The 128601-nt window shown below is 40.6% G+C and overlaps 1 protein-coding gene and 1 long non-coding RNA gene across 6 annotated transcripts; one reads left to right on the top strand and one right to left on the bottom strand.

Annotated features, from left to right (window-relative positions):
* Window positions 1–11478: 11478 nt before the first annotated feature.
* Window positions 11479–108900, bottom strand: TNRC6A (trinucleotide repeat containing adaptor 6A). Of its 5 annotated transcripts, none has more exons than XM_055561408.1 (26): window positions 107763–107885; window positions 106957–107004; window positions 104701–104755; window positions 83396–83483; window positions 75515–75536; window positions 56619–57020; window positions 44216–46786; window positions 42830–43006; window positions 41954–42129; window positions 40794–40826; window positions 39194–39274; window positions 38813–38864; window positions 34637–34779; window positions 34096–34242; window positions 33793–33930; window positions 33192–33320; window positions 32657–32734; window positions 32188–32398; window positions 29169–29300; window positions 21171–21329; window positions 20395–20535; window positions 18942–19049; window positions 17606–17827; window positions 15723–15793; window positions 14813–14952; window positions 11479–14306 (listed from the first exon to the last, which is right to left on the bottom strand). In XM_055561408.1, exons 4-26 carry the CDS (start codon window positions 83453–83455, stop codon window positions 13931–13933), a joined length of 5769 nt encoding a protein of 1922 aa, XP_055417383.1. In that variant the 5' UTR covers window positions 83456–83483; window positions 104701–104755; window positions 106957–107004; window positions 107763–107885; the 3' UTR covers window positions 11479–13930. The 5 variants fall into 5 exon arrangements, with proteins under 5 accessions (XP_055417383.1, XP_055417380.1, XP_055417379.1 ...); XM_055561405.1 differs by lacking the exon at window positions 104701–104755 and adding an exon at window positions 97611–97702; XM_055561404.1 differs by lacking the exons at window positions 104701–104755; window positions 107763–107885 and adding an exon at window positions 108484–108900.
* On the top strand, window positions 68705–80332 carry LOC129637335 (uncharacterized). The gene is made up of 4 exons (XR_008707435.1): window positions 68705–69012; window positions 75129–75224; window positions 79702–79827; window positions 80064–80332. It is a non-coding gene; the product is annotated as an uncharacterized LOC129637335 (long non-coding RNA).
* Window positions 108901–128601: the final 19701 nt, after the last annotated feature.

Genomic DNA, 128601 nt, shown 5'->3' with positions numbered 1-128601 from the left:
CAACCAGGGATTGGACCCACACCCCCTTACACTGGAACCACAGAGTCATAACCACTGGACCACCAGGGAAGTCTCAGGATGAGGTGCTTTTTGTTTTGTTTTTTAAATTGAAGTACAATTGATGTACAGTGTTATATAAATTTCAGTTGTACAACATAGTGATTCACAATTTTAAAGGTTACATTTCATTTGTAGTTGGAGAATTTGGCCATGTTTCCTAAGCTGTGTAATACATCCTTGCAGCTTATTTATTTTGCACATCATAGTTTGTATCTCCTAATCCCCTACCCTTGTCTTGCCCCTTCCTTCTCCCCACTGGTAACCACTGGTTTGTCCTCTAGATCTGTGAGTGTGTTTCTTTTTCATTATGTTCACTAGCTTTATTTCTTATATTCCACTCATAAGAGATATCATATAGTATTTGCCTTTCCCTATCTGACTGACTTCACTAAGCACAATAGCCCTCAAGTTCATCCATGTTGTTACAAATGACAACATTCTATTCTTTTTTATGGCTGAGTAGAAGGCAATGGCACCCCACTCCAGTACTCTTGCCTGGAAAATCCCATGGACGGAGGAGGTTGGTACGCTGCAGTCCATGGGGTCCCTAAGAGTCAGACCTGACTGAGCGACTTCACTTTCCCTTTTCACTTTCATGCATTGGAGAAGGAAATGGCAACCCACTCCAGTGTTCTTGCCTGGAGAATCCCAGGGATGGGGGAGCCTGGTGGGCTGCCGTCTATGGGGTCGCACAGAGTCGGACACGACTGAAGCGACTTAGCAGCAGCAGCAGCAGCAGCAGCAGTATTCTACTGCAGGCTTCCCTGGAAACTCAGCTGGTAAAGAAGCCACTGGCAAGTGGGAGACCTGGGTTCGATCCCTGGGTTGGGAAAATCCCCTGGAGGAGGGCATGGCAACCCACTCCAGTTTTCTTGCCTGGAGAATTCCATTGGCAGAGAAGCCTGGTGGGCTACAGTCCATGGGGTCACAAAGAGTCGGACACAGCTGAGAGCCTAAGCACAGCACAGTATACAGTAGTCTATTGCATATACACCACATCTTCTTCATCCATTCCCTCAGTTTTTTGGTGGACACTTAGATTGCTTTCATAGCTTAGCTAGCATAAGGGATGAAATAAAATTTGCATTTTAAGGCAAGACAAGAAAAAATAAACAAATTTTTCTCTCTGTGATTTTGATTATTTGCATTTCTCTCATTACTGGCGACCTTGAGAGCACATCTTTTCATGTGCTTGTTGGCCATCAGCATGTCTTCTTTGCAAAAATGTCTATTCATGTCTTCTGCCCATTTTTGAGATTAGGTTGTTTTCTAGTGTTGAGCGGTATGAGATGTTTATATATTTTGGATGTTAACCCCTTGTCAGTCATATCATTTGCAGATATTTTCTCTCATTTACTAGGTTGTCTTTTCATTTTGTTTATGATTTCTTTCGTTGTGCAAAAGCCAAGTCCCATTTGTTTATTTTTGCTTTTATTTCCTTTGTCTTAGAAGTGACAGATCCAAAAAATATATTGCTATCATTTATGTCAAAGACAGTGGATGAGTTCTGACATATGCGCGTGCACCTATGAAACCAATGACACAGGATAATATCCACCACCCCCACTGGTTCCTGGCACCCACCCCATCTCCAGACAATACTGACATGGTTTTTGTCACTGTTGACTAGTTTACATGTTCTAGAATTTTATATAAACAGAATTAGGTTGCATGCACTCTTTTTTGTCTGGCATTTTTTCACTCAGCATCATATTTTGAGATTCATCCACGTTATTGGATTTATCTATGGTTATGATAGCTTCATTGCTTTGATTTTTTATTTTTTTTATTATTTTTTTGAAATTTAAAAATTTTAAATGGAAGTATAGTTGATTTACAATGTTTTGTTAATTTCTGCTATACATCAAAATGACTCAGTTATACATACATATATATATATACACTCATATTCTTTTCATGATAATTTCATTGTATGGATGTATCACAATTTGTTTATCTGTTCATCTGTTGGTGGATATTTGGCTTATTTCTAGTTTGGGGTAACTGTGAATAAAGTGGTGTGAACAACAGCATACGTCTTTGAATAGATACACTTCTTCCCTTCTCTTGAGTAAACGCTTAGGTGGGAAATGTCTGGGTCACACTGTCAGTATATTATTCCATTTTAAAAAGGAAGGAGGGGATTTCCTAGTGGTCCAGTAGTTAGGACTCTGAGCTTCCTCTGCAGGGGACACAGTTTCAACCCTCCATCAGGGAATCCTGCATGCCATGTAGCATGATTAAATATGAATACATAAATAAATAAAAGGAAGGAAATTTTGACACATGCAACAACATGGATGAATGTTGAAAATATTATGCTAATTGAGATTTACATTAAGCTGGAAACTCCAGTACTTTGGCCACCTCATGCGAAGAGTTGACTCATTGGAGAAGACTCTGATGCTGGGAGGGATTGGGGGCAGGAGGAGAAGGGGATGACAGAGGATGAGATGGCTGGATGGCATCACTGACTCGATGGACGTGAGTCTCAGTGAACTCCGGGAGTTGGTGATGGACAGGGAGGCCTGGCGTGCTGCGATTCATGGGGTCGCAAAGAGTCGGACACGACTGAGCGACTGATCTGATCTGAGACATGGAGGGCCACATATTGGATGATAAAGATCATTTATATGACATGGCCAAAACAGGCAAATTTATAGTGGCAGAAAGGTTAGTGGTTTCCCAGGGCTGGCAGATGGAGAGGAGATGGAGGGCGACTGCTAACGATGAAATGTTCTAAACCTGACCATGGTGATGACTGCACGATCGTGACTGTACTGGAAACATTATATGGCATGTGAGTTATCTCTCAATAAAGTTGTTATAATGAAAAAAAAGCAGCGAATGCTCTTAGAGTGAAAGTAGATCAATTAAGACAAAAATACAACTGATTTTTTCTAGAAGTTGCAACCCACTGGAGGCATACACTTAAACCAGTTCTAGCTTGTCTGGTCACTGCTCCTAACTGTTCTATGTCTAATAGCTCAACTGCTTTCTGTCATGAGAACAGTCTCACTCTGGAATTTAAGATTCTATGTTAGGGGTCTCTAGAAAAACAGAAACAATAGGACATTTAAGCAATTGGCTTATGCAATTATCAGTTCAGTCGCTCAGTTGTGTCCGATTCTTTGCGACCCCATGAATTACAGCACGCCAGGCCTCCCTGTCCATCACCAACTCCCGGAGTTTACTCAGACTCACGTCCATCGAGTCAGTGATGCCATCCAGCCATCTCATCCTCTGTCATCCCCTTCTCCTCCTGCCCCCAATCCCTCCCAGCATCAGAGTCTTTTCCAATGAGTCAACTCTTCACATGACGTGCCCAAAGTACTGGACTTTCAGCTTTAGCATCATTCCTTCCAAAGAAATCCCAGGGCTGATCTCCTTCAGAATGGACTGGTTGGATCTCCTTGCAGTCCAAGGGACGCTCAAGAGTCTTCTCCAACACCACAGTTCAAAAGCATCCATTCTTCGGCGCTCAGCCTTCTTCACAGTCCAACTCTCACATCCATACGTGACCACAGGAAAAACCATAGCCTTGACTAGATGAAACTTTGTTGGCAAAGTAATGTCTCTACTTTTGAATATGCTATCTAGGTTGGTCACAACTTTTCTTCCAAGGAGTAAGCGTCTTTTATGCAATTATAGAGGTCAGCAAATCCAAAAGCTATAGCATAGTCTGGCTGGCCGTACACCCAGGAAGAATCAACGATGAATTTCAAGTGCAAAGGCCTACTGCTGTCAGAATGCATTCTTATCTATTTATTTATTTAATCTTTGGCTGGGCCACAGGGCATGTGGGATCTTAGTTCCCTGATCAGGGATCAAACCTGTGTCTTCTGCAGTGGAATGGCGATCTCTTAACCACTGGACCACCAAGCAAGTCCCTTTAATTTTCTTTCATTTTTTAAAAGTCTATATATTTAAAAATACTCTCACAGAAATATCTGGAATAATATTTGACTGTGGCCCAGTTAAGCTGGCACATAGAATTAACCATCCCAGATTCCGCCCTGTCTAGTTTGAAACTCCAATCTCAACCTGCAGTTGAAAGTTCCTGCTCCCTTCCCTCCCTTCTGATTTTCAGAACCCTGTTCCTTGACTCTTCCAAGAAGGTGCTCTCTCCTCTGTGTACCACTCTGGTCTGGGTGGGTCTTTCCTGGAGCCTGCAGGGCATCTCGTCCTCTGTACAGCCCCCTCAAGCTCTCTCCCCACGGCCAGGCACACCCACAGCCCAGCGAACTGCCCACCTGGGGAAGCTAGGTGGCCCAGCTCCTGTATTTGGACTCCCTCAACCCCTCTGAAATGCCATCCTTTGGAGGTCAGGAGCAGAAGCCCAACTGTCCCTGGCACTGTCTGGCTCAGCCTCCAGTCTCTCAAAATTCTCTTTTCCTGCGTGCTGCAGGGGCAGGGTCAAATGGCTGAGGGCCAGGTCACTGCAGAATGAGTCACCCCTCTTTTCTTTAAAAAGATTAAAAAAATGTGTATTTATTTGGCTGCACCAGGTATCAGTTGCAGCCCATGAGATCTTTAGTTGCAACATGTGAACTCTTGGTTGCGGCTTGCAGGATCTAGTTCCCTGACTGGGGATTAAACCTGGGCCCCTTGCATTGAAAGCTTGGAGTCTTAGGCACTGGACCACCAGGGAAGTTCCCACCACCCCCGTCCCCCTCCTCCCCCATCCCCCACCTTTTTAATGGTCATTCTCACGGAAAGCCTTTTCCTTACCCTGCTCCCTCCCCAACCAGGATGAAGGCCTCCTTCCTTGGCCTGTCTGCCCCAGGGTGGATCTCCCATTGCTTAGCCTGTCCTTCCTCGGCTGGAGCCCCTCTTCCTTAGCCTGTCCCCTCCCCCAGGATGGAGTCCCCCCTTCATTAGCCTGTCCCCCCCCAGGATGGAGTCCCCCCTTCATTAGCCTGTCCCCTCCCCCAGGATGGAGACCCCCTTCCTTAATCTGTCCTCTACCCAAGGATGGAGCCCTCCTTCCTTAGCCTGTCCCCACCCCCAGAATGGAGGCCCCCTTCCTTAGCCTGTCCCCTCCCCCAGGATGGAGCCCTCCTTCCTTAGCCTGTCCCCATCCCCAGGATGGAGCCCCCTTCCTTAGCCTGTCCCCATCCCCAGGATGGAGCCCCCCTTCCTTAGCCTGTCCCCATCCTCAGGATGGAGCCCCCCTTCCTTAGCCTATCCCCATCCCCAGGATGGAGCCTCTCGCTGTCAGGGCTGTGCAAGTGCCCTCAGAAGTGAGTGCCTCCTTCCATCTCACACCCCAGGTACCTTAGTCCCCTCTCCATCACCCTGGTCCTGCCTCTCCAGGGACACTGCATCCCCACCCCCACAAAGGGTACCTCTATCGCCCCATCCCTGAATACGGACTCATTCAGTTTTCTCAGGATGTCTTGCAGGGAAGGGCTGCTCCCCTTGCTGTGACTGAAGGAGAAGGGTGTCCCCAGTCCCATGTGAGGTGCCTGAGGAGCTGGCAGGGCTGGCGGGTGGAGAGCATCCAGCCATCACCCACAGGGACCCAAAGGCTGGCGGGAAGCCAGCGGGTGGACAGTGAGCTGGTGGAGGAGGCAACAGGTGAGGTCAAGGCCAAGAGGTGAGGTCAAGACCAACAGGGCACATCTAGCAGGGCCTCAGTGGCCACAGGAAGGAGCTTGTACTTTTGCCAAGCGCAGCGGGAACCTCGAAGGGTTGGAGGCTGGGGAGTGACTGGATCTGATCTCACTCTGCAACCGGATGGGAGGATGACAATACATGCGTTCTGGAAGGAGGTAACGCACAGGGACTCCTTGGAGATACTGAGAGATGCTCTGAACGGAATAAAACGGCACGTGCTAGACCTGGGCTTCTCATTCTCTGCAGCTGGATAATCCCTTCCTCTGTATGTGTGTGTGTGTGTGGTGGGGGGGGCGTCCTGTACATTTCTAGGACATCGAGCAGCATTCCTGGTCTCTAACTGCTGGATGCCAGGAGCAGGCTCTCCCCCCACCCCCTTATTGTAAGAGCCATAAAGGTCTCCAGACATCCCGATTATCCCCTGGGGCGGGGCCAACATCACCTCCAGTTGAGAATCACTGTTCTGGACAGAAGAACGGCTGAGGGTGGGAGGGGACTATTCGAGAGAAGGTTGGGAAGGGGTTCCGTGCACAGGCTTCTTTGCTTGGAGTGGAATCAGGAGTAGCCAGCTGAACACCTGGGGCAAGACTGATTCAGAGGAAGAGGTGATTCCCTGGGGCGGGAGAGAGCAAGGGAGTCTGGGGAGGGCTGAGGAGAGGAGAGCAGGTGAGGATAGGGGGTAAAGCATGGTAAGGGGTCTGGGTTTTTTCCTAAGTGCTACAGAAAGTCATCAGAGGGTCATAAACATGCTGGTGATGTGATGGAGCTGAAGCCCCAGAGTTTAGGGGCACAAAGGGACTTTCTGGGGTGATCGACACGGCTTCTATCTTGGTGGGATGAGGGATACATGAGTGCATGCACTCATGAACCCACTGAGTGGTACGCTTTAGAACTGGGCTCCTGTATTGTATGAAAATTATGTCAGTTTAAATATATATATATCTATTTGGCTGCACCGGGTCTTACTTGTGGCACTCGGGATCGTCAGTCTTTGTTGCAGCACACACAGTACCTTTTACTTTCGGCATGTGGGGTCTAGTTCCCTGGCCAGGGATCTCGAACTCAGGCCCCCTGCATTGGGAGTGCGGAGTCCTTGCCACTGGCCACCAGGGAAGTCCCCATGGCGGCTTTTAAAAGGACAAAAGGCAAAGCTCACCCTAGCTATTGTGAGGCGGGTGGACAGAGAGGGTGGAAAGCAGGAGATGTCCTGGCTGAGGTCGCGGCGTTGGGGGTGGAGAGATGGTCTGATTAAAGACTTCTTTTCAAGGCCAAGCAGAAGGATTTTGGATGTTGGGGGTCAGGGACTGAGCTAGCAGATGGTCTGATGAGGATTTCAGCCCAGAGTGGTGTCATTTCAAAGGCTGTAGACCAATAAAAGCTTATTTATCTACTCTCTCTCTTTTTTTTGCCACACCTCCAGGCATGTAGGATCTTAGTTTCCCACCAGGGATGGAATCCGTGCCGCCTACAGTGGAGTTCAGAGTATTAACCACTAAACAGCCAAGGAAGTCCAAATTGTTACTCCCAAGGGCACAGGTGTGCCGGTGGGAAGAGCTTTCCCTTGGCCATGTTGCCTCGTCCTTAGGCACTCAGGATGTCCCATTTCTGCCCTTCACCTGAACTGCTATGTATATAACTAAGATTGTCTTTATTTTTTAATAAAGGGAGTGCCATCATATTTCTGGGACTTCCCTGGTGGCTCAAATGGTAAAGAATCTGCCTGCAATGCGAGAGACCTGGGTTTGATCCCTGGGTCAGGAAGATTCCCTGGAGAAGGGACTGGCTACCCACTCCAGTATTCTGGCCTGGAGAATTCTGTAGACAGAGGAGCTACTGTTTGTGGGGTTGCAAAGAGTCAGACACGACTGAGCGACTAACATTTTCACTTTCATCATTTTTAAATTATTAAAATTTTTTTAAAATTTGGCTGCATCGGGTCTTCGCCGTTGCGGAGCACAGGCTCCAGCGCGGGCAGGCTCAGCAGTGGCACCCAGGCTTAGTTGCCCCATGGCATGTGGGATCTTTATTCCCTACTAGGGATTGAATAACTTGTCTCCTGCATTAGAAGGCAGATTCGTAACCACCAGACCACCAGGGAAGTCCCTAAGGTTGTCTTTCAATGTGAGTCATTTAAAAAGTAAATCTTGAGTAAAGCTGAGGGTAAAAAAATAAATAAATAAATAAATAAAAATAAAAAGTAAATCTTGCTTTTCAGGGACTGCGAATCTGGACAGATCCTGGCTGGGAGAAGGACTTGAATCTCATTGTGCTCCCAGCCTTTCGACTCTCCCTGGAAGCCCCTCAGTAAAAATGGCCTGATCCAAAAAAAAAAAAAAAAAAAAAAAGTAAAACCTGAATGAGTGTATTTACAAGGCAACCTTAGCACACCAGGGTTACTTGTTATATCTAGCAGGGGGATGATAATAACTAGCCCAGTAAAACCAGACAACGTTATTGAACGAAAAATTCAAAATAATGAAATACTTGAAAACTAAATTCCTGAAGAATGGGACATTTTTTCTAATTTATTTTTAATTGAAGGATAATTGCTTTACAGTATTGTGTTGGTTTCTACCAAACATCAACATGAATCAGCCATAGGTTTAGCCCTGTCCCCTCCAAGAATGGGACTTCTGATGCTTATGTAATAAGGGCCTATAGTCATTGCTAGGCCTTAACTGTATTCCTTAAAAATCTCTTTGTCATCACTTATCTGTGTTCCTATAGGAAAAATATTAAAACAGAAGCAAAACTAAAATAGTGACTCTAGGAAGTGCAAACAAGGGCTTGAAGTCTCTGGTGCACACTTGAGGGGCTCCTTAGATCCCTTGGAGGAGAGCATGGCAACCCACTCCAGTATTCTTGCCTGGAGAATCCCATGGACAGAGGAGCCTGGCGCGTTATGGTCCATAGGGTCAAAGAGAATCGGACATTACTGAAGTGACTGAGCATGTGGTACGCATCTTAACCCTGGGGGCACCCTGGGCCTTTGCTGAGCGCTGGGACCTGCCTGGGATCCTGACCCAGCACACCCAGCACAGCCAAGAAGTCCCAGGAGGGCCTTAGGATGGCTATAGAGTTAACACTATAATTTTTTTTTAACTTTTTGTTGTCAATTTATTATTTACCCCTTTGCCAAAACCCAACGAGGCAGGCATTCATTTGGGGAGTTCTCTGGAGGCCTAGTGGTTAGGATTCCAGGCTGTCACTACTGTGGCCCAGGTTCAATCCCTGACAGAGATCCTGCAAGCTGCACAGGGAGGCCAGAAAAAAAAAAAAAAAAAAGGAACAGAGTTTTTAAAAAGATCCTCTAAAACAGCCGAAGAATCAGTTTTACCTCTAGTACTTTTCTGAAGGACAGAAATCAGGAACTCTAGGGCATTTGTCCAAAAGCAGTGTTAAAAATATCTGCTCCATCAAGAGAATGATTTGACGATCACTCCTTTAGTAAGACCTTAATTTACATTTCAGATGGAAAGTTTTCTTCGGATAGTTGTAGATTCACATACAGTTATAAAATAAATAACATAGAAGGGAATCCCCTGGTGGTCCAGTGGTTAGGACTCTGCACGTCTACTGCCGAGGGCCAGGGTCCCATCAAGGTTTTAAAACATGTCTGCAGTGGGGCTGGAGCATGGGGACTTCCTTCTAGTTCCCGGGCGATGCTAGCAGGCAGCCACAGTGGAGCAAGCGCTATCCCCACCTTTCTTTCTGCTGGTCTCCTGTGTTGTCCCCCTGGCTCACACTGATGCCCTCCCAGCCTGCAGGACTGATCCTGTCCCACGCCTGGCTGTTGCTTCACCGCCCTTAGGGCTCTCCTCAAATGCCACCTCAAGGGCATGGGTTTTATTCCAGCTGCCTAGGCCGTCAGTGGTCATGGTAGCACTTTTCAGCAGAGAAAGGGAACGCTGAGTCAAAGCCTCAGGGTGGGACCCAGTGGACGAGGCTGGGAGTTATCCTTGACCGCCTGTACACACCGCAGACATCCCCAAGGAGCAATTTCTAAAGTGTGGGTATTCCAAGAAATAAAAAAGCAAAAACATTTTTTAAAAAAGGGACTTCCCTGGCTGTCCAGTGGTTATGAGGCTGCTTCCACTGAAGGGGAGTGTGTGTTCAATTCCGGCTACAAAGATTCTGCCTGCTGTGTGGCACAGCCAAAAAATAAAAAAAAAATAAACAGGACTTTCCCTGGTGGTCCACTGGATAAGAATCCGCCTGCCAGTGCAGGGGGCCTGGGTTAGATCCCTGGTCTGGGAGATTCCACATGCTGTGGGCAACTAAGCCTATGGGTTGACCGCATGCTCTAGAGCCCACAGCCCTAAACAAAAGGTTCCGCAATGATAAGTCCCCTTCAGTGCAGCTAGAGAAAGCCCCTGCGCAGCCACAAAGACCCAGTGCAGTCAAAAATAAATAACATAAAATTTAAAAAGAGAAATAGGGACTTCCCTGGTGGTCAAGTGGCTAATACTCCGAGCTCCCAAAGGAGGGGGCCCCAGTTCAAACCCTGGTTGGAGAACTAGATCCCACATGCCTCAACTTAAAGTTCGTATGTGGCATCTAAAGATCCTGTGAGCTGCAACTAAGACCCAGTGCAGCCAAATAAAAATATAAATAAACATTTATAAAGTGTGGGTCCTCTGTGATGCTGTGCCCTTAACTCCTCTGCAAAGACTTCACATCTCTCCCTGAGCTTTGACAGGTTGTCTCCACCCAGAACTGAATCTATTTTTTGGTTTGTTTTTTGGATAGCTTACTTATGCCAGTAGCACTGATTTTTCAGAGTCATGACATCACCATCTTTTGTCAAAAAACGGACATAAGGAGTTGATTTTTAAAAACTATGAAATCTGAAAATTCAGGTGGTTCCGTGATATGGTGAAACTGAGCAGGAAGACCTAGTGGGGCTCCTGGGCACAAAAGTCTTTCTGTATCTCCTATTTCTTGTTTGCAGGAAATAGGCTTCATTCAGCCTCCACAACCTTCCCTGGGTTCCAAACGGTTGTTAATCGGGGCAGGCGGAGGATGCAGAGATAATGGAGGAGTCGTCAAGAGACAATACTGCAGCCTTAGGGACAGGATCCTGGTTCCCTCTCAAAGGATACACAGGTGACTTTTGAGCTGTTTGGCAGCTCAAGTGGGAAAAGTTAACAGTATGCTGCCCCCAAACAGGTAGACAGACCCCAGACTGGTTGGAATCAGAAAGTTGATGGGGCTGACTCCCAACTGTCTCATTACCAACCTCAGAAGAATATTCATGGGCTGATGACACCCTCTTTGACGCTTCTATAGTAAACTCCTCACTACCCGCTCCGGGTTGGGACACACATTCTTGAGGGTTATCCGCCCTCTGGGTTCCCCTTTGCCTGGCAAAGCAATCAAGTTGTCCTTTTCAATCGCACCCAAAACAGATTCAGTTTGGTACAGGACAGAGTCTGGATTTTGGCCGCCAGTCCAGGCAAGCTGACCCCAGCGGATTACTGTCTTTGAGGAGAAGGCAGTGTTGGGCAGGCCCTCAGGGAGCAGCTCAGGATGTCTAGAGCCCAGGACACGTCCAAGGGAGGAGGAGCTGTGTAGCTCCTGGGAGCTATATTTGGAAACACATGGCTGGATGTGTTAAAAGGTTTAGATCAACTCTAAGAGGCTGTTAGTGACTCAAGGTCACTGAGCCAGGGGAATGTCAAGGTCAGACTAATCAACTAGCCTAAGGCGTGGCCAGCTGAGAGAGATTAAGGAAGGTTGAGGAGGAACACAGTTGTCTAGGGACTAGAACTGTTAAAGACCAGGCAAACACCAAACCACTTCTTAATTTTTTAAATCAAACACTTTATTTCCACATAACAAGCGCAAAAAACTCCCAAACACTTTAACAATACAATTAACGCAGTTATGAAGTCAATTATATACTACTCAAAGCCCCAAAAGGTCAATCAGCTTAACGTTCCAAACATTTCCAGACGTGGTTTTTCAAAGCTACCTTTGGTTTTTGGAAAAACCAGTATGGAAGTCAATATACATTGAATGCATTGAACAACATTTGCTTATATTAAGGTGTCCAACAACATTAGCTTACACCTGGCAAGTTGGAGCATGATCTGAAGTCATACGCTGAAATACATACACAGGTTCTGCCCCCGCAGCTCCTGCGGTGAGGAGCGAGGGCCGTGAAGGGGGAAGAAAAAGGCCAGTCCAGGCTGTGGCATTTCTCATTTTGTAACAGAGGTATGAGAGTTAACACTAAGAACACTGTCAAGTCATTAAGCTTCATGTTCCAAATGGTCTCTTGCTGAGGCTTGAGATGGGCACAAATGGTGGGGAAGATGAAGTCACAGGAGAGTTTTGAGCAACAAGATCCCAAAGATGCTCAGAGAGGGTAGGAAGGAGCAAGCAACAGTTTCCCATTGTTCTCACATTATTTCAGGGTGAAATTGTGAATAAGTTCGGATAAAATGTTCAAATATTTGCTTAGATTTTTTTTACTAGGTTGCTCTATGAGAACCCTCATACATAGCAACTTTGAAACTTTTGTTATAAAAAAGAGCATACAAATAAATTCACAAAAAAGAGACAGTTAATGTTGAGCAGCCAAAAAGTCATGGTTTATTATATCTGAAGAAAGTTCATAATTCAAACACAACCAAACTGTACATTTTACAATCACATTCTATTTGTAAACAGTTAAAAGCCACTGACTTCTTTTGCATCTTAGGACACAAACAGTTAGAATCAAGGCAATGAAATGATGGCAAATTCTGTACTGTTAAAATTTTTACCCTTGTTTAGTCTCTCTTCTTTGACTAAGCAAGCATTATAATACCATTTGTGGGCAAAAAAAGGGGGGGGTGGGGAGAAAGAAATTTTAAAAATGGTGTATAACTCGTTAGTTTGCAACAACATTTAAAATTTTCTTTATACAACGAACAATTCTGTAAGCCCAATATCTTGGTTACAGTATGCATAGTTACTGATTTCGGCTTTAAGGTACAACAGTTAAACATTAACACAGTCACGAGAGAGCGGAAACAGAGAGAGCCACTTGATGGGATTACAAAAAATTATTACCTATTGATTATTAGCAAACCATCATCACTCACTAATAAAAAGATAGCATCTGAAAGCAGAATCTCAAACTCCAGCTTTAAGCATTTTTTTGTTTTTTTTTTCTTTTCTTTTTTTTTTTTGGCAGAGAAAATTCTTAAACAGAGCAATATGTAGTATCAGTGCTAAAAGTTGGGGTTTTTCTCTTTTCCTATAAGAAACTACAAGGAGTTTTTTTTTTGTTTTTTTTTTTGTTTTTTTAAACTGGGGAACTGGTTTTCCTGAGAACCATGCTCTTTGATTTAGGACAGGAATAGAAAAACAAAAGAACATGGCCAAATGCTGCTCCTTTTTCCCAGAGATAGAAAGCATCTTTTAAATCATCCTCCATTTTTTTTTTTTGTCTTTTAATTTTTTTTTAAATGATGGAAGAGTAAACATTTTTTTTTTCTCAAAAAACAAACAAAAAAATCTGTAAACAAGAAGGCTCAACGTGGGAACCTTCAAAACAAAATGGAAAGCCTATTCAAAGTGCAGGGCCCGTCCTGGGTGGCAGGTGGGCTGCAAGTCACAGCTGTGGCCACAGTTTTTCAAACTGCAGAGTGAAATTCTTTAGTTTTATAACATGAAAAAACTGGTGCAATACTTTCATTTATAGTCCTAAGTCAGTATCATAACTTGATCTTTTAAACTCCACGATACCACAACAAGGTAGGCAAACATCAAGGCATAGTAGAGAGCGCACACCTTAAGAACATCCTTGAGTAAACATTTGCACTGGGACAGCTGCCCTCCCCGTGCTGCCGAGTGGACGGGGAGAACACCCTTCAGTGCAAAGTTAAAAGCTCATACATTATCAGCCCAAAAAACGTGTTTGCAAAAAGAAGAGAAAAAGAATGAATGGGGGGAGGGGGAGGAAGGGGGGAAAAGAACTCAAAGGCTAAACATGATGAATATACACAAGTGAGCTCATTCTATACGGTTTAGCATGTATGGCGCTATTTGGGAGTGTAAATAGATAGATACCTTTTCACATTATAATATTGGCCTGCATGATTCAAGTATTCAAACTGATATGTTTCAGGGAAAACAAAGTGGAGAATGTGCAGAGAATAGCTGTTCCCACAGGTGGCCCCTGGCTGCAGGCGGCGAGCCCAACTTAGTGCTCCTTTCTTTCGCGGCTTGAGGTCGAAGTTCGTGAGTCTAGTCTACACTGTTACATGGACTCTCCACCCCCACCCAGGTGGTCAACAGAAAGAAAAGCATTAATGGGGGATGGGCTGCTAATTCCCCGGGGGTCGCTGCTGCTGGGAGGACCCCACAGGCTTGTGGAATAATGTGGGGTCCCCCAGAGGGAAGTGCCATGAAGGTCTCCACAGTTAGTTCCCGACAGCCCAGCACCATTCCAGTGATTGAGATCGGTCCGGCTGGAGAATGAGTGGGAACAGTCGAGGGAGCCCAGCCGGCTCTGGCTGGACCCGAGAGACTGCCAGCTGGGAGAAGGGGTCAGAGACTGACTTTGTGCAAAGAAACGACTGATCTCCTCTTCACTGGCAAACTCAGCAAGAATAGTAGTGTTCCCCAGTACACACCTGGAGGAGAGACACAAGCAGGCCTGGTGAAGACGGGGGCCAGCTGAGGGGTCTGAGCCAAAGTCAGGGGGGCATTCTGTCGCCGTGGAGGGGGAAAAGGAGAGGGCAGGGCATAGCAAGGGTCCCTCCCGCCAGCCCGCATCCGCCCTGGAGGCCACACGTAGTGGGGCACAGTGCCCAGGGCTCTCCAGACCCAGACGTGCCACCCAGCTCTGCTGAGGCATCAAGATCACGTCCTGCCTCCTAACTGGCAATTTAAGGGACTTTCTAGGGCCACTTTGATCTGGGGTGATGTGCTCCCTTCTGAACGCTGCCCTTGGAGCCAAAACACAGGAGGCTGCAGCTGTTCTGAGATGCTCACTGCGGGGCCACATGTGCCGGCCCAGGGGTGGTGCGCAGGGTCACCAGAGGTGCTTCCAGCCACCCGAGGGGGCCCTAACAGAAGGATTCCGAACTTGCGACCCCAGGGGCATTTTCCAGGCGCCTGCGCAGAATGGGCAACTTACATGTGCAGAGACTTTTGTGCCTTCACTACCTCTTCTTTTGAACTGTAACGGACCAAAGCGTTTCCATGTGGGAGGTTCAGGTGGAATGTTATCAGTGGGCCATGCTGCATGCACAGAGTACGCAGAGTTGAGCCATCAATCTAGGAAACAGAGCCGGGGAGCTGCCAGTTAGACGCACCGCCGCGAGGACCATCCGGGAGGTGGTCCCAGGCTGGGACTCTGGTTCTCTCTCTTGCCCAAGGTCCTTCACTCCTGGTGCCACTCTGCACTGGGACTCACTGCTGTCATGGGGCACAGCGCCTCCCTCCCCACCTCCACTGGTCCCAGAGCCATACCTCTGTGGCCTCTAGACTCCTGGATATTCCCCAGATCCCCAATTCCTTAGTTAGCCATTGCCCCTGCTGTGGCTTCAGGTCTTCTCTCTTCCCTGCCCTGAGGACAGGATTCATCAAGGCACTGCTCCCTGGGGAGGAGGGGGGTGGGCTCTTAACACCCAGCCTCCAGAGGAGGGGGTCATCCAGGGACTAAGAAAATGTTCTCATCTAAACGGGCAGACACGGTTTCTCAAAATGTGGCACAAAGACCACCTGTGTTAAACTAATCTGAACGCCCTTACAGAAATGCAGACCCCCGGGCCTAGCCCAGGTCTGCTACATGAGGGTCTGCGGGGTGAGATTTAGGACTCTGGTTTTGATTGGCTCCTGTGCATTTCATAGCATAAGAACCGCAGGATCAGACCAGCAGCCTGCCTGAGGTATCCGCAGACCCTTCTCTGCCAGCCCTGACATCTGTTTAGCCCACTGAGCAGGCCTGTGCAGCCCTCCTCTCAGACTTACACCAGCATGGAAGCCTTTGCTTCCATGGGACCTGGAACCAGGACACCATCAACCAGGATACCTGATGCTCTTACCTGAGGTGTAAGGTTTTTTAGAACAAGCCAATTTGTTATTCTCCCTGAGCTGCTCTCACCCCAGCTGGAACCTAAACAAGGAAGAAAAAGGACAAGTCAGCCTTTTAAGACTGTGGCCTGAATGGCTGTTCTGGACAACACAGCCCAGTTACACTGGAGGGATTCAGAAAGATCACCTGAGATCAGGGCATCCGTTTCCTTCCTTCTTACCTGTGTTTCTCCTGGGGTATTTTCCCCACAGGCTAGGATGCCACCTCACTCCAGCTCTGACCAGCAGCTAATTCCTGGGGCACATGGCTTGGGCTCTGGGGGTGAAGGGCTCAGAGGGCTGCCAGCTCATCACGGTGGGAGAGGGAACCACAGGCCAGATGTCTTTGGGCTCTTCCCATTTATAAAGCTAAACCTATTCCCTATTTGGGAAGTAGCCTAGCTTCACGATCATCTCAGGTACTGGATGACTTTGCATGCAGGTCCCACAGGGTGCGAAGTTAGAGGGGATTTAAGAGTCTGCCAATCGTCCAGACATTCCTTGTTTAGCCTGGGCTACCACAGGGGCTCTGCATCTGGCTTTCCTGTCTGGCCCCAAGGCATCATCTCCCTCTCCCAGCAGCTTCAAGACATGATCCAGTCACTCCTGTCTAAAGCTGTTCGAGAGAGCCTCATAAACCCTTTAGAAGATGGCTGCATGCCACAGCTCAAGGCACTCAGCACTCCCTGAACACCGCCCCCCAACCCTTGCCAAGCTCTGACTTCAACAGGAAACCCTGTGTTTTCCCAGGTCTCCGCGCCCTGGCCTACACGGCCCCCTCTGCTGACGTGGCTGACTCACACAGGCTTCCCGATCCCACCCGACTCCATCGACCCTCCTGAGGGTCAGGGGTCCTCAGCCACATTTATGATGCCCCTCATCATGCACCGCCAGGCAGTGAGCTGGCACCCAGAAGATGCCTGTGGCCTAAAAGAATCGCTCACACATTACACCAAGCTAATTTGGATTTAGTAACTTGGAACAGACTCAAGTGTTCTTTTCACATAATTAAAACCTTCCCTCTAAGGAAACATTTTAAGTTTTATTTCAACCAATCACTGGTCTAAAGATTGGAAATTATTATTAATGAGGTTTCACTACAATTTTCAGCCTGGAGATGAGAAAACTTCGTGCACTTGGGGACAGGGGAGCAGATGAGCCATGAGCTGTGTTTGTGGCTGCGTGTGCAGTGTACGCTGGGGGAGGCGGCGGGGACGCGACCCAGTACAAGTCCCGTGTTTGTCGCTTACAGAAGGAGCAGGGGGGGTGGGAACCACTTGTCCCAGGGTTCCTAGGACAGTCCGGTTTATGCCTGCATGGTTAATTAACAGCACCTCCTTTCACTCTGAAACGCCCCTGTTTATTCAATAAAATTTCTGATGATCCTAAATACAGGCCAAGCTTTCACCCCAAAACAGGCCCCTTAAAGGCCCAGATGGGCTGTCCCCGCTGACCCCAGGTTTATCAGACGATACTTCTCCGTGTGACATGGTGTCACCACAAGTCTGCCACGTGCAGGAAGTTACTACACCGAATGAGATGAGCTCTTGAGCAGCTTCTGAAAGGAGGGGTCCCCATTCTATTAACGTCATTGCTGACTGGTGTGTGTTTCTGGGGAAACCTAAATAACGTGGGCAAAATTTAAAGTAAAATTTAACACTCTCCAAAGCACGGCAGAAGACAGTAACGAACTAGGAATCTTGCACTGTGTTACCTTCTAACCCTATTCACAGAGGACAATGCAACAGTCTCCTAGACTGGTGGTACTCTCTAGACTCTAGGCCTCTAGACTGGTGGTACTGCTGCTGTTCAGTCAGTGAACCACAAGAAACCACCTTCTTGCACGTCGTCTTACCTGGGGTATACCTGGCGTCAGAATTTCCCCATCCTCCACCTACTCGAAGGGGAGAATTATCCCACGAAGACAAGGGTGGCTTCTGACCAGTCAGTCCCGGAGGTGGGCGGGACGGAGCAGTGATGTTTTTAGGTGGCAGAGGGACCTTCCACAGCTCATGAGCCAGAGAGGTGTTTGTAACTGAACCAGGGGACCATGTCAATTTGGAATCACTATTTCTGGCTACTCGAAGGAGAAAAACAAAAAGGGGGAGAAGGGAGAGAAATGCTTTCAGAAAAGACAAAATTTAAGTAATGACAGTACCCATTCTCCCAATAAAAGCAGATCAGACAAAAATAAACTTTAAAAAGGAACCTGCTCCCTTGCCTCAAAACAGACTGTTTGTCTCAGACCTGTGAGACCCTTAGTCCAGCTAACACAACACACTGAACACTGCTTTGAACTGCTTCAAAGAGCAAGTGGGAACTCCACACCGTAACAGTCATAAGGAGTCCCTCAGGACCGATACTCAGACCACTGGATTTTAGCATTTCATTATTCACTCATGAAAAAAGTAGACCCGACTCAGGGAGTCCTCACAGCAGACATTCACAGGGGACACTCTGTACCGAGCGCTGGTCTGCTGGGCTCGTGGCGTACTTCTCCTTCTGATCCTCACGCACTCTCTACTGAGGTTCAGAGAGGGTAAGCAATTTGCCTATGGGTCCAGTGCACAGCCAGGAACACAGGGAACTAAGTAAAACGAATGCTAAAATAGGCGGAGGAGCAGAAGCCAACAGAAAACCTTTTTAACTTCTGTCACCGTCAACTATTTTTCCTACCTGATCATAAGGAGCTTGTCTTTAAGCCAGCAGACTCAAAGTGTGATGGAAGACTGCTCACAACCCAGTTTATTACTGGCTTGTGACAGTATGAGAAATTTAGAGTGAGCGTTTGTAAACTCTGAGAGCAACCTGACACTACCCCCAAGGCTGTACTCATTTTTCTAGCACTTTCAAGTTTGGGTTTACTGTATTTCACAAAAGAGATCAGTCTGCAAAGGACTGGACATTAAAAAAAAGGTCCTTCACTACAGATAGTCGAGAACTACTGCTTTGAACTAAATTACATTTAATCTCAGATGAGAGTGGCTATTCAGTGAAACCTGATTATTTTAATAAATGACGACTAAATACGACAAATTTTAAAAGGGGGCAAATAGTGTTAAAAATATCATCCCAAGCTCAGAAATATACTTCCCTAGCTCCCTGAAAAGACGACTCTGGATTAAAATAAGAGGGAAACCCAACAGCCCCGGCCCAGGCTCGGACGGGGAGCGCGCGGGGACAAGGCCCACCTGCAGTGCTTTGTGCTGTGCTGCTGAGGGGAGCGTTGTAGTTGGAGGCACGAATGGATGACCAGGCACTAGTTGAAGGCAGCGTGGTGTTCAAGGATGAGGATGACCCTGCACAAGGAAGAGCCCAGCGAACCATTCACTAGAGCGGGAGACCAGGCATACTGAGACACAAAAGCATTCAGAGAACCTGCAACTTAAGCGTATGCCACAGGCATTCGGACACAGGCGTGTTCAGGCCTCAGGCACGGTGCCCACGATGGCAGTTTCCTTCTTGCCTCCACCTTGGCTCAGAAGAGGTCCCTCTCCCACCCGTCTCCTTGTACATGTCTGTGAGACTATACCCCAACAGTGCGATTGGCAAGAGGCAACACCGCCTTGCTTCTCAGTAGCAGGCTCCATCTGAGTCCCTGGCCTGTCTCTGAGCTCATGCCTGCTTGCTGGGCAGCTCACCAAGGCGCCCTGGCACCGGCACCACTAGTGGGCCAGGCCTTTGTTCCTCCCCACTGCGCCCCACGTGCTCCAGAACCTAGCCTCTCTTCCTATTACTGCAAATCCCCTTGATGGCTACTCTAGTTTAGCTCCAGACCTGACCATTCTGTGAATCTCTGCAATAGTTCCTGCTGCTGGATCCTTTAACTACAGGCGTGAGCGCTCACTGCCCACGTTCTCCTGTGAAAGCAGTGGTTGCAGGTGGCTCCACACACGGCTGTCAGCTAATTCAGCCACTTCAGAATGGCAAGGGTTCTTATCTCACCACAGTGACACGGCGAACATCTGTCAACAAACTATGTATTTAATAGAAAGTGTGGACTGTTTGACATTTTCTTTATTACAAACTGTGTAAAGGGACAGTGCTGAGGATGTATGTTACAAAGATCTGTCCTCCTTCACTCTGCTCACCTTTCCTCTATTGTGTGTGCACGTGGCATTCCTGTACATGGTGAGAAACAACCCTGTGATAAGGGAGGAGGAGGATTTTATGTGATAATCCATCGCAAAGCGCATCGGGATGCATGGACCCTTAAATTGCTCTTATTTTCACTCTGAGAGACCAAGAAAGCCAAATGCTTCTCCAGAGGAAAGTTCTTTAATATCCAGAGTGTGAAAACAAATAATAATACAACATCTTTCATAAGAAAGAGCCATTTCTTAATAACTACAATATGGCAACTTGTTATAAAATAGTTATATACTAATATAGTTATTAGAAAGCAAATGTCTGTTGGTTCTTTAAGTTAATATACGTGTTCACCCTATCAAGTGATAATAAATCCCCATCAATTAAAAAGTGGTTACGAGTTACCTATGGTAATCAAGAATTCTGTTATCACTGCCAGAAGCCCCTTGGATGTCAGGGGTTGTGTTGTGCTGGAGTGACTCTTGCTGCTCAGAGTTTCATGTCTACCTTGAGCCCTGCACCCTTCAGAACCCTAAGTTGTACCCGCCTACATACCACTGTTCCTGTCCCTGAGGTGGTCAACTTCCCGCACAGTATTAATTGAAAGATTGTTTATGACACTGCCAGGAGTGACGTAAGGGTCAGTTTCAGGGTCAATGTTTGGATAACCTTTCCATGGTTCACCAGGGCGAAATTCTGGAAATAAAAACTTCAAATTAGTTCAGGCTTAATCATCTAAAAATCCACTATTAACTATCCCAAAGTTTTATTCCTAAAGTTTATGCAATTCTCAAATATTTCCCAATATTCTCAAATTATTTTCCAACACCCTAACAGGCTGATTTAATATCACAACTAATATAAGCTGTTATTAATGAGTAACTTGCCAATTTTTGCCTGAAGTAATTTCTCTGGGTTTATATATTTTTAAAAGTGTATTTTAAAGTGCTTTATTACAATCACAAAGCTACAGCAACTTGGACTGGACAAAGCAGGCTGTAAATGCATTTCTGGTGATTCCTCAATAGATGGGAATGCTGTCATGTCAGTCCCCAGACAGCTGGAGAAGAACAATGAACACAGGTTTCTATCACGCTTCGTGCTGGACTAATCAACCCCACCTTCACAGCATACAGGCACCGGTAACAGGCCAGGTCACCCAGCAGCCCAAACCCGACGCTCAACTTCTCATTCGCCATTTCTGTGCTCTCCCCCACCCTCTGTGCAAGTCAGTCCAATCAAACAGAACTGGGGCCAAATCATTTGTATGTCCAGAGGTACTGAAATCTTAATGGAAACAAACTCTCACAAAAGAAGATGCCAGCATTTACCTGGTGGCCAATTAACACTGCTAGAGCCGTTAGGCGATTTGGCACGTGGCCAGCCATCTCCTATTGAACCTGGAGGACTGGCTGGTGAAGTACTGCTGTTCATAAAGTCATAGGGAACAAATGGAGACTCTTCCAGCCTGAAACCACTTGAAATAGCACCTAAAAAAGAGAAAATGGAAGGGAAGTGTGAGCAAAATATACCATCACATTTATTTCTTGTAGTTTGTCAAATACAGTAAGAAAACCTTTTATTAGATCTGTGGGTTCCAAACTGTGTTCTGTAGATTAGGTGAAGATGTCAGCAGGAAAAAAAAGCCCTGCGCTTTCTTCAAGACCTCAATCACCTCTCTCCGATGGGGTCCTGGTCCTCAGTGACAGTGTATTCATTGACAGAAAAGCTGGAGGACAGAGGGTGGAAGGAGAGAATGCATGGTGAGGAGGGGCAAGGCCGGCATGGGAAGAGTTTGGGGGAAAAAATTCCAGCCAGTGGGTGAGGCCTACACAAAGACTGGAGGAGAAAAACTGTTTGCCACTTCTCAGGAACTGAAAGATCATATGGTCTGGAAAATAGTAAATGGGAGCGTGAACAACATGAAGGAGTTGGGCCCTGATCTTGAAGAGCCCAAGGACATTCTGTCTTAAATGCTTGCAATTCAAAGATCCTGAGGTGGGGTGTTGCATGCTCCAGCTGCCCCGGCCCCACCACTGCAGACTGACCGATGCCGTCTGCTCCCTCCAGCCTTCAGAATTGGCAACGCCCTCAAACAGGGCTTTCTAGGCCTTGGCAGTGAGTTCATTGTATCGAAGGGTTTTAGGAAGGGAAGTCATACTAATACAGTTCCATTTATTTTGAAGTCACATTTGCTGCAGTGTGGAAAAGAGAAGGAAAGCTAGCACAGAAGCAGGGAGAACATTAGGAGACACAACAGATGCATAAACTAGAAAGCAGAATGGGCACTATTCAGAGATGGACTGGATGGGGAGACTGGAGGAAGGAAGAAATCGAGAGTATCTCTGAGGCTCAAATATCCACCAACTGATGAGTACATAAACAAAACGTGGTACATGTGATCCAATTCAACTATAAAAAGGGATGAAATACAGCATGCAGCAACATGATGAACCTTGAAAACATTACGCTAAGCCACAAACGCCAGCCGCAAGAGACCAGATACTACACGCTTCCACTTCCACGAAATGTCCAACACAGACAAATCTATAGAAAACAAAAATACTAGTTTTCACTTATGCCCAATGGAGGTGGGAGGAATGACACCAAAGGGGTTTCTCTGGGGAAATGTACAACAACGGATTGTGTGATGGGTATACAACTCTGAGAACGTACTAAAAGCCACAGAAGTGTACACTTTAAAAGGAGACTTGTCCGTGTAAATTATCTCAATCAACTTTTTAAAAAAGAGAATGCCTCTTAGATTTCTAGAATCAATTTCTGGAACGGGGAGGAGCAAGGGTGAAGAAAGTGAAACCTAACAGATCCCTCTGGGGTTCTCTTGCATACAAAAGCTTTTCCACGTCCCCCATTTCTTGTTGTAGAAAAAAGATCTCGGCCTCCTAGACCTCCCCCGAGTTCCAAATGGCTGATTCAATTAGGGGAGGGAGGGAACGCAGAAACCAAGGAAAGGCAGCCTAGAAACAACAGCACAGCTCTGGGCCAGGTCCTGCGTCCTCCTCCCAGGACATGCGTTAACAACCCCCAGCCGGGTGGAGGACGCTGACTGCAGGCTGAGCACCAGCACGGGGCCCCAGAGCATGGGACCCAAAGGCTCGTGGCTGAGATTCCTGAACCACCAGCCACCAGAGGAAGGCAACACCCTGCAGCCCACCCCCTCAGTTTTGCCTAGGAAAAAACCTCTTCCCCCGAAAACCATGGCGAGTTGGGCTTTTTGAGCACCAGCTAACATTCTCCTTGCTTGGCCCTGCAGTACGCTATTCCAAACTCTGCCATGTCTGTTTGGCCTCACTGTGCGTCAGACACACAAAACTGGATTCAACAACAAAAGCAAAGTGTCTTGTCCATTGTATATTTTGAAACAGATGTGAGGAAAGTTTTGGTTCATGGACTCAAGGCTGCTCCAGCTATGAGCTTCTGGTAAAATACGGGACCTCATGCCACTCACTGGTGGGCACTAACCCATCCCTGACTTGAATCAGTTCTATCCCACCAATTCCACTGCCCTCTCTTCTCTGGCTTCCTCATCTAGCTATTACTTTTATCTGAGTGAACTATGTATCTTAGCTGAATTAAAGCCACTTGGAAATAAAGTAGGATATATAAAGTAGGAGTTCTAAGTAATACAGTAAGTAAGCATGATTATCAAATTTCAAGTGATTAATTCTTATGCAAGAACCAGCAATGATAAAAGCACTCCCTGTCCTCTGCTTTTTTAAAAAGAACAATTTCTACTTATCAAAACTTCATTTTGTTAAAAAGTAAAATAGACGTGACTTAAGTGTTAGCCATGGTCCAATTACATTCTATCAGTCACTACATGGGAGAAGATCAGAAAAATGAAACATAAATTTTATGTGGGAGAGTTTAGTTTAAGCAAATAGAGCTGGATTTACACTGGAGAAACGGGCCTGTCTTAGAGGGAGGGCACTCATGACATAACAATGATGGCAACAGCAATAACCAGGAAGGCTGAGACCCACCGGTCACTTACGTGTCTAACCCTGGGTAGTGCTTAAGAGATACTGCCTTACTCATCCTCAAAACACCACAAGGGGTACTATTATTACTCCCATTGAAGATGAGGGACTGAAGTTCAGAAAGGTTAAGTTACTTGCCGCTAGCTAATATGCAGCAGTTAAGCGTTGATTCTAGGATCCGCATTTCTTTTGACATTTTTACCACTGTCTCAGCTGCCACTTTTAAGGAAATCCCAGATGTAATACACCAGTGAGAGGCAAGTTAGCTTAGAATTCAGGGCTGCTTGATTCACGTTCCAATGTTCCTTCAATTACATGGCAATTTCACCTTCAATTTCGGGTATTCATCAGTCCAGTGTGTACAAAGCAGCAAACTGACCTTTAAGCCAATGTTGGTCCAAGTTTTAAGAGAAAATCCAATGAAAAGGAAAGGAATCAATGTCACAGAATATCCTTTTAATACTAATCAGGGGAACACAGATCTGATGTTACTTAAGTTAGAAAACAAGTCTCTCCTAGCTCTTCCTTATTATCTAAAATCACTAGACCCTGTCAATTTTGCCTCCTACATAACTCTTTTTTTTCTGTGATCGCAAAGATTTCGGAATTGTTTTGTTTTGGGTTCCCTGTATATAGCATACAGTCAGGTTTTACTTTAGGATTCAATATGAATTTCTTTTCATAAATTAGTTTGACCCACTTACATTAATCAAATTGATATATATTTGGTTTTAGTTCTTTCATGTAACTTTCTATGATGCCTTTTACTTCTTTATAAGCAACAGCCCTCAACTCTAAAATAAACGTATTCCTGCTCCTGAACATTGTACTTTTCCCTGGGCAACGAGGGGCAAGGGGTTTTATAAACTGGTGAAGAAGACAGAATCATAGGACCATAAAGTATCACAAATACCCCAGAGCCCAGTCCAACTCTCACTGTTCCACAACTCCGGGGTTAAATGTCCTCGTTTCCACTCTACTCCCCTGGTGTTTTGACTGTGGAAGGTGAACAGAAAAGCGTTAGCACAGCACGGCTAGGCTGCACATGGCAAAGAGCTCCAAGACTAGCCCTTGATGGTTGCTGGGCTCCTGTAGCTCCCAGAGGAGCCTGCCAGATAAGAGACCCTTTGCATAACCACGGCCATGCCAGCGTTTATGATAACAACGGGACATGTGGTGGACATCTGTTCTTCTGTGCATGGGGCCTGGGTCATGCTCTTTTGTCTCAACACACAGGGAACCCAAGACAAAATGATTCAGAAATCTTTGCAATCACAGGAAAAAAGAGTTATGTATCCAGGGTCTGCAGGGTGCTGGAGACTGACACGCAGGTGTGTTCCACGACTATACAAGTGACTCCCACTCCCGATAAAAACCGAGGACACTAAGGCTTGAGTGAGCTTCTCTGCTTGGCAATACTTTGTACATGTTCTCACACACTGTTGCTGGGAGAATCAAGTCCAAGAGATTGCACTGAGAGGGGACAACAACAGAAAGCTTCTCTTAGTTTCTCCTGGACTCTCTTCTATGCACCTTTTGCCTTTGCTGATTTTAATCTGTATTCTTTTGCTGTAACAAACCATAACCATGAGTATTATAGCTTTTCTGAGTTCTACGAGTTCTTCAGGGAAACTAGTATACCTGGGGATCTCTGACAGACAGTCTCTTGACTTTGCCCTTTCTTCTCAGCTCCACAACTATCTTACTAGCCGCTAAGCTTCACTAGATGGAGATAAAAATAGAATCCGTGTAAGACTGTGATGCAAGTTATCACAGCCAGCCAAACCTTTCCCACAGGCCTCTCCTGTCTCCAGGCTCAGCCCATCTCTGACGTGAGCCTGAATACTGCAATCAGACCACTCCCCCTTAAAAAATGATTTCTACACTCCTCTGCTACAGCCCCCATTTCCTATAGCATAGAAATACAAATGCCAATAGGGCCAACCAGGTTTTATAAACAAGTGAAGCAAGTTGCCTTTAGAAAAAAAAATCCCATGGTCCTTCCTCAAGTTAAAACACAAGTTCAGGGAAATATTCCTCTGGTTAGGGAGTATAGAAAAATATTTCTCCACCAGTGGGAGGGAAGATCCAAGTGGAAGGGCAGTGGGAAGAATGAGCTGAGGGCAGCAGCCACTCAGCTCGGGATGCTGACAGCTCCGGAGATTGGTGCCGGCAGAGCTTTCCATTCCGCAGAGATGCCAGAAATCTGAACACGAAACTTCGTGAACGTTTAAATGGATGCTGGTTCCAAAAAAATTATTTTCAAAATAGTGAGGGTCTAACAGCACGTAATACAGACCCGCCATTTGGGGATCACTCCTAAAATACATGAGGTTAGATCTCGATTTTGTTTTTATAAGGGAAAAAGAACAAATTGCACCAAAATATTAATAACAGAAATAAAATGATTAACATTTCTCTTTGTTATGTAAAGAAAACAGAAAACAAAGCAAACAAAAAGAATGTGCCTGAGAAGAAGACTCTAAATCTCCACCAGGATGAAGACATATAACAAGAGGAGGAAAAGAACCAGGGAGCAAACAGGAGGAGTTCAGGGAGAAAAATGACAGGATAAATAACCAGAGTGACTATGATATGAAAAAGCACCTTCGTTAAACACACCGAAAAGCTTAAAAAACAAAAACACAACCTTTTAAAACCTGAATTTAGAGGGAATTTAGCCAGTATTTTTCAGTAACTATAAATGGAGTATAACCTTCAAAAGCTGTGAGTCACTATACTGTACACTTGTAACTTAGTAATACTGTACATCAACTCTATATTAAGAAAAAAGAATAGGAACTTACACTGAAGTAAACGAAAAGCATCAACTTCCTCTTTATTCTGAAGAGAATGTTACTAGAATATGTTCATTAGACTGCTAGGTATACAGGTATAAAAGTATTTACTGTTTAAGCTATTTACTAAAAAACTTAAAAATTCACTGCTCACATTCTAGGTTTATGCAGAATTAAACAATAAAGTGCATGGTAAAAAAATGATAAAAAGCAGATAAAAGTTTAAAAAAAGAGAAGATAAAGTACAAAATATAAAGTTACTAATTGAATTGAATGAAAAACGGTAATAAAAGATACCACCACCCACCACTTGCATGTCTCATGCCAGGCAGTGAGACAGGAGCTTTATGTTATCTCATTCAATCCTCAATAGTCCTACGACGCTTCCTTTCCGCTTCACAGATGCAAACACTATGCACGAACTAGGATCAAATCCCAAGTCTGACTTCAAAACCTATGCTGCATGACGACACGCCGTTTATACAACGCACGCTATATACCAGCATGCCCTGGGTAGGCATACCAAGCGCTTGAGAATATGATACATACAACACCTACAACAGCACGGCAAGGAAGGAAGCATTTCATTTTTACAAAGAAGCTGAGGCTCAGACATGTGAAGCAGACATGGAAACATTTATTTTAACGAGAAGGCAGACAATCATATGGTAGCAACACTTCTCTGGGTCTCCGCATCCTATCTCTCCACCCGTTCTCCTCCAGGTTTCTTTATTCCTACTGGCTCCAAGACTCTGTCCATATTCCCTTCTATGGTCCATCAGTCTGGGCAACCTCGTCCATGTCCGTGACATCAACATTCTGATGAACACCAAATCTTACTCCAGCCCAGATTTTTCTTCTGAATACTAGGCCTCTACTGGGCTTGTCCATGTTGAGCTATTTCCAAAATATTATCACCACATTCTAAAATCAATCCATTATCTGACCCAGCAGGCCTGTTTCACTTCCTACATTTCCTCTACCAATAACTGCATTATCATCCACTCATCCTTTCACCTAGTAAAGGTTCCCCGAGCGCTGCAATGTGCTCAATGGGACTAGATAAGCAAAGCACAGACTCACTCCTCCCTGTGATGGAGACAGGCCTTGCTTGCTTGCTAAGTCACTTCAGTCATGTCTGACTCTGTGTGACCCCACAGACGGCAGCCCACCAGGCTCTCCCGTCCCTGGGATTCTCCAGGCAAGAATACTGGAGTGGGTTGCCATTTCCTTCTCCGATGCATGAAAGTGAAAAGTGTTTGACCCTCAGCAACCCCGGGGACTGCAGCCTTCCAGGCTCCTCCGTCCATGGGATTTTCCAGGCAAGAGTACTGGCCTAGATGGATACTAACATAAGACAGATATGCATAAGAGGTGCTATTCCAGCACGAAGCCTGGAGGAAGCTTCTTGAGAATGACCCTTGAGCCCAGGGTGAGGTATAAGATTAGACCGAGGAAGGAGATAAACACAGGAGGCGCATTACAGATAATCGTGTATTTGCACAATGAGCGAAGTTAGTTACCCAGTCCCTTTGTCCTTAATTCTAACGCTCCCTTCAATGCACTCCCTCTTCTCATGTCTGTTTCCCCCTTTCTCACTCTGGTTCCTTTAAGCCTGGGCATCTTTAGGCGGCCACGCGTTTCAGCTTTAGAGTGATTTTTCAGGCACAGAAGTTTTCCTTGACGGCTCCATGCCTGCTACTGCAGCTGTACCCTGCTCCCCCTCTCTTGCAGGCTGTCAACCCCCAGACATGCTCGTGCGGCAGAACTCACCAGGCTATCCTGTCTCTGAACTTTTCTCATGCTACCCTCTCCATGTTGTTCTTTCTCCAGTTCTTTGGTAAACTCTCCAAGACTCGGTTCAGAGAAGCCCCTGTTTAAAGCCTTTGTAGACCCGCCACACCCATGGTTTGTTATTCCTTACTCACTTTTCCAATGGAGTTACATTCTTATACTGTTTATCCTTTTATACGTATTAATTCTCAGAGCACCTGTCACAGCAAACTAAAGTTGTTTATATGTTTATTTTTGCTACCAAATAATGAGCCCCTTCAGGGCAAGTACTTTTACTTGCATACTCAATCGTATGCACATATGTACACGTGTATCTATGTACTCCAGGTGGTTGAGCACAGTTCTTGGAAAGAAAATATTTCATTAACATCTACTAAATGAATGGATAAGAAACTATCAGAAATCAAGTTTTGTCTTCTTTTAATGGTAGACGTCTTTGATCCCTTACATCAGGTTAAGCAGAATATTAAAACAGTAAAATAAGAGCAAAAAACTAAATGACCATCTAAAGAGGGAATAAGTAAAAAAATAAATGTGTACTCTGACCTCTATTTTTCACAATAGCACAATAAAGGTCTTATTTTAACTAAGATTCAATAACTAATAAAGTACTTTTTTAATAATGAGGAAAGGTTCTTAAGAGAATTTAGCTATGAAAATATGTATTTAAAAATAAGGTCTAAATTTAGAATTTGACAGTTTTTAAAAAGTCAGAATATAAGAATGTATCTTATACCATGTTTGCTGGAGTTTTGATCCAAAGATGTGTTCACAGAAATGCTGTCCACTGTAGTCCACTTCCTTAGTCTTGACTGTGGCTCTTTAATACTGTTCATATCCATATTTACATTCAAGTTTGAGTTCAAGCCTAAAAATAGATAACAATTTTAAAAAACCACTTTATAAAAATATAGCACATCCTCCTTATGGTACCACAACTTTCATTTTCTAGAAAAACATATGCAGTTAATCTAATGTTTTCAATCCTGTCCAATGTTCCTTAATAAATATCCTGCAAACGTGGCACAGCCAAATGATTATGGACAAAGGCAAGGCAGGCAGGACAGATACTCTGGGCTCCTGGCCAAGGTCAAGCAGAAACGTCGTCAGAAGAAAGAGCCTGGCTAGGGTACCAGAGAAAGCAATACACAGAAATTCTAAAGAGCTAGCTAATACTCAATATACATTTTTAAACCACAAAACTGTCAGTACTATACTTGGATTAACTGTGGAAAACTACTCTTATAATTTTGATTATTTTTAAATTCCTTGGCAAAATAAGAGAAAATTCTAAGGCAGCCAAGTATTTGTTTAGCTACTAAAATATATCTCTTTAGGAACTTCCCAAGAGTACCATGCATGAAGAATTACAAATGATCATGTTCAGTTGCTAACTTTTGCTAATAACAATTTTCAACTGCCTTACCCACCAAAGGACACTATTATTTAAAAGTAAGACTGTCCTGCTGTAAGTGCAGGACTGTACCTAAGGGCAAGACTTTCATATCCCAAGGCGCAACTTACTTGATTTGCTTGTGACACATATCGGCCTTAGATATTCTCTTGGAACAAAGATGGAAATTTCTATCTTAGTCACTGACCATTAAGCCAGTATTTCTTGAAGTGTGATACTGGGGACCATCATCTACAGAATAATCTGAGATGCTCGTTAAAAATGAAAACTTCCCAATTCCCTGCTTCTACTGCAGGGGGCACAGGTTTGATCCCTAGTTTGGGAACTAAGATACCACAAGTCATGCAGTGAGTCCAAAAACAAACAAACAAACAAAAAAACCAGAATTGATGATAGATGTTTTCTTTAGCTGAAGTATGCACAGGGTAAGAAATTAAAAGCATATAAATGGGCACACAATGAAAAGTAAGCCAAAATGAGTTCTTAAAAAGTATGTGAGGTTCTATTACTTCTCTGCTTAAATCTTTCCAGTGCTGAAATCTACACTACATTCCGCATGCCATCAAAAAAAAAGGAAATAAATTTAAAAAAAGAAAACTTTTCAGCAAGAACCAGAATCTTTGTTTAATACATCCAAATGGTTCTTTTAATCTAAAGTTTCAAAATAAATGGTTTTTAGATACTGAGTCTGGTGGAGAGTCCATGTGATACTAGGTCAAACTTAAAAGTTTAATAATATAAATTCGCTAATATCACCCCTATTTGGAAAAAGTAATTAAATTTACTGCCCTCTGGACTCATCATTTAGACCCAGTAGTATGAAAGCTTTTTAGGTCAAGGTTTAGACAATAAATATCTTAGACTCAGTCGGTCACATGGCCCGAGTGTCTTTATGCAACTCTGTTGTAGCACAAAAGCAGCTAGGAAATACATTAACAAAAGGACATGGCTGTGTTCCAATAGAATTTTATTTACAAAATCAGGCAGCGAGACAAATTTGACCAATGGGCTGTAGTTTGCCAGTGCCTGATTTAGACAACCACACTGGCGCTTGCCTGGGTTAAAGCAGACTTCCTTAATCAGGGAGAAGTCTCCTGCTCTAAGGCCAGCCAGGATAAGAAATTGCTTATTTAGAAACTTATCTCCTCAGTGGCCCAATCTATATGCTCAGTATGTAATCACACAGTGAGAGTCACTTCCTTTTACTAGTGAGACCAAAACCTCTCAGTGTTCACCTGAGTATTCTTTTATCACCATACTGCTGTCTCTGGGAGGACATGGCTTCTATGGTATTCGCCTAACAGACAAAGGAATGTAAAAAGACTGCTAACAACTCCTAAAACTCAAAGTTCCATCAATGTCCTAGCTGAGTCCATAGCGAAACCAGGGAGAGCTGAGTCATGTATCAGGTCCAGCCAACATGAAACGGGAGCAGGAATAACAGCAGGCCCAACCTCCGCCCACAGCCTAGAACATGCCAGTTAACTGAACATCTTCAACAAAGTTGGGCTAGTAACCAAAGCAGCTGGTTTACAAAAGAGAAAGAAAAAGGGAAACAAACAGGGTGTGAATGATCAAAGGTCAAAAGATATTCAAAGGCACAAGAAGAAAAAGGACCTAAGGAAGAAGACATATAAACCTGAAATTCCCAGAGGGAACAAAAAACCTGGAGACATAAGAAAAGAGGGCCTGGGGGAAGCAAATGTAAATGCAATAAAAGCAATTTCTTCTCTCATCCCTATTTTTTACATTTATGCCAGTAATTTATTGTAAACATTTAAACAATAGTTAAAATTTCAGATGTGACTGTTCCAAGCAGCAAAGCTCAAAATTTCTCTGGTGTGCTCTAATAATTTCAGTCCTCCCCTCCCCTTCATATCCTATAATGAAGATATCTGAGTATTAAAAAGAAATATATATATGTTAACTCATTTCAAACAAGCATCTGACTCTGACCCCATGGACTGCTGCCCACCAGGCTCCTCTGTCCGTGGGATTTCCCAGGCAAGAATATCGAAGCATGTTGCCATTTCCTTCTCCAGGGGATCTTCCTGATCCAGGGATCGAACCACGTCTTTTGCATCTCCTGCACTGGCAGGCGGATTCTTACCACTGCACCACCTGGGCATGGGCTTTGTGAACTGTGTGATTTTCTTAAACAGAGAGAGACGTTCCTAAAGTAAGAGAGGCTAACGCTAGAAGCAGAGTGGCCACTCAGAGCCAGAGCAGCTAAAGAACCACGTGGTGCTCATGAGAGAAAAACTGGACAGGTCAGAAAGCAAGAGGTCAACTTGTGATCACCAAGCACCAGCCCAAGGCTTTTGGCCAAGGAGAAACCCACCTATAGGGAAGTTGCTGAAAGCATTTATTGGTGATGGCCCTTTTTGCAGCTCAGGTGTAGTGTGGGGCATGACATTTTCAAGGAAAGACTTCATGGCTGGCTGATGGAGTGACTGTTGCTGAGATGGCGGAGTTTGTTGCTTCACCAACAGGTTTGGATCAAGTTGACGAGATTGTTGCATCATCTGCTGCTGCACGCTAAGAGGTCGACCCTTAAAACGACAAAATGATTGGGAAAAGTTGGGGAGAGAAGTCTTTACGGATACCTTCAATCCCCCCTTCATTTTTGAATTCAGTTCCTTCTCATCAGGAAGGTGAAGAATCACTGTCCACCAGTTAATAAGACTTCCAGGCAGACAGAAGACTTAATGTTTTCCATTATATTTTAATAAAGGCATTTCAACTGCCTTGTCACAATGGAATTGATCAAAGTGGAGTGTGAGCAAAGCAAGGGGAAGGATCACACCTACCTGCTGGTCTTGCTGCTGCCGGTTCCCAGAAGGCACGCTTCTCTGACTCTGCGCCCTTTGCTGCTGCGCTAACAATCGCTGGAAGGAAAAGTGCAAACAGGTTGTGAGCATCACATCATCACAGACAAGCGTGCCGCAGAGTGACTGTGGCAGAGGGACCTAGAAAGGCATGGCTCCATCTAGTCGATGCCAACAAGCCCTGCCTCATCCAGTAACATCTCTTGTTTGGACTCTCTGGCCTCCAGCCATTCTGGTGGATTGAGTCCTTTGATCAATCTAAACTTCCAGTTCATCAGGTAAACGTTTCCCAATCATCCTACTCCCATGGCCACTCCAGACTTGGCTGGGCTTGCTCACACCGCATCCTGCCCTTCCAGTTTACCATCTGCCTTCACTTAGAGACTAGAAGCTCCCTGAGGGCCACGACTATGTCTGCTCTGTCTACTGAAAAACACTCTCTGCACAGACTCGAGTGTGGCGTTTACAGTAGACAATGAATGTACACTGAATAAGGCTGTTATTCTATTCTACTTACCTGTAACTGGGAGATCTGAGAAAGCTGGTTTAGTTGGGATAGCTGGTTCAGCATGGCTACCTGTTGAGGGCCAAAGAGCGGATTCAGGCCACCGTTGTTTGGTGCATACTTCAGCAATGAAACTGGAACCTGAGGATCACAATGGTAAGTTAACTATGTTGATAAAATAAACTCAAGTTCACAAAACATACTATGTGTTTTAAAATATCAGTAGAGCAATTACATTTGTGGATTATTAAGGCGGGGGGGGGGGGGTTGTTTTTTCTGGCTTCATTAATCTATTGTTCCCATGTATTTTCATGGGTTAAGTAAAAAGTGATAGTGATGAATCCTTAGCCAGTCAATTCATATTGCTACTGTCATCCTCCCCTCAAGGTATTTTATAAAAGAGAATGATAGATTTGAGATTTAAATTGTCTTTGACTCATTTGCTCCACCCTACCCACCACCCTTTGTAATAATAACTCATTCCAAATTAGCTGCATCTCAAAGTGGCAAATAAATAATCCGACGACCAACCAGTCATCTCATTCAAATATCAATTTCTTTGAGGTTCTACTCCAGGTAAACAGTAGAGAATATAGTGGAAAAGCTTACTTACCTGAGGGGAGAGTAATGGAGGAGGCACTTGAGCACGGAGACTAGGCTGAGATGAACTGAGAGGTTGTGCTGGAGGCTGCTGCATGCCCCGGGGTTGTGCTGCTGTGTTTCCAACACCAAACATACTGGGATTGCCATTCTATGGAAACAAACCACCACCACCAAATGACACTGGGATTCTTCAGGGACTAACATCCCATTACCACACACTGTAATTCTGACTTAAACACAGCAACTACATGAAAGAGAGCTCTTATTACTTATACAAATCAACAGAGAGCCTGAAATACACGTGTGGACTTACCTGTCTAACAGAATTCAAGTTTTGCATACCCAGCCCTGCTATGGAGCCCAGGGCCTGGTTAGGTAGTGCACTATTTGAAGGGGGAAGCTTCATGCTTTGACTGGACATAAACTGCATGTTTTGGGATTCATCTGCTACAATGCCATCCTGATTGGACAGACAGAAAGACGTGCAACACCAGCCAAGCAAACAAGTGGAAGGGAGAAATCATTGCAGCAACAGGAGAGAAGTCACATGACATTCCAGCATCAACAGGAAACAGGTAGAAAACAGAAGAGATCAGATTAGTGTTAATTCTAGAGCACACAAAAAGAACCAAACATATTTCACGGGGTTAAGAGGAAAATATAAATACGATCCCTGTAATCAACTGCAACATAAAAGGACAATGAACTACAAGTCCAGTAATATTTGGAACTGGGTTATAACCCTTCATATTATATTAAATGTTCTAAACTATTAATGAAAAATTATGCTATTAAGTGTATTGCTTTCTTGGCCACAGGGGTAAAACAAGACAGAAAACAGACAGACAACTTACCTTATCAAAATAAGGACTGCGCTCCATGGAAGACTCTTTGGAAATCTGAGGCCGAGAACCAGGGCCTTTCCCGACCGTTCGATTGTAATCACCAATATTTAGGCTATGTTTATCTATTTCCATTCGTTTGTCTTGTAACATTCCTAACAAATGCAGGAAATTATGTCATCAAGTAGGAAGAGAATTAACCTACTTAGTTTCAGATAAATTTACAACAGAAAGAGAAACACTCACTTCCAAACCAAAATGGCTTCTGCCTCGACATGTGCAAAGCGCACTAGCACTTAACGAATCTTACGTTCCTCACAAGTTGGGGTTAGCAGACACTATTATTTTATTGAACCAAGTAACTTGAAACCAGACTAGTAAACAGAAAGGTAAGACATTGCTGGTCATCTCACATGTGCTTCATTTTATAATAGCAACATAGTTTCCAGTAACCAACAGCAGGAACAGCACCAGGACCAGCCATCACCCAGTAGCTGCTCTCGGTGTGCCAGGCACCGCTGTGAACACGCATCTCATTGAATGCTGACGGCTCTACTGCCATCACCCCACTCAGCAGATGGGAAAGATCTCCCCTCCCTAAGGGCTTGCTCTGCTGACTTCTCTGCAGTAAATACGACCTCCTCTCATGGCATCCCTGTGTCTATCAAAAATCTGTGCTTGAAACAGCCAGCTCCCAGGCTACCATCCTAAACAAAGCTCTGACTTCACATCCTTACCATATTATGCCTCCTGAGTCCTCCTCTCTCCATAGCTGAGCCACTTCTTTGTGTTTCTTTGATGTTGGGATGTACTCAGTACGTTCAAGGTCTCAGTCTTTCAACTCTCTTCAAACTGGCCTCCCTTAGGCTTATTCACCATCAAGGTAACCCTCAAATACCAATGTCTACCCTGACTTGACGCCTGTGCTCAGTGGCACATCTTCAACTGCCTGCTGGGCACCGTCACTTGAATGCCCCTTCGTCACTTCTAACTGGAGAAACCAAGCACGATCTTGCCCTTCGATCTTCATGGGGCTCAGATGCAGTGTCTCTACTCTCCTAGTCATACAAACTTGAGACCTTGGTTTTCAATTTGTTAAAACTGCAGTCCATTTCCTGGTTCCTTAGGCTCCATCCTCAGATCTCACCCACAATTTCTTCGCAACTGCTGTCCTCCTTTGAGAGCTGCTGCTGGAGCCACCACCACGACACACCCACCTTTACCACCCTCGTTTTAGGCGAGTGGAAAGGGAAAATTTTTAACAAAGGGAAGTACAGTTGCTCAGTCATGTGACCCCATAAATTGTAGCCCACCAGGCTCCTCTGTCCATGGGATTCTCCAGGCAAGAATACCAGAGTGGGTTGCCATTCCCTTCTCCATGGGATCTTCTCAACCCAGGGATTGAACCTGGGGCTGCTGCATTGCAAGCAAATTCTTTACCGTCTGAGCCACCAAAAGGAAAGTATTCTTCAATAAGCATTTGCAACAAATTCTTCCCTGTTCTCTTTCCCTCTGTTAATTCACCGAAACATCCACAATAGCCATTTTCAACTCTTTTCCTCACTTTTGACATTTAACCTAGGCAACTCTTCTCTCAAATCTCTAAGTTGTTCTTTCCTAAAAATCCACATTATCTCTGCCTACCTAATAAAATCTTTTTTAAAAAAGTAGTGTGATATATCCTCTCCCCAAACCATTCCTCCAACCATTTGGCATCACTTCAGAAACCACCTGAGCTCCAAATGTAGCAGCCTTCCCTTGACCAATTGTATAAAAAGGCCCTTAGCCCTTGGTTAAGTTACCAATGATACCTCTCCTAACCTCCAAGGTCAAATCCATACCAAGACAATCACTTGTTCCATTTCTCCTCTTTCCTTAAACGCCATTTTTTGCCCCTGGACTTTGTCCTTGGTCCATCACTCTAATCCTCTTGTCAACCCCCCCTTTTGTTAAAATTTTAAATTTTTTGGCCATACCACGCAGCTTGCAGGACCTTCCCCAACCAGGAACCTAGGTCCATGGCCGTGAAAATGCAGAGTCCTAACTGCTGGACTGGCAGGGAATTCCCTCCACAACCTATTTTTGAAGCTGTACTACCATTAATGTCTAATTAATTATACTTATTATCTCCAGCCCTACCTTTTATAAGCTCCACACCCAGATTTGTTTTTACTAGTTATTGGATATCATCACATGGTTTTCATAGCAACTTTGAACTCAGCAATCTTGTCTGTCCAACCCATTATATATTTCCTATCTCAAACAACAGCCAGTCACTGGTTCATTGTCTCTCAGCTCCAAATTCACCCTTGTTGACTGCTCTCTGAAACTGTATCTGGGCTCTACATTTTCTTCCTTTGCCAACTGGCACTGAGGTTTTATCAGCAAGGGGCACTGGAGAGACGCTGCAGGCAGAAGTTTTGCCTACTTGCTCTTGGAGGCTCTGGCAGTGCTTCAGCTTCTCCTGTGCCTTACCCTTGCAGTTCAGGGTGGTGAGCCTCACTTGAGGCCTTCTCCCACCATTCCCAAATACCTCCAAGCAGCTCTGTAGCAGAGCGTCTATGGGGACACAGCCCTCCATGAGAAGCTTGTCCCAGCACCCTAGAAGGGTAGATTGCCAGCAAGTTCCAACAACATAGCATCCCAGCAACTTCTCTTGCCATTCAGTGAGTCATGCAGGAGGCAGAGCCTTGTCCTCGTAGGAACAGACACATATTCTGGATATGGATTTTTCCCCCCCCCTTACCATCCATGGTCTCACAGAGGCCTTATCCATCACTCCTCACAGCATTGTCTGATCAAGAACTCATTTCATAGCAAAGAAAAGACTAATAATGCGCTTAACTGGTCTTACCACAGACATCACCCGAAAGTAGCTAGCCAAACTGAAAGGTACAAGTGGTTACTGAAGACTTGGGTGCAAAGCAAGCTGAGAGGCAACACCCTAAAAGGACGCAGCAGGAGTCCAAAGGTGAAAGCAGAAGCGGCTTCTCTCACCACTTCACCCAATAAGTAACAATTCTGCGTGCTACCTACTGCTTATCTATCTGTTAGCTGTGCAGGCCATTTTCTTCTTTCTCTTTGCTTTCTGCATTTTTAAGCTGCTGAAAGTTGACTTTTACAATTTAGTCTCTAGGTTACTTCTTGTATCAGCTATCCATATATTCTTAGGTGGGCCTGTTATTATCTCTTCCTAGCCAATCCCTCATCAATCTAACAGTAATTCTTTACATCTGTATTAAACTTTGCCTGTTCAAATTACTATACGGTCCCTCTCCTCCATCTGGACTTAGACTAAACCAGTAACACGACCACCTACACAACTGTCCAGACAAGGAGGCTGGGAACTATCTCTTACCACACCCTTGTGCTCATCCTCTGTAACAAATTGGTTCAAATAAATGATCAACTTTTACTGATTGTGATCCCTATATCTCCACTGAATTAAGATTCTTCCCACCAACTGTCTTAGCTTAGAGCTATGAAAATTCTCACCAGCTACAGCAACAAAATCTCTAACTGGTTTGCTATATTTAGTAACTTTTAGTCTTCCTCCGCTGCTAATGTTTTCTGTCCCAAGATTTTCGATCTACAGCCATGACTATTTTTCTAAAACATAAATCCAAATCATTTCATTCTCTTGCTTACAATTGTTTAATCTCTTATTTTCAGAATAAAGCTCAGACACCCAAGTGCCACATGATTTAGAACCCACCTAGTTTTCTAGCAAATCCACCTAGGTACAGCTTTTACTACCACCACACTCCCACCACCATAGTCAATTTATATCTATCTATTCTTCAACTACATGGAACTACTTGCCATTTCTCCAATATGGCTTCAGATGTTTCTGTCATTGTATCTGGGCCTTTGTAAAAGTGTTCCCTAAATTAAGAAGACTGTCTCACCCAACCTGGATAACTTATTCTTGACAGGACTACATCTGCAGTAACCAAAGACTAACAGTACCATTAGCTTAGATTTGCACAGTGATTTACACTTTAAAAGGCACACCAAATCGCATAATCCCCACATTCTCATATACACCAGAGAACAGGAACGCTGAGGCAGAAACCCAGAGCTCCCTCTCCTGGTTGAGGTCAATGCTTTTTCAATTGGATTACGTCACAAGTGAGTCTCCCTATCAATGATGAATATGAAACTCAAGTTGATTTAATTTTTTCTTACCTCCAGAAAGGTCCATCTTATTGCTCTGTACATTTTCTTCTGGTGAGTCTCTCTGAAAACGAAAAAAGTAGCTTGTTAGTTGAGCTTAACTTGCAAACGAAAATAAAAGTGAAGCATTTTACTATTTCCTTATTTGTGAAATTTAAGTGGAACATAAAACATGTTAGGCAATGAACACTGCCTAACATGATAAAAAATAATAAAAGATATGTGATCAGTATTTTTAGCTCTAACTATAAAAATAAAGAACTCATGGAAAATTTTATTCTAACCTCAGCATATTCATAACGACTCAGAGAACAATTAAAGAAAAAAAAATGAAATCAGGGTAAGTTTATGAACCATTAAAAGGGGAGGAGGTTGCTGAAAAAACATACTTACCGAAAAACTGATATTTGAAAACTGTTTAACAAATGGATTTATCCATGCTTCTTCTTGTTTGTTTCCACCTTTCATCATTCCCTTTGTAAAATAAAAGAGCAGAAAGATGCCATGGCCATCTCTATTTATCTGGGTATAGTGATGGATTAATTAAACTTCAAGACAATTCCCAACTCTCATTTTTAGCCAATAATTTCTCCTCCAACCAACTCTTCTCACCGAGTTGTTAATAATTAAAAATCAACTTATTTGATTTTCAACTTCCTTTGCTCCAGTCCTCTGGTATAGCTGTAATGCACAGAGAAATCTCTAAGGGCAAGCAGTCAGAAGGAAAAGACAGAAGCAAAGGGCCTTGATGACCCACAGAAAGTAAACAGGTCCTCTGGATAATGGAGAACTGTTCATCAGACAGTTTCCAATGTACAAGTGGACTGTGTTCTAAAAAATTAATTATAATTTGGATCTGTAGAATTCTCACACCAAAGCAAAGTAAAAATAGTCACTAGGCTCTCAGGTTAGTCCAAAGAAACCAATTAAAACCATAATTTAATTATGCTATGTGCACTGTACTGAAAAAACACCATATGTTTCCATACGAAAGAGTATTTTAAAATTCCAATTTATGTTGCCAAGAACACAATATCCCCAGCAGCAACTAAAGCTGGGATTCTTCCTTCTTGGTGTTGGCTTTCTGTGGCTAGTTGGGGTATGGAAGGTACGGAAACCACTTGGAAACATGAGCTGAGAGAACAAATGGTCCATGATTAGCAGCTTGGTAGACAGGGAGGCTGGAAGCCATAGAGACCAAGGCCGCCCATAAATGATCACAGAACCATTCTCAGCTTGTTGCCATAATTTCCCTATCCCGTTGCTACTACCTGTTCCTTCTGACTGCGGAACAGAACACAGCTTCGTAATTTCCCCTTGAAAGCAGGTCTCTGAAGCAAGCATCTAACCCTTTCCAAGGCCTGTGAAGTTGACTTTGATTCCTTTTCCTCTTTTACCCCCACCCCATACTTAACTGGTTGCTAAGATCTGTCTCTTTAATCCCAAGTGTCTCTCACATCAGTCCCTTCTACTAAATATTTATTTCTGCTTCCTAATTCAGGCCGTCCTTTCTAACCTGAATGAATGCAGACATTTCCTAAATAAGATCACTAACTTTGGTCTTTCTTCCAATTTTAAAAACCAAACCGATGCTGCCTTTTATTCAATTTGATTGGCTCCATACATTATGCTAAATAAAGTTCAAATTATCTGGCATCGTACTGAAAACACTTTAGTATCTGCCCCTAATCTAACTGTGGAGTAGACTGTCACCTCTTCCCCCCCACATTCTGTATCTCGGGCTACCACTTTTCCTAACACATCCCACTCCCAGGCATCCTCGAAACTCGAGCTAACACTCCTTAGAGCACTGCTCACACCCCCATACGGAACCCTGAGCTCCCTGAAGTATGCGCTTATCCTAGTGTTTCTGAACCCCCAGCACTAAACACAGTACCTGGCACACAGCAGAGGCTAAATAAATATTTGCAGTTGCTTTCTAAAAGATTTTTACTAGTAGAAACAAAGGAGAAAGAGTAAAAAGGCTACACACCCTTTCCCTTCTCCTTTTTTTGCCACTCAGACCCTGTAAGGAAAGACAAAGTCACAAAACAGCATGGTCCAGTGGGAAGAACACAGGGTTTGGAACTGGAAGACCTAAACTTAAATCCCTGCTCTGTCACTTACTAGTTATGCAACTCTGGGCAAGCCACCACCTTTTCCAGTTTCAAATTCCTTATCAGTATTCTACCTCAGAAGGTTATGGGGATCAAATGATTTATGTAAAATATGGGAAAACGATTCATACACTATATGCTGAGGCAATAGGCAATTGTAGCCCAATGAAGAAAAGTCTTAAAAATGAAACTGGCAGGTCCTAGACTTAGAATCCCAGGCTCAAAAGGGAGGGACCCTGGCCATGAGCTACTGGTATCTGACTTCTTAGGTCCCTCAAAAAGAATTCATTCTCAAACAGGTTGGAAAGGATATATCAGAATCACCTGGGGGGACTAAGCACATATTTTGAAAATGGGCCCCAAGAAAATCTGACACTAGTCTTCTCAAACCTGGCTCTGCATCAGAAACATTTGGAGAGCTCATTGAGAATAAGAAACTTGGTTCAATTTCCAAAACAACAGTAGGCCTAGAGTATAGGAAATTATACTTCTAACAAATGCCTTACAATTCTGATGTAGAGCCAGGTCTGGAATAAGGTTTGTCCATATAAAAGCAAAACCAAACACTCTACTCATTCCTAGGGACCTCTGTCCCAGGACCTTACTGAGTAGAGAAGGGACGAAGATGGGGGACGAATAAGGAGCACGGTAACTCTGGGTAACGTGGAGGTTCGGGGCTCCAGGTGAGGAGGTGGAATGGGAGATGAACTGGCAGTGTGATAGGAGGAATCAACATGTAGATTTGCCCTTCTCTTCATCCTCCCCACTGCAGGCACCATCCTGGGGTGAGGGGTTGTCCCAGGTAGCACTGGTGCAGGAGGAGGAGAGAGATGCCAAGCTGTAGCAGTGGGCAGAAAGGACCTTCCTGTGGTCCTAGGTCTCTCTAGATGGCTGCCCACACAGGAAGCTCTACCTAAGTTGGGGATTGCGTGGACTATACTGACTACCATAAACGTGCAGGCAAGCACGTTATCTTCTGTGGGGAAACTACCTTTGGAATTTAAAGTTTCAAGGGCTTTGCCCTTGAAATGTTTACCTTCGAAGACATTTTCTTTGTATATGGTGGCCAATTTAAAGATGAATTAAGCTCTTGAGATGAATTACTATTCCACATTCCAATCTCTACATCTTCTTCCTCTTCCCAGCCAGTGGGGCGATTTCCAGGCAAGGGCATATCATCACCACACCAGCCGTCTTGCATAGATTTTGGCCCTGATTGTGGATTTGTGACAAAAAGAAACATGCTATAGTCAAACAGTTCTTTCTGGAGGATGAGCACTCATTAAGGGGGAGAGCTGGGGGACAACCTAAAAACCCTCTTTTATTTCCCTTCCCAGGTTTGCATGGCAAAAATGTATGTAATATACTGAGCTAAAAGCTAAACAAGAATTTAAGTTTAGTAAAATTTTCGATAAAACACTTCTCATGCTTTTACAAATCAGAGGATTCCTAAACATGGGACATTGGTGGCATTCATGTTTGTATTTGCTTAGGAACTCGAGGATGAATGGAATTTTTAAAAATTCATCTTAATACATATTTTTAAGGAGAATGGCCCAAAAGTACAGCATGCAGGTCAGAAGCAGAAAGTATCTCATCTCTATACTTGGTCTTTGGAATCCCTAGAAGAATAGTAACAATGTCTGTCTGAATATTAAGGGTCCTTCCTGAACTCTGCTCATTATCTGTATAGTATTTAGGGGCCTGTCTGGTACCTGAGCCAGACCGCTTGGATATGTGTCCCCATGACTATTATACTCAGTCTCTTGCGCTGGATAGCATGAAAGTTGCTTGACAATTACGGTAACATGTGGATACATTATCAACTTCATAAACGTTATCCAATTACTTAATTACAGTCAATGAATCACCACTGCTATCCAACGGAAACCAGGAATTATCAGTAACTTACCAGATTTGCTTAATGTTTGTGGACCAACAGAGCTGGAGCCCCACGTGGATGTGCTGGATGCCGCAGCAATGGGTTCGCCCCAGCTAGGCCCACTGTCTACAGGTTTACCCCAGGCTGAAGTACCATTATCCACAGTTGTGGCTGGAGTTGAAGTCTCCCCCCAGGGCTCACCCCAGCCTTTAGAAAGTGTGGGAAAAGAAGTCATCAGCAGGTTGAAGGGGTAATAAGGAATACTTGGGGAACAAAAGAAGACCTTCACATTTGTGTATTAAATAATGATGCTGTGATGGGCAAAAAGGATGTCTTCTGTTTTATGTCAAGAAGACAAATAATTTTCCATTATTATAATCTAACTACACTTCTTTTTCACCTCTTCTTTCAAAACTGTCCTCGAGGTGCACAGCAGATTCTTTTGAATAATCTTAATTATGGCAAGTCATCCTCCTTTGAGGATGAATTTAATTCCTAGAAAAGCCAAGTCATTCTGAGTCAAACCTAGTCAAGCAGGTGATCAAGCTGGGTAACAGTATGTGTATAAAACTTTTACTATAAGTACAACCCTTCAACATCACTGTTCTGGAAAATGTAATTTAATAAGACTAACGATAGGTAGGCATCCTACTTGTATACGCTGGACAACACTTCTTAAAATTTATTAGGCTGTCCAAAGCCAACCATAATCAACAAAGGCAAAGCCAAGCCATAAATACATTGTTTTAAAAGAACCACAACAGCCTTCCCCTTAGATACATATACCTTTCTTCTAAGAACTATATCTAAATTAATAATACTCAGAAAAAAGAATTAGGCGCTGAAACGTTAGTTCATGAAAATACTTCTGTCTCTACATCCAACAGGATTATTATTCAATGAAACCTCCATTAAAAAGACAGTACATCTCAATGACAACTAATGAAAAATGTCATTGTCACATACATACACGCTGTATTCAACATGCCTACTTAAATAAATCCCTTCTACGGCCAATTACAGTATCTAGATTTTTAGAGGACTGTACTTTTAAGTACTTGTTTTATTTCTGGGGATAGTCAAATAATAAAACCAAAATTTAACAGCTCGAGTCAGAAAAACTGAGAGAGGAAAGTGTACAGTATTCCCACTTGACATCCCCTTTCCAATTCTGCCTTCTATAACCTTCCAGATAGAGAATGGAGTGCGTGGGATTCACAGCCAATACTACCAAAGGCAGAGCCATTTCCCAACAGTAACACCTTCCCCATAATCTTCTTTCCTACAAACTTCTCCTGGATTAAAGTTAAAAAAGAAAAAAAAAAAAAAAAGTTTGTGTGCACATCCAAAAACAGTCAACTGACGACCGTGAAGTACTATGAGAAACAATCAAGACTGCAGAAAACGAGAACTTACCGGAGCCACTGCTCGCCTCTTTGTTTGAGATGGTACCTGCAGACGGTAGCAACTGGTGTACCTGTGCTTGCTGGTCTGAGCGGCTGCTGCCATTTGGGACGTTTTTGTTCCACATGTTCACATTTTTGTAGTTGTATTTGCTGGGATCTCCCCAAGCTGAAGTCCCATCGTCAATCTCCATTTTGCGACGTATGGATTCTGGGGATGGCTCCTCCCAGCCCGTGGGTTCTTCCTCTTTCGCTGGGGCTGGCATAGGTCCTCCCAGCCAGCCTGTACCAGGAGGTTTGCCTGTCGCTGGCGGGATGCCCCAAGATCCGACAATGTCTTGTTGCTTGTTCCAGTCTGGAGAACTGACCGGCTTTGATGAATCTCCCCAACCTAGAGACTGATTAGACTTTGGAGGGTCTCCCCATCCCTGGGAAGGATTCGGTTTAGAAGATTCGTCCCAGCCTGATGAATTATTTGGATTAATGTTATTTCCCCATGTAAAAGAACTGGTTTTACCGAGTTCATTCCAACCAGAAACAGACCTATCACTGTCACTCCCTCCTGAGCTAGACTTCTTGTTAGCCTCTCCCCAATGGTTACTCCTTTCTCCCCAGTTGTCACCGGCAGAGACGGACCACCCTTGGTTTGACTTTTGTCCGTCACCCCATCCCTGTTTGTTCTTTTGCGAATCATTCCATGCGGACTTCTCTTCTTTGCAGTTCCCCCACTGATTGCTCTTGACCATTCCTGTAGCAGCAGAGTCATCTTCCCATCCCCCCTGGCAGCTTGAGCCTTTGGAATCTCCCCACCGCAGAGCAGGTTTGGGCTCTCCCCACCCCGATACAGATGAGGTATCATTACTACTCGGGCTAGTCTTATCTACACACGCCCCTGAGTTAAAAGTCTGTGTTGCAGAGCTTCCCCAGGCCTCTGTCCCATTGTCAGTCTTTCTCTCCCCTCTCGGTGATGTTTCTGTATCCCAGGCAGTATTCTGCTTAATAGGAGTCTGTCCCCAGCCAGAGTTGGACAGGACACGTGGATCTAAGTCAGTTCTGTTTACAATGCTTTGGAGTAACGTGTGCTGATCCATCTTCCTTCTGTCTCTACTCTGATTTTCCCCAGTCGCTTTCTCCTCGAGGCGTCCAGTGCTTTCTGTACTACCTTCACCCTCCACTGTACCTCCCGTTTTGGCCCACACGCTGCTTTGCTCATTTGTCTGAGATGCGGCAGAACCCTGACCCTCTTCCTCAGTAGACTTCCATCCGTTTGTAAACTTCTTACCGTTGCCATTTGCACTGTCACTGGAAGGCTGGTTGCCAGGCAGTTTGTTCCACTCCACGCTGGGTGTGTTAGTGCCAGTGTTTTGTGCAGGAGTTCCCCACCCTCTTCGACTTCCTCCAGAATTTGCACCATTTCCCCAGGATGCACTCTGGGAATTCACTGTTCCAGACTCCCACACGCCGCCTCCTTTGTTTGTGTTAACTTGAAAGTTAGTGCCCATAGGCCCGTTTATGCCAGGCTGCATTAGAGTTGCATTCACAGTGTCACCATTAGCTTGGCCATTAGGGCTTGAACATTTGTCTCCAGAGTAATTAGAACCATAGGCACCCCATGTAGTACCGTAAGAGCCTCCACTTTTTGACTCTCCATTGCTAAGGTGAGAAAGGGAAGTGCCATTTACAACCGAGGGAGCCTGTATCTGAGGATGATTCATTGTGCTCACACGCCAGGCCCCTGTATTACTAGGCAGTTCATTATTCTGTACTGAACCGGAGTTTGGTAAACTAGAGGTCATAAAGTTAGTAGTGTTATTTGGTCCAGTCATTTCAGTGGTAATATTTTGAGGTTGACCACTGAATGAAACCTTCTGTGTACCACTTACTTCAGATTCACAAGTTTCCTGAAGGCTTCCCCAGGTACCATGGGTGGAAGCACCACCCACTTTAGAGTTAATACTCTGATTGTTAGGCATCTGGCCTAAGGGACTGCACTGAATATTGATGCCAGAACTACCACTCCCTACAGGCCCTTTTAGGGCAAGTCCGTTGTTCTCTAATACTGGCCAGGCACCATGGTTGCTAGCTGAATTCAAAGTGCTTGGATTTAACCCTCCATTTGATGAAGAACTTACAGTGCCCCAAGCATTCATTCTATTGTTGCTACTTTCTGATTTGCTTTCAGGAGCATCCACAGAGGCCTGACATGTGCTTATTATGGCTCCATGGGAAAAACCCCACGGCCCAGTGCTACTTCCGTGGCCCACATTATTGCTGCTGCTACCAACCACAAACTTGTTTTGGGATCCAAGTCCAGTGCTATTCCGAAGGCCATCATTTTCACCACCTGTGCTCCCTGAAGCCATGATAGTGATGGGTCGCTCTGATTCAGAACTGGAGGCAGAATCAGCATCCATACATTCTGAAACCAACTCCGGATCACTGCCAGGGGCTGAGGGCCATGCTTCTTTTTCAGGGGAGTCGTTCACAACAGCATTCTTACAGTTTGTACTAGAGTCACTTGTAGACGACACAGGTCCCCGCTCTGAATTTTCATAATGGGATCCTGAAGTATTGTGGTTTATATCTAGAATAAAGAAGAAACACAAAAATATATCAAGTGTTTGAAAAAATGATGAATATATTATAAATGTGTATGGCTCCTCAACAAAATATAACACTTGTCAATATAATTACAAGGGCACTGGTTATATCCCAGCCACTAACTTTCCATATTCAATAATTAATTCCACATAGGCAGGGAATTTTGCTGCTTAGTTCATTTATGTTATTCCAAGAGCACAGAGTAGTACCTGGAACATAATAGCTCCTCAATACAGACATGAATGAATGAATGAATGAACATATCAGCAAATAAAGAATTTGGAGTCAGGAAGGATAAGGTAGAAATGATTTATTAGGATGATGGAACAACCTAGGCTTGGAGGCCCAAGCTCAGGAAGGAAGGGGCTGGGATGGAAATGGGAAATGACAAGTGGACAGGCCAAACTTGGCGAAATGTACTAGAAATATATTAGGAATCCTTTTCTATCCACATGTTTTTAGAACAGCTATTTCACACAACTGTTTTGGGTATTATAACAAGTTTATAAGAATTATAAAGCCTTTTCCATTATGTTTGCATTTCATTAGTGTTCAAATTCAATCTGAAAAATACAGCACACAAGTAGAAATATTGCCTTCATAAAAATGTGTTAAGAGCCATGTTTATTCGAAGACAACAGAAAACGGTTGATATGCTAAAGATCAAAGTTATGATTAAAAATTCAACTGCTGACATTCAAGACATTAATGACTAGTCATACAATCCTATAAACTTAAGACTTACTGGTATGTATTATCATCTAGTTATTTTATTGCTTATAGTATTTTCCCAAATGCATCACTCTCATTCAGTTTAAAACTCTGGTTAAGTCATAAATCTTCAGAGATAAGATGTGGGCATTTAGACTGTCCTGAGGGGGTCGTTCATATTGTAGTTCTTTACTACAGTAGTTATTAGAATCAGATTTAGTGTTTGTAAGTAATACATATGCTTAAGTCATGTCCCAGATTTAATGAACCAAACACTAGGTGCTATAAGCCCAGAAAGTAAAATATCACTCATTGTGAGGGTATAGTGAAGTGACACTCAGTTGTGTCCAACTCTTTGCAGCCCCATGGACTGTAACTTTGCCAGGTTCCTCTGTCCATGGAATTCTCCAGGCCAAAATACTGGAGTGGGTAGTTGTTCCCTTCTCCAGGGGATCTTCCCAACCCATGGGACGAATCCAGGCCTTTTGCATTGCAGGTGGATTCTTTACTGTCTGAGGAACCAGAAAAGCCCATGAGGGTATTGCTGACATGGAAAATCAGATTCAACATGCATCATTATTTCTCAAAGCACAATTGCTAAGCAGCAAAAGGTGAAGAGAGCTAGAAAGACGAGTTAAAAAAAAAAGGGAGGGGGGGGGGCTAAACAGAGACCAAAAATGTATACATAACTCATTAAATATATATATTTTCTCAGAAGTTCTCTAAGTGCTTCTGACTTCCACTCTCTAATTAAAAAGTACTTGGCAGTTCAAAGCTTCCAAGGAAAGCTTTTCATCTTTCAGTGCCCATGAGGAGGATTTCTCTCAGGAAATAAAGGACACAAAAACACCAGTCTCACTAACAGACGGTGCCTGCAATGCGGGCAGCTATCACTCAGCACCTGGAGCACATGCTTGATGCGGAATGCTGTCCCTGAATCCTCCAAACAACCCTACAGTAGGCATTACCTTCCCTTTACAGATGAAGAAATGGAGGCTCAAGGGCTGCAGAAAATAAGGTGAGAAAATCAGAATTCATCCTAACGGAAAAAAGCGGGGTGGCTGAGAACATAACTGGAACTCTAGAGATACCGAGACTGAAGTCTGTGCAGTAGCTGTACGACCAAACTAGTAAGATGGGAACATACACAGTACATACGGACTTCTCTACCTGGTTGTTAGTTAACCTAGCTTCATATGTAAAGTATGCAGCTCACTGCTGGCTTCAAATAAGTGCTCTATGAAGGGCAGTTTGGTGCAGTGATGCAGAGTAAAACTCTCAAAGCCAGCCTGCTTGGGTTTAAAAGTCGCTCTGTTATTTACCAGCTGTGTGACTACAGGTAAGACCCTCAAATCTTCCTGTGCCTTGGATTCTTCAACTATAAAGTGGGAACAGTAATAGTAGCTACCTCACAGAATTGTAAGGATTAAATGATTGCTAACTAAAATTTCTTTGAACTGTATCTGATTCAGATACAAATGAGGGCCATTATTTTTCACTAATTAATGTGTATCAATGATTATCATAATTTTCAATCCTATCTGCAAAGTTCTTCATTCTACCATACCTCTCTCATAAAGAGCAAAATTAGAAACCATACACCAATGTGCTTACTTTAAATCTCTACTTAGATATCTCAAAAAGGTTATTAACTCCTAGATTATACCTCCACAGGTGCCTCCTCTCAAAGGAAAAAAACAAGCCTGCTTCTTTTCCAGTTTTCTTCATCTTGGTAAGTTTCCTAAAACCTAAGATTTACCCTTGATTCTTTCCTATGAACAGCAAATCCAGAACATCAGCAAGTCCCAAACCTTTCACTTTTCTCCAAATCTAAAACAATCAAGCCATGGTCTATAACAAAAGTACTTCTGATATATTATTTGCGTGTGTGTGTCTTGCCACTTCCCATTCAACAGGAATAAGAAAACAAGACTGAGAAAGACAGACAAAACTACCCAAGCTGAAAACAAAGGAATGGACCTGGGGTTTAACACTGAAACATAATCAGCATTCCCCTAACAACAGGGAAAAGACAGGAATCTGTTATCAATACAGTTACTCAGGTTTGTGCTAGAAGCACAAACTGATGAAATATGACACCCAAATGAGGTCAAGATAGTAAAAAAGAAACAAAAAGGGCTAATATGTAAAAAGCCAGTTTTCCTATGCACCAAGAATAACCAACAAGAAAATGGGATGGAAAAGGATCCTAATTATAGGAACCACAAAAAGTATTAAGGAAGCTTTGAAATAAAGTTAACAAAAATATTCGATTAAATTTTATTGCAGGTCATGAGACTGATTAAATATAAACTTGCTCCTTAATAGGAAGATATAACAATGTTCCTTCTGAGTTTAATTATAAAAATTTACTAACAAGAGTCGGTAATTTGATTAAAGAGATATAAAGATTTTAAAATTCACATAAGACATATAAATAAAATCCGTAAAAGTGGATTAATCCACTTTTATCATGCATTAAACAGCTCTGTCCTATCAGAGTACATAAGAACAGAAAAATTAACCCAGAAATGGACTCAAGTATATTATCTAAGGTTATATGCCAAAGGTTAGCATTTTAAATCACCTAAAGAAAAGGAATATTCAATACTTTTAAAGATTTCTTAAATGAGATGATCTATCAAAAGTAAATCCAGATGATTCAAGTGTTAAAGATGAAACCATGAATTTGTGATGAGAATTTTGTATACATAAAAGCAAAGAATCCATTAAAAAAAAAAAAACTTGGCTATTTACAAGAAAGGTAAGGGTTTTTTCTTTTTTAATGTCTGAATACATCAAAAGCAAAACGCCCCAGAGAACAGCAGAAAACACTTTGCAAACCAATTCTATTATCTTTAATAGTAGTGAAACTTTCTCACAATCTGGCCATGACCTAGTTTGGAGGGGTTTATGGTCCACACCTGCCTTTTGCTGTGTATGCCCATGTATTTTAGGAAAATAAGAGATGCCATCAGTAATTATTAGCTAAAACTCCATTTTTAATCTGGAACATACTTGATACTTTCCCAAAAACATAAATTAAGAGGCTACCTCAAAAAACTGCATTTACCAACAATAAGTCACAAAGACCACTTTTTGTTATGAAAAACACTTTAGCTTAGATAGAAAAATCTGAGTGTGTCGGGGCGGCGGTGGGGGGGAGTGCTGGGCGGGGCATGGGGAGTGGGGTGAAAAGTGCAGGACTCCTCAGCGATCACAACTAAAACATTTCACAGTTGGAGACTACTTCAGAATTGAAAGAAGTCAAATAATACACTTTCCTTAACACACAAGGAAGCCAGAATCCACCATTACAAATGATCTGGAAGATAAACATACAGCAACATTAGTAAGTAGAAGATGACAGTCACACTTTCCCAGGAAATTGTGAGGAACAGTGAGATTGTAAACCCCTGTACTGGTGGGAGGAAAGTGGACAGTTCAGTTTCACAGTGTACTGCAAAATACAAAATTTAAACCAAGATTTGGAAGGCTGCATGTAACTGAGAAAAAACACTTGAAATCTAAAATCAGCACCCCACTCTCATACAAAATTACCATAGGAAGACTGAGGGCAGCTCTAGTACTATACCCCAAAAAGAACATTAAAAAAAAAAAGGATATGCGGAACCTAGAAAAATGGTATAGATGCTTACTTGCAAAACAGAAATAGAGACACAGATGGAGAGAACAAACGTATGGACACAAAGAGGGGAAGGGAGGGTGGGGAGGTCTGGGATTGGCATATGTATATTACTATGTATAAAATAGACAACTAATGAGAACTGACTGTTTAGTTCAGGGAACTCTACTCAGTGCTCTGTGGTGACCTTTAGGTTACCTTTAGGTCACCTTCCCATTTATCAGAAGGAAATCCAAGGAAGAGGGGATATGTATACATGTGGCTGATTCACTCTGCTGTACAGCAGAAACTAACACAACATTGTAAACCAACTATATTCCAATTTTTTAAAAAAGGGGGTGGGGTGGGAGGAAATTCCAGGCAGTCCAGTGGTTAGGACTCTGCTTTCTCACTACCGAGGCTCCGAGTTCAATCCCTGGTTGGGGAACTGAGATCCCGTAAGGCATGGCCAAAAGGAAAAAAAAAAAGAAGAATATAGCAGTGTATTACACAGCACCTATTCAGAAAGAAGATACATGGGGTAAAGCAAAGACTGGTGAGAATTCAAGGGAACTGTATAATTCATTCATGAATTTAGATCCAGGAAAATTCTACATTTTTCTAAGTTAAATATGTACCATGTAACAAACAAAATAGCCAAACATATGTTTTTTGCCTTAAAGACTTCCAATCTCACCAGAAAGAAAGGCCTTACAGCATTTCAAGGAAGTATGAAATGTTATCATTTGGAATATGAGAGAACTTTAGAGGCACAATTTCAAATAGCACTTGAGCAAGAAAGTGAAAAATGTTTTCCTTAGTTATTCTCATCTCTAGTCCAGGAGCTGGCAGAGGTTTTCTGTGAAGGTCCAATTAACAAATATTTTAGGTTCTGCCAGCCAAATAGTCTCTGTGGTGGCTCCTCTACCACAGCAGCCGGAAAGCAGCCACAGATAACATGTAAGTGAATAGGTGTAGCAGCCTTCCAGAAAAACAGGCTGAGAGCCTAGGTTAAAGATGGTTAAAGACAGAAGCAGCACCACAACCAGATGCAGCGCATGGATTCTGACTGGCTTCTGGTCGGAGCGACGGGGTGACTCAGCTACAGAAGAGACGCTGCGCGCCTGAGCTCAGTCAGTGGTGGCGGCGGCGCAGAGGAGGGGGCAGAGCCAAGAGCTGTTCCGGACTTAGAACCAGCTGGGCACGGCAAACCAGAGGCCTGCGAGACGCGAAGAAGAGGGAGAGTGAAGCATGAGCTTAAGATTTCTCAGACGGGTGAGTGGATGAAGGGGGGGGCCAACCTTTCGAGCAATGGGATCCAGAATGAAAAACCAGTATGTGACAAGATAATTGAGTTCAATTTCGGACATGTTGAGTTTGAAGGCCCAACAGCAGCTGAAGACATCCAGAAGAGATGAAACCTAAAACTGGGGAGAGAGATGAAACAAAGCCACGGGAGGGAATAAAGTCTGAAAACTGGTCAAAGGAAAACCAAAGAATGAAAGGGCTTTAAAAAGGAGAACATGGTCAATGATTTTAAAAAATGTAGATATCTTATTAAGATAAAAATGGGTGAGTAAGTCTGCTTTTTAAACCACAATTAAAAATAAAAAAGTCTGAATTTGGCATTCAGATCAGTGACCTTAGCAAGAACTATTTTAATCAAGTGAGCAGAAGCCAGATGACAGAGGACTGAGGCAATGTATTAGAGAGTCCAAGTATAGATTATTTTTTTAAGAACTCGAAAGTAAAGAGAAATTCTACAATAACCCCAAGAGAATTGGAGTTTAAAGGAATTTCTTTTAAAGATTATAAAGACTTAAATATGTTTACAGACCATGGGACACGCTTATAGCAAGAAGTCACAGGACAGCAAGGATGCACATTTACTGCACTAAAAGGACAGCTGAGCACAGGCAGATGGACAGTATTCTAACCTTTAAACATTTCTGGTAACTTCAACAGTTTTTCATTAAAACAGCCCCAATTTTTAGTAATTCACCATTATACTTCACATTTCTTTAAGTTTCTTTAAAAAAAAAAAAAAAAGAAAGAAAGAAGCACAGGAAAATCTATAGCATTAATACAAAAAAACTCACATACCCCTCACCTTAGGAAATATACTACTAACATAATAGAAAATTCCTGTGTACCTTCTCTTGATTATATCTCGTTTCTCCCACAGTGGGTAACTGAACAGTAACCACACAAAATGCTATATTTGAATTCATTCATATGCAAGGCATAATGCTGTTTTGCAAGCTTTATATTTTATATAAATGATGTGTATGTGTGCTAAGCTGCATCTCACTATAAACTAAAACACATTCTTGGTACCATCTGCAAAATTCTGAATACAAACTACGTATCACAGGATACTGCTGAAAACATCCCTCTTTTGCCTAAGGGTGATTGTGGTGTCACAGTTGTATAGAACACTACTTTATTCTTTAAAAAATTATCTGGAGAAGTAATAAAGGTGAAGCGCAGTGAAATAAGGCACACGTGTGCATGTGTATGTACATATAATGTACTAAAAACAGCTGGATTTGAGTGGAGGGTATACGGGTGTTTACTGATCTATTTAATTCTTCTGAATGTGTCATGTCAGCTGATGATCAAGTGTGACCTGGAACACTCTGGCTCACAACAGCAACACTGCCGCCAGCCCTGGTAAAGCACATCAGTAACCCCAAACTCAAGGGTTATTTGGGGAGTAGTAGGGTCTTACACCTTAAGGCTTTAAGAAATCACTGAGAGAGACAGTGGCGACTGCAACCATCGCTACATGCGTGCGGCACAGCCACAAACTGGCAACTCCACCTGCAGAGCTGTGCGGTTCAAAAGAAACTTAAAATTCATACCTTTACCACAGTTCCCATGACTTCTTTTCATCCTTCACTCTACTTACCTGCTAGCCTATGAAAGATTTAGTTGTGTGACCGCTAATTTAGACTAGGCACTAGCCCTCCTCTTCACTGCAGTGAATAAATGAGAAATGCATTCTGTGAAGCCAAGGCAAGTGTATCCAGCACTCCTCACCTTCACTATGAAAACTTTCAAGTAAATTTCTGCGTGCTACTGTATGTATCAATTTAAATGTCAAATCTACTCCATCACCTCTCTCTGGTTAGAAAAGTAAACAAGTCAAATACAAACAGACAAAGACAGTCAAGGATGTGCCCCCACATTTCTGAACTACATATAGTTTCACACTACGCAATCATCAGGTTTCTGGGCTATCGTTCATGCTGTTTATACTGTCCAGTACACTGCTCTTCAATGATCACTAGGCTATTTTCTAATCTGTAAAATGAAAATTAAACATGTTAAAACACTGTGTGGGTCATAAGCACCCCATAAGGGTTAGTCACTATATTATTGCTGTCACTATTAATTATTATTAGCCCTTCAGGAGCCAGGACTGATCTAAGAAGTCCTCTCTAATAAACAGATACCCAAGGCTCCACTAGGTTTCTATTATCATTTCTAGTAGCACCTACAAAGATATTTTAACATAAATATGAAACTATGCTGGTAAAAGGGGATTCACAAATGTTTAGAAAAAGACAAAAGCACAAGTCTGCTTCTCTTGAAGAATGCTTTGCTTGCATCTTCTTCTGCATTCTCTGGGGATTTAATTCTAAATTTTAGTCAGACTGCTGTATCCGTCTTGTTTCCATCTTAGCCTCCACATTAATACTGTCCACCTTTGTGAACTTGTTTTAGAAACAGGCGGGCTATCTTTCCTTCTCAGCCCTTTGTTTTTTTGAAGACTTCTTCCTATGTCCACATCTTAGGCTTCTTTTCACCTGAATGTATACCCATAACACATTTGGGTTTTTTGACCCATACCGATCTTTGAGAAAATTCTTGAACTCCCATTGTTTCCATTTCAAAAACAGCTTTGCTCTTTCATGTCCCCAATTGAAAAAGCATATTCAACATGTATTTCCTAAAGTTACTATCCCACTTTCCTGTTTGTTAAATATGCCATCATTGCTTAGCTTGCAGTAGGTACTCAAGAATTTGCTGCATATATAACCTCTCCAAAGTCTTAACTACAATGATGCTGATGACTCAATACAACTGCTTCCAAGCTGACTTCCTAGAGGAACTTCAAACCAAATTATTCACTGCTTGGCATTAGATGTAACATGTCTCAACCAGACTCTTCCTCCTGAAAAGCACAGGTCCTTCTAGAAAAGTCTCAGGGAAAATAATTCACTCAGTGCCCAAATATCTGACCCTAAACTAGCTGCTTTAACATGTCACATAGCATAATCCTCAAGGCAACCTTATAGACTGGGCACTACACTTCACAGATTAGCAAGGACGGTCTGATAAGTCATCTGGCCAAGCTTACACAGTGATAGGCGTGTAGGGGTAAGTATTGACTCAGGCTGATGATTTAAGTTTGCATCCTTTCCAATGACTTGCTTCTCCAATTACCTATGCCAGAATATCACGTGTGCCCTCTGCCTCCTCACCTATCACATCCAGTAGGCTGCCAAAGCACGGCATGGTTGCTACGTGCACAGCTTTGGAGTCTGTACAGATCTCAGTGTGAGTGCAGGCTCTGCTACTGATTAGCTGTGAAATACTGGATGATAAAGTACAGAGCAGTTCCTGGTATGGAAGAGAGCACAGAGGCAGAAAATGAGTAAGTCCACCTGGGACAGTTAGGAAAGGCTTCTCAGATGAGACTCGGACACACGGAGCAATTAAGTGACCTGCCAAGGTCGCACGCTGGTACACTGTGGAGCCAGGACTTAAAACACCAGGTCCATCTGGCTCCACAGACTCGGGCTGGTTACTGGTCTGCTACTGCTTTCCTGTGTGGGAATCTTGATTATCCTCAATTCTCTACATGGCTTGGGATAAAAGCATCAAAATAGTTCAATAAATGAATGGACAAACCAACCGCCACAACACAGGGAAATAAACTGGACTCTGAGAAAACTGTAATCACATACTGAACTTATTTTCTGCCTCACAATCATTAATGAGCTGAGAAAAGCCATTCTGGGATAATAACCGATTGCATGTGCTCTGAACAGAACTTTCGTGGGTGGTGGTCTTTTTTTACAGCACGTGGTAACCGATCTCAAGTCATTTTTGTCTTGGTGCCTCAGTTTCCTCTACTGAAAAGCAGAGCTAAGAACAGCTGATACCTAACAGGGCTGTTGAGGATTAAATGCAGTTAATATGCACAACTGGTTAGCATATAACTTTAGCTCTATAGCTATATATATATATAAGCTGTTTACTAAAATGGGTTAAGATCTGAAGGGAGAGTGATAGTTAACTTACAGGAAACACTTTAAGATTCCCCACTCACAAGTTCCTGCATAGAATTCTTACTTTACAACCCAGATATGGATGAATACAAATACATCACCAAATAGGCATGAATTTATAAACTTGCTACACTGCTAACGATGATAGTTGGAGTCTCGTAAGAAATGCCTTCTCTCACCTGACTGGTTTTTGCTGATCTGCACCTCTCCGTTATTTTGTGGCTGTTGATTTGTTAAAGCACTGCTTTCTGACTGGCTGCTTAACACTTTAACAGCAGATCCCAGGTTTGCTGCTATGACGGGAAAATGCTGACCCCTCTTTAGAAGCTGCTTATGTTCCTGGTGGCGAAATCGAGGTGGTACTTCCCGGGGATACCGAGGCAAGGCCTGTGGTGGCGGCTGCGGCTGCTGCGGCTGCTGCGGTTGCTGCTGCTGCGGTTGCGGCTGCTGCTGCTGCTGCTGCTGCTGATTGTTGGCTGTGGCTCGCTTGGCATTATTATTAGTGCTGGTTGCTGTGGAAGTGCCGTTATTAGAGTTGGCAGGCTGAGGCTGGCTTACACTGGGCTTTATCTGTTCTGGCACTAATCCCAACAAAAGAAAAGGGGTGGAAAAGATTAGCCAGTAAAGTGTACCTCTATTGCAAGCCATCTAAGCAAAAAGGCCCCAAGGAAAACAATCCTAAAGGAATAGACTCTTTATGTGTGCAGGGGTATCCTCATTCATGGGCTCAAGTTTTCTTGGGAAGGATCACTGCCAAGCATCAGCTTTTTACTTCAGCTAACTACCTATCCGATAAAGGAATGGACAGCTATCAGCATTCCCCGTCCTGGATGACAGCTCAGCTCACCACCTCTTTCCCTTGTTATCTCTGATTAGAAAACAAGCACTGATCATACAACTCTGTAACTCACAGTAACTAAAAGAACAAAGTTGACAAAGTTTTGGTAGTCCCTAAAGAATCCTCAAGTCCCGGGTGACTGTTCTGAATTTGCCTCATTCTTAGTGCGTTTGATCCCTAGTTTTCATCTTTGAAAGACAACACAAGAGTAAGGGCAAAAAATAATCCTGCTAGACAAGGTTAACATTGTTTTTTGTTGTTAAAATGTAAAATCTGAATCAAATAAGAAAAATTCAGAAGGGGGACAAAATACAAAGATCATACGATGAGATGTGTGAGACTAACCTAAACTAGAGAAATAATTTGAATATGCTGGCTTAAGCAAATCAGAGAAACACAATCTGTGTATGGTACAAACAGTTGGAAACTACAGTGAATTTCTGGACTCCTAAAAGAGATTAAATACGTTAACTGGTGGAAATACTCTAAACCAGGGAAGCTATACCCAATCTCTAAAACTACAGAGAGGCAGCACGGTCTATACAGAGAGGCAGCACCGTCTATACGGTCTATGAACTGTCGGTGCCAGATAGACCCAGGTTTCAATCCCAGCGATGCCTTTAAAAAGCTCTATGTCCCTGGACAAGCTGTATAAACCTGAGCCTGTGGTCTCCTCTGTGAAACAGGGTAACACCTATTCCTCACAGAGCTATCCTAAGGTTGAGTATGTTAATAGTGGTTACAGAGCACCAAACATAAGGCTAGGCAGCATACTCTGGTTTACTGTGCTTTGCTTTATCACACTTTGAAGATATTGCATGTTTGTACGAAAAGTGTGTGGCAACCCTGCATCAAGCAAGTCTACTGGCAGCATTTTTTCCCCAACAGCATCTGCTCACTTTGTCAGTCTGTTTCACCTTTTGGTCATTCTCACAGTATTTCCAACTTTTTCATTATATTTATTATGGTGAACTACGATCAGTGATCTTTGATATTACTGCTGCAAAAAGATTGGGACCCACGATGGCTCAGCTAATGATTAGCATTTTTAAAGCAATAAATTATTTTAAAATTAAGGTATGTACACTTTTTAAAGACATAATACTATTAAATATCTTAGACTACAGGACAGAGTAAGCATAACTTTTATATGCACTGGGAAACCAAAAGATTCGTGACTTGCTTTATTGCAATATTTACTTTATCGCGGTGGCCTGGAACCAAATCTGCAATAAAATGCCTATACATAGTGTCTATTTTTAAATGATTGGCACAATACCACTTTACTCTTTTGTAGCAATTTAATCAGCTTCGCAGATGCCACTGTCAAATAAACAGTGATTCATCTCCATGTGATTGCTGAGGACACAGAAAACTCTTCAAGAGCACCAGGCCTGAAACTAAAACAGCCCCGCCACTCACGAGCTAGGTTATTTCTGTATCTTTTTCCTTGTCTATATGATATAGACAGCGTTGGTCTAATACCCAGCACAATGTAAACACTCAGTAAACAGAAGCCATTACTGCAGCCCCAAAAAAGAAATACTCATCAAACACCTACAATGTATATGACTCTGTGATAAAGTACTGATTACCTAGATTGTTTCCAAGTCACTCAACTTCCTCTTACAAGCCCTCAGATCTACAGCCGCCTCTCATTCAATGGTCTAGCCTCATTATTGTCTTCTTTCTCTGAACAGCTGGAGGATTTAGTTTATATTACTGACACTAATATATGATCTTGACCTCTTATTTTTTAAAAATCTGACTTTGACTTTTCTAAAGTAATACAAAAAAAAATTGTAGTTCAGGAGGAATTCCTTAGATTACAAATATTCCAACTACTGCTTCAAAGTCCTTCTATTCTTGACGACTGAAAAGCCTCTTATTAATAACTTGGGCCCAGTGTATTCTAGGTCTAATTACTTTATGTATGAAAATTTTGCCTCCTAGACAAGTTAATGCTCTTAGAATGTAACAGTAATGTATATTCCTTTGTTGTGAGGAAAATAAGGAACCAGAATATTCTAAAATATATCTGAAACCAAGAGGATCAAATATATGTTAACTATGATATTATAAGGCACATAAAAACTCTTAACTCTGCTTTAACATGCCTAGTATTGAGCTCAGTATGGTATCTGGCAATTGAATGTAACCTTAAAGTTTTATAGTTACCCACTGCTAAAAAGTAAGTTTGTCCACCACTTTATTCCTAAAGGGAAAAGACGGACAACAATTTAATACCCAAACAAGATGTTATTTATGTCAGATAGCAACAGGAAAGTGTTCTTTAGTACATTCAAGAAAGTAGGAAGATAACTTACATGGAGACACGTACAAGAACCCTAACGCTACTGTAGAAGTGAGTAGGAATTCGGAAGCAGTATTACACTGGTCACCCAGCAACCCCACACTTACCTCAAAAATTCAAAGAACTCCTGTATTTTTCATCAATAAAGTGCCACAGAGAAAAAGAGGCTGAAATATGATAGATACTAGTCTCTAGGACCAGAAAACTTCAGTGACGCCAGCAAAAAACAGTGAGACGTAACTACTGATTATAAAACTAAATAATCTGAAGTAAAGTCTCAGATGTAAACGTGGGATGTCGTAGCAAAGAAAAAAGGAGCTAACAGTGCATGCAGGTGTGCCAGGATACGGGCGGGGCTGCTGGGTAACAGAAATAAGTATGAGCAATTCTGGCTACTGTCTACATGTAAAGTTTAGGTTAATTATGTCAGTAAATATCTAAACCACCAGAAGAGGGAAAAATGACAAAACCATTCAACAGACACAGAAAATGCAATAAAGAGAATTGTTTTAAAATTGTGCTTAACATGAAATACAAAATGAAATGCCAAGCATAAGCCTCAAAATATCTGTAATCACAATAAAAATGTGAATGGTTAAATTAGTTAATAAAGACCATAAAAAGGGCTAAGAAAAGAAAAAACAAACTTAAGGAATACACTTTGCAAAAATCACTCCTGAAACAAAACAATTCAGGAAAACTGGTGGAAAAAAGTACAGAGACAGATACACTAACAAGAAATGCTAACAAAATTTAGATGAAAGCAGACTTTTAAAATTCAAAGAGAACGCATTATAAAGACTTTGCATTTTGATAAAGAAACCAACTAAAAAAGAAACAACCAGGTAAGAACCTTTATATACCAAATCTTAGTATCAAAGTATGTAAACCAAGTGGACACAGAAAAGAAAAACTGGAAAAAAAAAAAACCCAAAACCTTGAAATCAGGTAACACCTTTTTTGACAATTACTCATGAAATAGTCAGGAAGTGCATACCATTCAGCACTAAAGAAAATATCAATGAATTACAAAAAGTAGGAATAATACAGATGATATTCCTGGACTACAATGTAATCACACTAGAAAAACTAGCAAGTAAAACTGCCTTATTCAAATAAATCTTGAGTTGAAGAGGAAATAAATACCAGGACTCTAGAGCTATCAAAAAAAAAATCATGAAAACAATACACACAATAAATTTTAAGACATGACTAAACCAGGGAATGAGAATGTGAAGAAACCAACTCAAGTTAAAAATCCAACAGAAAAAATAGGTAAGAAATCAGTAAAGATAAAAACAGAAACCAATGATTTTAAATGTGAATCAATAAGGAAATAAAGATTTAAATATATGACACAAATAGTTTTAAAAGACTATAAACAATATATGCTATAATTTTACATTTTGATCTGAAATATTTTACACTGTTGATTCAATTTTTTTGAAATGCAAAACAGTGATCCAATAAATCCAAGGCATGATTCTAAGAGAGAAGGAAACAGTTAACCTAATTTTTAAAAAATATAAAAAATGAGATGATTTCTAAAATTAAGATATTTCTTTAGGTTCAACTTATAAATAATTAGAAAAACTGGAGGAGGGAATTATTTACCACAAGATTCCAGAAGAGGCAGAAAAAATAGACTAATTATCACAAAAGAAATGAAGAAATTATTAAATCATCCATCAGGATCAGACAGTTTGATCAAAACTACCATGCATACTTCATTTTTTAAAAAGCTAGCACATTGTTACAAAACATCTCTCTAAATCAAATGCTATTCAAATTGTTGTAGGGCACAGCATAAGATCGAATACCAACATTAACACTATTACTAATACATCAGACAAAATTTTAGTAATCTCAAACAATGGGGGAAATAAAAGAAGAAATATAAATAGTACTGGGGGGAAAACACATAACTTCATATGTAGAGAGTCTGTAAAGACAAGATTCTATGTGTAATACATACCAATAAAACAGAAAACCCAGCTAATGGCTTGGCAAACCTTTTCTGTAGAGGGCCAGATAGTAAACATTTTAGGCTTTCCAGGCCATACAATCTGTTACAACTACTCAACTCGCTGCTGTAGCACAAAAACCAGCTACAGACAGCACGTAAATGAATGGATATGATTGTGTTCCAACACAACTTCACATAAAGAAGCAGGCAGTGGGCCAGATTTGGCCAGCAGGATATAGTTTTCCAGTCTCTGCTCTACAAATATAGTTTCCCAAAATGAGCTCACAGAGGAGTAGAAGATCCTACGGTATAATAACGGCAGAAGACATTAAAAGGTCCTGAAAGATTTACCTAAGAAGCACCTGGCCCAGATGACTTCACAGAGAGTGTGTGTGTAAATAAAGTCCTCAAGAAACATGTATCTATCCTACATAAACTATTACAGAACAAAGAAGTAAGTACAGGTTCAAAAGACTGGCTAGATTCAAATTTTGGCTCTGAAACTTGGTAGCTACATGACCATGGGCAAGGTATCTATTCCCTCTGTACCTTTTCTTCATCTGTAAAATAAAGTTAAATATTAATACCTATACCTATAGGGTTTTGTGAGGGTTTAACACAATAATGGATGTAAAGAATTATTAATAAAAACAGTGTCTGGCACATGGTTAGTATTCAATAAACATTAGTGATTACTATTTAGGTAAAAAAGTTAGATGAACCCCAGGTTTCTGGCCTGGAATTTGAGTAGAGAGTGGTATCATTTACAAAGATACGAAATAGAGAAAAATTAAATCTGGGAAGTACGTGTGAAAGAACGAGTTTAATTAGTTTTTGTTGTTGTTGGTAGGTTTATTACTATAGGACAGCCATTCTTGAACTTTTTGGTTCAAGACCCCTTTACAATTTTAAAAATTTGGAACACTAAAAATCTTTCATTTATGTGGGTTACACCTATAGACATTTACCATGCTAGAAAACTAAAAAATTGTTTTAAATATTTATTAAATCATTAGGAAAATTCTTTATATATTAAAAGTTCTTTTTTTGAAAAAAATTACTATTTCCTAAAAAAAGAAAACAAAAGCATGCATTGTTTTATATTTTTGCAAATCCCTTTAACATCTGGCTTAACAGAAGGCAGATGGATTCTCACAACCACTTCTGCATCCAGTTGGTCGTGATTTGCACATTGTGTCCCCTCTAGAAAACTTCACTATAGACTCATGAGAGAATAAGTGAACTAGACAAATAAAGTCTTTCTATTATAATGGAAACAGTTTTAACCTTGTGGGTCTCAAGAGAGCTTCAGGGAGCCTGTCATGTGGCCTCAGGTAAACTATGAAAACCATTGCTATAGGAATGCTAAATGATTGGGAGAAAGATGGTTCTAGAATTCAGTAAAAGTTTGAACTTTTTCAAAATATGGCTTTAGCATTCAACATACAGGTAGAAAAAGCAGCTATGAAGCTGTAAAATAAGAAATGGCAAGACTTAGAAAGAATAGGTTAGACTCATCAATTCAATCATGCAAAAACCCAACTAGTCTCCTTGACTTAAGTGTTGATCCCACCCTACCCTCTTTTCACTCTTTTCCCAAACCTGTGCCCTATGTTATCCATATTTTTAAAGTGCTTTCAGAATTAGAGCAAAGTCTTTAACACAGCCCGTTTACCACTTTTCCAGATTCATAACTCTGCTATATCCACATCCATCTCCTCTTCTGCATCAAATGTCTGGTTTTCCAAAAGGTATCATGCTCTTTTATGACATTCCTTTCTTCCAAATATTTCCACCACCTTTCCTAGGAAACAACCAATCTCCCCCTGACTTCTCCCTCTCCCAGACTCAGCTAATATTAGAAGTATATTATGACAATGCCCCTCCCCCACTCCCACAAAACTCTGGGGCATCTCTTACACTGCAATGTGCTCTTTAAGTGCAGGTTTCTTATTTTTTCTTCCTTTCTCCACTGGTGTTCCCAGAACCAAACACAGCAAATGGTCAAGAACTACTGGTTGAACAACAACTTATGAACCGTCAGCATATATGAGATGACTGAATCCAAAAAACAAGGCAGAATGATACTGAGGATGAAACACTGCAACACCAACGTTCAAGAGGTGGAATAATCAGGAACCAATGAAGAAAGACAAAGAATGATCAAGGCAAGTAGAAAGAGTAAGGACAGTGATGGTCACTGCGTAAGTACACTGCTGAGTAACTCACCGGTCACAAACGCCTGCTCTAAAAGAAATCCAGAGCCAACGTCCAGAAAACAAGACAAGTTTAGTCAATATGCTTGTTAATGTGGAAAAGACATTCTAATTAGCCCTAACATTATCCATAATATCAGAAAAGTATTCTGAAGAAATTTCATTCAGCTAGTATAAAACATATTCACTGCAATTTTTCACTTTTACTTTTTTTTGGCCATACCATGACCCAATTTGTCTTTTGCAGTTTAAAGGAGATAGGCAAAATTTGAATTGGCCCAGAAATAAACAAGCATTTTAATTTTTGAAAATGGAAAAATTACTCAAGATAGAATTTAAATCCACATCTTCCTGTACTGTACTCCAAATCAAGACTCTGTGAAACAATATTACAATTAAATCATTAACTTTTGCTTTTTTCTACTTTTATCCTAATTTTCTGGCATTTCTTAATGTAAAAACATCATTTCATTCTGTAAACCTTAAATTGTTGCTAAAAAAAAATCTATTAATTGGAAAAAAAGAAAAACCCACAGCAATAGTCTTATATTCAAATAAAAAACCAATAAAAAAAACAATTTAATATCCAAAGTTCTAAATATACCAAGCTCTAAATTTGTAAAAACAAGTTGTTATGTATTCTTATTCCTTAATGACTGAAATTATCTTATATGAATATTTGCTTCTTTAAAATAACATTTAAAAAATTTGTTAATTTTAATACATTTCAGAAAAAAAATTAAAATGAACTTTCCTTCAGTTATCTACAAATTTAAAGAACAGTTTAAAGAAAAACCAGCCATCAATCACCTTGTATTACTACTGAACTCCCCAAAACATCAGTTAATACAGCTTAATAACTCAAGATCTTCCTTTATTATCCTTTTGAAGTTTACAAATCAGCTTTGCATAATAGTTTCCCTATTGGCTACACTGCAAATTTTCTAAAAGTACAAGCATAAATAATAACCATAGTATACAAACTGCCATTTTAAGATATGGTTTCACTTTAACAGAAAGAAGTATTAAATGGATGTCTGGAAAATAAAAACCCACATACAGATTTTCATTTGAATTATTCAAAGGACTAAAATAGTTAAAATTATTAAGCATCTATAAAATATAGAGTGCTTAGGCAAACTTACATTAACCTAGAATTACTATTTCCAATCTCAGTATGTATCATTATATGGGAAAAACAAAAAGTCAACCTCTTTGAAGGCAAGATAGCATGTACCAGTGAAAGCTGGTCAGTTAGAAAACAGAATTGTTCAAATATTTTTAAAAAGTTTGTGTCATCTATAGATTAACAGTCCTTAAAACCTTTATTACAAGGAATTATTTTATGCTCTTAAGAGTCACAAAATAAAATAACTTTGGGAAGAAAAGTTAACATGTAACAAACTAGTATATTTAAACTTTACTGTTTATCAGGCAATACCATGTATAATATTTATCTTTCTCCCTTATTATTAATGTTTCTAATATGTAATTATAATCTCTTTAAGCCTAAATTCTCAAATTAATTATTCTAGTTGTTCTACTAAAATAATAAGGTAGCTTTTAATAACATTCACTTTAAAGAATCTGCCTCACATTCAGAGGAAGTGAAAACAAGTATGGGCAATAAAATTAACAAAATCAATTATTTCCGCTTTCCTGATGAATAACAGCAACATTATCCATTTGCAGTCAAGAGTTTCACAAAGCACAAACCTGATAAAAACATCATAGCAGATTAGAAAATTCTGTATATCAAGAAATTCCAAAGATAGTTATTTCCAACTTTTGTTGCTTCCCCACGCTGCAGCTTTCAGAAGAAAATGGAGGAAAGGCATAATGTCATTTTACTGCTACAGAAACAACGCCTGCCAACTATCCCTATATATGAGGCCCAATAACTTCAATTCCATCTTCTTATATTTTAAGCGTGAGGTGGAAAGGGAAAGAGGCAGCTAGCTGAAAATGTGAACAGCAATTCTACTCAATTATAATGAGCTTATAAATCAAATTTATTAAAAACATAGCCAAACACTGTACTACTATAAAAATCATTTCTGCTATCATTAATAAGCATACTGGATGATTTAACAATATTGATTCTACTTCCCCTGTATAATACATGTTCTTTGTCCCTTACTAACCTGTCAGTTTTAGAACACTGAAAGGCACAGAGGGGGAACTCTGGCTTTTCAGTTGACACACAAAGATGCAGTGCTAAAACCTTCACTGTGGATAAATGGCTGCAGTTTTAAGTGCCACTAGCCAATCTGCAAAATAGCTAAATGCTTGTCAATCCATTAACTTCTGCTAATCCTTAACAAGTTGAACTGAATGGCCTTTTGAGAACTTGAAAAATAAGACTTAAAAACTAATGTTAAACATAATAAATTGTATTTATATTTTATACAGGTACAAGCAAATTTTAATTTATTTTTCTTTTTTTGCCACGTGGGATCTTGGTTCCCCAACCAGGGGTCGAACCCTTGTCCCCTACATTGGGAGTGTGGAGCCTTAACCAGTGGACCACAAGAGAGGTCCCAAATCTTAACATTAGTTTAAAGGTTCCTCAGAAAAAATACCAAACAGCAAGATATAAACAATCACTTCAAAATTAGATCCCAAATTTAAAACAAACATTAAATTGAATTCACTTGGGTGTTGTTTTTTTTTTGGCCATGCCAAGGGGCATGTGGTATCTTAGCTCCTCAAACAGGGCTCAAATTCATACCCCACGAAGTGCAAACAGAGTCCTAACCACTGGATCACCAGGGAATTCCTGAATTCCCTTAGTTTTAATGCATTTCAAAATCCCAGAGAAATCAGAAATTTTCCTGGTCTTAGCTCTGCTGCTTCAAAGAACTCTTATCTTCCTACCCCAAATCTCCCATCTTAAATTACCAACACAAAGAGAAACAGAACTGATTTGTCCTTCTGCAATCCTCTAGGTTTTGATGACTGAATAAATTATTCTGCCAAGCTTCATTAATGAATTTCCGGATGAAATCACCATATTAACAAATTCTGTTCTTCAGCAAAACACCGAAGGAAGGTTTATCTGTTCTAAAGTACAGATCTTTAAGAGCTAGAGAATACCCACACAACATTCACAATATGGTAGTCTCGAGATCTTTGGTTAATTTCTCCACCAAATCTTGCCCAAATGTGTGAGATGCAGAGAAGTGGGAAGATGAAAGATTTATTTTTCAGGCAGAGGCTCATGCTTAAAAAAGAAAAAAAACTGCCTACTGTAATTTTTTACAAAGGGAACTCTACTCAATTTTCGGTAATAACCTAAACGAGAAAAGAATCTGAAAAAGAACGGATATAAATACATGTATATGTGCAACTGATTCACTTTGCTGTACATCTAAAACTAACACAACATTGTAAATCAACTATACTCCAATACAAATAAAAATTAAAAAAAGATTTACTGCCCTCAAGTCTCTTCTTCATATAACTAACAATTCTAGAAGTGACCCCCAAATTTAACTAAAAGTGCTATGGGGAATGGGGAAACGTGTTTAAAAACAAAAAACACACACACCAAACCAAACAAAAACCAGGTGCTTCAAGCCTCACAGATTCACTAAATCAGAACCTGTATTTTAAAAAAGGTATCACATGGTTCTCATGTCTGAGTAAATTTGGAAAATCATTCTACTACATACTGTAGCAACATTTACAGAACTTTTGACTTCCGTTTGTGACTCCAAAGGGGAAAAAAAGGGTAACACCTAAAAATTTAATTAGAAGTCAGTAACAAGAACAACAGAAGTCCCAAACATACTGAAAAAAAACAAAAACAAAACAAAAAGTTCACAAAATTTGTATAACAGAGGAACTGTCATAATCATTGAAGATACAAACTATTTAAGAAATACTGGATGAAGAAATAATTTTTTTAAATTAGAAAAACCACTCCCATATATATAAAAATGAAGTTCAGAAAAATTAAGCAGTTAATACTATACAATGGTATTTCTCCCTGGAATCTCATCCGCAGAACAACCTAAAACATATGATACAGTCCATAATTTTAGAATTTTTTTCATCAAACACATCAAATGGAATGTTAATGAGCTTATTATACAGAGAGCTCATGTAAATAGAAAACAAAACCTCTTAGCTCAAAAAGTAAATGGGTAGAGAAGAATGGATCATTTTTAAGAGCAAAAAAGTACAAATAACAACATATAACACTCCATTTTACCAATAAACAAAATTGATTTCTATTCAAATCAAAGCAATAAAATACCAATTTTAGCCTGACAAACTTATAAAGATCATATATCCCACCCTCATATTCCTTGCACTATTGCAGAAACACTACTGTGATTCACCCATGTTGGGCTGGGTTCTACTTTAATGAGAGGAAAAAGCAAGTCATCGTCTGGGTGAGGAGGAACTCTGAAACGACTGGGGAAACTACTAGCATGATGTTTCAAGGGACTCAAAGGTTGCTAAGATACTACAAAACCATAGCTGTGAAGCTAAAATTTACCATGTATCAGCTGGATACCATGCAATTTAATATCCATTTATCCTCACATGAGTCTACGCATTTGAATTATTACCTCAATTTTACCAGTAAGGCAACTAAGGCTCAGAAGAAGGCTGCCCATGATTAAACATCTAGTAAAATGGTGGAGCTAAAATTTAAAACCAAATCTGACCTCCATATCAATGTTCCTTGCAGTATACATTTTCATCTTAAAAGCTACAGATCAAAAATTTCTAACCAGTGTTTATATTAATAAGTTATCTATTACATACTCAGCATTAACTACCCTCCAGGTCCTGTGATTTATGTTCTATGTATCATTTCATTCCCACATTAAGTAGCCTAGATAATCTCCTTTTAACAGAGTCAAACCCAAGTTTAGAGGTTACAGTACTTGCTCAAGGTCGCAGAGATAAGAACTACAAAGGCAGGATTCAAATCAAAGTTTATCTGACTCAGAAGACTGGACTTTTAACCACTATGCTTGGTTTATGCAAAAACTCCAGGATTACCTCATTAGATTACCTTATTTGCTTCCGGCAAAATGCTGCCTTTAAGTATCACTTTATCAGGTGCACTTTCACTAAGGCTACTGCACTGAGAGAGAGCTTAGTATGCATCCAGAAGCTCAGCTACTATTCTTATTACAGGTGCTCTGTCGCTAAGTCATGTCCAACTCTTTGCAACCCCACGGACTGTAGCCAGCAAGGCTCCTCTGATGGGATTTCCCAGGTAAGAATACTGGAGTGGGTTGCCGTTTCCTCCTCCAGGGAATTTTCCCTACCCAGGGATCGAACCTGTGTCTCCTGCACTGGCAAGTGGATTCTTTACCACTGAACCACCATATATAGTGAAATTATCATATATAATGTGTTTTTTCCTAGTCTGGAGTTTTCCCTTATAAAGTTAGTATAAACTGATTAGGCTACTCTTGCTAATCCATCCCAATTTCTACTCCAAAATTTAAACAAGATTCCTAATTCATTTTCTTTGAAACTGAAGACCTAATTGTTGCCCAGGCATAATATCTCAGGGCTCAGGATACAAACCCAGGATGCTCCCACAAGCCACCAACTATAGGCTCAACAGTCTCTGAATCTCATTTCTAACAATAGTTGACGTCATTAACTACATTAATCTCCACTTTTCTCATATTCATTTCATCTCCTTTGTCCTGATCCAGTCTCATCAGACATCCGAATACGCAAAACCATTTCTACTTATTTTAATAATTTATTATTATTTATAAGCAAACACATCTACATTTACTAGAAATAAAATGGTTCTTTCCTTAAAAAAAAAACCAAAACAAAAAAAAACCAGTGTGTTGGGGGGGAGGTTCTTAGCATTTTTTATAACCTCTTGAGTATATAAATTTAGATTTACATGTATAAATCTATATAAATCATTTTTCTTTCTTAATAGGAGAAAAGGAAAAATTGTGACTCATATACCCCAAAATAATTGTTTTTATTGGCTCCCACGAAGTTAAAGGCCATTTTCCCCATCTCCTGTTAGCACACAGCTAAAAAACCTTATCTGTTACACCGCTCAAGCACATTTTCATAGAAACACATTCACCATTGGTAAATTCTTAATCAGTAAGAACCTCTGCTTCCTCTAAGAGGTCAGCACCCATTTGCCTTCAAAATTTCTCATAAAGCCAAAGTACTATCATGGCACATCTGGAATTAGAACTTGGTCTTCCAAATATTACCTAATGCCTTCCTGAGGTACAAAAGTCATATCTGTACTATGCACACTGTGGAGAAAAACACCAAACTGAGCCCCGATTCTGAAAGCAGACCTTCCCAACCTGTGGGGCAGAAACAGGCTACACGGACGCTGCGGGGGCAGCACTTCGGAGTCTGGGTGCTCAGACTCTCTGGGACTGTCATCTTCAGCTGAGCGCAGCCTCTTCTGTTTACAACAGCTCCACAAACGGCATTTTCTACGTGTGCCATCATGTGAACAAGGTCAGGCAACGTGCTTCAAGTCACAAACTCTTTGGGCCTCAGTTTTCTCCTCTGAAAATCTATGCAGTACAGTGACCTTTCATCAAGCCACCAAAGCTCCTGAATTTCATCATCATAGGAAGCTTTGCGATTAAGAAACTTAGGATTTCAGGGGGAAAATGGAGTGCTAAGCTGAGATCACAGGTAAACACATTTACTTTTACTAGAGTAAAACATGGGGTCGCAAAGAGACAGACATGACTGAGCGAGTGAACTGAACTTAAAGTAAAACAAGGATGAGGATGGCAGCCCAGCAGGAGCAGGGGCTCGGGAGTTTGTTCTATTCATGCACAGCAGTGACCACAGCAGTGCGTGGAACAGGGTGGGCCCACAATAAGTATTTCACAAATGTTAAAAATCCTTGAAACGCCAACTACCTCACACATCACAAAGCTGTCAAAACCTTTCTAATCAAAAAAATTATGCTGGTAATACAGTTTTTCTTTCTTTATGCTCAAATGGGAAATACCATATACATATGGGAATATGTATATACATATACTTTCATATACTATTAAAAGACCTTTCTGTAATATTTTTAAAAGACGCATTGCTTTAGTTCATTTGTTGCGTATTATTAAAGCATGGGCAATGGTGTAGCTCTCCTGTTTTGTCTTCCATGTAACCAACCACAGGGATGTTTTCAAAGAAAACAAAGCCATAGACACCAGTAGGTTAGTAGTTCAATCCTTACTCAGACATTAATCAGCTGCATAACCAACAGGCAAGTTACTTAAACTTCCCTAGTCTTCATTTTATCTGTAAATAGTGATAATGCGATCCACTCTCCTAAGGCTGCTGAAATTATTAAATGCAGGCTTACACCGCACTAGTGCACACCGAGGAAGCCCTCTTCCCATATTAGTTTTTAAACATCCAGTGCATGAAGTTCCCAGCCTGCTGCTCTGGTCCCTTCCCTGGGTCCCACGTATTTCCCAAAGTTCAACAGCTGAGAGCTGGTTTTACTCTTCGCACATCAAGCTTTTTTCGGCCTGCTGCAGTACAGTGTTTTGAATCACGGGTGCCCGTTCACTATTAGTGACTAAATGTTTAGAATCTCACCTTGGTAAAATGAAGTAAATGTAAAGCACAGTGCATGCTGCACATTAAGTGCTCAGAGTTAACTAGCCTGATGTCTCCAATATGAGGTGACATACAGCTGATTTAACAGCTCAACATTTCGATCACACCCTAGATCAATGGATTTAAGTAATGAAATTGTGTTTGACAGAAAAACAGAAAAGACTAGAACTGAATACAAATAATGGTTTCTAATTGTGGCAGAAACAAAAATGTTTTAAATGTTGATTTAATTCTCCTGAGTTTTAAATTAATCCAGAAAGAGAACAGAAGTAATAAACTATGCTTCCCTGTGTGATCATCAGAAAACAAAAAATCTGTACCAAATTTTCTCTGTTCCTGCTTCCATGTGAAAGCTCCCCTTATCTCCTTTAGGAGCACTAGGGATTACCATTCTCTATTAGCTTGCTTATGAAACCACATGAAGAAAGCCCTGGCATGATAATATACAGAGAGACAGAAAAATAACTATCAGCTGACAAAAATGAACAGTGCTTATTTTTTGGTAAGGAATGTACAATCCTTCATATGCTTCCAAAACAAGCCAGTGTCAGAGCTGGAAAGTTTTTTTTAATGACCTTTATTCTCCAGAGAGTTCCCAATCACTTCTTCCTTGCCTGTACAGTGTATAGGGCCACAAGATATTCATCCATTCCTATATCTCACTGTAATTTTTTTCAGCCCTTCATTTCCCTGCTGTTTCAAAGAGATACTCAAATACATTCTTTAAAAAGGAACTTCAAATATTCAAACATGCCAATACTTATGCTCCTCACAGTTTTTCAAAGTTCAAGTCACAAGAATAAAATTTTCAAAAATTTCATTATGTCACTCATAAGGGTTCACACTTCTATGAGATGAACCATGAGTTCACTGCACCAAGAAATAAACATCATATTGTTTTCATATAACAAAGCTGGTCAAGAACTGAATTCGTGACACCTTACAAAAATCCAGCTTTTATACAGTTTCACCACTGAATGACAGCAACACTGGTAGGTGTTACTTAATTGGGAATGGCAGTAGCCTTAGAAAAAGAAATAGCTCATTAAGGCAGACTTCTAAAGAAGTGCCGGGCCTAATTAGTTACGCTCAGTCTGAGCACTAAAATCTTGACTCTAAAACAAGGAAGGAGGAGGCTCTAGAGCTATGTGGGCCAATAAAATTTTAAATTCAGTTCCTCAGCAGCATTAGCCACATTTCAAGTACTTAAAAGCCACTTGTAACTAAACCTGGGCTTTATACAGACTCTATAATACAAAAAGACAAAAATGATGCTGATAGTATAAGCTATAATCTTGAATTAAGGTGAATTCTTAAATGTTGGCAATCAATTAAAAATTTAAAGGATATCAATAAAAACACCTGTGTGGAGACCACAGGCGATCAGGGAGAAATGGCAGCTAAACAAATTATTTTGCACTGGGTTGTAGAACACAAAAGTTAATAGAAGAAATGGTAAAATCGAAATATAGTCTGGAGTTCAGTAATACCAATCAACGTATGTCAGTTTCTTGGTTTTGACAAAAGTACCAAAGAAATGTAAGATGCTAATAATGGGGAACTGGGTGAGGTCTATATGGGAACTCTCTGTACTATTTTTCAACTTTTCAGTAAATCGTAAATTATTCCAAAATTAAGCTTAGCAAAAACCAACTGCGTGAGCCAAACCCATATTACAAGACTTTGATTTGTAATCTAATCACTGCAAACCCCAAACCATAAACACCATACAGATATTATACACATCACGAAAACATACACTTTCATGAATCACAGTAAGTGTGACCAAGTATGAAAGGAGCTGCCATCCAAAGAAGGATCAAGTGAGTAAAACAGCTGGCAAAAACAACAAAGTACTTTGAAGTGACCTTCATACACTCAGCCTAACATTCTCAGAATTGTGGAAAAAAATTTTTTTTAAAAGATTCAAATATGTTCATGTTTCATGTATGGATGTAAAAGAAATGACTTCTGTTTGGAAAGGATATAAATAGCAGGCACTCAAAGATCATGCTTAAAGAAACAAAAATATCCATGGACCCGTCAAAAATCTAAGGTTAGAATATAACTTTGTGCCCCAAGTTTAATACATGTCACAACATCTTAAGAAATCAGAAAGGGAAGGATCAATGGCAGTTGGAGGGATCCATCAGAAAATAAGTTCTGAGAGGTTTAGAAAAGCTGAAAGGCATCTCTGGCTGAGAAATGGGATCAAAAAGAAACACAAACAGGAATGAACATAAAAAGATAAGAAGGATCTGAAACATATGAAGGAGTGATGGGAAACAAGCTGGTTAGATTGTGGGAGGTCGGATTAAAGAGGGCCTTATAAGTCAATCAGGAGTTTGGTTTTGAAGCAAAGTAACAAACACAACTCAACATTCCTATCGAAGGGAATGGTGTGAGAAAAGTGGAATTTTAAGAAAACTAATTTGGTCATGGTCCTACTAAAAAAAAAATTTTTTTTCTTGTGGCCACACTGTGAGGCTTGTGAGATCTTGGTTCCTTGACCAAGGATGGATGGAACCCATGGCCCCTGCAGTGGAAGCATACAGTCCTATCCACTGGACCGTCAGGGAATTCCCCATGTTAATTAATTAGTTTGGCAATGCTACTCCCTACATCATTCCACATCCCTGTAACTTTCTTAGACATCAGGTTCAAGACCACAATATCACCTTCGGGTTCTCTTCTGCTCTCACCAGTTACCAACGCTACCAATCACATCTCACACCTCTGTCATCCATCCCCTACCTCTACTGTCAAGACCTCAGTTCAAATCCCCATTACTCTCTCTATTCCTTCTCTTCCCTCTTTGGTGACACTAGACACAACTGACAAAGAAATATTCCTAAAGCATAGCTTATGATCATGACCTTTACATGCAAAAATCAGCACCAAGTCTTTCGGTTCCCCCCACCTCCGTGCCTATATTCTGCCGTCTCCCTTTAACATTCCTACACTCATTCTCCGAATATTCCCTCTTCTTGCTCACCTGCCTCTTCTGCCCAGTGTCTTCTGTCGGCACCATCTTTCAAATCCCTGCCCATATTTCAACCAAACTTTCCATGTAAGTGACTGACAGATTTACAAGAATGAAAAAACAAATGATGATGTCACGCTCTTCTTAAGCTCTTCCTCCAGGGGCTCCTTTAGTACATTTAGCATATAAGGCCCTCTTTGGCCCCTACCAACCTCCTTCAGAAAAATCCTTTAACCTTGCCCACTTATTACTGGGTACTTAATGCTCTTGGAATACCACTAGTACATATTAACATCACATTATTTCTTGTCTCTGAGTCTTCAATCACACTGATCCCTCTGCCATTTCATTATTTTCCTTGACTGGCTGTCTCATCTTTTAAGACTCACAACCTCAAAAAAGGTCTTCCTTAACTGCTCCTGTTCCCTCTCAAACAACTGCATCTAAAAATGTGACCTTAACCAACACCTTACCTCTGACTGCAGTTATCAGTCAAATGCAGAGATTATACTTTTGGTATAGCTTAAGTAAAAATTTACAATCTCTAGGCCGATAAGTTCAGCATCAGACAGCCATACACCTTTCACTAATTTCTGGGAGGGTGAAGAAATTCTGATTCAGGATCTGAGAGGAGTCAGGTTCCTGTTTCCTCACCACCCTTAAGTCTTTTGCTTGGCATGTACTAGGGGCTGTTCAATTTGACCATAAGGCTAGCAATCGAATATTCTCAGTGATAACACAGAATGGATGTCACTGTCTGCCTACAGGAAGGAGCGGGAGACAACAGTATACAGAGAACAAGGAATAAAGTCCTAGAGGCAGCTCCAGACAAGACGACTTTTAGACGGAAGACTAAAGGAAAGGTACGTGTGTTCAAACACTCAAATCAAGGGAGTATGTTAGGAAGTGGTGATTAAAGAGATAGTTGTAAGGTAGGTCTTGAGACAGGGTATTTTTAAAGTGGTAATATATACTACAATAAACCATAAATTCCCCAAAGGTGACTCCAAGGTGATGTCACTGCAGAAGTCTGCCCCCACCCCTTTGTTCCTTTCACGCTCTTCTCTCTCCCATCCTGGAGAGGAATAAAAATGCATATCAACAACCTTGCTTTCATGAAAAAAATAATAAAAAATAGCTTTAAACAACGTACCTTTGATTTTTTGTTCAGTGGCCTAAAATAAAAACAAACAAACAAAAAACAATGTAAATATGAAACTGAAAGAAATGGACTGTTATGATAAAATGTTCATACATTACTATTACATAAGACATATACACTTTTATTAAATAAAGAATCCATCATTTAGATGAACGGCATAGGAAAAGATATGCAAAGAAAGCATGCTTTTCCCATAGATGTGCCCCATTGTCCCTGACACAATGTTTATTAATTTAAAAAAATTCTTGAAATGTTTTAGGCACAAAGTGGAGAAGACACCATTGTATGACAGTATATAATAAAAAATGGAACTGCACTTCTCTCATCATTTAGTTTTAAAATTATTTTTATATAACTGTCTCCTTTACCTTCTGCATATGTTTAAAAGGCTTCAAATTTTCTTATTTCAAATGATAAAAGATAAATCATGTTTTCTGGAAGAAAGCTGCATATAACTTCTTTGGCCAAACTAGTAACAAATTTAACTTCTGGAAGTCAGGCTGCTGCAGTTAAACATAGCTAACATTTAGGTATTTTGGGGTGGGAAAAATTATGAAACATATTTGTCTCTTCTGATACATCTGACAATTCAATTCAAATGACTGTGTTCTGAAGCTAAACTGCTATGGGCCCTGCTTCCCATGCCTGCCATTACTTGCACTGTGTCTGATACAACAGGGAGAGGGGCTTGAGCACAGCAGGACTGCCTGAAGGTGCCTGGCTCAAACTTCAAGGGCCTTGATAAGAATTGATTACAAAGGCCACAAGCGAAAATCAACTTTTTGATTATGCCCAATTGCATGGGAATCCTTAAAAAAAAAAAAAAAAAAAAAAGATACAAGGATAGGCAGATAGGCAGGGAGGTGAGGGAAAACTGAATAATTAGTTACTGAATAATCAGGAATTGTTTCTAAATGAAGATAAGCCTTTTTATTAAACTGTCACGGGACAGGATAAATCATTTTGCTTAATCATAGTAAATTGTTGCCAAAAACACCATTTTAAAAATTATATCATTATGGAACTACATGGTAAAACACTGTATGGCAATTACTATAATACTGAAGCCATACCAAACATGAACCTTTGCTCAGAAAGGCAGAGATTAAATCCAAGCACTTAAATGCTTTACCAAGTTTAGAGCACTAGCAACAAGTAAAATAATGGAGGCCCATCTTTACTTTATATGGATTTAAAATTTAAAAGAAAAAAAAAATTGATGGAAGGACAATGGCAAAAGACCAATTAGCTTGAACACTTAATTTATTTCTGGGAGAAATTGTTTTTAAAATCTGGCAGTAGAAAAATAGAACTCAATACCTGAATACTTTGAAGTATTATAAATATCATGCCAAACAATAAGATAACATAATTTTCTGAAACAAAAAAATCAACACAGAAATTATTCTGCATTGAAAATAGACATAGTGTGCTGTTCTGTGGGGATTTCTGTCTTTTTGTTTAACTCTCCTGGTTTCTTCCACCGTTTATTTCCAAAGGAAACGAGGCTACAGTACATAGAAACCATGACCATATTACTACATCTCAAGACATACAATATTGCTCTTCCAGGCCTTACAATGTAAAGGGCATCTACTATGCCAGCTCCTTTGGGGAAAAAATCCTCCACATTGCTTGAAAACAGTGGTTAACCTCATTCAAGGACAACAGCACCAAGGAGACACTCAAAGGAGTCTGCCCATCAAACACCAACTAATACAGTGAAAAGAATGTTAGTTACCAGAACCCAAGAGCTCCTGATGAGAAGCAAATGGAATGATTCAAACAGGTTTTTGTGCTGAGTTGGTTCAGGGACCCTGTATATTACACAACCTATTAAAAAGAGAATTTTCCAAGTGGGGGTCAGCGATTTTAAGAGTATTTGTCTGTAGTGCTCAAAATGAGGCGACTATCCCCATGTGGTTACTAACCACTGAGAGAGTTAGTGTGAGCATTTTTTAAAAAGGTAAATTATCCTGTTGATAATATTTTATACTGATTACAAGTTAAAACAGCAATATTTTGGATATATTGGGTTACATAATATATATTAAAATTAACTTCAATAATTTGTTTTTATTTTGAAATGACCTTGTCATTTAAACTGTCTAGGTCTCAGTTTCCTAATCCCTCAAATGGGTGAGGAGGAAAAAAAAAATCAAAACTGTACTGCTTACCTTTCCAGGGCTCTCATGAGGCTCAAATAAAATATAAATCTTTTCTGGATAAATAATACTATTCAAACATGAAGTATCATTGTGGATCTTGTACAACAGAACTAAACGATTCAGCAAACTGAGAAGCAAAAGTATTTCTATTTTGAATATTGTTTTCTTAAAAAACAAACAAAAAAAACCTGAGCTGCGATCCCACAAGCAATTAGCACCACTGTCTCAGTTTATCAGGGAAGACAAGTGGCAGACATGCCAGGTCCTTGCCGGCTGCTTTGTTTCTGTCAGGCTCTGCACCACTTGCCCCAGCTCCTCGACCCTTACATGCGCCTCAGTGGTTAAGAACTCAGGGTCTGAAGCCCAGCTGCCTCATTGTCACTCCTGGCTTCACCATGAACAGTGTAATCATGGTCAAAATTAGTTACCTTCTCTAAAGCTTGGTTTCCTCATCTATAAGACAGGAACAAAAACACCTACCTCAGACTTGTTGTTAGGCTAAAAGGATTGAACTCATATAAAGAGCTTGGGGGGGGGGAAGAGAGCGAGCGAGCACGTGGGGCAGCACCAAGCATACAGAAAACATTCAATAAACAGGACCAAGTGTGGCTACCGTCGGCCCTACTCGCCCATGCTCTGGCTCCATGCTCTCACACTTGGAAGGGATCTGACTCAAACTCACTCCCAGCTCCCAGGTCTTGCTTTTTTCCCCTCTCTTTCAAATCACCTAAAATGTCTTAACAGTGCCAGGTAAGATTCCCAGTCTCAGAACAAAATGACCTTTGGGAGACATGACTAGTATATACTAAAATTTCCAAAGAGGAGGAATGAAATTGGAAGTTTTCTACACTTTACGTCTCATTTAAACTCAAAATGAGTACATTAAATCCACAAAGCCTTTTATAAAAATCCCTTCAAGCTTTTAACACAGTAACAAAAATACTCATGAATACTGACTTTTACACATTCTCAACCAAAACATTCCAATTTGTCTTGGTGCTTCTCTCCTCCAACCCTCAACCATTATATGCTTTCTAGGAACTATAATTACATGTTTAAAGTAAAGTTGGTACTAAATTATCCCTCTATAATTAACCTGTTTCTCATCCTCCTTTTTCCTTCTCACATTTCCCTCAAGATTCCTGCTAGAAATTTCTTCTAAAACCAGAAAGGAGAGAAATTCATACTAGCAACCTACTGCTACTATTGTTGCCCTTTTCTTAAGTACAGAAACTACATTCCTGTGCTATAGCAAATTATTTTCTGAGCCTAGAATCAGAAGATAAGCAAATAGCCATAATTCTTTGATGTGAAATTAAAAAAAAAAAATATCTGGTCATTGATTTCTGTTATTAATTAGAGATGTACTAGGACTGAAATATAAAAACCATGCAATTTTGTGTAAACAAATTTTATAGAGGAATTTAAAATATTTAAATTGATACTTAATAGACAAAATTAGAAAAACTATCATAGTATAAATAGTATAGTGAGCTTTGTCTGATTGTTTATGTAAGCAATTATGTTATCTAGTTTTTCATCTAAAATAGAAACTAACTTGAGGTCTGAATTTGAATTTCTTTTAAATTTGAATTGCCACAGTGGCAATTAGGAACTGTTAAATCTGTTTTCTGTATTCATGGCATAAAGATTTATTAAATACCTTATAAAAACTATCATATTATTTCCAGCTTTAAAGTTCACCTTTGGTTGGTAAAAAATAAAAGTACAAGATAATGTTCTGTACCAAAAGGATAAAGCCACAGCACCGAGTTTTGGAAAAGCACCAGCTGGGGGAAACAGAAGATTTCAGTTCTATTCCTGCTCCATCACGCTGATGGTGACACCTAACTCATTTTAACACATAAACTCACTGAATTAAAACAGACAGTATCTGAAATCTTTTTTCAGAAACAAAAATACGTAGTCTTTTAAAAAGTGTACACAGATTACGTAAAACAGTCTGTTTTTACCATAGTGAATTCGTGTTTTCAACACTTACACAAATAGGCTCGTCTCTCTGACTTATGGAGATGTCTGTCATCTACCTGGATACACCTGCCGGCTCCTACTACAGCCAAAGACAAGCTTAAGGAAACGTCGAGTTCCTGTGACTCACGAGCTTTCATATGGGCTGTAAGTGTGCCAACTTGGGAGATTTTCCCTTTTGTTTTGTTTTTAAAGAGCTATTTGGTAACAGCCTACAGAAACACCAGCTGTCCTCATTTCACCAATGGGTTGTATTCAAATTCAGTTGTAAGCCAGTTATGTGGAATTCAGAGAACAGTCCTATTTACAGGGCCAGTTTAGTCTACTAAGCTTAACAGTTATTAGCAGTATTAAATATTCTTTATATTATGTTCAATCCCTAGATACTACTGTGTATACAGAATACATAGCAATACCCTATCAAAGCTGAAGATCTGATGAAAGGGAAAAAAGCCTTCTTCACATCTCTAAGCCTCTGATGGTGGTTTCATTGGGACACAGCTGGGGTGAGAGATGAACCGTACTGTGAGGCAGAGATGGAGCGGTATGAAGAACTGTCGCTTCAGATTTTGTGAGAGGCCAAATGTCACAAAAATCATCATTCGTGCATTAAAGACACTGACTTGGTGATTCAGATTTGGTGATGAAGAATGGAAAGGTAAACTTCAACGACTAGAGTCATTACTTAAATATGTGACAACTTTTTAAAATTATACTCACATTACGTATTTTAAAAATATAGTATTTAAAATCTTAAAAGTTCTCCTTACAAAAAAAAAAATATGATTAGCTAGACTTCTTATGGTGATCACTGCACAACAGACACAAACACTGAATCCTTACGCTGTATACACGAACTACCGAAACAGTTACCAAGCGGCGCTAGTGGTAGAGAGCCCACCTGCCACTGCAGGGGACATAAGAGACTCGGGCTCCACCCTGGCTCAGAAAGGTCTCCTGGAGGAGGAGAGGGCAACCTACTCCAGCATTCATGCCTGGAGAATTCCACAGACAGGAGAATTTGGTGGGCTACAGTCCATGGTGTCGTAAGAGTCAAACATGACTGAAGTGACTTAGCATACACTAAAACGCTGTATGTCAACTATTCCTTAATTAAAAAAAAAAAAAAACAAAAACAATATTTAAAGAAATCATTTGAGTAACTCCTCCCTTTCTTAGAATTTCCTCAGTAATTACAGTCAATTCCAAATTAACATGTTTCATTATACAATAATGCCTCTTCTCTTGTCGTTTCACATACATGCTAAACTTACCAGCTAAATATTGAACTCTAGAAGCAGGGATCAATATGGCCTAATGCCATCACTCAGATGCCTGACAAACTAATGATTCTACACAAAGTGCACCCTAGCATCTTTCTCAATAAATCTCAAGTTTCTTAAGACTCTCTTTTCATTAAGTAATTGGCCTTCAAACAAGAGTATGATAAGCCTTCCTCCCAACTTTAGACTTACAGAGATACAACTTGTTTCATAACAAATCCTGAGCAAAGACTGATCAATTGCAAAAACTGTCCTATACCAACAAGCCAGAGGCCTAAGCCATCACCAATGCCAAAACTCTGTATACTAGGAACCATCCCAAACCTTACCTACCAACTACCAATGCATCTTTCCCCCTCATTCCTGGGTAACCAAAGGCTAATAATAAGGGTCACCTATTAAGTCAACTCATCTCATCACTTACTCATTCTCAGTGCTCTGTACTCTGTCCTTCTCCAGTTTACTGGCTTCAGCGTAACCCAAACTCTGCAGTCCACAACTGAATTATATTTCTTTTCCCCTTTCTGTATATCCCCCAACCTAGTTAAACTTCTCCTAAGATTCCCTGGTGGCTCAGACGGTAAAGCGTCTGCCTACAATATGCGAAAGCAGGTAGATCCCTGGGTCGGGAAGATCCTCTGGAAAAGGAAATGGCAACCCACTCCAGTACTCTTGCCTGGAAAATCCCATGGACGGACGAGCGTGGTAGGCTACAGTCCATGGGGTCACAAAGAGTCAGACACGACTGAGGACTTAACTTTCACTTTCAAGATGTATTTAGCCACTCAGTCTAGAACCTAAGGGTCAATCTAAATTACTCCTCCTTCATATCCTTTAAACAAATTTTATGGATGCTTTTAATAGTCCCTTCACTATTATCACAGTCTCTGGTTTCTACCCAACCCAATTCTACACTCGGTCAAGGCTCTAAATACAGTTCTAAAATTGAAAATTTTATGTCACTCTACTAAAACGTCTTTGGTCACCCAATGGTCAAAATGAGAGAAGTGCCAACAGCTATGAACAGCCTCTCCAGTCTCGTCCCCTGACATTTCTACACTTGGCTCCTTTCCTACCACCCCTTTCAATCAAAACCCATACTTGAACCCATACAAGCTATGGACACTTAATTCTCAGTTACTGCTGGAACCCTTTTCCATTCTGCTCCTCATTCACTTGGTTCATTTCTATTCTAAGAAAATTCCCCTGTCTCTCTACCCCATTTTAGGCTGAGTTAAACACTTCTCTCTGTGCGTCCAGTAGCTCCCTACCTGCCATAGTTTGGTGCCTGAGTTTTTCCCTACTAAATAATGGGGAGGTAATTCTGTTACTATAGTCTAAATCTGGTTGCTACTACAAAAAGATATTTATTTAAAAATTAAAGTCATAACTTTTCATTAGAATACAAAAATGGAATAGTATCTCCTTGGGTCTTTAAGAACGTTTTTAAGGTCCTTGAAACGTTATAGTAGGAGACGAGTGCCCAGCTCAGCTACCTGTCATCAGCCTCCACTATTAATTTGTAAAAATCTTTACAGCCGTCTTTTATTTTTCTGCAATTTGTGTTGCTTTGATTATAGTTTTTAATTAATGTACTGGCTAAAGACTTTTTGCAGCAATTAATTATGTCTTAGGCTTATTTTTAAATATCCTTTAATTACAGAAGGATACCATGAGAAACTCTCTTTTTTAGGTAATGAAACTTATGTTTCTTGATTATGACAGTGGTGATGATATGACTCTAAGCATGCTTCACAACACACAGGACTGTACACAAAGAAGTGACAATTTTACTGTATGTAAAACCAATATATTATAATAAAAATAAATTTTAAAGTAAAAAAAATACATATATACCCTAACAAAACCTGCAAATTAAAAAAAAATGAGCCTAGTACTAAATAAACAGGGGAAAGAAAACTGACACTATTTCCTATTATATTTATTACTACTTCCATTATTATTTCCTATTATGTGTATGTATTACATTATCTTATTTAATTCAACTCTCATTTTACAAAACATAAGGAAACTAAGGCCAGAGAAGCTAAATAAAGTTGAAGGCCACAACCTTCTGTATGCTATGTGGGAGAGCCAGACTTCAACTCCTCTCTAGAAAGCTACAAATTCCATGCTCTTCTCACTATAAAATGATATTAATTATCACAAAAACCTAGGAACACCTAATTGAAAAATAAAGACCTATGAAAGGACTTACCTTTGAAAAAAATTATTGGAAAGATCAAATAACTATGCATTAAATTATACACACATTACTATTTATGCATTAAATAGTAAAGACATTAAATATTAAAATGAAACACCACTGAAGTTAAAACATTAAATCAAATGCTTTAAGTAATCCAATAAGAGTAATTTCTTTTTAAATCTATATTTGCTTAATATAAGTAATTAGTTTATACATATACTACCTTCTTTTGAGCAGCTTCCTTCTTTTTCTTGTCGTCTTTTTTCTTTTTCTTTTCTTCCATCAACTGTTCTTCTTCTTGCACTAAATCCCTGAACCACACAGTTGCAATTAACTTTCCCAAAATGAATGAATAACAGTAATGTTGCATATAGACTCATTTTCACTCTTATTATTATTGGAAGATATGGCAAATTATTCATTTACCATATTCATTAATATAAAACACAACTTTAAACCTCAATCTAAGTATACAGCCACTGAACAGTACTTTTCCTTAGTAAGTAACAAATAGTAGAGCTTTAATATTATAGTAAGGAAGATAACTTAAAGTTAGCAAATTTTACGTTGGCAAACAAACAACTCCCTCCAATTCTAGAATGTCAACAACATCTCATGAGCAGAGTTATCTTGTTTCAGTAGCTAATGGCAACGCCTGGAACCACCCCTCCATCCAACCCTCTCCAGACCAGTATCTGGCATGTTTTCAGCTTTCCTTGCTCTAAAAAGCTTTATACTTCTTTTTTCCCCAAACTTTAAACTTTTAGTTTTGTATTGGGGTAGAGCTAATGAACAATGTTGTGGTAGTTTCAGGTGAACAGTGAAGGGACTCAGCCATACATGTACACTTATCCATTATCCCCCAAACTCCCCTCCCATCCAGGCTGCCACATAACATTGAGCAGAGTTCCATGTGCTATACAGTAGGTCCTTGTTCATTATCTATTTTGAATACAGCAATGTGTGCATGACCTTCCCAAATGTCTAACCATCCCTTCCCCTCTGGCAACCATAAGTTCTAAGTCTGTGAGTCTCCTTCTGTTTTCATACCTATTTTAGAACACAACTTATTCATAAAAAGAGGACTTGTATTTTAGCATTATACTAACTTCATATCTTATAAACATTCAAAACTATTCTATCAACACTTGGGAAACAATCCATAATGCACTAATACAAGTTTGTTTCAGTTCTTAAAATCAGAAATGTTCATTGGCAATAGAACTCCCGGCTCAGGATTTCAAGATGAATGGGCAAATGTGTTTGTCTCCTCTTTTCTGCTCTCACTCACCAAAATGATAGGAGAAAAGGTAGTAAATCTATTCACAGCTGATGAATAAACAAGAGCAAAGGAAGCTACAATCTAAGAATAAACACAGAGAAGTCTTAAATGGCTGTATGTGCCATCCTCTGGTGCAGCTCCAGAGAGGCTCCAAGATTAGAGCTGGCTGAGCACAAACAAGCATGGAGTAAAGACTGCATAAGGAATAGAAAGGCCCCAACCATTCAACAACTCCCATCCAGTCTGCATTCCTAGATGGCTACACGGCCACAGGTAGCAAACGCATTCAAATTCAGCCTATAACCATAAAAAAAAAAAAAAACACTGAAGTAAAGCCCGACAGTCAACACCCTTCATACATACAGGGCTCCCCATCAACACTCCTCCAGCCCGTTCAACGTACAGGGCTCCTGGGTAATGAAATCTACACAAAATTGGAGGAAATATACTCATTACCTACATTAATTACTCTAGTGTCTAGAACCTAAATCTTCATTCATAATATCAACAGACAAACAAAGATCACAAGACACCTAAAGAAAATCAACACACAAAGGAAAAGTACCTAATTCTGCCCTTGAGGAAGATTTCCAGAGGGGTCATTATCAATACCAGGCAAAGATGGATCAAGGAACAGGAACTAGACACTTGGAAAACTGTAAAATAATTCATTAAGGCTGGAATGCATATGGCAGTGGGGATGCAGCAGAAGATAAAATGAGAAAACACAGACAAATACGTAAGAGACTAGAAGGGGTGCTACAGGTACACTCACACTGAGATTACCCAAAACTTAAGCTTAGGGAGACGGTGAAAAACAAAGAGTGACATTATGTAAAACTGATGATAATTTAGTAAAGCTAAGTTTACAACGGCTAAAATCAGAAGTTGGAAGAAGAGGGTGGTAACTGTTGCTGTCGTTCCTTTCACTCTGTTCAAAGTAGCACTGTCTTGTGGCTGATCAAGCCAGGTGTAACCACGATTCCCTCTCTAGCATTCTGTGTCAGGGAGGCAATGGAAGTGAGCAAGCCTGCACACTATAATCCTAGAAGTCAAGGCCTGAGATAACTACAGCATAAGAGAAAAACAAGCATTTCAGTAAACAAAGGCAAATAAATTACATCACTGTTGTGTTACTCAACCAAAGCTGTTTACTAGCTCTACAGACTTAAACTCTCTCAGCACCAAGAAGAAACTGGGGATAAATTACCATGTGCATCAGTTTCATCACCTTTTTATCAGGCTTCTTCAATGAAGAATGCTTTCTTAACACATATGAGTAAGCACTCAAATGCCTAGTTAGGAACCCTTCTCACCAGTTCTCAGTGATATCTCGAAGACTGTATTCATTCTGCTTTTAAGATATTTAGGGTCACTTATGCAGAAACATCAGGAATCGTTAGCATTTGCTCTTTGTGTTTGCCTGTGAATTGTAGAGAACTCCTTGTTCTGTAATTACTGTATAGGATGCTCCTTTACTATTTACCTGGAATTTTTTTCATCCTTCTCAAACTTCATTTTGAAGACCTTTTGATGACATTAGCAAGTGTTTTGCAGACCAAAAATGACCTCTTTAGTACTTAAAAGATGAACCATTTTCCCTCTTGAAAATATTACACCAGAAGCATAAGAAAAACAAAAGTTCTCCTCAAAACTGTCATTACAATCAACTAACCCTACTTTTCCCACATCTCCTTCAGAAAGCCAACTGGAAAACACACACACACACACACACACGCCCACAACCACCTGTGCCCAAAGACTGACTTCCAGAATTTAAATGCTAACAGAAATTCATTCAAAATATTTGAGTTTATTGTTCACCTTATTTATCAAAAGGAATAAGAGTGGATGGATTTGATAGGTCTACATTGTCCATCATATTTGATATGCACTCCACAAAGAGAACAGTGCAGTCAGCAAAATCATTCTCCCCTTAAAAGTTAGCAGCAGGGCATCTCAAAACGCAAGTTCTGGGCCTAGAAATGAGAACAAACCTGAGTGATTGGAATGCCACAGTGACTATGCTGGGCATTTTATGGATATTTTCCCATTTGTCACTCTTTTTTAAATGTTAGGGACAGATTTCCCTTCTATAGATTGAAGAAACTGAAGCTCAGAAAGGTTAAGGGACTTGTCCAAGGTCATACAGCTAGTATGGAGTGGGGTCAGGATGCCAATGTAGGTTCTCAAAGCCATGGTCTTCCCTTTCCCCTACACCCTGCTGCTGCTGCTGCTGCTGCTAAGTTGCTTCAGTCGTGTCTGACTCTGTGCGACCCCATAGACAGCAGCCCTCTAGGCTCCTCTGTCCCTGGGATTCTCCAGGCAAGAACACTGGAGTGGGTTGCCATTTCCTTCTCCAATGCATGAAAGTTAAAAGTGAAAGGGAAGTTGCTCAGTCGTGTCCAACTCTTAGCGACCCCATGGACTGCAGCCTACCAGGCTCCTCTGTCCATGGGATTTTCCAGGCAAGAGTAAGTGAAAGGGAAGTTGCTCAGTCGTGTCCGACTCTTAGCGACCCCATGGACTGCAGCCTACCAGGCTCCTCTGTCCATGGGATTTTCCAGGCAAGAGTACTGGAGTAGGGTGCCACTGCCTTCTCCGCCCCTACACCCTAATACTTCTCAAAGTCAAGCACCAGCGCTCTTTTCAGAAGCAACAGAGTTTGCTTTAAATGAGTTAAGTGAGACAACATCTCACTTTTTTCTTCAGACTGTGTGCATACACAATTCTTTTATTTCCTTCCACCTTTTGTAAGAACACTTCAAAAAGAATGTATTGGGTTGGTCAAAAAGTTCCTTCAGTTTTTAAGTAAAAGACACATTTTTCATTTCACCAAGAATTTTACTGACCAGTGTATTTACTATTTTGTTCCACTACTTTCTGCCATTTTTCAAGGCAACTTCATAATCCCATCTTCCCAAACTTTTCTTCTTTTTTAGCAAAGAACTGTTCCAGGTGCCTTTTACAGTCTTCCAGGGAAGTTAAACTTTTTCATAAAGAGAATTTTGTAAAGACCAAAATAAAAGGAACTTGAAGGTGCAATGTCTGGTGAATATGGCTGATGAGTCAGAACTTTCCAGACAAGTTGTACCTGGTTATCAAAGAAACATGTGGTCTTGTGTTACCCTAAATGGAAGATTCTGGGTTTTCTGTTGACTAATTCTGCACACTTTTTGTCAAAAGCTCCTTTCAGTTAGTCTAACTGGGAGCAGTTAGGCTTCCCTGGTGGCTCAGAGATAAAAAATCTGCCTGCCAATGCAGAAGATGCAGGTTCGATCACTGGGTTGGAAAGATTCCCTGAAGGAAAGGACAACCTGCTCCAGTATTCTTGCCTGGAAAATCCCATGTTCAGGACAGAGGACCCTGGTGGGCAACCATCCACGAAGCTGCAAGAGAGACATGACTTAATGACTAAAACAACAACTGGGAGCAGCACTTGTTGGAATTAATTGCTTGGTTTTCCGAAAGGAGCTCATAATAGAGGACTCCTTTCCAATCCCGCCATAAACAAATCACCTTCTCTGGATGAAGACCAGCCTTTGGTGTGGCTGGTGGTGGTTCATTCTGCTTACCCAATGATCTCTTCCATTCCACATTACTGTTCAGCATCCACTTTTCATCGCCCACCACAATTTCTTTTAAAAACAGGACATTTTCATTATGTCTAAGTACAGAACTGCACGAAGAAATATGGTCAAGGTTTTTTTTCACTTAACTTGTGTAGAATCCAAACATCAAATGATTAACATAGTCAAGGTGGTGGGAATGATTTTCAATGCTTGATATGGATATTTTGAGTATATTGGTTATCTCCCACATGGTATAGCATTGATTTTTCTCAATGTCTTGATTTGGTCACTATCAACTTCAACCAGTACTGGAGTGTGGAGCATCGTCCAGTGACAAATTTCCAGCATGAGAAACTTTACAAACCACTCTTGATACATTGGATCAAGCACAGCACCTTCTCCATGCACCGCACATCTTTTTTGCATTTCAGTTTTTTACCTTTCTTGAAATAATAAACTATAATATGCTAAAAGCATTGCATTTTCTTCCATCTTCAATATTAAAATGGCTACACAAAACTCACCAATGTTGATAAGTCTTTTTTTAAAAAATGCACATTGATAGGACAGCTGTCACAACAGACTCATACAAAACTGTTTCCAATGAAGTTAAAAACAATTAAGAGCTATTAGAACCACTGTATAGGAAACCAAACGAACTTTTGGGCCAACTCCATACTACAGGAAACTCAAAATACTGGAGTTCCAAACACCATGCAGGTATAATCAGGAGTAAGAACAGCAAAAGATTCCATGACAAAGACCGAACAGCCACTGGTTTTAACAAGAGGGGACCAAACACTGGTGATATTTAAGACAGCAATTTTAGTACTTTTTATTTTGTGAATGTTTGTGGGAGGGCAATGTGGGAGAAACAACTAGTGAAGAGCTAAATGGTCCATGTTTGAGGAGTTCAAGTTTTTTTCTTTTTTTAGAGAGAGAAACATGAAGGTAGCTAAAAAGCTTTCAGAAGTGAGCAATAATGCTTGCCCTTAAGAAAAAAAAAACACACTCATGAAAAATTCAAGTTGCTTGACAGTACAAGAGAGGCTATGTATTCATATTCGCCTGTATGTGTATAAAATGACTCTAAAAGAACACCTAAGAAACCAACAGTAACTGGGGGAGGGGGCAGAAGGAACTAGGCATATGGGGGAAGGGAGCTCTCAACATATAAACCTTTTCATTCAATATTTTAAGTTTCAGCCATGTGAGTAAGTATTCAAAAACTTAAATATTAAAAGTTTTCCAGATTAATATTAAATTTCAATATTTAAACAGTAAAAGGCTGTTCTCTGTTTCTGGTTTGCTGGGAGATCCAGTCATGAGTGCATGCTATATTCTGTTAAAATTCTTTTCTGTCTCTACTGAAATGGTTATAGAATTTCTGACTTTTGATCACTGATATGATTAACTCTGTCGATGGATCTTCTAGTATTGAACTAAGCTTTGCGTTTCCTAGTATAAAGCCAACTCAATACATTTTTTCCAAAATAAACTGCTGGGTTTTCTTTCTAATAAAGGCAAAAAAAAACTATACTAATTTCACTGGTAAAAATAATCAGGGATAATAATATCCGGTGCTGGCAAAAATGAGAAATTAAGAGGTTCTCTCTTACTATAGTCTTTTGCAGAATATTGTGGTAACAGTTTTAATAATTAAAGTTACACATAATCTGAGACTTCCCCAGTGGTCCTTCCAGTGGTTAAGAATTCGAGCTTTCACTGCAGGAGTCACGGTTCAATCCCCACTTGGGGGAAGTAAGATCCTCCATGCCATGGGGTGCAGCCAATAAATAAATAAAGTTACACATAATCTAACCAGCCATCCCACGCTTCAGAAGGTATCTTACAGTGATAAAGCACTGGCACACAAGGCCATACGCATATGACCGGAAAACTGAAATGTCCATCAGTAAAGAAACGGCTCTATAACAGCATAGCATATTGCACTGAAAATAAGTTGCCCTGTCTGTTGATTTGAAGGAATGTCCCTAACATTGTTAAATGAAAAAAAGCAATTTGTAAAACCGTGAACAGTGTTAGCTCATATTTTTTAAAAGTTGTCTGTCTGTTTTGTATACCCTCCTGAACTAGGAACATCAGAGGAACCTCACAACTGAACCACTATTTAAAGGAATTGTTAAGTTTTTTAAAAGAAAACCCCTATTTAAAATATTATGGTACACATGCACAATTTTTGTAAATTAGTACCAAAAATGAATGCTTTTTAAAACACCGTGTCTAGGATTTGCTTTCACTACTCTAGGCTGCACTCCATCCTCCCAAAAATAGGAAAAGAGAAAAAAATGAAACAAGACTGACAAAATGTTGACAACTGCTGAAACTGGGTAATGGGTACAGAAAGCTCTTTATTCTGTTCTACTTTTGCATATGTTTGAAAATTTCCATAATAAAAGACAAAAACAATCACAAGCCTCCACTCAAATGAGTAAGGCAGCAAGGTGGAAGATTAGGACAGATAAAAGGAGATGAGCCTGTGAACCAAGAATCTTGGGAAGACAAAGGGCAAGACAAGTGTCCTTAATGGCAGCAAGTCTGGGATCCACAAGGCCCTTCCTGGACCTGCTCTTCCTGATTCTTGATTGTCAGCTTTCCCTTCATTCCCAACATGAATATCATTCAAAGCAATCACTTCCAAAGGATACTCCTGTAAACTGCTGTAGGACATGAATTAGCAAGGACCTCTGATGAACAACTTGGAAGGATCTGTTAATAGTAAATTTTTAAACGTCACTGATCAACTTCAATAGAAGCCTCTACAAAAGAAAATGTACCAAAACAGATACTGCAAAACAGACCAAAATAGACTAAAAACCGAACAACAGGGGAAAGTTAAACCATAATGTACTCAGATCATGAAACATTACACATTAATTAGTTTTTTTTTTTTTTTTTTTTTTTAAGGAGGGGAGTTACAGATTTCCATGGTGTGCAGGAAAGAGTTATTATTAGCACAGCAGGTTGAAACCACTATCCTGAGAAAGGACTGCAAGACTGGCTCCTGACTGGGGTCAAGGCACTTGCATTTCAGGGAGGTTCCCACCAATCCCAAATCAACATACAAGCAACACAGTTTTGCTAAAAGCCTACTTTGTTTTTGGTGGTTGGGAATTTTGGTACATAGTAGGCAGAAGGTACCTACAATTGTTCAGTATTGTTGCTCAGTCGTCAGTCGTGTCTGACTCTTTGCAACCCCATGAACTTTTTTTAAGGGGCTGGCTGTAGATGGTACCTACACAATCAGCCCCTAAAAAAAAAAACCTACGCACTGAATTTCTAATGAGCTTTCCTGGTAGACACTTAACACATGTTGTCATAATTTGATGCTAGAGAAATTAAGCACATTCTGTGTGACATCACAGGGACAGAAATCTTGGAAGCTTTCTCCTAGTTTCCTCCGGATTTTGACCACTTGCCTTTTCCCTTTACGGATTTTGTTTTGTATACTTTCATTCTTACGATTCACAGCCATGAGAATGACTATACGCTGAATCCTGCGAGCCTTCCTAGTGAACTGTTAAAACTGAAGGTGACATTGGGGATCCCCCAACAAACATGGCTTTACAGAAAGATCTCTAAGACACACCACTGAGTTAAAAAAAAAGTCAAGGTCCAGTTCAGCGTATATCATTTGTTAGAAAATCAAAAAGAAAATCCCATTTTAAAAAGTGCATATCCAGAGCATAGCAAAGAAGCAGACCTTCAAGGTACCTGGATGATCTGACTCTCTCCATCCAAAATTATTTAATAACAACCCACACAATGTTTAATCAATAAATCAGTAAGGATGTGTTTGGGGATTCCTGTAAGTCAAGCAGTCTGCTGTGTACTAGGAGAACTCAAGTAGAATTCATCATTTTTAAACTATAATTTTGTAGGAACAACAAGTGAACACGCCTGAAATACGGAAACAAGAAATCATCTGGTAGGGGCTATAAGCAAGCTTAGAAAAACAAGATATGTGTATGAGCTGTTACAGTTACAGCTAAGGAAAGCTTCAGGGAAAAGTAAGAAGTTGATCTGGGTCTTAAAGAAAAGTCAGGATTTCTACAGAGCCAGAGAGGGGCTTTTTCAGGCAAGGAAGTACAAAAGGGCATGGACACAGCAAAGCACGGAGACCTACTAGCACGGCAAGATCCAGAGCCAGTACTGACTGGGGTAGAAAAGGGGAGAAAAAGCACTGGGTAAAAGCAGCAAACAAACCTGCAGAACAGGGTGAAAAGACTGCTGCAGTAATCCAAGTAGAAGTGCAATGTCCTGAACCATGATGGTGGCAAGCAGAAACGAAAAGCAAAGAAGAAATCCAAGGTAATCACAAGAAACTGAATCAGCTGACAATATCAATAAGATTGACAAGAGAGATAGGCTAATGACAACTCCAGATTGTAGAAAGCGAAAGTTTCTAAATAGAAGCTCTGCTATTAGAAATGATAATACAGAAGTGATAAAAAGTGAAAGTCACTCAGTCGCGTCTGACTCTGCAACCCCATGGATATACAGTCCATGGAATTCTCCAGGTCAGAATACTGCAGTGGGTAGCCTTTCCCTTTTTCAGGGGATCTCCACAACCCAGGGATCAAACCCAGGTCTCCCACATTGCATTACCAGCTGAGTCACAAGGGAAATAGAGAAAATAGAGGGAACTTTCCATAGCGCCCAACTAGCCTATCAGTCACAAGTCACTGTAAGGCAGGTCATCTTCACACAGAAGCCAATTGTATGTTACCAATTAGTTATGAAAATAATTTCACATCTTCTGCCAAAAATGTTGTTCACCTACTTTTTCCCTTACTCTGTTTTTCCCTTACTCTGTTTTCTCCCAGCCTTTCCCTATCTGCTCATCAGCCTTTCCTTTCTCCCTCCTTCTGTCCTCCTACATCTGAATCAATCACCAAAGCCAGCCTAGTACCACACAACAGGAAGTTGCTGGTAACCTACAAAGCTGTATAATTTCACCAGCTAGTAGAGACAGAAACTGAATTAAGAGTGATCAGATTTTCAAAATGCAGCCTTGATATGAAAAATACAGGATAAAAATGAAGTTTTTTGTTTTTGAAAATAAGGAAAGTGTTAGTCGCCCAGTCGTGTTCGACTCTTATGATCCCACTGACTGCAGCCCACCGGGATCCTCTGTCCATGAAATTCTTCAGGCCATAATACTGGAGTGGATAGCCACTCCCTTCTCTAGGGGACCTTCCTAACCCAGGGAACAAACCCAGGTCTCCTACATTACAGGCAGATTATTATTTACCATCTGAGGCACCAGGGAAGCCCAACATAAGGAAGACTAGTACTTATTTGGAAATAGAAAAGGGGTTAGGGAACAAAAGTATCAGAGAAGGTAATAATCAATGAGGTGACACGAGAGAAGCTTGTTTACAGTCACAAGTAGTAGCTCAAGTCATTAAATAATATTGATACATCCATAAAATGCAACACTATGCTGCTATAAAACACATAAGAAGGTCTCCGTGTTGTGACATGAAAGGATCTGGACGGTATATAGTTAACTGGGAAAAAAAATGTTCAGTATCCTACCTTCCATGTTGAAAGAAGGGGAGGGATACACTTCCCCATGTGCTTGTATTTGCATAAAGGAATTCTAGAAGCACACATACAGAGAAACTAATAAAAATACATATTTGTGACAGAAATACGTGGAGAAAAAGAGGACAAAAGTCAGGGTAGCAGCAATACTGTATATTTCTATATTGCATTTGATTTTGAGCTATAAAGCACAGTTCAAAGTCAGCATATCTTCCTTTTAAGCATAAAGAGAAAAATAGGATATGATGAGGTAGCCATGAAGATCCAGATGATATATAGTTTGGAACTCCTAAAGAAGTAGGAAGCTGAGCTTGAAAGGGGGTTTCTATTGGCCTCATAATCTGAGCAATAAAATAATACTAGTAAAGGATTATAAGGATTACAGCACAACACAATGGTAAAGCCCAATCCAAAATCTGGTTTGCTAAACAACTCTCCTAAATCCACTCCTCTTTTGAGGCTTAATTTAATTACTAGTTCCTTCATAATTCCTTCCAACTCATACAAAACTCACTCTTGACCTCTGATTAAACAATACTCTTTTTCTAATTATTTCAGATGTTAATCTCACTCTTCCAAATAGAACTAATTACTGCTCTGGGAACAAAAACCAGCTCTACTTGCACTGTACTCCCCCAGCACCAGGTACTCCAATTAAATACCAATTCCCGCTTTTACCACTCTTTCTTCTACCCACATTCTACTTCTTTAAGGACCAGTTTAAATCCAATCTATTCAAGCAAGCATTTCCTGGGCAGCACAGCATGTGGTTAAGAGCTCTGGCTCTGAACCTAAAAGAGAAGCAGGTTTAAATGTCAACTCCACTACCGACCTGTATAAGCAACTTGTTTAATTTCTCTAAAGCCTCCATCTCGTTTATAAGAGGTCTTAAACGCTACCTCCCTCAGAGATGTCTTGTGAAGATTAAGTAATGCAGAGGAAGTGCTTAAGAGATGCGCGTCAGTGTATACTGAACATCAGCCACAAGGGACTAGGTACAAAGCACCGCACTAAGTTAATGTTAGTATACCAGGAAGCTTGTGACCAAAGACAAGACAGCATACAGTAGAAACAGAAATGGCACACCTCCCAGAATGGTTAACTTCAGGAAGACAAGCGGTAACAAGTGTTGGCGAGACACGGAGAAAAGGGGAACCCCTGAACACTGTTGGTGGGAATGTAAATTGGTGCAGCCACTATGGAAAACAGTATGGCGGTTCCTCAAAAAATTAAAAAGACAACTACTAATGATCCAGCAATCTCACTTCTGGATATATATTCAAGAGAAATTAAAACAGGGTATCAAAAGATACCTGCATTCCTATGTTTACTGCAGCTTTATTCACAATAACCAAGACAGAGAAACCACCTAAGTCCATCAATGAATGAAGATGCTGTATATACATACAAAGGAGTAGCATTCAGCCTTGAGAAAGAATTCTGCCATCTGCAACAACATGGATATGAACCTTAAGGGCATTATGCTAAGTAAAATTAGTTCAAGAAAGACAAATACTGTATGACTATCACATACATGTGGACTCCAAAAAAACCAAACTTGTGGTTACTAGTGACCAGGAGACAGGAAAATTGAGATGTTGTTAAACAGGACTTCCAACTAAAGGGAATAATAAATTTGCAAATAAGGGGAATAAATTCTGGAAATCTAATGCACAGAATAGTGATTACTGCCGTTGATACTGTGTTTTATGTTTCAAAGTTGCCAAGAGACTGGGTTTTAGATGTTCTCATCACAAAAAAGAAACGATAATTATGTGACCTGAGAGAGATGCCAGCTAATACTTCTGTGGTAATCCTGCTGGAATACAGCAGACCCCTGAACAAGGCAGGGATTACAGGCACAGACCCTATGCAGTCGAAAGCTGCATGTAATTTTACAGTTGGCCCTTCAAACCCACAGTTCCACATCAACAGGTTCAACCAACCACAGATCATGTAATACAGTACTATGTATTTAGTGAAGAAAAAAAAATTTACAGATAAGCGGGACCATACAGTTCAAACTCACATTTCTCGAGGGTCAACAGGTATATAAATATTTCAAATCAGCAAGTTGTACATATTAAACTTGCACGAAGTCAGATGTCAATTATATCTCAATAACATACACACACAGGTTATGTACTGACAAAAGAAAACGGAATCGACTTTGTTAATCATACCTTAATAAAACTGGAAAAGTAACTTCCCTGGTGGTCCAAAAGTTAAGAATCCGCCTGCTAATGCAGGGGACACAGGGTTAAAGCCCTGGTGTGTGAAGATCCCACATGCCTTGAAGCAAATAAGCCAATGGGCTACAACTACTGAGCCTGTGCTCCAGAGCCCATGCTCTGCAAACAGAGAAGCCCACACAGCACAATTAGACAGCAGCCTCCTCACTGCAACTAGAGAAAGCCTGAGCATAGCAACCAAGACCCAGTGCAATGAAAAGAAATAAAATGTTTTTAAAAACTGGAAAAAATTTAAAAAGGAAAAATGGAACTGGATATATAGAAACAATTATTAATGCACAATTCAGAATGAGGCAGATGCCAAAGCAAACAGTTCGAGACTCCAGATTTCAGACCAGACCACACCAGGTATCAAAAGACATTAAGATGTCACAAGAAAAGAAAACTACAGATCAATAACCCATGGGACCACAAACTCAAAAATCCTCAACAGAAGACTAATAAATCGAATCTAGCAACATATAATGGGAACTATATGCTATGCCCAAGTGAGACTTATCCCAGGGATGCAAAGCTGGTTTAACATACAAAAATCAACGTAATATAACATTGACAGAACCAAGGATAAGACAACATGATCTCAATAGATACAGAAAGAGCATCTGACAAAAGCCAATACCCTTCCAAGACAAGACAAAAATGTTCACACCAGGAATAGACGGAACTTCAATAATCTGATAAAGTCCACAGTTCACATTGTTCTTAATGGTTAAGACTGAATGCTTTTTCTCTAAGATGAAACAAGACAAAGATGTTCACTTTTACCACTCCTATTCAACATTTTCCTGTAGGTTCTAGTTAGGAAAATAAGGCAAGAAAAATAAGTGGGGGAGGAGGCTCAAGAGGAAGGGAATATATATATATAAAATTATGACTAATTTGAGTTGCTGTATGGCAGAGACCACCACAACACTGTAAAGCAATTACCCTCCAATAAAAAAAGAAAAGAAAAAGAAATAAAAGGCATTAAGATTGGAAAGGAAATTATATAAATGAGTTCACCACAGCTGTAGGATATAGAACCAACATACAAAAATCAATTGCATGACATGCTACAGCATGTATGAACCTTGAGAATATTCTGCTAAGTGAAGTCAGTCACAAAAGGACAAACACTGTGATTCCATGCACATGAGTTACCTGGGGCAGTCAGATTCACTGAGACACAAAGTAGATGGTGGTTCCCAAGGGTGGAGGGGAGGAGAGAACGGGGTTTTATTGTTTAGTAGGTACAGAGTCTGCTCTGCAAGATGAAGTTATGGAGGGAAATGGTGGTGACAGTGGAGCAACATTATGAATGTGCTTAATTTCACTGAAATGTACACTCGAAAATGTTTAAGAAATAATAGCAAATGAAACAACTTACAAAGGATTAATCTCCAAAATACGCAAGCAGCTCATGTAGCTCAATACCAGAAAAACAAACCACCCAATCAACAAGAGGGAGAAAACCTAAACAGACATCTCCCAAAGACATACAGACGGCTAACAAACACGAAAAATGCTCGGCATCGCTCATTACCAGAGAAAGGCAGATCAAAACTACAATGAGGTATCACCTCGCACTGTCAGAACGGCCAACATCAAAAAACCTACAAACGATAAATGCTGGAGAGGGTGGAGAGAAAATGGAACCCTTTTACACAGCTGGTAGAAAGGTAAATTGATACAGCAACTATGGAGAATAGTATGGAGATTCTTTAAAACAAAACTAGGATTAGAACTACCCTATGACTCACCAATCCCACACTGGACATTTACCCTGTGTGTGTGTCTGTCGCTCGGTCGTGTCCGACTCTTTGCGACACCATGAACTGCAGCCCGCCAGGCTCAGGCTCCTGTGTCCATGGAAACTGCCGGGCAAGAATACTGCAGTGAGTCACCATTTCCTTTTCCACCATATACCCTGAGAAAACAACAACTGAAAAAGACACATGTTCCCCAGTGTTCACTGCAGCGCTATTTACAACAGCTAGGACATGGAAGCAACCTAGACGTCCATCGACAGGTGACTGGACAAAGAAGCTATAGTACATATATGCAATGGAATACTGCTGCTGCTGCTGCTAAGTCGCTTCAGTCGTGCCCGACTCTGTGCGACCCCATAGATGGCAGCCTACCAGGCTCCCCCGTCCCCGGGATTCTCCAGGCAAGAACACTGGAGTGGGTTGCCATTTCTTTCTCCAATGCAGGACTACTACTTAGCCATTAAAAGGAATGCACTTGAGTCCGTTCTAATGAGGTGGATGAACCTAAAGCCTATTAAAAAAGAGTGAAGTCAGAAAGAGAAAGACATATCATTCATTAATGCATAGATATGGAAATCTAGAAAGATGATACTTTCTAGAAGTACTGATGAAGCTACTTGTAGGATGGCAATGGAGATGCAGACATAGAGAACGGGCTTGTGGACACAGTGGGGGAAGGAGAGGGTGGGATAATCTGAGAGTGGCATGGGAACATATCTATTCCTGTATGTAAACAGATAGCCAGCAGGAATTTGCTATGACACAGGGAGCTCAAAGCAGTGCCCTGTGACAACCTAAAGGGGTGGGATGGGGTGGGTAGGTTCAAGAGGGAGGGGGCATATGTACACCTATGGCTGTGACTCATGTTGATGTATGGCAGAAAGCAACACAACATTATAAAGCAATTATCCTCCAATTAGAGATAAATAAAAATTTTAAAATAGTTTAAGACAGCAAACTGGCTGTACCAAAATTTTAAATTTCTGTGCTTCAGAGGACATCAAGAATGTGAAAAGGCAACCCACAGAATGGGAGAAAATATTTGTAAATCATTAATCCAATGAAGAACTTGCATGTAGAACATATAAAGAACTCTTGACAACTCAACAATAAAATATAACCAAATTTAAAATGGGCACAGGATTTGAATAGACATTTCTCCAAATCAAATACACAAATGGTCAGTAAGCATATGAAAAGATGTGCAGCGTTATCAGTCATTACAGAAACACAAATCAAAATCACAATGAGATACCACTCATTGGTGAGGACGTGGAGAAAATGAAATACACTGCTGGCAGAAATGGAAAATGGGTGCAGCTGCTTTGGAAAGGCTGGTGGTTGCTCAGAAAGTTAAAACATAGAACATATGCCTCGAAATTCCACCCCTAGGTGCATACCAAGAGAACTGAAAACACACGTCCACACAAACACTTGTAAATGAATGGTCACAGCATCATTATTCATCATAGCCCCAAAGTGGAAGCGACCTTAATGCGCACCAACTAATGAATGGATAAACCCAATGTGGTATAGCTACACAATGGATTATTTTTTGCCCATAAAAAGAATGGAGTACCGATACATGCCACAACATGCATGAACTGTAAAAACATGCTTAGTGAAACAAGCAAGACAAAAGGTCACATATTATGATTCCATTTATACAAAATGTCCAGAATAGGCAAAACCATACAGACGGAGTATAGACTAGTGGTTTGCCAGAGGTTGAGGGGTGGGGGGAGGGGGGGTATAAAAAATGTTCTGGAATTAGGGAGCTGTGATGATTGCACAATTCTGCAAATAAACTAAACCAATGAATCATACACTTTAAAAGGGTTTACTTTATGCTATGTGAAAGTGTTAGAAAAAAATTTTTTTGAGGGAGAAATTGAAGAAGACATTCAGAGAAGGAGGAACAGAGGATAGAGCAAGAGGTAGAAGGGATAAAGCTAAACAGATAAGGTTAGCACAGACAAGAGTTTGGGCTTCAATTCCAGAGTCACTAGGGAGGTGGTGGAGGTTTCTAAGTGACAGGCTGAGAACTGCAGCTTGAGCATGATTAACTTGCAGCAATGTAGAGAAGGCACATTTTACATTCCCTTCTAGCTTTTCACAGTGAGATTCTCACTTATGTGCCTCACATCATCTAGGGACTCACAAGTAGAATATTAAGTGAAACATATTTCTCTGACATCCTTGCACGGTCAATTAACAGCAACAAACAGAGATTTGCTCAGTTGTGTCCAACTCTTTGTGACCCCATAGACTGAGGACCCCAACAGGCTCCTCTGTTCATGGGATTCTCCAGCCAAGAATACTGGAGTGGGTTGCCATTCTCTTCTCCAGGGGATCTTCCTGACCCATGGATCAAACCTGGGTCTCCCACACTGCAGGCAGATTCTTTACTGTCTGAGCCACCAGGGAAGCCCCTGACACGGTGAAGTAATGCTTAAAACACATTTAAAATTAGTGCATATTTCACACCACACAGCACTGTGTTCCAGTGTTTTATGGGGATACTCCAAAAGAACAAGAGAAAAAAGAGACCAAAGTCAACAAAACACAGATGTCAAAATTGTAAAAAAATATTCAGTATCACTGCAGCAAGCCGTTCAATCAATGCTGGCTGACTCAAAATTACTAGTAAGAACAGCAAAACAAATGACTTGGTTTCATCGTGTTTGTTTTTATACAAAATCTAATCAATTGATGTTTGCAGAAAATATCTTGTAAGGTTCAAAGTATAAAATTCCTTAACCAAGTTTCAATCTGTTTTGAACATTCCATTTGAAACGGGAAGTCAGCTGAGTCATGGTCACACAACACACTAAAATTCAAAATGCCTTTTCCCTGTTAAAAGAGTAGAAACGCCAGGATTTCTGCTTCACAACCAGCTCACACAGAGTATGCTATTCAAGACCACCTTGATAGGACATTTAAATTATACAGTTGGGCTCCCAAAGCCCAAGTTTCAAATTCAGATTCAATCAACCAAGGATCAGGAAAAATTCCAGAAAGTTCTAAAAAGCAAAACCTGAATACCTATACATGGGCAAATGTTCACATAGCATTTACACTGTATTTACAACTATTTACATAGTATTTACATTGAATAAAGTATTATAAGTAATCTAAAAGATGATTTAAATATAAGGGAGAAAGTGTGTAAGTTATATGCAAACACTATGCTATTTTATATGAGGAATCTGAGCATCTTTGGATTTTGGAACGGTCTGGGCTGGGGGTTTTGGAACCAACTCCCTGAGGGTCAACTCTTTTATTTTCACATTGTTGCTGTTTGAGGTTTTTTTTTTTAAGAAAAACTATGCCTTAGTCAAATGTTACTTTCTCTTTTTTAAATCTTAAAAATCTCTTTATTCACATTATTCAGCTCCTCTATCATCCTCCCTATGACACAATGTTTCTTAATATTTGGGGAGCCACAAACCTTTTAAGTATTCTAAGGATTTTTTTTAAGCATACATTCAGTTTTTTGAACTATTTCATACCATCTGTGATCCCTGCGGAATTCAAGATAAGAGACTGTTCCAGTGCCACAATGCCCCTCTAATTTCAACAGGGGCGTTCTTTTGAAGAAAGCACATCACAAGCCCAGCCCAACGTTTCATTTTCTTACTAGGGTTATCAGTTTATTACAGGTGAAAAGCCAAAAACACACAACGTTTATGTCTAACAATAAAAGAAGTTCTCTTCAGAATAATCTTTCAAAAAAGCTGCAATCATTACAGTTGGCCAATTTAAAAAAGACTTGTAATTACTGTAACCTCAACTATTTAAAATTATACCTCAGCTTCAACTAATTGTTTGGCACATCCTAAAATGAAAAACAGAACAAAACAAAACACTGAGTTAGTGTAAAGGTAAAGTACCGGGTAAACCTTCAGTTCATTTCCTTCCGAGTGGCGGGGAGGGCCTGACGGGAGGCCCTGACAAGGAACACGTCAGCTACGTGGCACTGCTGCCAAAGAGGCCAACCTGAACCTAATCACACCGAGACCACGGGGCAAACCCAAACTCAAGTCCCAAACACACCTAGTCCAGACTATACCAGAGTGTCAGTCACGGACGGGCAAGAAATGGATAAGGAACTGCTCCTGATGGAAGGAAGTGAAGACAACTAAATGCAACCCTGGATTAAGGAACTGAGAAAAAAGAAGACAAGACATTATCAGGACAACTGGGAAAATCTGAATATGAACCAAATAGTACTGTAACAAAGCTAAACCTCTCCAACTGTGATCTATTTGATTGCTGTTACACAGAATGCCCTTGTTTTTTATTTAGGGGTGATGGCATGATAAAACCAATGTGGCAAAATACTAGTAACTGGTAAACCTAGGTGGAGATACAAATGTTCACTGCACTCTTCTTGCTACTTTAATCAAGATTAGGATGATTTTTAAAAATTTTTAAATGGGAGGACATTTTCTTGATTTTGAGTGAGAGACATCATAAGTTAACCTAAGCAGAACATATACAGCCATATTTAAGTCTTTCCAACTGTGGGCAATACTTTTAAGACTGTCATGAAACGGAGCTGTAAAGGACAGTAATTTATACTCACAGATTTATTTCAGATACCAAAATTCAAAAGAGGTTACAGAATGGTACTCAGGTTTTTTAATGTTTATATTTAAAATTTCCATAGAGGGTTGTTACACACTTTAAAATTAAGCTTACCTTTTATGATTCATTTATTCTACCAACTGATGTACCAAATAGCTTCAAAATAAAGCTAGAAAGAAACCTATCAATATGAAATTGTTGGCCTACAAAGCACATCACAGGAAAGCAACACAAAAATTGAACAAAATCAGAAGCTTCTCCCCCCAAATAAAGTTGGGTGAATTCCAAGAGCACCCTATCTAGGAAGTTCACACCTGCTTTCTCTAGTCTTTTCTTAGCACATCCCAGGTAAAGGTGTCTCAGATAAAAACGTTCCAGGTTAGATGCTACATTATACAGTATGCAGAATCTTTAACAACTTCTCTCATGTGATGGCATTTAATGGTTGGTTTTAGGGGGTAAAAAAAAATCAGCATAACATAAAGCATGTAACTTCTACCTCAGATAACACACACTACATTAGTAAAATGGTCACAAAATAGTCTATTGAGGTAATTATTCTATTTTCAGAAAGAAAGAAGAAATCCAAGTTACCTTTTTTCCTATTGTGCAATATAAAATACTGCCTAGCCTGAAGTACCTGAAGCCTGAAGAGTCAAAAGGTCTGTCTGAATCCCAGATTTGTCATTTTAGAGACTATAACCTTGACCACAGCTTTCACACTTGTAAAACGAAGGGATCCAAATATTGGCTGGTGTTATGGTCTAGATCTAAATACACAATGATTTTATCATTTTGGCTTCCTATATACATACATATAATTTACAAAATTTAATTTATATGTGTACTTTATATACATTATATAATTTATTTATATATGAATTTACTTTATATACACACACATATACTTACTTTTTAAAGTTAGATACGTTGAATTAGAAGGGATTTTTTTTTTTAAACCATAAACTGTAATTTATCGTCTTTTTTCCCCAAACCTTGATGTCTGTTCTCACATTTATTTTATTCAGAGGCTGAGCCAATCTCCCCTTCACCCAAGACGGAGACCCCTGTATATTTAGTGGATTTTTTTTTTAATTAAAAAAATTTAGTTGCATCAGGTCTTCGTTGTGGTGCACAGCTTCTAGAGCTCGAAGGCTCAACAGCTGCTGCCCATGGGTTGAGCCGTCCCAAAGCACATAGGCTCTTAGTTCCCCTATCAGGGATTGATCCCAAGTCTCCCGCACTTGATGGCAGATTCCTAACCACTGGATGGCCAGGCAAGTCCCAAGACTCCTGCAGTTCTAAGACTCCTCTCACACCTAATTCCAGTAAGTAGGTGCCAAACCCCAGATTCAACATCTTGAGTAATCTCACTCCTGCTTTTCTACTACCACTTTAATTCAGGTCATCCTCACCTCTTGCCCAGATCACTAGTTATCATTTTTCTATCCTATCACCACCCTACCTAAAAGCTTCGTACTAGCTTCCCACGATGTAAGATTTATGCAAAATATCCTTCACCAGATATTCAAGAAACTCTACCCCTGCCCCCACCCTTACACACCAATGCAACTGAACTACTTACTGCTGTTTCACAATTGCCTATACTTTCTGGATGTCGTACCTTTATTTCTGCTGTTGTTCCTACACTGCCTTTTTCTCTACCTTCTAAAATGGATTCCATTCTTTAAAATTTAGTTTCAGTGGTGATCTCCCGTATCTAGACACTACATTACATATTTGTCTTTTGAATGCCAGGATACTGACAAAAAGTGACAACTTTAATGGCTGACAGTAAATTAAGAGAGTTGACCTCATGCGGGCAACCAAATTTATCCACTGTGCCAATTTTATTTAACTGGCTCTGGCTATCTGTCACTCTGTCTTCAGGGTTTGCAGCTTAGCAGAGGAAAAGGAGAATGGCAGTAAGATTTCCGTCATTCATTCAGAGACTGGAGGAGTTTCCAAACAGGGGGTCTACAAAGTGGGAATTTGGAGTCCCACGGTATTACAAAAGATGTTTAATGCTTACAGATTTAATGTTAAAAATCCAAATGTTTGGTTATATTCAGGAAACATGAAGATCTAGAACAGTGTGGGTGATTTCACCCGAGGGGATCTCTGGTGGTATCTTAAGGCGTTTTTTGACTGTCACACCTGAGTATTTCTGGCCGATGCTGCTACACATCCCGTAGTACACAGGGCAGACTTCAAAACAACAAATGATCTGGTCAAAATGTCAACAGTGGGTCTACTGGTTAAGAGTCCAAGCTTCCAGTGCAGGGGGCATGGGTCTGACCCCTGGTCAGGGGACCAGGATCCCACGTGCCTCGTGGCACAGCCAAAAAAGAGGTCAACAGTGCCCAGGATGAGAAACTCTTATCTAGGAGTGCTGCCTGTATATGTGGGTTCTGCCTCTCCAAAGATACTTTCACATTTTTTGGAAGTGAAGAACCATGCCTCTTGTGAGGCAACACAATACAGTCCAAAGCGTAACATCTCCTGCAGTTTACCAGTGGTGTGGCCTCCTGGAAGTTACTTAATCTCTTTGTGCATCAAAGTCTTCACCTGTAAAACAGAGACCGAGATCCTGAAAGCACCTACCTCAGAGAGTTCCAGGATCAGATGAGTCGATGTAAGATCTTCAAAGTGTGCCAGGCAGACAGAAAACACCCACTAAACTCAGCTGCTGCCGTTCTTCCCTTCCCTAGTGCCTAGCCTTGCATTTGGAACATCTAAGATGGGCAAGAAATGTTTACTAACTGAATATAGGATAATGCCTTCCTGGGGAGGCACAAATTGGTAAAGACAAATATACTCTGCTTATTTGGAAAAAAGGAAGCACAGAGCTAAGGATGGAGTTCAAAGGAAGCATCTGCCCACCTAATCTTCTCTCCCTCCTCAGAAAACTTTTAACCTTTAGGAAATGTTCCCCTCGCACAGGGACCTTGGTATACAGTGGCCTGTAACATCCTTTATATTTGTTTTTCCTTTTCATTCTTTCTAACCAACTGAAGACCTTTGAATTTATGAATGGAATGGTATCTTCTTTTGACCCTTGCATCATTTACCCGGTGTTAGTTATTCATGTGCCCATTACAGCCTTCCTCCTATAATGCACATGGAGTCTGTGGCCAGGGACAACACTTGACTCCTTTTTATAAAACCCAAGGGGCCTAACAGACCTTGGCAACTGGCAGGCCCAAACCTCTCCCTTTACAGATTAGGAAGAGAGAGGCTAAGTGATTTGCCTAGAGTCAAGGTCATATTGTTAAGTGACAAAGCTGGGATTCAAACTCTGATACACAGCTGATACAGACTCCAAGTTCTATCCAACTTGTAATAGCATATAGAAATTATACCTGTGGTTGAGACAATTTTTAATTACGTCCCAGAAAACCTCCACAGAAATTACACTGATAGTTACCTGACAAAGCAAAAATAGAAATAGACTAACATTCCAAGCTCCTTTCTGAAAGTGTACCTTAAAAACTCAACCTGTTTTATTTAATTGTTTCCTATCTTAACATTAATAGCTTCTAACAAGACTTAAATATCCGGTTATTTAGTCAGGCTTAATTTTCTTTAAATGACTGTGTAATTATTTTGAATAACAGAATATCTCTTATTTGTTAAACCAATGACGACCATCCTTCACTGACTGAACAGATTCTTTAATGACCAGTTTAACAAATTAATATCTATATAACCCAAAGACCAGCAATTTGAAATGATTCTATATGCTGAAAATACATTCAGATGATTTGAATTGTGAATGTTAAGACCTCAATACAAACACAAAACTTACAATCACCAAGCACAAACTACATTAAGACCTGAGACAGACAATTTTTATTTTATTTCGTTCGAGTAAAAGCTGCTCACTGATTAGGCTAATCTAGAAGTTTCTCTCAGTGTCCCAATATGATGCAAAAGAAAACGGCGAAAAAGAAAGGAAAAGACTGTAAGACCAGAAAATGAATGTGAAAAAGAGTTAAATGCCTTGATGCTTAAGCAATTACAGCTCAATAAAGCTCGACATTTTCATAGGGGCATCGTTTAAAAAACAAAAAAAGCCCTTTGTGGTGATGATTTAAGTTACCAGTGCAAAAGCACTCAGGTCCAAAAGGAGTGAGAACCACTTACTGGGAACAGATTTTTAATTATTTTACCACCTGATAAAAGGAGCACACACCGAACGTAGATATAAATGTATTTTCAAAAGAAAACAAAACGCAGTCTATGCTCGGTAAAGTTCAAGGGCAAAACTGTTCCCAGTGCAACAGAATCCGCCTGACTACAATGTGTTGGGGGGGGGTGGGGAGCGAAGACATAGTATCTTTTTATAAAGGCAACAATTTGAGTTACAAAGTAATAACGGGGAAGCCAAAACAGTTTGACAGCCCGCCATAAGGGCCGCCTCAATCATGAGTCACACAATGCCTGCAACCATTTACAATAGTAATTAATGCACAAGTCCCCTAATTAAATTCTAAAAGGGTGAGAATGCTTTAACTAAGTTTACAAGAATTGCTTTTCGCTGTTTTTTGCCACCCCCACCCCCCCGCCCAAGAAAGGAACACACGCGTAATTACGCATCTCCCCGCAATTCCTCCATCCAGTATTCCCTCCAGCCTCTTCTCCGTGTCTGTTCCCTGCGTGCGATAGAAAATGACACGGGAGAACTTCTAAACCCAGCAAAGGCGAGCCAGGGTGGAAATACACGATTAATGAAAGGGGGTGAGAGGCGGAAAGGGCGCCCATCTTACCTGCTAAGATTCCTTTCTACGTCTTTGGTAGCTTTAGCTTCCAATTCTCTGAAACGGAAAAGAAAAAGGGGGAAAGGGAGAGAGAGAGAGAGAGATGCGCGTGAAAACGGAGCTGCTGCTGCAGAGGCTCGCGCCGGGGCCGGATGGGGCGGGGGGAAGGGAGCCCGGGGGGGCTCACAAAGCTGCGGGGCTGCAGCCCCGACTGCGGTCAGGCGGCGCGGGCCAGCCGCAGCCCCCGGCCCGGCCCCGGCGGCGCAGCGCGACCCCTCTGGGCCTCCCGTCCGGCCTCCGCAGCGGCGCAGCCGGCGCCCCCTTCGCCGAGGCCCGAGGTCTCGGGGACGCCCGGCGCCGCCGCCGCCGCCCGCTATCGCGGGCCCTGCGGCAGCGCCCGAGGCTCCTCCCGCCCGGAGGGAGGCCCCCGCCCCGCTCACCTCATGTGGTAAAGTGCACGCAAGTGGGGCGCGGAGGGCTCGCGAGCCTCAGCCCCGTATCGCCGCGGGGAGAGGCCCGAGCCGCGCACCAGCGCCATACACACCGCTACCGCCGGCCGCCGCCGCCACCACCGCCGCCGCCGCGCCGCCGCCGCAGGCCCCAGACCGTGAATGCCCCACTCGGCAACCCCTTCCGGGAGTGTCGCAGCCACCGGCCTCAAGATGGAGGCCCTAGCAACTAGAGCAGCAAACTGGGCAGACCCTTGGCAACCACCCCGGCGCGGCGCGGCCGCGGGCCGGACCTCCCTGGAGCTGGTCACAGCCTCGGAGCTGCCCCGCACAGCGGCCTGGGGGCCCACCGAATCCTGAGCCTACCCTTTCTCGGCGCAGTCGGCTCGGGTTCTGACATGAGTTCCCTCCCCTTCTCCTCCTTCTTTGCTGCGACACAAGTTTCCTTCCCTGCTGCCCGGCCCCTCCCCCACAGAAACACATCAAAAAAAAAAAAAAAAAAGAATCGCCTAAACCGCAAATTCTATCCCTGCCGCAGCATGATGAGCCCGCGCGGCTTTTGAAATCCGTCACTTGGAATTATTTTTGACCTTGGGCCAATTATTTAACCTCTCTCCTTCTGTTTCCTCCTCAGGTAAAGAATGCATACCTGAGGACGACTGTGACGTTTAAACGCGACTTTTATCCCTCGAGTTAGGCTGACCATTTGACTCAGCAGTTCCTCTTCCATGAATTTCTGTTCAAAAAATAATCCTGGGTAGCTACAAATATGTCACCATCGTGATACTAAGTCCCGCGTTGATGGTAGTGAAAAATTGTGACGGCGAAAATGTCCAGAGTTGCGAGGTGGCTTTAAAGAATGAACTACTTCATGTGTTAGGATACTGTTGAAAATGATGGTAAGGAAGAGTAACAGCAGGAGGGGGAAATGGTTACAAGGATAAGTGAAAAAGCAAGTTCTTCAGTAGCTCACATGGTGAAAACATGTAGATAGAGTAAGATACATACATATAGATAAAATAAAAAATATATACCTACCTGTAGATACAAGATACATACTTACAGGTAGATACAGGAATATACATACCTGTAGATACAGTCAGATACATACATTCTTGTGCATATGTGTGTATTCTTTCAATCCTCTCACAATGGTTTTGTTTTTCCTCCCCTAATCTAAAGATGACTCCAACTCTGTGCTTGAAATCCATTCCTTCTCAGAAACCTCACTATACCTGTCATCCCATTTTCCTCTTTCGACTGACTTTGATCCTTTCATTGTCTTTAAAACATGCCTAAATGTCTCCCATTAAAAAAAAAAACAAAAACAAAAAACAAAGCTCCCTTGACTTTCCAGTTCCTGTCCTCTCTCAGGGAGATGTGTAATGTGTGCTAAATAGCTTCAGTCCTGTCTCTGCGACCCCATGGACTGTAGCCTGCCAGGTTCCTCTGTCCGTGGGATTCTCCAGGCAAGAATACTGGAGCGAGCAGATTACCATTTCCTTCTCCAGGGGATCTTCCCAACCCAGGGATGGAACCATGCCTCTTTTCTACCCTGCATTGACACGGGGATTCTTTACCACTAGCGCCACCTGGGAAGCCCCTGATGTGTAATAAGTTAATGAATAAGAGAATGAATGAATGCACAGAAGGTCCTAAAGCATATGTACCAACATGTTAACTGATGATACTATAAAGTTTTAAATTTTCTTGTAAATATATCTTTTTTCCATTTTTATACAATAAGCTTGTAAAAAAATTTTTTTTAATCTCTTACAAAATGTAAAATTTTGTTGTTTAGATGCTAAGTCATATCTGACTGTTGTGCGACCCCTTGGATTGTAGCCCTCTAGACTCCTCTGTCTGTGGGATTTCCCAGGCAAGAATACTGGAGTGGGTTGCCATTTCCTCTTCCAAGGGATCTTCCCCATTCAGGGACTGAACCCAAATCTCCCAAGTCACCTGCATTTCAAGTGGATTCTTTACCACTGAGCCGCTGGGGAATCTCAGTGTGAAGTGTAGGGGGCACTGAATAAATCTTAGTGACTTTCCTTTTCTTGCCATCATCCCTAAGTTCAATTCATCCATGTGTATATTTGGTTTGGTTTTCTTTTACTGTTCTTTCTACTGAAAGTATTAAAAATTATATTACAGTATTTCTTTAGGAATTAAAAAATTAGAACATGTATATATAGAACAGTATGCTTTCATACCAAGTTTATAATAATTTTGCATAAGAGCATAAGGCAATGAAAACAGCTGTTAAGATTAGCTGATTTTTTTTTTAATTAGACTTTCTTAGGTTTGAACAGGATTTCTCTGATAGCTCAGTTGATAAAGAATCCGCCTGCCATGTAGGAGACCTGGGTTCGATTCCCTGGGTTGGGGAGATCCCCTGGAGAAGGAAAAGGTCAGTATTCTGATCTGGAGAATTCCATGGACTGTAGAGTTCATGGAGTCGAAAAGAGTCAGACATGACTGAGTGATTTTCACTTTCAGGTTTGAATAAATCATTGATTCTCAGCTGGGGCAATCTGCCCTCCAACCCTCACACAAAGATTTAGCAATTTCTGGTTTTTGAGTATCACAACTAGATACTACTGGTGTCCATGTGGGTAGAGGCCAGGGTTTTGGTGAAACATTCAACCCTGCACAGGAGATTCAACCCCCTGCCCCTAAAAGGCAGAGAAGGCAATGGCAACCCAGTCCAGTACTCTTGCCTGGAAAATCCCATGGGCAGAGGAGCCTGGTAGGCTGCAGTCCATGGGGTCGCTAAGAGTTGGACATGACTGAGCGACTTCACTTTCACTTTTCACTTTCATGCGTTGGAGAAGGAAATGGCAAGCCATTCCAGTGTTCTTGCCTGGAGAATCCCAGGGACAGGGGAGCCTGGTGGGCTGCCGTCTATGAGGTCACACAGAGTCACACATGACTGAAGTGACACAGCAGCAGCTGCCCCTAACAGGAGAGTATCTGAACCAAAATACCAATAGCACCCAAGTTTGGGAAACCCTGGAACTAATTCCCAGCTCCAGGGAAGCTGAGAAGATGCAATTTCTTGAAGATCTTTTCAGAGTGGTTTGACAACCCTCCAGGGCTGTATTATGAAGTCCTGATAACTACTTTTTGCTTATCTCTTAAACTTGATTCATAGGGCTAGGTCAAAGAAGACTACAGAAAACCAGCACTGATTCCTTATCAGAAACCTACTGTGACTTCCCTGGTTGTCCAGTGATTAAGGCTCTGTGTTTCCAGTGCAGAGAGCGAGAATTGAGTCCTTGGTTGGGGAAATTCCCTGTGCAGTCAAAAAAGGAAAAAGAAACTACTAAGGGATCTTCCTTAATATTCTTTCCCTTTATTAATAATTACTCTGTCTATTGAATGTCCCATCACCATACAAACATATTCTATTAAGTTCCACAGAAAGAAAAAAATGCACACAAAACAAAAAAGTTCCACGGATACCTCATTCCTCTCCAACTTTTTTTGTTTGTTGTATCCTCTCTTATGAGCAAAACTTCTTCAAAAGGTGTTCTACACCAGCCGATTCCTCCTCCTTTCCCAGCCCTCTCTAACCTGTCATCCCCACTCCCCACCCCAAATCACTCTTATCAACATCAGAAATAACCTTGATTGTCACTAAGTTGTGTCTGACTCTGTGATCCCATGCACCAGGCTTCCCTGTCCTTCACCATCTCCTGGAATTTGCTCAAACTCATATCTACTGAGTTGTTGATGCCATCCAACCAGCTCATCCTCTGTCGCTCCCTTCTTCTCCTGCCCTCAATCCTGCCTAACATCAGGGTCTTTTCCAATGAGTCGGCTCTCCGTATCAGGTGCCGTATTGGAGCTTCAGTTTCAGCATCAGTCCTTCCAGTGAATATCCAGGGTTGGTTTCCTTTAGGATTGACTGGTTTCATCTCCTTGCTGTCTAAGGGACTCTCAAGAGTCTTCTCCAGAATCACAGTTCGAAAACATCAATTATTCAGCACTCAGCTTTCTTTATGGTTCAACTCTTACATCCATATGGGAGTACTGGAAAAACTGTAGCTTAGATTATACAGACCTTGGTCAGCAAAGTGATGTCTCTGCTTTTTAGTATGCTGTCTAAGTTGTATTAATAGCTTTTCTCCCAAGGAGCAAGCGTCTTTTAATTTCGTGGCTGCAGTCACCATCTGCAATGGTTTTGGAGCTCAAGAAAATAAAATCCACCACTGTTTCCACTTTTTCCCCATTTATTTGCCATGAAGTGATGGGACCAGATGCCATGATCTTAGCTTTTTGAATGCTGAATTTTAAGCTAGTTTTTCCTTGTAGCATATGCAATCTAGTTCCTTGACCAGGGCTCAAACCCAGGACCCCTGCATTGCAGGCTCAGAGTCCTAGCCCCTGGACTGACAGGAAGTCCAAAATGACCTTGAAGCTCCCCAACTCAATGGTAACATTTCTTTTCTGATCTTAATTTACTTCTTAGCTGTATTTGTCACAACTGATCAGTCCCATTGTCTTAAGAGAGCTTCTTTTCCTGATTGTCTTGGCAGCACATTCTCCTGGGTTTCTTTTTACATCTCTAGCCATTCATTTTTGGGGTATCCTTTGTCATCATCTTCATTTCTTCAACAAAGAAATGTTGATCTCCAAAGCTCCCCCCACCCCTATCTCTCCTGAGATGGGTAATTTCATCCTTTCTCTTGTTTTAAAATACTATTTAAATGCAGATAACTTTCAAATTCATATTTTTAGCCCATATCTCACATGTATACCCCAGAAGCTAAAATGCCAGTCTGTCTATGCAACAAGTATTTGTCAAGCTATATATATTCTAGGTGCTGTGGCAGGGGACAACTCTGAGCACTACAAGAGCAACTACTCCTATGTGTAAAGTCTAATGAGGCAGACTATTCTTTTTTAAGCAAACTCAGAAGCTCCGGGAGTTGGTGATAGAGAAGCCTGGTGTGCTGCAGTCCATGGGGTCGCAAAGAGTCGGACACAACTGAGCGACTGAACTGAACTGAAGTGTATAATTACAAACTATAACAAGTGCACAGAAGGAAATGTATGTTGTGCTGAGAGAGAAACAAAGGAACGTTACATAGAGTGTGTAGTCAGAGAAGGTTTCTTGGAAAATGTAAGGCTTCACCTGAGAACTGAGAGATAAGGGGCAGAGTGTGTTACTGTTGCGATGCTCAGTCACGGATGACTCACGTGACACAACTCATTGAAATAAGCCAGTGCCATTTCCTACAATGGAGCATATTCTCTACATTAAGTGAATATTGCTACATGCCTCATGACTGATGTTTACAGTTTGATAATTTGTATATAACATTAAATATGCCTTTCCTACCATAATGTTTTTCTATTTCTGGAAAAATCGGTAACTATGTCAGGAAATTCTTGCTTCTTCTTAGTGAGCATAGTAAGAGACAGAGGCTGTTTGAAATTAAATGTAAATGTCTTTTCTTCATTTGTCTTTCTTCCTTGGGATTTTTGTTCCTTTGGTTTCTGAGGTTACCAGAGCATAAATGTTCTTCAACCCTCTTTTTCCTATCTAAGAAGGGTAATTGGCTAGCCTAGTCCTTGGAAAATTATGTACTTGAAAGGCTTTTGTTTTTCTCCCAAGTCTCTACCAGATATCATCATGAAATGTATATGTACTTTTTAGATGAAGCTCACTCAAAAGATTTTTAAATTTAGAAAAATGTCCATAATAATGTATAAATGGATATTGAAGACATGAACATAAATGAGATTTCCTGGAGAGAGTGTATTTGTTTTATTTAACTAAAATATATTTGGTACTTAATATGTGGCAATTGATGGGCCAATTATGCAGCGTTTGAAGTACTTTAAAAATATTAATTAATCATTATTGTTGTCCTCACACAGCCCAATAAGGTAGGTATGTTATCCCCATTTTACCAATGAAGTTAATTACTTGTACAAAGCCACCTAAATAATAGGTGGTAAAATCAAGCAATTTGTTTTCAGAGCCTAGATCACTAAACACTACTTTGTAAATCTGTTTTCCTCAACTGAATCAGACTTTGTAGCTCCCTTTGATAAGAAATATTTTGTAATACCACCCCTACCATCCCTAAATGATCATCATAGATAGTAGAAGTTACTTAACATATAATTTTTAAATCACATAAAATGATATCTGAAATAAAGAGTCAAAGAAGTGTAAGTAAAATAAAACAAAATATAATAAAAAGTCTTTCACTATGTAAATATTTGGCAATTGTCTACACTGGAAGACTCAGTAAAGTTGGCAGATCCCGGCACCTATGTGTTGAATCACTCCTACCAGTGCAGCCTGACACAGCAGTGCTGAAATAACTACTCATACACCAAGAAGTGTAGTGATGCTGGAGATACCATTTCTCTGGAAGAGGGAACAACTCTCAGTCAAAGTTCTCAACAACTAGAAAACAAGTCTCTTTCAATTTAGGGGAACATTGCATTACTAAAATTTTAAGGGTATATTAACACTGGGGAAAAAAAGAGTTAGGTCCTTGGACAATTACAAATGTGCCTTTTACTCATGAGAGTGTCTGGATGGGGGGTGGGGTTGGGGAGCAATCCTACATTTTGTGTGACTATCCCAGATGGCTCAGTGGTAAAGAATCCCTCTGCCAATGGAGGAGATGTGGATTTGATCCCTGGGTCAGGAAGATCCCCTGGAGAAGGAAATGGCAACCCAATCCAATATTCTTGCCTGGGAAATCCCATGGACAGAGGAGCCTGGTGGGCCACAATCCATGAGGTCGCAAAGAGCCAGATATGACTGAGTGACTGAGCACACGTGTTTGTGTGTGCGCACACACACACACACACCCCTGTTCAGCCCCTCTCCACTGAATCTTGCCTCTTTGTGATGACCCAAAGCTTTTCAGTGCTTTCCCCTGACTCCTCTGAGAAGTGGAGATGAAGGATTACATTATGGAGAACTATCACTGTCAAGTGAGGAAAGAGTGGAGGAAAGCTACTCCAGTGACCACCTCGCAAGGCGGGACTAACAGTATTACGTGTAGTGTAATGGGGACAAATGATGCTTCTCAGACTGACACATCGAAATTCAGCCTTATTCCTTCTCTGTCCCACTCCCCCACCACAAACAAAACTGTTCCCAAAAGACGGTTTCCCCAGATAGTAGTAATACCTAACAGTAAAGCATCCCAGCCAGAAACCTGAACTAATTTTGATTCTTCCTTCCCTCCTCTCCAATGCACCCTTGTTATTTTGTTTCCAAACTTCTTATTTTTCCCCTTCTGCCACCCCCACCCATAACCCTGAAAATGCCACAGGTTCTCTTTTCTTTCTCTTTCTCTTTGTTGTAGAATAGTTTAAATACAAAAAAATGCACACATTTGAAGTAAAAAAAAAAAAAAAAATGACGAGTCTTGACAAATAAATATGCCCTGGAAATTCCCTTGTGTCCCTTTTCATCACTCACCTGTTTTCCCTTCACCCCACACACACACCTGACACCCAGAAACCACTGTTCTGACTTACATCACTATGGATCAGTACTATCTATTCTGGAGCCTCATATAAACAGAGTCATATGGTATGCGTATATCCTTTTGTGCCTAGTTTCTCTTGCTGAACATATCTGAGAGTCATTCACACTGTTGCATGTGTCAGAAGTTCATTCCTTTTTGTTATTGAGAGTTATCCCATTAAATGAATGTAGCACGGTTTGCTTATCATCCTCCTGCTGACTAATACTTGGGTTGCTTCCAGTTTAGGGTTATTGTGAATACAGCTGCTCTGAACTTTTTTTTTTTTTTCTGAACATTCTTGTATGAATTTTTTTTTTTTTTTGGACATGGGACATATGTTTCTCTCTCTCTTGGATAAATAGCTAGGAATATAAATACTGAATCACAGGATAAGTGCATTCATAACTACAGAAGAAGCTATACAATGTTTCTGAAATGGTTACAACAGGTTACATTTCCAGTCCCAGAAAGAGCTCAGGTTATTTTATATTCTCACCAGCTTTACACATGTTCACTTGAAATCCTTCTCCATTTAGCAGCCCCAGTGATTTTTCTTCAATTGAGAACTTGATGATCTTACTCTCCAGTTTAAAATATTAATTCAAAGGCTTTCCAGGGCTCTTGACTCAAAGCCTAATATATTTAATGTGGTTGGCAAGGTCTCCCAGTGCTATCTGCAGTCACCTGTCTTTTCCCAGACAATTCAATCCAAGGGCTCTTCTTTTGTTTTCTAAAAGGTGTCCAGGTCTTGACCCAGCCTGCTCCTTACCATTCTTCAGCTCTCCACCCTATGTCACTTCCTCAGGATAGACTTTGCTGACCACCAGCCACGTTGACTTTGTTAGGTCTCCCAATCACATATTCTAAAGACATCCTCTACTTCCTCTTCATGACATGATCGCATTTGTAATGTAGTACTTCCATCATTATTTGCTTAATTTGGGGGAAGGGTTGTTTGATTTTTAATTCTCCAGATTCCTTGTAAGCTCCAAGAGAGCAAGGTCCACATCTGCCTTGTTCTCACTGTATCTTTTGTATTTAACCAAGTTGCCTAGTATTTATTAGGCCCTTAATAATACTTACTGGATATAGGAATGATTTTCCATGCTTGCCTACCTCCCTCTATCCAAATATTCACATTGCCACCAAAGTGATATCCTAACAAATAGTCTGATCAGGTGCTGCTGCTGCCACTAAAAAATTCTTAAACAAATCTCTGTTCTTAATAGAATATTATCTAAAATCCCTTGCTTAGAAAAAAAAAAAAAAAAAAAGGCTCTTCAAGAACTCTTACTGTGTAACCTGCCCTGTTTCTTAGGATTCCTGCTGTGTGTTCCAGTGTCACTGAGTTATTGCTACTTTCGTATGTTTTTCAAAGGCTCTCTGACTTGAACATGTTGTTTACCTCCTATCACGTCTACCTAACAAACTTCTATTTCAAATCTCAGCTCAAATAGCCTTTCATAAGCCTTCCTAGAGATTCTCTGGACCTCTTACTAATATACATGCAATTCATGTATCAAAATTAACTTAGACCTCACTGACTATTTCCCCCTCTTATTTGGGTAGAAACTCAGCTGTCCTAGAAAGGACCCCTTTAGCATTTAGGACTGGAATCTTACATGTTCTCATGAGATAACTCATTTTATCCAGGCACTGCTGGCATGTAAGGCCCACAAGAATGGGGACTTGTCCGTAGGTTTCAGAGTTGTATTCACAATACCTAGAGTGGTGCCTGGGAGGTATTAAACATTGCTTTAATATTTGTTGAGTGATGAAGAATGAATGTTGTCTTTAGTCCAAGCAGTTCCAAAAGGTGAGTCAAGGAGCATCATTGTTCTCCTAGGTACCAGCTTGTTACCATCTTGACTACCAGCAAGAACTAGATTCTTCTAGACATCTTACTTTCTTAGATCTGCTGAGTTTGGCTTTATCTTCCAGATACAAGCGACATTCTTTCATAATGCTTTTGTTTGATCCACCAGGAGCCTTGATTGTTTTGGGAGGATAAAGTGGGTACTTCTACCTCTTACTAGGTCTCTCAACATTCACTACTAAATGGCAACCCACTCCAGTACTCTTGCCCGGAAAATCCAATGGACAGAGGAGCGTAGTAGGCTCCTCAGTCCATGGGGTTGCAAAGAGTCGGACACGACTGAGCGACTTTACTTCACTGTTTCTCTTTTTCTCTGAATTGAAGAAATGATAATAGCACCTGCTTTGCCCTGAGGGCAAACCTCCTTTACTCTTAGTTCATTAATTTTAGTGAAGAAATGCTGCAGGAACACTTTAGAATTTAAAATTTTCTTATACACACTGAACAAATATAGGGGCTTCCCAGGTGGTGCTAGTGGTAAAGAATCCACCTGTTAATACAGGAGACATAAGATACACGGGTTCAATCCCTGGGTCGGGAAGATCCCCTGGAGTGGGAAATGGCACCCCACTCTAGTATTCTCACCAGGAAAATTCCATGAGCAGAGGAGCCTGGTGGGCTACAGTCCTGGGGCTGCAAAGAGTAGGACACGACTGAGTGACTAAGGACATACACAGTATTAAAATAAATATAGTAAGGGATATAACCCTCTCAAAAAAATAGGAAAGTATATGTCTGGAGAAGGAAATGGCAACCCACTCCAGTATTCTTGCCTAGAGAATCCCATGGACAGAGGAATCTGGCGGGCTACAGTCCATGGGGTTGCAGAGTCGGACCCGACTGAGCAACCAACACGTAGGTCTGCATAGACACAAATGTATACTCTTCATCATTCATTAAACATTAGGTGAGGAATAGGGACTTCAACATCCACTTCCAACCAAGGTGAAGTAGACAAAGCTCTATTTACCCTCCCTTCTGAAAAAAACTAAAACTACAAATAAAATTTATGAAACAAGAGTTTTCAAAACACTGAGCATCAAGGAATGAAAGACAGTGATCCCTGGGACTTCTCTGGTAGCCCAGTGGTTAAGAATCCATCTTTCAATGTAAGCAATTCGGGTTCAATCCCTGGCTGGGGAACCAAGATTCTACAGGCTGCAGGGCAACTAAGCCCACAAGCCAGAGGTAGAGAGCTGATGTGCCGCAACTGCTGAGCCCGTGCACTCTAGTGCTGTGCTTCACGGCAAGAGAAGTCAGGGAGCCTCGACTAGAGAAAGCCCTTGAGCCACAACAAACACCCGGGGCAGCCAAATAACTAAGAAAGTGATCCCTGGGAGATGGAAACAAAGGAGGTGAGCCCTACGATGGCCCAAGATGACCGCTTGAGGATAGTTTCTTGGCAATAATACAGTGGTACAGGGAGGGGGAGCCCAAGCAGGGTGGACTCCCTGAATTGAGGCAATGAAGCTGAGAGTCTGGAGCAGTAAAGTGCAATCAAAGTGGCTAGACTGACAGGTCAAAGTGCCAGAGAGGAGAGAATCACACAGGTGGAGTGCTCTAGAGATCTGCAGAGGGTCACACTTGCCGCTTTAGCTGAGAACCGACAGTGCTTTCATGTCATGGAATGACTCAAGATTGGGAAATATTGGAAGAACTGGAAGGAAAATATATAGACTCACAGAGCTCCTGTTCCTATTAGTGCAGAAAACCTCGGGCATCAGGTGGAATACTCAGGAGGGTTTTGCATTAATATTGGGACAAAGTTAGGTCTAAACAAACACTATTTTAGTGCTACCCAACAAAGTTTAAAAAAAAAACAACCCACAGCTCTGGTGCTACACAACGAAGTTTAAAAGAACTCTCTAAAAGGTTCAAAGAGTTTTTAGGTAACTACATCCCAGAAGAAAATTTAGGACCACTTATATGAATGCAAAAGTATTCAACATCAAACAAAGTAAAATTTGCAATGTCTGGCATCAAATAGAATATTGCCAGATATGTGAAAAAGTAGGAAAATATGATTGTAATAAGAAAAATTAATCCATTGAAATTGACCCAGAAGTGGCATAGATGCTAAAATTAAGAGGAAAGGACATTAAAATGATTATTATAACTATATTCCAAATGTTCTAAAAGTTGAGATGTGGAAGATTTTTTTTTAATATCTAAAGTAAATTTCTGGAAATTAAAACTACAATGTCTAAGAAGAAAATATACTGGGTGGGGTTAATAGCAGATTAGACCTTGGAAAAGAAAAGATTAGTGAACTTGAACACAAGGCAATAGAAACTCTCTAAAATAAAACAGATTGGAAGAAAGACTAAAAATTAAATGAAGAGAATTAATTAACTGGGAAACAACCTGAAATGCCTAATATGTGTGCTATTGGAGCTTCTGAAGGAGAGAAATGGGGAATAGAAAAAATAGTTGAAGAAATAATAGTAAATTTTTTCCAAATTGCATGAAAACTATAAACCACAAATTCAAGAACATCAACAAACGTAAAACCCACCCCTCCATATACACACACTATGATGAAAATGGAACAGTACAATATAATAAAATCATTTAAAAGCAGTCATTAAGAGAAAAATCTTAAAAGCGGCTAAAGAAAAAGACATTATAACCAAGGAATAGAGTCAGAAGACAGTAGATTTTTTTTTAGAAACAGTGCAACCAAAAAGACAACATATTTCAAGCATTAAAAGAAAAAAATTGATTAACCTAGAATCCTATTATCTGCAAAAATACACTCAAAAGTAAAGAGTAAATAAAGGCTTTTCAGGCTTAGAAAATCTGAAATAATTGTCACCAGCAGATCTGTACTATCAGAAAAAAAAAGTGGTAAAATGAAGTTTTCAGACAGAAGGAAAATGAGCAAGATAGAAATCTAGAGTATATAAATCCTTCTTCAATGCATGAAAGTGAAAGTGAAGTCGCTCAGTCATGCCCGACTCTTAGCCACCCCATCGACTGCAGCCTACCAGGCTCCTCCGTCCATTGGATTTTCCAGGCAAGAGTACTGGAGTGGGATGCCATTGCCTTCTCTAATAAATGAATAAAGAGCACTGCAAATGGTACCTACATAGGTAAGTCATAGATAAATAAGAACACATTTTTTCTTGTTATGTGGAGACCCTGGTTGGATTCCTGGGTTGCAAAGATCCGCTGGAGAAGGGATAGGCTACCCACTCCAGTATTCTTGGGCTTCCCTTGTGGCTCAGCTGGTAAAGAATCCGCCTGCAATGTGGGAGACCTGGGCTTGATCCCTGGGTTGGGAAGATCCCCTGGAGAAAGGAAAGGCTACCGACTCCAGTATTCTGGCCTGGAGAATTCCACGGACTGTGTAGTCCATGGGGTCGCAAAGATTTGGACATGACTGAGCGACTTTCACTTTGACTTCATCCCACAGCATCATCAGATATCATTAAAAGATAATTGTTTAAAACAAAAATGAGAGAAATGTATTGTGGGGTTAACAACATATGTAGAAATAAAATGTAAGACAACAATAACTCAAAATCTGGAAGAGGAGAAATAGATGTACTGTTGTAATGTCTGTTTACCAAGATGTATACTATTGCTTAAAGGTAGAATATGATGAAGAAAGTAAATGTAAACCCTACAGCAACCACTAAAATAACACAATAGTTAACAGCTATTAAGCCAACAAAAGAGTAAAATGGTGTAAGGTAAGGGCTTAGTTTTATTCTTTTGCAGGTGGCTATCCAGTTTTCCCATCATGCGTGCGTGCTAAGTCACTTCAGTTGTGTCCAACTCTGTGACCCCATGGACTGTAGCCCGTCAGGTTCCTCTGTCTAATGGATTCTCTAGGCAAGAGTACTGGAGTGGGTTGCCATGCCCTTCTCCAAGGGATCTTCCTGACCCAGGGATCAAACCCTTGATTCTTCTGTCTCTCACCATTTGTTAAAAGTCTGTCCTCTAAACATTAAAAGTTCTTGGCATCCTATAAAGGAGTAAAATGAACTCACAATAATTATACAACTAAAAGTATACAGGGAAAAAAAAAAAAAAAAAGGAAAATGGAAACAAAGAACAAATGGGACACACAGAAAACAAAGAGCCAAAATGTGAAATTTAAATTTACTAGATCACGTCAGATGTAAGTAGTCTAAGCATCCCAATTAAAGGCAGAAATAGAATAGATAAAAAAGGATCCAGCTGTATGCTGCCTACAAGAAACCCCCTTTAATACTAAGACACAGACAGGTTAGCGGCAAAGAGAAGGAAAAAAATAAACTAAGCTAACACCAATCCAAAGAAAGCTGAAGTGTTTATATTAATATTAGCAAAGACTGTAGAGCAAAGACTATTACCAGGGAAAAAGATGATCCTTTTTTAACAATAATGGGCCAGTTCATCAAGAGGGCATCCCAGGTGGCTCAGTGGTAAGGAATCTGCCTGCGAGTGCAGGAGACACAAGTTCGATACCTCGTCTGGGTCAATCCCACATACCACAGAGCAACTAAGCCCATGTGCCACAACTATTGAGCCTCTGCTCTGGAGCCCAAGAGCTGCAACTACTGAGCCCATGTGATAACAACTATAGATGCCTGCCCGTCCTAAGAGCCTGTGCTCTGCGACAAGAAGCCACCGCAATGAAGTCGGAGCACTGCAACTAGAGAGTGGCCCCCGCTTCCCGCAACTAGAGAAAAGCTTTCACAGCAGCAAAGACCCAGCACAGCCAAAACTAAATAAATAAATAAATAAATTTTTAAGAAGAGAGGAAATAATGAAGATCAGGGGGGTAATCAGTGAAACAGAAAACAATAAACAATGGAAAAATTAATGAAACAAAAAGCTAGTTCTTTGAGAAACTAGTTTTAATCAGCAAAATTCGTAATTTTTTAGCCAGGAAAAAAGAAAACACAAAGTAATAAGAACAGAAATTAATGAGATGATGATGCTACAAGTTAAAAAGACATTAAAATGACAATAAGCGTATAAGCCAGTTTATGCCAAAAATTCAGCAACTTAATTAAAATGGCCAAATTCCTTGAAAGACAAGCTACAAAAACTCACTCAAGAAGAAGGAGATGACCTGCACAGTCCTTTATCAGTTTAAAAATTTGACTTTGCATTTAAAAACCGTCCCATGAAGAAAAGTCCAGATCAAGATTGCTTCATTTATCCTAGTAAATATTTAAGAAATGAATAACATCAAAATCTACCAAACTCTTCCAGAAAATTAAAGAGGAGGAACTATTTCTCAATTCCTTATAAGAAATTAAAATTACTCCAGTAGCAAAGGCCAAGATATTACAAGAAAAGAAAACTACAGACCAACATTTCTGATGAACATGAATATGGAATTTAAAGTGTTTTTGCAGAACAAACCCAACTGTATATGAAAGACAATATTCCACAACCAAGTGATGTTTATTCCAGAAATGAAGTCAATCATCATATTATAAAACTATACAGAATCCACCTGCAATGCGGGAGACCTGGGTTGGATCTCTGGGTTGAGAAGATCCCCTGGAGGAGGGCATGGCAACCCACTGCAGTATTCTTGCCTGCAGAACCCCCATGGACAGAGCCTGGTGGGCTGCAGTCCATGGGGTCGCAAAGGGTTGGACATGACTGAGCAACTAAGTACAGCATGTAAACACAGTAAAACATATAAGAAAAATCATATAGTCATCTCAATAGAGGCAGAGAAAGTTTTGGAAAAAAATCCAGTATTTGTTTCTGATTAAAGAAAAAATCTCATAGCAAACTATGAATTGAAGGGAATTTCCTCAACATGATACAGGGCACTTAAATTCTACAACTAACATGATAGTTAATAATGGAATACTGGATATTTTTCTCTAATATTAGGAATAAGACAAAGATTCTTACTTGAACCTCTTCTATTCAACATTGTTCTGGGGGTGTCAATACAAAAGAGTAGAAATGAAGTACAACTATCTTTATTCACTTTCGATGCAGAAAGTTCTATAGAATCTACAAAAATGCTACTAGCTTTAGTAAATGGGTTTAAAGGCAGCATACAAAAATCAGTTCTATTTCTATACAATAGCAATGATCAATAGGAATTTGGAATTAAAAATTGCAACTATTTTCAATGGTATCAAAAAATATGAAATGCTTAGAGATAAATCTGACTAAATGTGCAAATCTATACCCTGATAACAAAATATTGCGGAGAGAAATTAAAGAGTAGTTAAATAAACAGAGAGATAAGTGGCGCTTACAAATTGGAAGACTTGGTATTATTAGGATGTCTGTTACTCTAATTTGATGTATGGTAGTGGTTTAGTTGCTAAGTCATATCCTACTCTTGTGACCCCATGGACTGTAGCCCACCAGGCTCCTCTGTCCATGGGATTTCTCAGGCAAGAATACTGGAGCGGGCTGCCATTTCCCTCTCCAGGGGATTTTCCTGACCCAGGGAGCAAACCCAGGTCTCCTGCATTGGTAAGCGTTCTCCTGCCATATAGGCAGATTCTTTACTGATGAGCCACCAAGGATTTCTAATTTGATGTATGTATTTACCGGAATGATAATCAAAATCCCAGCAAGATTTTTTTTGGAGGGGGGTGGGGCTTGGTAAAAATTGACGAGTTGATTCTAAATCTCATCTAGAACTATAGAGGACATATAATAATGAAAATAACCTTGAGAAAGACCAAGCAACCCAACCTCAAGGACTTATTAGAAAGCAACAGTAATAGTGTGGCATTGACACCAAAATAGATAAATAGATAAATGCACCAGAACAGAAAATCCCAAAACAAATCTATACCCATCTGATCAATGTATTTTTCAGCAAAGGGTGCAAAGGTAATTTTTTCAATAAATTTGTAAAAAAAATAGTACTTCAACCCATTCCTTATATCAAACATACAAATTAACTCAAAATGGATCATATACCTAAATATGAAAATAAAAACTATAGAACTTTGGGAGTAAACATAAGAGAAATCTTTGTGACCTTGGGTTAGGCAGTCACCAAAAACATAATCCATAAGACATCAAAATTAAAACATATCAGCTCTTTAAAAGATGCTGTTCAGAGAGAGAATGAAAAGCCACAGACAGGGAGAAAATATTTGCAAACCACATAAAGAATTTATGTCCAGAATACATAACAGAGTCACAAAATTCAATAAAGAGAAAATAACCCATTTTTTAAAATAGGCAAAAATGTGAACAGACCTTCAGTAAATAAGATACACACACGCTCAAAAGATTTAGTACTTAGAGAAATGAAAATGAAAACCACCATAGGATACCACTACACACCTATTAAAAACGTCCAAAAACAAGGCTCATAATACTATTGTCGGTAAGGAAGTGAAGCAACTGTAGCTCTTATACACACTGCTGGTGGGAACATAAATTATTCAGTTATTTTGAAAAACCGTTTTGATAGTTTTTTAATAGGTACTTACCTAAAAGATATTTGTTCATACAAAGACTTGTACATCAATGTTCAGAGACATTTCCTTTGTAACACTTCAAAACTAGAAACAACCCACTGTCCATCAACAGAAGAATGCATAAACAGACTGATTAATATATATATAGTACAATATTCTTCAGCACTTACAAGGAATGAACTATTGATATGCACAATGTGGATGAACTCAGATCCAAAATAGGATAAATTGTATGATTCAATTTATATAAAATTCTAGAAAATGCAACTTATTTTATAGTTATAGAATGGAATAGATCAGTGCTTGCCAAAGAATAGGAAAGATTCAGGGAAATACGAGAGAGCAAGATTACAAAAAGACAAGAGAAAACTTTTGGGGATGATGGATATGTTTATTATTTTGATTGTGGTGATGGTTTCACAGCTGTATACATATGTCAAAACTCCTCAAATTAGACACTTTAAATATGTGAGTCAATAAAGCTATTAAAAAAAAAAAAAGGTTTGGCAAAGAACAGGATATTTACATAATTTCAAAACACCTCCCACAAAATGCTTCAAAATGTAAAAGGAAAATGAGTAACTTTACATTGGAGAAATCTGAGCGATACCCTGTTAGTGATCAAAGTGAACATCATCCAGAGATTGTAATATCTGAATCTAGCACCACTTGGTAACATGCAATAAGAACACGGCATCATTTTGTGGGGTTCCTGTCAAAGATGAGTAACTTGATCCTGATGATGAGGAAACCTCAGATCAACTAAATTGTGGAGCATTCTTCAAAAGAACTGGCTTGTAATTTTTTTTATGTGTCAAAGTTATAAAAATCAAGGAAAGACTGATGGAAGGAGACTAAAAAGATACAGCCATCAAAAACAATGCTTGATTCTGAACTGGATCCTTTCCCTAGAAAGACATCATTCAGATATTTATGGACCTGAAGAGTTCGAGGATTAGATGATAACGATGTTAATTTCTGATTTCAATCATTGTATTAGGTTATCCATGAGAGTTTCTGAGCTAATGGGAAATAAACTCTCATTTACTGTAGGGTGATGTGGCATGGATTTGCTTCTATTTTCAGGTTGTGTTAGCAATTTACTCTCAAATGGTTCGGTGCAGGGGTGGGAGTTCTTTTTCTGTATTTCCAACATTTCTGTTAGTTTGTGATTGCTTTAAAAAAAAAGTTCTACTTACTCATTTATTAATGTATTTGAGCTATCAGTGGAGTAGATTCACAGAAGTGAACTAGCTGGGTCAAAGGATTTGAACATCCTTAAATGTGATGTTGTGCTTAGTTGCTTAGTCGTGTCTGACTCTTTGCAACCCCATGGACTATAGCCCGCCAACCTCCTCTGTCCATGGTGATAAGTATCACCAGATTACCTTTCAAAGAGACTGCCAATTTATGCCCTGGCCAACAATTTATGAAAGCATCCATTTCCTCTTATTCCTTTTGGGCACTATTAAGCACTTTTGGTTTTTCCAGTAGTCATGTATGGATGTGAGAGTTGAACTGTGAAGAAGGCTGAGCGCTGGAGAATTGATGCTTTTGAACTGTGGTGTTGGAGAAGACTCTTGAGAGTCCCTTGGACTGCAAGAAGAACCAACCAGCCCATTCTAAAGGAGATCAGTCCTGGGTGTTCTTTGGAAGGAATGATGCTAAAGGTGAAACTCCAGTACTTTGGCCACCTGATGAGAAGAGTTGACTCATTGGAAAAGACTCTGATGCTAGGAGGGATTAGGGGCAGGAGGAGAAGGGGATGACAGAGGATGAGATGGCTAACTCGATGGATGTTGGTGATGGACAGGGAGACCTGGCGTGCTGTGATTCATGGGGTCACAAAGAGTCGGACACGACTGAGTGACTGAACTGAACGGAACTGAAGCACTTTTTAGCCATGCCACTGGTGTAAAGGTATCAACACTTTTAAAAATATTTATTTTTAATTGATTGATGATTGTTTTACAATGTTGGTTTGATTTCTGTCATACATCAACATGAATTACCCATATCAACACTTTTGATCTTTGTCAACGTGTTATCTCATTTAAATTTATATTTCTTTAGTCACTAGTGAGGTTGAGAGACTTTTTATGTATTTATAAGCAATTCGGATTTCTTTTTTGTGAACTTCATGTTGACAAAAAAGTCCAGTTTGAAGCTGTTCATATTTTCCCTTTTATTTATGAACTCTTTGATATTAAAGAAAGTGGGGTTTTTTTTGTAGTCTGAATTTTTTTCACTTTTTTCTAGTGCGTTATCTATCTTTTAACTTAGTCTATGCTGTTTTTATACTACGCAGCTATTTTAATTTTTATGTAGCCATTTTTTTTCCTATTCAGCTTCTGAGTTTTGTGGCTTGCTTAGAATGATTTTCTTTGATTCAAAATTATATGCGTGTGTGTACACATGCCCATGTTTTCTTATTCTTTGTTTCACTTATTTACATTTAAATGTTTATTTGTCTGGAATTTATCTGGTGTAAGGAATCAGATAAGCACCCAGCTTTATGTTTTCTTAAATGGCTGGACAATTACCTGAGAATCAATGACTATATTGTATGATTTTATTTCTTTCCTCCCTGATTTGAAATACAGCTTTACCATACACTAGCTGCTCAAATGTACTTAATCTGTTTCTGAATTCTAACCTGTTTCATTAATCTGTCTTTCTTTTCATGTACCAGTAGCAAACATTTTTCATAAATGCAGCTTTATAATATGCTTCAGTGCATACTAGGGTCACGAAGAGTCGGGCACAACTTAGTGACTAAACCACCACCATACTAGGGTTAATCCTTCTTTATTACTTTTCTTCTTCAGAATTTTCCTGGCTAGCCTCACTTGTTTATTTTTCCATTTGAATTTTAGACTCTGTCTACTTTCACAAAAACCTCATAATGTATTTTTATTGACATAAAGTTAAAAATAAAGGTTAATTTAGGGAGAATACATATTTTCACACCATTAAATCTTCTTATTGATGAACATGGTATGTATTTTCATTTGCTTCTTCTTCCATTTTCTTTCATCTTTGTTGTTGCTGACATTATAAAAGTGAGTATTGGTGCTCTTTTAAGTACAGTATTTTTCTTCCTTTTTTTCTAGCTTTCTTTTTCTGAAACATAAAAATGCTGTTGATTTTCGATATTTCTCTTGCAACCAACCACCGTCCTGGCTTAATTCAGTCTGTTTTAGAGATTTTTTTTGAAAGAGTTTTTCCAATAGTACTCTTGGGTTGTCTAGATATGTAATTATATTACCTGTGAATATCATCATATTGTCTTCACGTTGGAATGTTTAAACTTATTTTTTAAATCTTGGGTTCATCTAGAACAATGTTTAAAAATAACTGTTAAAAAAGGTAAGGGCTTCCCTGGAGGTCTAGTGGCTAAGAATCCACCTGCCAATGCAGGGGACATGGGTTCCATCCTTGGTCTGGGATGATTCCACATGCCAGGGAGCAATTAAGCCCATGTGCCACAACTATTGAGCCTGTGCTCTAGAGCCCAGGAGCCACAACTGCTGAAGACCGTGCACCCTAGGATCTGTGCTCTGCAACAAGAGAAGCTCCCGCAATGAGAAGCCCGAGCACTGCGATGAAGAGTAGTCCCTACTCACCACAACTGGAGAAAGCCCACGCACAGCACAGCCACATATCAATTAATCTTTAAAAGCAAAAATACTGAATGATACCCAATACTCTGTAATGACCTATAGGGGAGAAGAATCTAAGAGAGTGGATACCACAACTAGAGAGTGGCCCCCACTCTCCACAACTAGAGAAAGCCCACACACAGCAGTGAAGACTCAGCATAGCCAAAATATAAATAAATAAAAAAGAGTGGATATACGTACATGTACAACTGATTCACTTTACACCTGAAACTGGCACAACATTGTAAATCAACTATACGCCAATAAATTTTTTAAAAATTTATCAAGGTGTCTTTATAATTGATAAAATAGAAATGTCAATAAAGGAAAAAAAGCTGAATGAATGACAAAGTGAACACACACGTGCAGCTCCATACACCCCCCTCCCAGTTTCCATTCTTACACCCCTCCCCACAGGAAACCACTGCCCTGTTGCGAACGGGTTGTGTGCATTATGGTTTTAAGATGCTACTGGATTCTGGTTTGTGTGTGAAGATTACACTGGCTTTGTGGGAAAATCTGACTTTCTTTTCTCTGTGTATTAGGTTTGAAATAACTAAATTGCCAATATTCAACCGTTTTGGAACTTCAAAGATAGAAATAGCATTGAAAAAATTTATATAGATGGAAGGACATTCAGAATACCTAATGTTGTTAAGACGGCAACACTCCTCAAGTTGGTTGAGAGATTTAACACAACTGTATTGGAATACCAGCTGGACTCTTGATAGAAATTGACAAGCTGAT

The sequence above is a fragment of the Bubalus kerabau genome, chromosome 23 (genome assembly GCF_029407905.1).
Source record: "Bubalus kerabau isolate K-KA32 ecotype Philippines breed swamp buffalo chromosome 23, PCC_UOA_SB_1v2, whole genome shotgun sequence".
Lineage (NCBI taxonomy): Eukaryota > Metazoa > Chordata > Mammalia > Artiodactyla > Bovidae > Bubalus > Bubalus kerabau.
This window is presented reverse-complemented; position numbering and strand designations above follow the sequence as displayed.

Bases quoted from the DNA above. Each gene is read 5' to 3' on its own strand.
- TNRC6A (XM_055561404.1), bottom strand. From the start codon at position 108,509: ATGTATGTATCTGACTGTATCTACAG. The intron at 33,931-34,095 runs GTAAGTCCACAC...TTGTTTCCATAG, and splicing joins ACTTGAATTCTGTTAGACAG to AATGGCAATCCCAGTATGTT. The intron at 14,307-14,812 runs GTAAGTTGCCCA...TCTCTCCTCCAG, and splicing joins GCACAAAAGTCTCTGCACAT to GTGTGTACTGGGGAACACTA.